We start from the raw sequence: 144,179 nt of genomic DNA on the forward strand, positions 1-144,179 counted from the left end.
GGTTACAAGTCAAGCCAATGAAAATGTGCATCCTCACACATGCGCACATGGACTTAAGAGGGAAGATGATGTCTTCTGTTCCTTGCTGAGAAACATTTGCAGTCAATTCCAACTCCATCCATGATCAATTCCAGCCTTCTTAACCCATCTCTATCTAGAGCAGCAGTTCTCAACCTGTCCATCATGACCCCTTTGGGGTGTAAAATGACTGTTTTTACAAGGGTCACTGAGATCCGTTTGCCTCTGCTCCCCAAGTGTTGGGCTTAGAGGTGTGGGCCACCAATGCCCAGAAATATATGCAATTCTTGATCTTCAAAATCTTTTTAAAATTCCTAGATTTATAATATGTCAGTTGCTTTGTTTTTCAGCTATTTCTTTTGTTTTTCCCTCCTTAATATTCCCTCTACAAATACATATTTTCTCGAATAACACTGATATGTCCAAAGTTTTTATTTTGAATTTTCTATTAATAATTCAATCTCTAATTTTCCTATGTCAGATGGTTAAGAAACCTGCAATTGGCAAATGGATGGCACTAGAAGAAACCATCTTAAGCGAGGTAACCCAGTCACAAAAAGAGAAACATGGCATGTACTCTCTCATATATGGATTTTAGACATAGATCTGGGGAGTGCCAGCCTACAATCCCATGGCTAGAGAGTCTGGGAAACAGAAACTTCATTCAGTGGCTGATGGAAGAAGAGGCAGACTCCCATGGCTAAGCACTGAGCTGAACTCAAGAAATTCAGTGACAGAGAGGGAGGACTGATGACCAAAGGGATTAATACTGGGCTGATTTAACACCCAGAAACAGCTGACCTGACAAGGGTTAACTCTTGAATCCCAGGCTGATGCCTGGGAATCCAGCATGGGACTGATCAAGACCCCATGAATGTGGGTGTCAGTGAGGTGGCTTAGGTAATCTATTGAGCCTTGGGTAGTAGATCAGTATTTATCCCAGGTATACAAATGGACTTTGGACTCCCATCCAACAATGAGAGATGCACTCTCACCCTGAACTCTTGGGGGAGGGTCTAGGCCCTGCCCTGGATGAAATGACAGACTATGGACACCCCCATGGAGGGCCTAACCCTCCCTGGGGAAATGAGGTGATATTGGGGGGGGTTGGTGGGAGGGCACCGGAGGAGGGGGAGGGAAATGGAGAGGGACCTGGAATTGACAAGTGAAGCAACCTTGTTTCTAATTTCAATTTAAATTTAAAAATGAAAAATACATATAAAAATGTTTTAAATATACAAAAAAGACACCTGCAATTACTGGTTTAAGTCATAGTTAAGATTTTTTCCTTTGAAATGTTTTCTTTTCTTTCTTTCTTAACTTTACTTTGCTAATTCTGATTTAGTACCTGTAAAAATCCTTAGAATTTTTTGTCTGGACCAATACCACAAATTCAGTTCTATATAAGAGATTGCCTACTGATATCAAGAGACATGATACTTTAAACTATGGCTTTCATCATATTCCTTGCATAAGACAGGATGACAATAAGTGTCACATCAGGTTCTAGGGAATAGTACTGCTCAAAGCCTTTTACAGAGACAACACGGTGGCTCTTCACTTTTGACTACAGCTAAGCCAATACGGCAGACACAGCAGTCCTGGGATTTGATTCTGCCTACTTCCTGCTGCTGAAAAGACTTAACCCACATTCTTTTCACCAGTCTTCAAGGTTTTGTTCCATCTGTGGTTACAGGGTGGATACTCTCTAACACCTCCAAACTACATTTAAATATCCACAGTGCATTAGTTTTAAGTAAAAATCGAGGTAATTGGAGATACAAGAACCTCATCTTAGTAGTAGAATGTTGTTTTATAAATGTTCTACAATTAATCATTCTTTATCTTGAAATGCAATAGTTATTATACATTACACAGAAGAAACAGCTGCTAGGGCCATACATTTAAACTTCCAGCCTGGAAAGTGAAAATGGTCGGAAAGAAGGAAGCATTCATTCTATCTGGAGCCTAGGCTTGTCTGGTATGGTATTCATTACCTAAACCAGGTTAACACTAAAATTAGATGATCCTCCTGTCTCAGCCTTCCCAGAGCTGAGGTTACATATATGGATGTGACAAAACACTCCCTGATACCATAAAGAATGGTTGTAAAAGAACACGAAATTTGTAAAGGCCTGTAATTAAGAGTGTGTACCATAATCTCCCAGAAGATGTGTCATGGACAAAATTCCCTAAATTTTGAGTGCTGGGGGAAAGCTGTCTTCCTTTTGTCTTGGCTGGGTCTGGCTTGAGCCAGCATGCTCCTACTGTCAGTAATTCCTTCTGCCCCACTCTCCCTTTCACCATGAAGACGGAAGAATAAGGCCGCTTAGGTGTGGTCTCGAAGGGCAGAACCTTCCTTGTATTTTATAGTTCCAAGGCAGCAGCTTTAGCAATGCAGGTTTGGTTCACAATGATTCAAGTATTTAGTTCATGAAGAGGCTTTGGATAGCACTGTATCTTATCCTTCATCTTAAAATGTGAAAATGGAGGTGATGATAAGGGAAAGATATCGGCCAAAGCACATAACAAGTAACTGTAAATGAGGTTTCAATCGCCTGTATGACTGACTTCAAAACAGTGCTCCTCAGTCTAGCTTGGTTATATTTTTTTCATTGCTGGATTTTACTCTGTGTAGCTATCATCTGTACAGTCGTTTAGAATATAGATCCAAACTCCTTAACGATTCAACTCTTACTGAACATCTTTGATGAGGGACTGTGTATTTTATGTCAGGTGACTCTGAAGCAAACAAACCGTAAGACTTCAACCAATGGAAAAGAACAGGATAAATAAATCGTAGATGTATATACACAGTATAAAATACAACTAAACTCTCAGAAATGTAAATCCCAAGAAAACAAGTGACCTGAGGGTTAATGAGAAAACGGGTTCAATTTCAGATATTTTACATTTATCTGCAATACTTATATCGTCTTATTTTACAGTCCAAGGGGATATGAAACACATTGGCTGAGTTGTAGGACCTTTATATTTGCTTCTAAGTTTAGTATAAGTTGTAGCATAACACTTATTTAGCACATATAGTTTAGGATATACAGCTTAATATAAGAACACAAACACATACGTGTTGGGTATATAAATTACATGACACCATCAATTTTAAGATGAATCTAAATTTATGACATAATAAAATAAACTCTTATAAATATAGTGCACATAACAGAGTTGAAAAGTAGTTTTAAACTTTTTTTGCATGCCCAAGCAGTTGACAACATTGTCTGGAAAACTGATGCCAAGAGTTCTTTGATATGCTAAGATTTAAAAAGCTGGTAACCAAATCAAGTGGAAATGCTTGACAGTAACACAGGACCAACAGGGCAAGCAGCATTTGTTTGTAGAAGTTTCCAATAATCAGTTCAAAAATACATAAAAATTGCTGTTGAAAAAAATCTAAGAGAAAAAAAACTTAATGAAGAAAATCTATGCCCATTTTGGGTTTTAATCCCAACTTGCATTTAAATTTGAATGCTGCAGACCGTATACCTTCCATTCACAAAATTATGTTCATTTCTTATTTCTGTAAACATAAAACTAACAAACAAAAACCCCAAAGTTCTTTCTTCTAACTCTATTAGAGGGAGTTACAGATCAGTAACTGATTTACACAGAATGTTTACAGTTTTCCTAATGATTTACCCTCTTTGTTCAGCTTAATGGTAATTGTAATTCTATAGGGTGAATTAATGCTTAATTTAACAGCCGTGATATTTGCAACCTTGAGAACTGAGAAACTTTTCAGCTCAATAGCCTGTTTATATTATGAATAGGACATAAACTTTATTTACTATCCATCCTATGCTTGTGTATGATCACAGCACCCTGACAACGTATAAAAATATTGTTTTAATCTGATTTAAACTTAAAATTGTATACCATGAGAAAATCTAGTTTAAAATCTCATTGTTCCATCTGATTTCTCAATTTGGCCTTTCTGTTCACTTTCTCCCCTTTTGTTCATAGCATAGACAAACCTCTTTTTAGCAATGGAATATCAGTCATATTCTACCTAGGCACAAAAGTACTAATGAACGGGTACTCACCTGCCCTCCTTGACTGAAGGCACCTGAAAAAAGCACAAATTCCAAACACTGTGATTTCTGAATGTGTAAAAGGGAAATCTACAAATTTAGCACAAATATGCACACATCTATCTGGCTGTTGGCCATGTCATGAAGCCTCAAAGTGTCTTATTTTCATGTATGTTCATGCCTTAGGGAGCAGTAGACTATGAAGGGACACATTTGCTGGGAGTTATGTTTAAGAGGTCACTAAAGATTTAAGATCTAGAAATTAATGTCACAGCTTTGGCCTTGCTTTTTGTTCACTATGGGAATGACTTTATTATCTCTGGCTCCACTTCATATTAGTGGGGTTGGAAGGAGTACCCTAACCAGCATCCCAAGGTACAAACCTTGACTCTCCTGTCAAAAGAATGTGTCTTGGGCAGTAGGGAAGTTAGGAATTTACTGAAATTTTTTACTGAAACTCAGCTTTAAAGATATGACCCAAATATGCATTCTTAAAGACTGATCCGCCCTCTTGCCATGTCTCATTTTCTGTGACTTCTCTACTTCTCTAAGTTTCTGAAGATGGGTCCAGGTGGTGTTTTACTTCTTACTCTCTTCTTCCTTCTTAATATTAACATCCACGGTTTTTGGTGTATGATGCTTTGATGCAGCTGTGAATGCACCAACACTTTTCTTGCGTGTAAACCCAAGACTTCTTCAGTGAGGAAGTACCAACTGATCCTGCTGCCAACATGGGCCAGTACTCAGTGATGATGTGCAGATGCACTACCAAATGCAATGCATTATTGGATGTAGGAGAATCCACAGCTTTTAAAGTTTATATGGGCCTTGCCATCTCTTCTAGAAGCTGTACCAGAAGCACTGATTCATAATTGGCAGAGTAAGTGATTATTATGAGCACAGAGCCTTCTGCTGGCTTCTTTGAAAGTTATGTCATAAACCCAGATGCACCTAGGGTTCTGTGTTTCGTTAATCCTGGCAGTAATATTTTATGATCTTGGAAAATTAATTCTACAATTTCAGTCAATATTTCACTTTGAAAAGTCTGTATTGGTAAGAGGAAGGATTTGCCCACTATTCCATATTTAGGAAACAGCAAGGCAAGAGGTAGACTCATATTGACAACACTTAAGAAAAATTACCTTATTTTATTTTAATTACGACATTACTATAAGGCATTTGTTGAACAATTACTGTGTTCCAACTACTATGTCAAGCTCTTTGTATCAGCTTTTCTCATTTAATTCACCATATAGAAGTAGTTATTTTATATTTTCATTTAACATATGAAGAAAGAAAACTCAGAAATGTTAGAGCTGAATGATGGAAATGCTAGGACTTAATTTTCTCAGTTTCAGCATTAGCTTCCTTGAGCACAGTACCCCATAATTGACCTCTGATGTGTCTAGGAAGCATCTATGCTCTGGAGAAAGTACATTTGTAAACTGCATCTTGTTAAAGTACAACTCTACAAAGATAAACTACAAAGGATGACAACTGACTTCAGGGGCTAAGTTGTAACAGGTCTAACTTTCTCCTACCTCACAAAAGATTTTTGAGTAGTTTTAAGTCAAACTTTTTCAGCAATATTACAGGAATCTTCCATCTGTATTTTAGTATGTATTTTAACAAGAATTTGTTTCTGTGAATATGACAAACTAGAGTGAGCTTTCTCTATCAACTTAATATCACTGGAAATTTAAAAAGTCTTAATTAAATTGAAAACATTGAAGACAACTAAATTTATCCTAGAAAATGATACATCACCCATGGAAGCCTACCTCCCACCCATAGCAGAGTTTAGTCTCATCTCTGAGCATTTCCACAGGAAACTGTGTCTCAGAGAAGTCATAGAATACCAGTGGGAAAGATGGCACAGCAATGGGTCAGTTTACCACAGTGGATACTCTGTGTTCTAACAGACATATAAGGAGATAACAAATAGAAAGGCTGTGTTCATCAGGGGGTTCCTTTGATTCAGAAATTCAGTCTTTTGATCTCCACATGAATGGTACTTCACGGTGTGGCTTTGAATCACCTAAGTTGATAAAATGCTTATCTATTGCTCATATAAGTGGCCCAAGATATTGTCTGTCTGCTTGAGTAATAGTTTTCTTTTCTTATTGCATGTGCTTATTCTCTCCAAAGCTCCCTAACTTCTTTTTAAAGTTTTCCACACTTAGTTTCTGTCCCCTCTCCTGTTTCAATTTCAATTATTTGAGTCTTTTTGAAGTAATTAAAAGGACAGAAAAGTTTTTCTGAAAGCCAAGATTAGTTTTAAGGCCAACTATTCATCTTCTCAACTTGTACTTACAAATAAGCATCAACTGTGATGTCTTTAAGACCTCAACAAAAACTATGTCTACTGACTCGTTATAATTTCCTTTTCCGCGTCACAGTTTCTTGTATGAAAAACAGAGTTCTGATATCCTTGCAAGAGAATCAAAGGTAATCTATAGCAGCCCTTAGTACAAGGCAAGGGCAAAGCACATGCTCTGGGAATGACACTTCTTATAGTCCACCAACATCATTGTCATCATCACTGTTACTGTCATCATCATTATCATATTTTCCCTTAACTGCTCTTTCACATAAATGTCATTAGAATTTTGTAATGTGAGGAAGGTCTACTCTTTTCCATTCTGGTTCCATGTAACTATGGGATGTTAGTTTTAAGAAAAACACTCACCTGAGAAAAAGCAGAGAAGAGCCAGAGAGAGGAGCAGGAAGGCACCTGCTATTTTCATGGTGCCAGCTATCTCACTCAGATCAAGGCTGTTTTGCTCAGCTTAGGTTCTCTGTCAAGACACTTCCAAAGAAACCTAGAATAAACAGTCAGACTTATATATAGAGAGAGACAGCAATGAAGGGAGTTGGGATCTCCACCTTCTTTATTAAAATCTCCTTCTAAAACCATATACAGTTCTGTTCACTTTAGGCATTTATGAGGATCGTCACCAGCTTAAAGAAATGCCTCATGTGCCCCATCAATCTTAAGGAAAACAATTATGTGAGTCGCACCTTAGATCTTATTAATGGAGGATGCTATTTTCTTCCAGTAACCTACATTTTCCTAACAACCAATACATCCCCCTGCTTGTTCACTCCAAGGCTCCACTATATTAAAGGGATGACTCACAGGTTGTGTTCTACTTCTCCTTATGTCTCTTACAGACAGGTCCTACATGCCTGTGGTCCAGATGAGTCACCACAAGGAAATGGAATTCCTGGGTGTAGCCTGGATTTTTCCAAGTCTTCAAGATGTACTTGAAGGAGAGAGGCATTCTTCATTGTTACCAGAACTTCATTAGAAGGAACAACATTTCAGGGCAGGCAGGAATAAGCCTGTCATTTTAAAACTCACTGCTGTAGTCAAAGGGCAGCGATTCCCAGTTTTTGAATTAAAAATAAGTCGATGTATTGTTTTCATTTTGTTAAAAGTATTGAAAAGTGACTGAATTGATAATATGAAATATAGAATGTTGAGTTCTTTCTTGATACTTCAAGCTAAAAATGAAAGTTATAATAGATAGTCTTAAGTGTAAAATCCTTGATGATATATCTTTATATAAGATAAATGGAACTAGTAAGCATATGACATACCAAAGGGTAAGATGTCATAACTCTTTACAGAGAACAGAAATATAAACAAAGAAAGTTACAGTCATAGTAGAAAATGCTGTCTTGAGACGTAATGTGCTATTTAAATTCAGTGAAGTAAATTATAACATATTAAGATAAAGGAAAGTTATGTAAAAGGTGCCCAAGTGAAACATGGGATAGTGGTGTAATCTCTTCATAAGTAAGCTATATGTTATATGTCAAATAATTGGTTTTCTCTTCATCATTTAAAATGTATATCGCATGTTCCATTTACTCAAGACATTTGATTTCCTTTTGAAAATTGCTTGAAATTTTAATTTGGTATATTTCAAGAGCCAGGATGAATTTTATGTTTTTCAAAATGATTGACAAACTATATTGGATTTGATCATCAAAATGTCATCAATTTGATCACTGGGAATAATAATTGTGCCAAAAGTAATTATTTTCATAGCTTTCCTGGTAATTATAAGAAAAGAACAATGAGCATGAAATAAACTCAATTTTGGCAAACAAATGTTGCCTTATATAAACTTTGGCCTAAGTTAATGCTTTAGTGTTTCATCTAAAAAAAAATGAAATATAGCTGTTTTTTTTTATTTTTGAGACAAGGTCTCACTATGTAGCACTGGCTGGTCTGGAACTCACTATGTAGATTAGGCTGGCCTCGAACTCACAGGAATCCAGCTCCTTCTCCCTACTCAATGTTAACATTAAAGACATTTTCCATCATGCCTCAATGGATTATTATGAATTTTATTTTCCAAAGTTTGCTTTCATGCTTAATAACTCCATGATATAAAGAACAAGTTTAGGTTTTGCTTCTAGATTGACCTGTGCTATATTATCAATGTCTTGCTCTTAGTAGACTGTGTATGTCTCCTGAAATCAATGGCTTATAGTTTCCCTTTTAATTATATTACAACCCTATTCACCAGCCTTAACCTTAGTGCTGTCTTTCCTTGGCATATTATTCTTATTTTCTTCAAGATAGATTAATGAATTGATTACGTAAAGGAATAGAATGACTTGCCACTGCTAAAATGGTCACATACTATTACAAGAGCTTATATAGTCTGTGGGTCAGAACAGAGTATTAAAGAAATTTTCAGTGGATATAAAAGAATTCAAATTTTCTCATTATATGTATATAATGTATCAGTGAGGCCACACCCAAACAGAAAGCTAACTCTCTTTCTCCCAGCGGTCATCAACAACCAATGGCTCCTCAGATAAAGATGAGACTTGCCCACTTCAGCATCATGCTGAGATTTTCTCATTTGAGTTTGCAAAGATCTTGTGTCTGCTGCTACAAACTCTGCACATTCTTATGTGCAGCTTCCCTGTTGTGGCTGGAAAATACTGCTTGGTGGTGGTCATAAATTGCCTCTGGTTCTGATAGTCTTTCTGCCAACTCTCCCACAATGTTTATGAAGCCTTTTGAGGAGGCAGTGTGATATAGATGTCCCATTCAGGACTGAGAATTCCACAATCCATTATTCTTCCCACCTTGACCTGTTGTGGAACTCTGCGTTAGTCTACATATACTTCAAAGAGAAGTTTCTATGAGGAGGCTTGAGAGATGCACTCATTTAGGAGTACAGTGATAAGTTATTCAAATTAAAAGTGACACAAATGGGACCTCCTGAAACTGAGAAGCTTCTGTAAGGCAAAGGACACAGTCAGCAAGACAAAAAGGCAGCTCACAGAATGGGAAAAAATATTCACTAACCCCACATCTGACAGAGGGTTGATCTCCAAAATTTACAAAGAACTCAAGAAGCAAGTCTCCAAAACACCAAAGAATCCAATTAAAAAGTGGGCTGCAGAACTAAATAGAGAATTTTCAATAGAGGAGTGTAAAGTGGCTGAGAGGCACTTGAGAAAGTGCTCAACATCCTTAGCCATCCAGGAAATGCAAATTAAAACAACTCTGAGATACCATCTCACTCCTGTCAGAACGGCTAAAATAAAAATCACCAACAACAATTTATGCTGGAGAGGATGTGGTGAAAGGGGAACACTCCTCCATTGCTGGTGGGAGTGCCAACTGATTCAGCCACTTTGGAAATCAGTATGGAGGTTCCTCAGAAAAATGGGAATAAACCTACCACAAGACCCAGCAACTCCACTCTTAGGCATATATCCAAAAGATGCCCATTCATACAACAAGGAAGTCTGTTCCACTATGTTCATAGCAGCATTATTTGTAATAGCCAGAACTTGGAAGCAACCTAGATGCCCCTCAACCAAAGAGTGGATAGAGAAAATGTGGTACATTTACACAATGGAGTACTATTCAGCAGAAAAAAACAATGGAATCCTGAATTTTGCAGGCAAATGGATGATACTAGAAGAAACCATTCTGAGTGAGGTAACACAGTCACAAAGAAAGAAACATGGCATGCACTCTCTCATTTATGGATTTTAGACATAGATTTGGGGAGTGCCAGCCTACAATCCCATGGCTAGAGAGTCTGGGAAACAGAAACTTCATTCAGTGGCTGATAGAAGAAGAGGCAGACTCCCACAGCTAAGTACTGAGCTGAACTCAAGAAAGCCAGTAACAGAGAGGGAGGACTAATGACCAAAGGGATTAAGACTGGGCTGGTTTAACCCCAGAAACAGCTGACCTGACAAGGGTTAACTCTTGAATCCCAGGCTGATGCCTGGGAATCCAGCATGGGACTGATCAAGACCCCCTGAACGTGAGTGTCAGTGAGGAGGCCTAGGTAATCTATTGAGCCTTAGGCAGTAGATCAGTACCCATCCCGAGTATACACACGGACTTTGGACTCCCATCCAACAATGTGAGGAGCACTCTCACCCTGAACTCTTGGGGAAGGCTCTAGGCCCTGCCCTGGATAAAATGACAGATTATGGACACCCCCATGGAAGGCCTCACCCTCCCTGGGGAAATGAGGGGGTAATGGGGGAGGTGGGGGGGAGGGTACGGGAGGAGGGGAGGGAAAGGGAGAGGGACCTGGAACTGACTTGTGAACCAACCATGTTTTTAATCTAAATTTAAACTTAAAAATAAAAAAAATTAATAAAAAATATAGAAAAAATAAAATAAAATAAAATAGCCAGGCAGGGCAGTGGTGACACACACCTTTAATCCCAGCATTTGGGAGGCAGAGGCAGGTAGATCTCTGTGAGTTCAAGGCCAGTCTGGTCTACATAATGAGTTCTAGGACAGTTGAAACTGTTTCATAGAGCAACTCTGTCTCTAAAAACCAAAAAAGAAAAAAGAAAGTAAAACAGCTAGAAAATAAAAGGAATGTAGATGCCTGTGAATTGATGAAGAGGTAATAAAAATTTGGTATGTTTATGTAATACACTATTATTCTTCTGTGAAAACAAATACATTATTTATGTGCTATGAAATCTATAGGCAAATGGGTGGACATTGAAGTAGTCATTTTGAGTGGGGTAACACCAGCTCAGATATACAAATGTGTTTTCTCTTGTTTAGGGATGTAAACTTTAAATATTTAAATATATGTGTTTCACTTGGAATAACCACAGAGGTTAGGAAACTAGTAGAATGCCACAGGGTAGCACTCAAGGGAAGAACGCTAGGACACAATGATGTAAAATGGTGAAGGGGGAAAATGGAACAGGGAGGGTTAAGTGGGATGGGGAATGGGGAGCAGAGTACAAGAGAGAAAACACAAAGTTAAATAGCACTAAGAAACTTCTGAAAGAGCCATATAAAAACTTGCGTGTAGATTTCCCAAACTATAAGCCCATGTATGTATAAAATTAGTCAAACTGGAATTACTCTATAATAGGGGATGTTACATCTAGATGCTGCAGTATCATAGATGGAAAAGATTGGTACACCTGTATAATACAATAGTTACATAACGAGGTTGACTTTCTGCAAGGAATTAGACAAGGATTCCCATGATACAATTGTTAATGAATAAAGATAGATGAGGTCACTTCGATAAATGATAGAGACACTGGGTCAGTTACTTCATTCATTACCAGGGTAATGAATGAAACCTGGAGGAAAAAACTTCTGAGGCAAGCAAGTCCTTTGTAACAGACCCAAATGAAGACAGAAAGCAGGATTTAAAATCTTGAGGGCATCTATCTACCTTTTCTCCCTTTTGACTCATTCTCTTGACATACATGAATAAACTTTAATTAAGTTTGTTTTCTTCATTTTGGGCAGTCTCAGTACACAGAGGTCTTTTGGACTCAACATAGATTCTTATTTTTGAGCTTGCCACAAAGTTTATTAAAACAGTTGGGATGGACTTCTGGGAGCACACACAAAAGGTATGAAAAGAGGTTCTCATTCTGGTATTTACACAATTATGATCATGGAAGATTTAGTCACAATAGTCAAAGCATAGAAAAATCCAAATGCCCTCCAATAGAAACAAGATGTAGCAGATATATATATATATATATATATATATATATATATGCACCACACACATACCCATAAGGGACACAAAAAGACATGGTGTGATTCCACTCTTAAGAAATATTTATAATACTCAAAATGCACATGCACAGAAAGTACAAGAGTAATTTTCAGGTCTTGAAGAAAGAGAAATGTGGCTTACTGTTTGATAGATGTTATTGCAATCGCAGGATGTGAAGGTATTCCAGGGACAGGTCATAGCAATGGCTGCCCACAAGACAAATATCTTTAAAGATAATGCAGTGCCGAACTCTACAACTTAAAATGGTTTGGATGGTGTATCACATGTTACAAATATTTTGTATAAGTTTTGAAAAGTCCATGTTGGGAGGTAGAGGAAGGTCAAAAGGATGTGGCTGGTTCTGCTGTCATGACCATTCACCTCCCCCTTTCTAGAACTTTCATCACTGGGATCTACACAGGTTCTGAATTTCTTTGATGCTATTTACTGACTGTACCATGTTTGGCAATTTCATTGATGAGGTAAGGTTATAATGGTTTTGACAGTAAATGATGAATTTGCAGTATTTTCCCTTTAAATTCTACCCTTTAAATTACTAAGATGGCTTATGGCTATCAATGTTGTTGAAGCAGACATGAATTCTTTTAATATTCATTAGTTTGTTAATCTTTTGATGAATTTATCTAAAACACACCTAATTTTATATACTGTTCTTTGAAGACCAACTGTTTTTTAAAGATTGGTCTGGGTTGTATTATTCAGTGTCCTCACACCAATTTGCATCTATCTTGGATGTTTTACTTATAACATTGAGTTATCCTGTAGTCAAGGATCTCACAGATTAGCAAATTGGGTATAGATAATATGTATCAATATACAGTGATACATCTAAGAAAACATGCTTTTCAAGATGCTATGCAAACATAAAGAACAAATTGTTTTTTTCTAAAATGACGTCCAGAGAGAAGACTCAATTAACAAATAAGCAAAAGACATGACTACACAGTTGTCATTCTTGACAAGAGGCTCTGTGGCAAAATGAGTAAGTGGAGATGATGGGTGACACTGAAGAGGAGGGCTAACAAGCAGTGTCTAGAGCCATAAGGAGGCATGCAGACTTGCGAAGAGTCGTGGTTACGTGAGCACCAAATAGTTCATTAGGCTGGAATGTAGAATAATCTGCAACAATGAAATATAAGCCGATATTATCCAGGACCAAATAGATTCAGCATGCCATGCCATTCACAGAGTGGACATTGGCCACAATAAAACGAGAGACCCCTTTTCATAGGACAGCATTGGGAACTCTTGCTGGCATTCTGACCTGCCACCCTGAGTTGTAACAATGAGTCAGCCTTTGGAAAGAGTGATGAGGACAAACGAGTAAATTGCACGTAGGTAACAATGGGAGAAAAAGGAAACAGCCCATTTAAATGGCTGGCTTTTCCCAGTCCCTTTGAAGCTTAATTATAACTGTCAGAGGAAGCCTCTTAAATGCTTGCTTAGACACAGCAATGTGAGGAGGGGAAAGTTTGCCAAGGGTTTCTAAAGTCTCCGGGAATCAGCACTGCCTATGCCAGATGATTTAGTTCAAACAGCTTGTTAGGAGGTTTGCCTTAATCTTCAGAGGCACGGCGGGTGGGGGGCACTGTAAGAATTTTTATATAGAGATTTAAAAAATCCCATTATGTTTTCCATACAAATATTCTCACAAGGCTATCGACGCTGGTCCAGCCAAACTACCCCAGGGAGTGGAGTGCCCCTTTGTGGCTTGACAGAAAGCGCACACAGGGAGGCCAATGAGATTTGCCTTGAGAGCCAAAGCTTCTTAGGACCCAAGCTCAGCTTGCATTTCCTTCCAAACACAGAGCCTCAAATAAGGAGAGTTCTGAGTAAATTGGATTTGCCCCTTCACGAACTTTCTCCCATTTATGTTTCTTTGTCCATCTAAAGTACATCTTACGATGTCTAAACTGCCAGATTCAGACTCAATTTCCCAGTACTACAAAGCAAGTCACATTCTAAAATGAGTTCCACAGTTAATCAAGGTGGGAGGGCCAACAACCTTTTTACTTAAACGTGTTTCGTTTCACTGCAGATGGAGCTCTTAGATGAAGAGCTACAGCCAAGTAACGGCTGGGTTTTACATACGTGTGTGTGTGTGTGTGTGTGTGTGTGTATGTGTGTGTGTAAAACTCAGAAGGTTTTAATGTGGTACTGGATGTACCACTCTTTGTCCATACCCATGGGAGGCCAGCCCATCTCTGAACTGAGTTCCTTTTTGAAAAGTAGATTACCTTACATTTCCTGCATATAACATCAGGCTGTCTTTAAATAGAATTCTTAGGGCCCTTTTTCTTTTCCTTTTTTTTTGTATTAAACTTTTTTAAAATTGAAATTAGAAACAAGCTTGCTTCACAAGTCAATCCCAGCTCCCTCTCCCTCCCCTCCTCCCCTGCCCCTTACTAACCCATCCAACTCCCATCCAATCCCCACTCCACTCTCCAGGGAGGGTGAGGCTCTCCATGGGGGATCTCCATAGTCTGCCATTTCATCCAGAGCAGGGCGTAGGCCCTCCCCCTTGTGTCCAGGCTGAGACAGCATCACTCCATGTGGAATGCTTGCTGCTTCTTTTCTCATAATAAACTTTTCTCTTCTTTTTTTTTCTTTTTTTCCTGCTTTGATTAGATTTTATATCTAGTATTTTATATCATTGTATTGTTTCTGATTGATGAGATTGGAGGTGTGTCAGTTTTGCTAATTGTAAGTAACTCGCTTTTATTAATTTTTTAGATCACTATTTTATTAGTGCTTTCTTGTTTTTTATTTTATTTTTATAATTATTTCTGTTCCTAGATTTTTTTGGCTTCATTTCCTCTTTCTTTTCTAAACTTCTTAAAATGGAATTATGGTCACTGGCTTGACATTTTTCTTTCTTTATTTTACTCTATAATTTATTCAGGTTTATTTTTTCAAGCAGAGTATCGTGCAATCCAGACTGGCCTCTAATTTTCTGAGGTTGGCCTTCAACTTCTGATTCACCTATCTCTGCCTTCAAGTGCTGGGATACGTGTGTTCCATAATGCCTAGTTGCATTTTATTTTATTGTTTTCAGATAATCTCATGATGTATGTACTTCAGGCTGGCTTGTAACTTACTATGTAGCATAGGCTAATCTTAGAGTTAAGGCCGTCATCCTGTCTTTGACTCTGAACTATTTGGGTTGCAGGTATAATCTGCTATTCCCAGCCAATGAATATCCTTCCTACTAATAAAAATAAAAATAAAAAGAATAATTGATCTTGGTTAGAAAGACAGAAATATTCTGCAAAGTAATAATATATAGCTAGATGTAGAGGTATGAGCTTGCTACAGATCTTTTAGGGTTTATCTCCATGTCTCATTTAAATAGGAAATGTGTTTGAGAATGAAGGTTCTAAATGTTTTCTGACTCAAACCATTTCTGATAACAACGCTGAAGATTATTGTATTGCCCTTGTCCTTTGACACATATTATTTTGTATTCTATTTGTTTTTTATTGTGATATGTTTTAATTTTTTTGTTTTTGTTTTTTTTTTCCAGTTTAAATTTAGATAAGAAACAAGGTTGCTTCACAAGTCAGTTCCAGGTCCCTCTCCCTTTCCCTCCCCTCCTCCCGTGCCCTCCCCCCAACCCCCCCCCGTTATCCCCTCATTCCCCCAGGGAGGGTGAGGCCCTCCATGGGGGTGTCCATAGTCTGTCATTTCATATAGGGCAGGGCCTAGACCCTTCCCCAAGAGTTCAGGGTGAGAGTTTAATTTTAATATGGCTTTTGAGTAATTCTATTGTTCTTGAGTAGGAGAGATTGTAATGCTGTTTATTGTAATTTTTTTTGTTTGAAGTATTTGTCCTTCTCTTTGGAGATTTTCACACTTTTTTAAAGTTTTACTAATTTTCTCTTTGGGGTTCTTTTCTAAACAGCAGGTTTAATACTCAGTTATCACAGAATACACCTCTAAGAGGAGTTTGTCTCCATTCTCAGTCATGCTTTGGAGCTCTCATGGAAGGGGAGAAGTAGCACATTGGGTTTCTTGCCCATTTCCTTGAGTGTGTCCTTTGAAAACAGCATTTCTTGCTATATTAACATTTAGTGTTAAATTTTGTGAAGGGCTGATAAAGTAGCATGCCATTTTACACATGAGAAGCTGATGCTCAGCAAGACTGGATGACTCCTCAACCATAGTGCAGCATTGGACAAGGAGCTGGAACAGGATCACAGTTTTTTTGTGATATGCAAATACATATAAAGATATATGTATTTATATAAATATAAATACACATGAAACACCTACAAGGATCAGTCCAAAGATCACCAAGTTGACACAAGATCAACAAGCAAGTAATTTACAGTCCTATGTAGAAGACAAAGAATCAGTTACTTAATCAAATAGTTTCAGGTGAGTTAGAGAGGTGGAGGACAAAATCAGTCCCAGGCAGGGATTTCTTCTCTTAGTCACATGTTCTTTTGTAACAGTGAGGTCTATAGGGATATGAATGACAAAGAGACAAAGGATTTGCTTCAGGTTCAGACGCTATTCTGCAATATGGGCATTTCCTCTCTTAAAACTTAGTCATGATGATAACATGCCCTGATTTCCACTGGAACATTGATGTTGAGTAAGTGTGTATTCATAGAAACTGTTATTGCAATACAAGTGCATGCTTTTGGCATACTCATCTTTCCATGTCCCATTCTCTGTGTTGGAAAATGTTCAGCAAGCTGAGGAAATTGAGCAAGGTACTCCTCAGGGCACTGGAAAGATTCTATTAGAACTCTTTTTCAAACTCCTGTTACGTCATAAAGAGAAGTCCTGTCTTAATCACATGCATACAGACAATCTTTCCATTTGATGGTAGCAGTGGCTACCCTTACATATACTTTATTTTCTGCTGTTATCGTCATTATTATTATTATGATGATGATCATGATGATCATGATGGTGATGATCATGATGATAATGTTGGTAGAGGTCGTGATGACAATGAGATCTAGGATATATGACACAGTCTGTAAAATGTTTGCTGCACAAGCATGAGAACTTGAGTTCAGCTGTCTAGCATCCAAGTCAAAGACAGGGTGTGTCAGAGAGGATCAGGCAGTCTGGCACTGGTAGAAGGAGACAGGGAAGTTCTAGAATTTTGCTGGTTATTCAGTCCAGTCAATCCATTAGATCCAGGTTCAAAAGAGATGTGACATCAACCTCTGTCCTCCACACATGCATGCAGGTCCATGAACCCATCCTCCAGGCACAGGCACACAGTATGCATACAGCACACACACACACACACACACACACACACACACACACACACGCACGCGCGCGCACACACACACACAAGCAGAAAGAGACAAAAATAATGTCATCATTATCAATGCTCTTTATCTCAGAGTTATATTAAATTGATACCTCTATATGTAACAATAACCATTTTAAGGCATATTTTTTCTTAAAAATATCTCTAGATGAGGAACAATGATTTCATGACTGTGTTTGGAAAACTCTGACGTCCATAATGATATGTTTTTCTAAGAGGTTACAAAATAGAGAAATTAAGAATAAAACCTTTTTGAAAGGATACTTGCATGGAGTATAAGATAAGGTTTTGTTTTGCTCTTTGCTCGAGTAAATCCAGGTTTTACAGCTCAGCTGTAATTTCCCATTGGATCCTTTTGATTCTGGGTTCTATATCTGTTCCTTTGACCTCATGATTTCCATGTCTGTAGAATACTGTTTGATATAACTTTGTAATGTAACATAAAATCAAGAAGTTGCTCTATTCTTCTTTTTTGAAACTTCTCTGACTCCTCAGTCTTTTGTGCTTTCAAATTTTAGTTTTATTTTTCTATCTTTCTGTGAAGAATGCTATAGAGATTAAAAAATTGTATTGAGTCTTTACATTGGATTAGGTGCATGGACATTTTAGCATAATTCTGTGATTCATAAATATGGTTTATACCTGTCTGTTTATTGTGCTCTTTGAACTTTTTCTTGTTATTATGTATTATATGATAGTGTTATACATTTATCTGGCAACTCTTATTATTTGCTTTGCCCATTCCTTTCTCATTCCCTTCCCTCTCAAGCTGAAGCACTTCATCTCATTCCAGCTTTCATGATTTCATTTTGTGTGACCCACTGAGCTTCACCAGAGCTTCTTGCCCAAGTGTGGGTGGCATGTTATTCACTGGAGTAAGTGAACTGAGCATTGCTACACCAGTGGAGAAAATGATACAGCTCCCCAAACTCACTTAAATGACAATTGTCCCTGTCAGAGTTTAATTTTTTTTCCACTGATACTAACTATAGTTCTCACTGCAGAGATTACTCACCTGCTAGGTTAAGTTTATTTTTAAATGTTTTATTTTAATGAATCAAATTAAGTTTTCGTATTTGACTTTTGAAGGTCATTATTTTTGCACCTGAGTTTTCTATGCTGATTTTATATTCTGAAACTTTGCTGATTTGATTATTTATTTATTTACTTGCTTGCATTTTGTATATATGAGTATTTGAGAATCTGGTAGCCAAGGAAGTCAGGAGAGGGTGGTAGACTCTCTGCACAGGGGTCACTGATGACTGTGAACACCTGTGTGGGTGCTGGGAACCAAAGCCACTTCATTGCAAATCAGCAAGAGTCTAAACACTGACTCATCTGTCCAGCCCACCTTCATTCAGCATTTTGTGGAATGTCATAGGTTCCCTGCATATGAGATCATGTCATTTTCAGATATAGTGTTTTACTTCTTCTTTACTGAATTTTAATGACAATATCTATTCTTGTCAGAGTTCTATTGCTAGTGCCTCTGGATCTATGATACTATGGAAGTAATAAGTACAGGTACTTTTGCCTTGTTCTGGATTAAGAAGGAAGTCTTCAAGTATTTTTGTTGATTATGATGTTAACTGTCAATTTTCCTCAGATGATCTTTTTATGATAAGTAGCTTTACTACTATTATTAAAGTGATCTGAGACTTTATTTATGGAGAAGGTTATATTTTGAAAATGTTTTTATTGTATCAATGAACAGTCATTTCATTTTTAGTTTCCTTTCTCTTGTAAAAAACATTGGCATAATTATAAAAGCTTATGTGTTATAGAAAAAAACATTTAGCCACAATGTATAATCTGTTGGCATTTTTTGAATTCTCTTCTAATATTTGCTATTTTTTGTCTCAATTTCCATCAGCGTTATTAACCTGTGATTTTCCTATTTCTGATGTCTCTGCCTGGCTTTATTGTTACCTTACTAGTCTTATATAATATGCTTGGAAATTACTCTGCTAGTTATATTTGAGGAGAGAAATTTAAGAAGCCGAAGCATTAACTATTGCTTGAATAGTTGACAGTCTTCAAATTCAAATTGAATTCCTCCTGGGCTTTTCCTTTTGGGGAACCTTCATTTCTAATTTAACCCTTTTGCTGATTGTTTTAGCTTTCATAGTCCTTCATAGTGCAATATTGGCAGGTTGTATTTTTCTATGAATTTCATTGTATTTTTAAATTTTTGTTGAATGGATAGATTTTAGGTATTCTTGGCACACAAAAATAACAAGTCACTCTGAGTTTGCTTGTCTTGCTTTTGATTTGAGTTGTGCCATGTGACTCATGGTCTGCTTCTGGGCATATACTCAAAGACTACAAAATCACTAACTTTTCAAGTTATATATTCGAGTGTTTATTGTAACTTTTAAAAATATTCAGATTATGGAAAGAATATAAGTGTATGTCAAAGGACAAATGGATAAATCAACTATGACAGAAATAAAATGACAACAGATCTTACCATTCACCACAACATGGATAAGCTTGGAATACATGTGTGCCACAAACAGAAGGATAATATTTCATTATCTGACACTGACAAAAGAGAAAATGTCAAGCATTTAGAGGCAGAGAGACAATGTACTAGTTATTATGGGCAGGAGGGGGGAAGGAAGTAAGGAGATGTAGGTCAGAATAGCAGATATGGAAAGGCCCATTGCTTAACACACAACACAGTTGGGCCAGAGGATATGAAGAAATAAAGCTTTTTATCTGGATTCTTATTATTGGCCAGCATTCTTTCTTCCAGAAAGTACTGTCCTTGCTACTGATTTAAGAAAAGTCATCAGAAGTATTACCCTATAAGCCCTTCCAGAACCTAGCCTCTTGCATGCCCAGCTTCACATAAGCTGGGGTCCTCATGGCACCCCTTCCCTGCTCTTCACCCACTCCCTCAATATTCCAGGCCTACTCCTGGCATCGAGAGGATCCACCCAAAGAGGAAAGAGGTCAGTCCTTCCAGACACCACCCTCTAGCATGCCCAGCTTCAGGTGAGCTTGGGTCCTCCTTGGACCTCTTCCCCACCCATCACCCACTCCCTCAATCTTCCGGGACTGCTCCTGGCATGAAGAGGACCTGCCCACACAGGAAAGGCTTCAGTCCTTCCACCCAACCCACTGCTCTTCCCGCACGTGCGTGCCCAGCCACAGGTGACCTTGGATCCTCCTGGGACTCCTCTCCTGTCCACCACCCCTTCCCTCAATCTTCCAGGGGCCAGCTCCTGGCATCAAGAGGACGCGTCCACACAGGAAAGACATAAGCCCTTTCAGACCCCGCCATCCGATATGCCCAGCATCAGCTTCAGGAAAGAAGGAGACCAGTGGAAACAGAAAGACCCCACCTGCACCCACTGGAAGAAGAGATGGGAAGAAGACAGAATAAGAGCTCACTCAGCAATAGAAAGACCAACATGACTCCACCAGAATCTAGAGACCCAACACCAGCAAGACCTGAAATGCACTACATAGATGAAGCAGAAGAGACAGACATTAAAAATTATTTTATGAAGATGATAGAGACCCTCAAAGAGGAAATTCCTTAAAGAAACAGAAGAAAAACAAACAAAAAATACATGAAATAGAGGAAAATATGAACCCAAAAATTCAAGAAATAAACAAATCTCTTAAATAATATAAAGAGTACCAAGAAAAAAACAACCAAACAAATGAAGGAAACAATTGAAACAGTTGAAGGATTGAAAGCTGAAATAGAAACAATAAAGAAAAAACAGAAGGAGGGGATGTTAGAAATAGAAAAGCTGGGTAAACAATCAGGAACTACAGATGCAAGTATCACCAATAGAATACAAGTCATGGAAGAGAGAATCTCAGATGCTGAAGACTCATTAGAGGATATACAGTCATCAATCAAAGAAAATCTCAAGTCCTTAACCCAAAATATACTAGAAATATGGGACACTGAAGAAGCCAAACCAGAGAATAATAGGTATAGAAGAAGGCAAAGAAATACAGCTCAAAGGTATTTGTTGAAAACATATTCAACAAAATCATAGAAAAAAACTTCCCTAACCTAAAGAAGGATATGCCTATGAAAATACAAGAATCTTACAGAACACCACATAGTCTGGACCAGAAAAAGAAGTCCCCTCGCCACATAATACTCAGAACAGCAAACCTACAGAATAAAGAGAAAATATTAAGAGCAGCTATAGAAAAAGGCCAAGTAACATATAAAGGCAGACCTATCTGAATTATACCCAACTTCTCAATGGAAACTATGAAAGCCAGAAGATCCTGGACAGATGTCCTACAAATGCTAAGGGAACAAGGATGTCAGCCCAGATTACTATATCTAGCAAAGCTTTCATTTACCATAGATGGAGAAAACAAAATATTCCATGACAAAGCCATATTTAAACAACACATATCCACAAATCCAGCCCTACAGAAAGTGCTGGAAGGAAAACCTAGACCTAACAAAGATAACTACACTCACAAAGACACAGGCAATAGGTAATCCCAATTTACCAAACACAAAAAGAAAAATGGAGGAGAACCTACACACAATAACACCACTACCAATAATCAAAAACAAACAAGAATCATCAATCAATGGTCATTAATATCACTCAGTGTCAACAGTCTCAACTTGCCTATAAAAAGACACAGACTAGCAGAATGGATAAGAAGACAGAACCCATCCTTCTGCTGCATACAAGAAACACATCAAATGGACCCAAGAAGCAACCTGGTGAAGCAATCCTAATATCTAACAAATTAGACTTCAAATTAAAATCAATCAAAAGAGATGAAGAATGACACTTCATATTCATCAAAGGAAAAGTCCATCAACAGGAAGTCTCACTTCTGAACATCTATGCCCCAAATACAAAGGAACACACATTCGTGAAAGAAACATTACTAAAGCCCCAATCACACATAAAATCTCACACACCAGTAGTGCAAGACTACAATACACCACTCTCACCACTAGACAGGACCTCCAGACAGAAACTTAACAAAGAAACAAAATAACTAATAGAAGTTATGATCCAACTGGATTTAAGAGACATCTATAGAACATTCTATCCAAACCCAAAGGGATATACCTTCTTCTTGGAGCCAAATGGAACCTTCTCTAAAATCAACCACATAATTGGAAACATAGCAAACCTCCACAGATACAAAAAATGGAATAACCAACCCCCTGTATCTTATCAGACCACCATGCATTAAAATTAGATTTCAACAATAACACAAATCTCAGAAACCCTACAAACTTATGAAAATTGAACAATTCATAATTGCACCATACCTGGGTAAAGAAGAGCAAAAAAAAGAAATTAAAGTCTTCCTGGAATTCAATGAGAATGAAGACACAATATACGCAAACTTATGGGACACTCTGAAAGCAGTGGTGAGAGGAAAGTGCCCACATGAAGAAACTGAAGAACAGTCACACCAGAGAATTAATAGCACATCTGAATGCTCTAGAACAAAAAGAAGAAAACTCACCCAGGAGGAATAGATGCCAGGAAATAATCAAATTGAGGGCTGAAATCAATCCACCAGAAACAAGGACAACATTGCAAAGAATCAATGAAACAAAGAGTTGGTTCTTTGAGAAAATCAACAAGATAGACAAACCTTTGTCCAAACTAACCAAAAGGCAGAGAGAGAGAGAGAGAGAGAGAGAGAGAGAGAGAGAGAGAGAGAGAGAGAGAGAGAGAGAGAGAAGAGAGCATGCTAATAAACAAAATCAGAAATGAAAAGGGAGACATAACAACAGACATTGAGGAAATCAAGAGAATCATCAGGGCATACTTTGAAAAGCTATGCTCCACAAAATTCAAAAATTTAAAGGAAATGCACAATTTCCTGGATAGATATTACTTGTCAAAACCAAATCAAGAACAGATAAACAATCTAAAAAGACCTATAACCCTTAATGAAATAGAAACAGTCATCAAAAGTCTCCCAACCAAAAAAAGCCCAGGCCCAGATGGCTTCAGTGCAGAATTCTACCAGAAACTCAAAGAAGAGCCAATTCTAATACTCCTCAAAGCGTTCCACCCAATAGAAGTGGGATGCTCACTGCCAAACTCTTTTTATGAGGTGACAATTACCTTGGTACACAAGCCACACAAAGACATAACTGAGAAAGAGACGTATAGACCACTTTCCCTCATGAAAAACGATGCAAAAATACTCAGTAAAATACTAGTAAATCAGATCCAAAAACACATCAAAAAAATCATCCACCATGATCAAAAAGGCTTAATCCCAGGAATACAGTGATGATTCAACATATGAAAATCTATCAGTGAAGGAAAGACATCAGCCCTTCCAGGCCCCAAACTCCGGTGAGCCCAGCTTCAGGTGAGATTGGGTCTCAGTGGGGACACTCCCCATCTCCTGCCCAACACCCATCCCCTTGATCTTCCAGGGTCTGCTCCTGGCATCCAGAAGACCCGCCCACACAGGAAAGACATCAGCCCTTCCAGGCCCCAACCTCTGGCAACCCCAGCTTCAGCTTAAGCTTCCGTGTCAGCATCCCCAGCTTCAGCTTCAGGAAGGAAGGAGACCAGTGGAGACGGAAAGACCCCACCAGCACCCATTGGAAGATGATATGGGAAGAAGACAGAATAAGAGCTCATTCAGCAATAGAAAGACCAACATGACTCCACCAGAATCTAGAGAACCAACACCAGCAAGACCTGAAAAGCACTACATAGATGAAGCAGAAGAGACAGACCTTAAAAAGTATTTTATGAAGATGATAGAGACCCTCAAAGAAGAAACAAAGAAATCCCTTAAAGAAATAGAAGAACAAACAAACAAAAATCCATGCAATGGGGTAAAAATTCAAGAAATAAACAAATCTCTCAAAGAATCTAAAGAGCACCAAGAAAAAACAACCAAGTAAATAAAGGAAACAACTCAAACAGTTGAAGGATTGAAAGCTGAAATAGAAAAGATAAAGAAAACACAGAACGAGGGGATGCTGGAAATAGAAAAGCTGGGTAAATGATCAGGAACTACAGATGCAAGTAACACCAATAGAATACAAGAGATAAAAGAGAGACTCTCAGGCGTTGAAGACTCATTAGAGGATATAGAGTCGTCAACCAAAGAAAATCTCAAAACCAACAAATCCCTAACACAAAATATCCAGGAAATATGGGACACTGTGAAGAAGCCAAACCTGAGAATAATAGTTATAGAAGAAGGTGAAGAAATACAACTCAAAGGTAAAGAAAACATAGTCAACAAAATCATAGAAGAAAACTTCCCTAACCTAAAGAAGGATACGCCTATGAAAATACAAGAATCTTACAGAACACCAAATAGGATGGATCAGAAAAAGACGTCACCTCGCCATATAATAATCAAAACATCAAACCTACAGAATGAAGAGAAAATATTAAGAGCAGCTAAAGAAAAAGACCAAGTAACATACAAAGGCAGACCTATCTGAATTACACCTGACTTCTCAATGGAAACGATGAAAGACAGAAGAACGCTAAGGGAACAAGGATGTCAGCCCAGACTACTATATCCAGCAAAGCTTTCAATTACCATAGGTGGAGAAAGCAAAATATTCCATGACAAAGCCAGATTTAAACAATATGTATCCATTAATCCAGCTCTACAGAAAGTGCTAGAAGGAAAACCTAGATCCAAGGAAGATAACTACACTCACAAAGACACAGGCAATATATAATCCCACTTTACAAAACACCAAAAGAAAAAGGGAGGAGAAACTACACAAAATAACTTCACTAACAATAAATCAAAAACAAACAAGAATCATCAATCAATGGTCATGAATATCCCTCAATGTCAATGGCCTCAACTTGCCTATAAAAAGACACAAACTAGCAGAATGGATACAAAGACAGAACCCTTCCTTCTGCTTCATACAAGAAACACATCTCAACATCAAAGACAGACATTATCTCAGAGTAAAGGGTTGGGAAAAGATCTTCCAATCAAATGGTCCCAAGAAACAAGCAGGTGTAGTAATCCTAATATCTAACAAACTAGACTTCAAATTAAAATCAATCAAAAGAGATGAAGAAGGACACTTCATATTCATCAAAGGAAAAGTCCATCAAGAGGAAGTCTCAGTTTTAAACATCTATGCCCCAAATACAAAGGCACCTACATTCGTGAAAGAAACATTACTAAAGCTCAAATTGCACATAAAATCTCACACATAAAAATACTCAATAAAATACTTGCAAACCGGATTCAAGAACATATCAGAAAAATCATCCACCATGATCAAGTAGGCTTCATCCCAGGAATGCAGGGATGGTTCAACATTAGAAAATCTATCAATGTAATCCACCATATAAACAAACTGAGAAAGAAAAACCACATGATCATCTCACTAGATGCTGAAAAAGCCTTTGACAAAATCCAGCACCCCTTCATGATAAAGGCCCTAGAGAGATCAGGGATAATAGGAACATACCTGAATATAATAAAAGCAATATACAGTAAACCAACAGCTAACATCAAACTAAATGGAGAGAAACTCAAAGCAATTCCACAGAATGGCAGTCCACAGATTGGGAAAAGATATTCACTAACCCCACATCTGACAGAGGGCTAATCTCCAAAATTTACAAAGAACTCAAGAAGCAAGACACTAAAGACAGTTTATGCTGGAGAGGATGTTGAGAGAGGGGAACACTCCTCCACTGCTGGTGGGAATGCCAACTTGTACAACCACTTTGGAAAGCAGTATAGAGATTCCTCAGGAAAATGGGAATCAATCTATCACAAGACCCAGCAATTCCACTCTTAGGCATATATCCAAATGAGGCAAAAATTCATACAACAAGGGCATCTGCTCCACTATGTTCATAGCAGCATTATTTGTAATAGCCAGAAACTGGAAGCAACCTAGATGCCCCTCAACTGAAGAGTGGATAGAGAAAATGTGGTACATTTACACAATGAAGTATTGCTCAGCAGAAAAAACAATGGAATCTTGAAACTCACAGGTAAATGGATAGCACTGGAAGAAACGATCCTGAGTGAGGTAACCCAGTCACAAAAAGACAAACATGGTATGTACTCACTCATATATGGATTTTAGACATGGATCAGGATAGTGCCAGTCTGCACTCCCACTGATAGAGAGTCTGGGAAACAGGAAAGAACCTAAAAGATATGCATATATGCATAGTACCCAAGAGAAGAGGATTTAGACAAGATCCTCTGAATGGATGGGGAACACAGCGAGGGGTGGGGGGAAGTGGGAGCTGGGAAGAAGAGAGGGGGAGAAGAGGAAGAGAGAGTAGGTCATAGGGGAATAGGAAGGTTGAGTGGGGGCGTACAATAGGGGAAGAGGGAATTATAGGTTAGAAGACAGATCAGGCACCAGCGTGACCTCTAGTGATCTAAAGGGATGACACCAATTGGCAAGCTAAGCAATAGTGGAGAGCCCACCTCAAATGCCCATTCCTGATAATGAACTTGATGTCTATAACCATCCTGGAGCCTTCATCTAGTGCCTGATGGACGCAGAGGCAAACACCCACAGTTAAACACTGAACAGAACCCAAGGAACCCAGTGACAGAGAGAGAGGAGCGATGAGCAAATTGGCAAAGAATGGGCTGGCAAAACCAGCAGAGACAGCTGATCTGAATAGGGGAGAGCTCTTGGGCCCCAGACCGACAGCGGGGAGGCCAGCATGTGACTGATCCGGACCCCGAATGGGAGTGTCAGTGAGGAGGCCTGGGCAATCTATGGGGCCCTGAGCAGTGGATCAGTGTTTATCCCTGGAATACAAACAGACATCCTGTGTCCATAGCACAAAGAGGGATGCTCTCTCAGCATGGACTCTTAGGGGAGTGCCTGATCCTACCCTGAGTGATATCCCCTATGTGGAAGGAATTGGCAATAGGGTGGGAGGCGGGGGGAGGATCGGGGGTACGGGAGGAGGGGAGGGAGAGGGAACTGGATTTGACATGTAAAACAAGCTATTTAAAATTAAAATAAAAAATTAAAAAAGAAAATCTATCAATTTAATCCACCATATAAACAAACTGAGAAAGAAAAACCACATGATCATCTCACTAGGTGCTGAAAGAGCCTGTGACAAAATCCAAAATATTCAAAGAACTCAAGAAGCAAGTCTCCAAAACACCAAAGGCTGCAATTAAAAAGTGGGGTACAGAACTAAATAGAGAATTCTCAATAGTGGAGTCTAAAATGGCTGAGAGACACGTGAGAAAGTGCTTAACATCCTTAACCATCAGGGAAATGCAAATCAAAACAACTCTGAGATACCATCTTACTCCTGTCATAATGGCTAAAATCAAAAACACTGAAGACAATTTATGCTGGAGAGGATGTGGAAAGAGGGGAACACTCCTCCACTGCTGGTGGGAGTGCCAACTCATACACCCAATTTGGAAATCAGTATGGAGATTCCTCATGAAAATGGGAATCAATCCACAAGACCCAGAAATTCCACTCTTAGACATATACCCAAAAGATGCACATTCACACAACAAGGACATCTGTTCCACTATGTTCATAGTAGCATTATTTGAATAGCTAGAACCTGGAAACAACCTAGATGCCCCTCAACTGAAGAGTGGTTAGTGAAAATGTGGTAATTTACACAATGGAGTACTACTCAGCAGAAAAAAAAATGGAATCTTGAAATTTGCAGGCAAATGGATGGCACTAGAAGAAACCATCCTGAGTGAGGTAACCCAGTCACAAAAAGACAAACATGGTATGTACTCACTCATATATGGATTTTAGACAATGATCAGGGGAGTGCCAGTCTGCAATTCCACTGACAGAGAGTCTGGGATACAGGAAAGAACCTAAGAGAGATATGCATGGTACCCCAGAAAAGAGGAATCGGGCAAGATCTCCTGAATAGATTGGGAACATGACGATGAGGGGTGGGTGGGGCGGAGCTGAGATGAAGAGAGGTGGAGAAGAGGAGGAGAGTAGGTCATGGGGGAACAGGAAGGTTGAGTTGGGGGAAGAATAGGGAGAGAACAGGATGAGAAATACCATAATAGAGGCAGTCATAGATTTAAAGTAAGATCTGGCACCAGTCAGACCCCTAGTGGTCTACAAGGATGACACCAGCTGGCAAGCTAATCAATAGTGGAGAGACTACCTTAAATGCCCATTCCTGAATATGAACTTGACAACTACCTTTTATGGCATCCTAGAACCTTCATCCAGTGACTGATGGAAGCAGAGGCAAACACCCACAGCTAAACACTGAACTGAACTCATGGAACCCAGTGACATAGAGAGAAGAGTGATGAGCAAATGGGCAAAGAATGGGCTGGCAAAACCAGCAGAGACAGCTGATCTGATCTGAACAAGGGGGAGCTCTTGGATCCCAGACCGAAGACTGGGAGGCCAGCATGGGACTGATCCAGACCCCCTGAGCATGAGAGTCGGTAAGGAGCCCTGGGCAACCTATGGGGCCCTGGGCAGTAGATCAGTATTTATCCCTGGCATACAAATGGACTTCGTGTGTCCATAACACAAAGAGGGATGCTCTCTCAGCCTGGACTCTTGGGGAAGGTCCTGAACCCTTCCCTGAGGGAAATGACAGACTCTTGATATCCCCTATGTGGAAGGAAATGGGGATAAGGTGGGAGACTGGGGGTAATTGTGGGGAGGTTCGGGAGGAGCGGAGGGAGAGGGAACTGGGATTGACATGTAAAGCTAGCTCTTTTCTAAAAAAAGTAATAAAAATAATGAAAAAAAGAAGTATTACCCAGTGATGAACACTGTAAGCTACAACAATCATTCTGGCAAGATATTCCAATTAGTTCAATAACGACATGGTTTTGGAAGTGTTTGTGGGGAAAGGGTTACAACAATAACTCACATGTGTGTTCACATGTGGAATTCCCAAAGAATGAATTAAAGGAAACAAATGTGACCCACATACACAATATACTTACTCAGTCATAAAAACAAGATATCATAATTTAATATGCCAACGGACACAAAATTCATTACATGAAGTGAAATAATTCAGACATAGAAAGAAATACTGCATGACATTATGCCATGTAGAACTGACAAATGCAAAAAGTTGATTTCATAGAAACTGGGGATAGAATGGTGGTTATCCGAGTGTGGGAAGTCTAGACATACTGCTTGAAGGAAAGGAAACATTCTCCTGCCTTACATAAACATAGGTTAAAGAAGAACCTACGAGACTGGAACCTATAAACACAGATAGTCACAGGGAGAAAGCTCCATGCTATTGATTGGGCCATGATATCTTTGCATGGGTGCCAAAAACACAGGTGACAAAGCCAGACTAGAAGAGGAGACCTCAGGGGCTCCAGATATAACACAATGACAAGAATGGTGTTTACTCTGAATGGATTAATACATATGTTGAGCATGTAATTTCTATGCATTAATAAAAATGCTAAGTGATTAAGGAGATAGAAACAGTCCCATGGTTATAACATTAGTCCCAAGGGACTAGGAAATTGACCTCAGATAAGTAAGCACAGAGCAATGGAAACAATTTTGTTGTTGTTGTTGTTTTGTTTTGTTTTCTGTTTTTTTCTTTAAAGGAAATTCTGTCATTGGAAGCATCATGAAAAAAGCTAGAAAAATGATTGAGATTAGATAGGTAAAGACAAACAAAGCTGCCAGATCTCACAAGTGGGGTCCATGTAGATCAAACTCATAGACGTATACAGGAATATACAGACGGAGCATAAGTTATTCAGGAGATAGTAATTTTAGATTCAGAGGAAAATAATAACTTTCTAAGATCAGTTGCACAATTTAGTTATCTTCCTTTGAAACACATGAGAAGAAATTCCAGATATCTCACCACAATATACAGTGCTCAGAACAACATATGGTGCCTTAGAAGTGTATACATTTATGAGTTGTCAAAATAGTATATAAATAAATTCTAAGTTAAAAAAATAAACATTGTGTGGATTTTTGTTGTTGCCTGTATGTTATTTTAGTAACAATGGATGTTCCTTTCTGTTTAAATAAGCCCAGACCCTGGTCATTCTTAAATTATATTTGGAAAATGTATGAGAAACAGCTTAATCAAGTCTATGCCTTGAAATTAACTTACTGAACTTGTTGCTAATAAAAACCTGAAACTAAAAGAAACTTCACAGAATTCAAGAAGAAACTTTAAAATTACTTACAAACATGCAATTTGCTTGAACATCCATTGTTTAGAATATTCTGCTTTCAACTTTTCTCAAGTATCCGGTCTCCATGGTGAGACTTAGTAAAAGGCAAGCCTGGTGTATATCAGTCGCTGTCACCTTTGTGGGTAGAAGGGCATTATTATTCTGTGTAATTATGAGACCTCTCTAGCTTACCGAGTGTGCACAGGTTGATCTGCTCCATGACACCTTTATTGCACTGTGTCAAGTAGCGGTCCCCCGAGGCGTTGGTCTAAGCTGCAGTACATCACTGCCACCTGATGGCCGGATGGAGGTTGTTACAAGGCCCTCAAGGGTCTTTACAGGTGGAGGCGCTCTTGATGGTTACTGTAGTAGAGCAAGCAATGCTTCTTAAACGTTAGACTGAGATAATAATGCGTGTTGTGATTCACAATGGGTAGTGATTTTGATAGGTTGTGTTTAAGTGTTCATGCCATGATGGTTTAATTAATGTTCAAGTAATGATGGTTTGAAGAATAAAATGGAGGCTGAGATAAATGAGGATATATCAAAACCTACTGAAACATGATAGTTTGGATTAAATAAACACTTGAAGGTATAATATAATTCATACCTATGACGACATAAGAATATGTAGATATTATGAATGGAAGTTCAGCTTTAGTATTAAGAACTTAGAACACTTAGATTAACTTCTATTGTATGAAAGGATGCAGGATCAAATTTAGAAGAAGGGGGATTTATATTGTATAAAATGGTTAAAGACTGTGTATGTCAAAGAAATTAAAACATCTAATAGCTGGTGTTAGGATGATGGTGAGGTCTCATGATGTAGATACTTAAGGTACTTTAGGATGACTATCAGTCTGAGGTCCTGGGATGGGTAAGATGAGTGCAGGAAAAATCTGGAAGTGATAAGGACCTCCAAGTTTAAAAGTTATGTTTTGAGATGAAAACGTTTGGTCTTAGCTATAAGGCTGAAAAGTTATATAGTTAAAGATTTCAAACAATGTGTCAATCTAGCATCATGCAAGAGACAAGAGAGGACAGGAGAGACAAAGCGGCAGGAGGAGGAGGGGAGAAAGGAAAGGTAGGAGTGAATGTGGGAAGGAAAAAAGTTAGAGAGCAGTGTCTAGTGATGACTGGAGTTAGGATTCTGAAGGCAGAGGTTACTTCCTGTGTTGCAGTGGTGAGAGATGTAGAGAAATTATCTCTACGAGTCACAGTTGAAGACAACCTCACATTTAGGTGCATGATGATCTCTTTTCCCTTTTTAGAAACGTCTACAGAAAAATATTATAAATTGTGTGTAGCATATATTTTTGTGGTTTTACGAGACAGGGTTTCTCTGTTTTGGAGGCTGTCGGTCCAGCACACACCTTCAATCCCAGCACTTGGGAGACAGAGGCAGGCAGATCTCTGTGAGCTCGAGACCAGCCTGGTCTACAAGGGCTAGTTGCAGGACAGACTCCAAAGTCACAGAGAAACCTTGTCTCAAAAAACAAAAAATTTTTAAAATTAGAAACAAGCTTCTTTTACATGTCAATCCCAGTTCCCTCTCCCTCTCCTCCTCCCCTACCAACACTGACCCCTTTCTGCTCCCCAGGGAGGTTGAGACCTTCCATGGGGTATCTTCAAAGTCTGACATATCATTTGGAGCAGAGCCTAGACCCTCCCCTGTGTGTCTAGGCTGAGAGAGTATTCCTCTGTGTGGAATGGCCTCCCAAAACCATTTGTGTACTAGTGATAAATACTGATCCACTACCAGAGGCCCTGTAGATTAACCCGACCTCCAAACTGACATTCACATTCAGGGGATCTGGAACACTCCTATGCTGGTTTCCCAGCTATCAATCTGGGGTCCATGAGCTCCCCCTTGTTCACATCAGCTGTTTCTGTGGATTTCTCCAGCCTGGTATTGACCCCTTTGCTCATAACTCCTCCCTCTCTGCAACTGGATTCCAGGAGTTCAGCACTGGAGAAGTTCACCAAGATGAACTCTCAATTCTGAACATTCTTAAGGAAAGGATGGCATTATTTTCTAATGCAAACTTTAGAAAATTCTAGAGGAAAGATAATTGCAGTGCCATAATAAAAACATTTTATTTCCCTTTCTGACAATGTGTTTCCAGAGAAACTATCTGTGATATAGTATGTGATAACTTAACAAGACATTAGACTAAATGACACAAGACATTGAAGGATATTGTTATTGAGTGTTGGCCTAGGTATTCTCATTATGGGAGATTCTAGAATAACCCATGTGGAATTATCCTGAACTGAGTACATTGACCTTAGAGGAAGGATACACAGAAATGCCTAATATGCAAAACCATGCTATGTAAAGGGTTCAGCAGATTGCAGATTTCTGCCTGTGAAGGAGAGGAGTACACCAATAAAAAGATAAGGAAGAGCATATCTTATAAATGGATGTCAATAGTGCCTACTTAAGATAAAAATTTCACTGTATGACCTTAATGTTGGATTTTTACTTTTAAAAAAGAGATTCATTAAGATGATATAAAATCAGTAGCAGTTGGAAACAATCCTCCCTAGAGCTCTTGATGTTCCTGTACCAAGAGCTTGAAATAATCGAGTTGGCATGCTATGAAGGAAGAATGCCTTCTTTTACCCCAAGGCTCTTTGCTTTCAAATTCTAAAGATGAAAGATCTAAGGCAATTTCATTTTCACTGCAGCTCTTCATGCATCACATAGTAATCAAAGTAGCTTACAGAGCACTGATAAGTAAAATAGTCATTTTTTCTCCCAGACCAAGCTACTGAAAGAAGATAGCACATTAGTGCACACCAGTCTGTTAACCATATTAGGAAATGCATACATGCACACAAATGAGGTGTTATGACCAGGAGAAACATATATTCTTATAAGAATATATACTCCAAAGAATAAAATGTGTCTTAATAATTTAAGAAAAATGACCAATGGGACATTCATAGATATGAACAATTTAAGCTTCTTCCGTGGAGAAAAGTGGGTTCCTTGAAGACACAGGGACATGTTAGACATGTATAGATGTTTCTGCATCAAGGCTCAGATGTTGTTACAGCTAGGCACAATGAAAATCTTTGGTTGTTCCAACTGCTTGGAAGGATAATCAGGCGCATTTCAAATCTGAGACTGAGGCAACACAGCAAGACTATTTATCCAAAAGACACAAATAACAAAAGTTCAAATATTTAATAGCTGGACAATAGGGATTGATTAGGAAGGCCAGTGTTCTATGATTTTTAAAATTACAATGAAATATAGAAGAATTTGATCTTGGGAAGCCCCAGTATAGTTTTACATAAATGACACCATTGTTGAAAACGTTAGAGAGCCAATGAAGCATATTGTTTGTATTTTGACAAATGTTCAATCAACTCCACTGTTAAGATATGAGACACAGAGCCAAGACACGAGTCAAGATGTTAAAGAGAGTTGCTTATTTGTTGTGATCAGGATTGACCCCAGGGTTCTCCAATTGTGAAACGATGACTTAGAAGTGAGCTACATCTCCAGGCCAGAATAGTTCATATATTAAGGAAAACATGGTAGGATCCCAAGGCCATCAGCTTCCAACAGGACATTTTCACCAAAAATCTATGTAAGGAAAGGCAAAAGGAGGGGTAAGGCATAAGAAGGAAATGCTTATGCTGGACAGGAGTGGATGACATCTATCTTCTTGCACATCTAAGTTCACTCACCTAGCACTTTCCATCATGGTAAAACCTAATTCTCCCACGAGATTTCCTAAATGGAGGCATAACAAGCATTTCATTAAGACATTTTATGTTAGGAAATTAAGATACAGCCTATACAGGGAACTTCTTAGAGCAAAAGCCACGGTATTTGCCACTGAAGGTACCTATAATCTCTTTGGAAATAATCTATCTGATTGGACCTGAGTTTGTGATGTATGTGGGGTAAATGCCATAAACTATTCACCTAACACGTTCACCATGTAGCTGAATTAGTAATTAGTGAGATGACTCAGGGTTTGTGTAGTTTCTTCTTTACTCCTTGCACAAAATTACTGAAGGATTGCTGGAATAAGGACTCCAATCTGACACCACAAGGGATGGTTTTCTTGTAAAATATACTGTTGCACACAGATCAAAGCTGAAATCAACGTGACATTGCAATCTGGGTGTCTAATGGCTGATTTCCTGTCATGTAAATCCAAAGATCTGGGTATCAATCCCAGGCAATGGACAAAAGTCTGCTGTTACACTAGTATAGTTAAAAGTTTTAGACATAGAAGTAGCAGAAAATATCTAACATTAGATAAAAGTAAGCTTTGTTCTAAAAATCAAAGTGGTGAGAATTGAAGACATTTGCGAATTTCTTCAGGGAATCTACCAATTATGGTAATATCAAGACTCAGAAAAAGCACCCAAGGGGCACTGTTCAATCTAATGAGTCTACCTTCTACGCCATTATTCCTTCTGTTGCTATGACTGATTGCCGTCTCTGCAAATAAGAGAGAAAGACTGGCTTCATGACTGCTGTACTTGATTGAGTGGACAGAAATCACAATCAAGAAACTTAGTCTTAGTTCTCTCCCCCCACCCACAGAATACTCACAAGCTCTCAATGCATAAGATGCAGGGATTATCATAGGTTACAAAATTGGTACCACAGATGGGTTGCTTTAAGCCAGGGCAAGGGTCCACTGTTTTATTGAACCAGCTCAAATTTACTTTCTTATAAGGACACTTGATCTGAAATTGAGTAGAAGAAAAATATAATTACAGCCATGCTCAAACAACTGGTCACTTGTGGACTGTATTAGGGGTATCTAAGCAAGTCAGAACCACATGCCAGTGTCACGGCTCTTCTATAAAGCAATCACACTAGAATCTATTCACTTGGTCTGATAAGTATCAAATATTGTAGTCAGGAACTCCTAGAGGCTTGGGAAGCTACAGTGAGGGAAAAGAAAGCATCTAAATTCATGAAGGAAACAAAGCTTAAACCACAAGCACTTTGAAAGCAAAAGAATGCTATGCAGCAATTCTATGCAGCCACAAGAGAAATAACCTTTAATTTATCCTTTATTTCACTATCAAACGTGTGTTGGCCCCACAATAGACACAAAGCTGGGCAGGATAGGCAAAAAATGAAAGAAGACAGAAGTTGGTAGGGGAAAGTAGAGGTCTAAGAGAAGTTAGAGAGGGGACCGGAGTAGACAAAATGAAGACACAGTATATCTGTATGGAATTCTTAAGAAATGGAGAAATAAAATAAAAAAAAACAAAAATTTTTGTTTCAGAGCCTGGAGATATGGCTCAGTGTTTAAAAGCACTGGATCACTTACTGCTGTTGCAGAGGACCAGGGTTCAGTTCCCAGTACCCTCACAACAGCTTATAACAGCTGGGGACCAGTTCCAGAAGGTTCAGTGCCCATTTCTGGCTCCTGTGGACATCAGGTGCAAAGAAACAGGCAAAACATGCCCCCAATTTCTTAAAAAATCTTTTAAAAATTGGATTAAAATATGAGTCATGGAAAACCTAGTAGGCAGTTACCTTAATAGTTCCATGTGGTGGCCACCAAACTCGAGCACCTGGAACTAGAGAATACATAAATATATTTACAGAATTTAATTCCTGATAAATTATAACCTAATTTACTGACTGTAGAAAAGAGCTCGAATTCTTTACTAGGTAACAGTGAAGAAACTGAAAATGCTGTCTCATTGATTTATCCACCTCTTTTAAAACATGGGCTGACACTCCTGCTCTATAAACAAGCAGCAGAGGAACTGGCACATCACCCCTTAGGGAGGCTGCCATTCCAGGCTATCAAATGCTTTTGCTCATTAACACTAGCCAAGCTGGAGAGGATTCAGAGCTGGTATAGTAGGTAGGTGAGAAAGATGAGGGAAAACTCAGGACTTTATAATTTTTTTGGTTTGGACCCTGCATTTTATGGGGAGGGAAACAACCCCTTGTTAATGCCCAGTAATTCATGATAGATTTGTGAAAAACTTAGAACTCTGTTCTTAGGTTTCCAGTATGATCTCTTTTCTATGGAGATCACAGAAATTTTGAGCCTCTGGAGATCACTCTAAGGCATTTTCAAATATTTTTGGGGTGAACTCTGGATGGAGACACACTGGGAGCCATTTCTACTGACTACCTCCTTGAATATCAAAGCCTCCTTTTCCCTGTGCTCTAGGTCCCACACCTTCATATAATCATAGACAAGAAAACCAAAACTTGAACTCTCTGACCCAGATCCCACTGCCTCTCTAAGCATGTATGTATAGACAAGCATGTTTGTAGGTGTTTGTACCTATAGTTGTATCCATTTGTCAGTAAAACACTTTTAATTCAAAGCATTTTCTTTCACATTACAATGTGAGCACCCACAAAACTCTGTATTCCTGATGGAAAAGCCAAATTACTCACCAGAGAGGAGCACCAAATGTAGCATGCTGATGAACAAAACTGACCAGAGTACCTGGAAATACTTGACCATTTTCTTCCTGGTATAGCCTTGGAATGGTTCTGAGATGCTGGCTCGGGATACCGCCTTTTGAAACAATTACCCCCAGGAGACAGCATCAGAATGCTAAAACAACTGTTGAAAGACCAACCTACTGCACACTCCTCTTTAAAAAGCCTATGTCACCCCACTTCAAGAATAAATATAATGGTAAAGTTAAACCATGACTAGTCATCTCAACAATCAAAACACCACGGTTATTGAGCTCAGAGACAGACATGTGAACACCAAGGAAATAGAAGTGGATCAGAAGCTCCTATGCTGTGTGCACAATTGCACCATTTAGTGTGGAGACATTTCCATCTCTTGAAAAAGCGTCTCCTCACACCACATACCATCCGCATTTATTTTTGAAAAGGTTCAAAACCAAAATGTTGCCACTAGAGATTTCTTGCCATTACTGGCGAAATAGGGGGAAGGAGTCTATATTTTTTCATGAAGTAGAGATGCAGTTTCTGAATCAAGATAAGACAGGCAGGCAGACTTGGCTCTTGAAATCTTCTGACTAAATATTAAACTCTTTGGGGATATTCTGGGATACTGTGAAGCAAAACAAACAAACACCCACTGAAACTAACAAAAACCATAAACAAAACAAAATAAGCAAACAAAACCCCATCACATGGCCCTACCAGGCCTCCCCCAAGTCTAATATACAGGACATACTGACCCTAGAGAATATCACTTTTTGAAACGATTGGACATTTTTTGCCACAATACCCAGGATTCCAGTCTTGGCTGTTGTTGAGACAATCTTGGGTACCATGGTCTTGCTAAGCACATCACTGTCTTATCCTACCATTTTCTCTAATTCTTTAGGAATGGGGACGCAACAGTAAAAGCTGTGATTTCAAATCACATCAACTTCACTCCTATCCTTTCATGCCCCACGCCACAGCTGAACCACCTTAGAAGGAGGACACTAAGTTATTGAACTCCCTTTTGGTTGATACCTCTTTAAAGCTCAGGTGTTGGGGCCACCCGAGAGGACAGTAGGTAGGAAAAAGCCCAAGGCACTGTGTGCTGGGCCAAGGAGGCCTTGGTAGGTCCATCATGATTCTAGTTAGGTCAAGGTCAGATCTCAGCAGGGGATGTTGAAAAGTACTTGAGGGGGGTGAGAACTGATCCCTGGATAGGGCGGCCAGGGTAGCCTGTGTGAGCATGCACGCCACAGTTGGAAAGAGCATACCCAAATACAGTACACATGCCCCAACAGTTTCTCAGGCAGAGTGAAGAAAACACGAGGAAACACCTAAGGTAGAAAGGGCTGGAGCAGAGATTTGCATTAATGCATGAGATCCACAGATGCCATCTGCAGTGGGTACAGCTTTGTCCCTTAGGCACCCTGTACCTTTGCATTGTTAATGGGGACAGGGTTAGCATGGTAGGGTTCTTTTGACTGCCCGAGTTTCTGCTTCTTCCTGGTGTCCTATAAAGAATCTTCTATGAAGGCAATACAAAATCAAAATGACAGGAAGTCTCACAAGTTAGAAAGAAATGTTAAAAATGTCGACTTGCCTATTTCACTTTTAAACTAACCTGATTGACAGATAATGACACATAACACACCATTTCTGACACCATTCTATCATGCTTTTCAGTATACTTTGTGTTTTGCTTTTTTTCCACGAAAACTAAACTGCCACATTTTCTTAGTTTTAAATAGTCATTTGAAACTGTAGGCAATAGTCCATCACATATGTGAATGACATTTGTATTAACATTTTTCAATTGTTGCTAATATGATGATTCTGAATTTTAATTGTTATTAGAGTTTGAACCAGCTGGGCTAACTAAGTTATGTTAAACCAGGCTTCCTCTTGCCACCACGATTCATTTTTCTTCAGGCAGTAAAGCTTGTAGGACTCCCACAAATAGGAGACATGTTATCAATACATTTTTTTTCATTTTTCAGACCAGTATTAGGCACTGGCTAGACATATTCATGTTCAATGACACATTTCTTTTCTGGTAAGACTTTTTAAACCTCAATATATTTCCATTGCTTTGCTTTATTGCATGATTGTTCCTAAATGATGCAAAGCTTCACTCACAGAAGAAATTTGTGCATCTGTATTTGAAAGTTGAGGTCTTAGGCCATGAGTTTGTCAAGGCTAGTTGAAAGATACGAGTCCACTGTTTCATTTTCTCCTCTTGTGTATATATTTAAGACTTTTGATGTGTGTGAAATGTGAAAAATAATCCATGGTTTTGAAAATAATATGTATTACCTATCAAAAGTTGAAGTCTGTGAGGCAAAATCTGAGTTTTGCTTAATCTCAATTACACTTGGACTCAGCCAATGTGTTCAAAGCTCTGTGATCACATGGCCATGAAACCTTGACTCATATGCAAATTATATCCCCTGTCGCCTTTCAGAGAGTTCTGAAGTTTTTTTCTTTTCTTGAATTTATTTTTTAAACACTTTTTATTATATATTTAAATTAAAACAAGCTTGTTTCCCATGTCAGTCCCAGCTCCCTCTCTCTCCCCTCCACACCCACTACCCCCACCAGCCTCCCAGCCCCCGATGCAATCACCACTCCATTCCCCAGGGAGGGTAAGGCCCATCGTGGGGGATCTCTAGAGTCTGTCATTTCATTCCGGGGAGGGCCCAGGCCCTCCCCTAAGTGTCCAGATTGAGAGAACATCCCTCATTGTGGGATGGGCACCCAAAGTCCTTTTGTGTGCCAGGGATAAATATTGATCAACTACCCAAAGCCCCATAGATTGCCTAGGCCTCCTCACTGATACCCACATTCAGTGGGTCTGGATCAGTCCCATTGCTGGCCTCTTAGCTATCAGTCTGGAGCCCAAGATCTCCCCCTTGTTCAGGTCAGCTATTTCTCTGGGTTTCACCAGCCCAGTCTTGACCCCTTTGCTCATCATTCCTCCTTCTCTGTCACTGGGTTCCAAGAGTTCAGTTCAGTGTTCAGCTGTGGGTGTTTGCCTCTATTTCCATCAGTCACTTGATGAAGGATCCAGGATATTATGTAAGATAGTCGTTAAAATCATTATCAGGGAGGAGCATTTAAAGTAGTCTCTCCACCACTGCTTAGCTTGCCAGTTGGTGTCATCCTTGTAGATTTCTGGAGATGTCACTAGTGCCAGATCTCCCCTCAAACCTAGAATGACTCCCTGTATTATGGTATCTCTCATCCTGCTCTCTATTTTTCCCTCAACTCAACCTTCCTGCTTCCCCATGTCCTTCTCTCCCCTCCTCTTCTCCCTCTCTCCTTTTCCTGGCTCTTTTCCCCCTTCTCCCCCCTCCCTGGTATCCCAATCTGTTCAGGAGATCTTGCCTCATTCCACCTTCTCTGAGGTACCATGCATATCTCTTTTAGGGTCCTTCTGTTTCCCTGACTCTCTGGCAGTGGGATTGCAGACTGGAACTATCCTGATCCATGTCTAAAATCTATATAGGAGTGAGTACATACCATGTTTGTCTTTTTGTGACTGGGTTACCTCACTCAGGATGGTTTCTTCTAGTGCCATCCATTTGCCTGCAAATTTCAAGATTCCATAGTTTTTTTCTGCTGAGTAGTACTCCATTGTGTAAATGTACCACATTTTCACTATCCACTCTTCAGCTGAGGAGTATTTAGGTTGCTTCCAGGTTCTGGCTATTACAAATAATGCTCCTATGAACATAGCGGAACAGACATCCTTGTTGTATGAATGTGCATCTTTTGGGTATATGCCTAAGAGTGGAATTGCTGGGTCTTGTGGTAGACTGCTGCCAATTTTCCTGAGGAATCTCCATACTGATTCCCAAAGTGGGTACGAGTTGTCACTCCCACCAGCAGTAGAGTTCCCCTTTCTCCACATCCTCTCCAGCAGAAACTGTCTTTGGTGTTAATCCACATGCAAAGAAGCTAAAATTATACAATGGAAAAAAGGCATCTTCAACAAATGGTGCTGGCATAACTGGATTCTGGCATGTAGAAGACTGCAGATAGATCCCTGTCTATCCACATGCACAAAACTTATGTCCAAATGGATTAAACACCTCAACATAAATCCAGTCACACTGAACTTGTTAGAAGAGAAAGTGGGAGGTACCCTTGAATGAATGGATACAGGAGACCACTTCCTGAACATAACACCAGTAGCACAGACAGTGAGATCAACAATTAATAAATGGGACCTCCTGAAACTGAGAAGCTTCTGTAAGGCAAAGGACACAGTCAGCAAGACAAAAAGGCAGCCCACAGAATGAGAAAAGATATTCATTAGCCCCACATCTGACAGATGGCTGATCTCCAAAAATCTACAAAGAACTCAAGAAGCAAGTCTCCAAAGTACCAAAGGATCCAATTAAAATGTGGTGTACAGAAGTAAATAGAGAATTCTCAATAGAGGAGACTAAAATGGCTGAGAGACACTTAAGAAAATGCTCAATACCCCTAGCAATCAGGGAAATGCAAATCAAAACAACTCTGAGATACCATCTCACACCTGTCAGAATGGCTAAAATCAAAAAATCCAATGAGAGTTTTGAAGTAGAGAAATTCTGCATGGCAATTCCTATAAATGAGACTAGTAAGATATTAAGAGAAGAGTGCTCTATATTTAGGACATTTTCCATTCCTTAAGCAGCCCAACAGGACAATGGTTACTCACTTTGGAAGGGTATTGCTTAAAACCCTACTTCTGCACACTGGGTGGGCTCAGGTCAAGTATTTTATGGGGGAAACCATCGGCTTCCTGGTCATCTTTGACTTCTTCCCTATATTGAGATTTTGGAACCTTACTTTTCCTTTTTGTAATCACTCCTTCCTTCATATTGGATTATTTTCATTTACAAATAGGATGGGCAATGGCATTATCAATAAGACCTCATCAATCTTTAATATCTGGAATCATATTATTACATAACCTTTCATATCCTGAGACCTTATTCCTTTTATTAAATAATTTGTTTCAAATCCAAACATGTATGTATTTAGATAGAACCCACTTTATTCTCTCCCATCCAAATCCTCCCTTACACTGCAAACCTCACCCCCAGTGACACACCTTCTTCAGTAGTCCATACCATCTAATCCTTCCCATGCATTCCCATCAAGTGGGGAACTAAACATTCAGATATGATCCTATAGGGACCATAGTTCCTTCAAAGAACCATAATGTGTAAGTGTTAAATATCATTCTTTCACTCTTGTCTATCTAGTATTCTAGAAACAAATTGTTGAAAAATGCTAAGGACTGCTGATGTCTAACACTGAAGCTCAAACTGTTGTCAAGCTACTGCTTTGACCTTTATTTATACCTTTTTCCAGTTTGTATATACCTATTGGTACAAAAGTTCACAAGTCTTTCTGATATATGATAAGAAGAAGGGAAAAAGGTAAGAAAACTTAGTCACTAGTTTTAAATAATAGCTTTTAATGTCAATGTTGCTGCTTCTTGATGTTATGTTAAAATGGCACAGTTGTCATTTATCCCTGATGGGAGAGGGGGAAATCAGTTTACTCCACAGCAGTGATACTGCTCAAGAACAAGCCTCATGTTCAGGGTTAGTTGACCCATACATAGTGAACCCCACATAGGTTTTGTTTTGTTTTGTTTGTTTGTCTGTTTTTGTTTTGTGTGTGTGCTTTTATTTTATGCTTTCTTTCTGTTTGGATGTTGTTTTAATTTGTTTTGTTGGTTGGGGGGATTGTTGTATTTAGATTTTGTTTGCGTTTTTTAGAAAGAACTAAAAGTTGGGTGTGTCAGAAGGTGGCAAAGATGTGGAAGGATTTAGGATTAGGGGAAGAATATAGTAAAATTTTATTTAAATTTAAAAATTGTTTTAAATAATAAAAATTAAAAGTATATGATTCAATAGGAAAAGCTAATTTAAAACAGGCACAGTTGAAATCCTGTCCTTTTCTAGAACTTAAAATGAAAAAAAAACACTTTAAGGTTATTTTGAGTAAAATATCAGTTTTAAATCTTTTTTTATTCTTTTTTTTTAAATTTAGATAAGAAACAAGGTTGCTTCACAAGTCAGTTCCAGGTCCCTCTCCCTTTCCCTCCCCTCCTCCCGTGCCCTCCCCCATCCCCCCCGTTATCCCCTCGTTCCCCCAGGGAGGGTGAGGCCCTCCATGGGGGTGTCCATAGTCTGTCATTTCATATAGGGCAGGGCCTAGACCCTTCCCCAAGAGTTCAGGGTGAGAGTGCACCTTACATTGTTCTATGGGAGTCCAAAGTCCGTGTGTATACTTGGGATGGGTACTGATAAATCTTATCATTTGCTGAAATAGACATTTTCAGACAATAACTAAAATACCATGTAGCATAGATAATGTAGGCAAAAAGCAAGCACTTGAGATCTCCAGCTCCAAATTTTGGTGCATTTCTTATTACTTGGATTTCATTTTAATTTCTTCCTGTTGGATGACTAGACTAAAGCAATTGATGACAGAGTTAGTCAGTCAGCATTGACTATGTCTTCCCCCTGCCCCGAGATCAGCTCCAGAAGTGGAAAATTCATTCATTATCCATTCTTCTAGGGTACTTACCTCGTGCTTCTATGTGAGGCCTCATTTGAGGGTGTGAAGCTCTACCGAGTGTCCTTCAGTAAGTTTATGTATGATGAACCTCCAACTGCAGACCTTAGAAATATAGATGGAGGACTGGGATATTATTGGGATCTTTAAAAAGGAAATAAACACTCACATTTATGCATGAAAAAAATCCAGAGTAAAGAGGTAGGAAATATCAACTCAGAACTGGGAAGCGTTGAATTTTGCAAGCTGAAAGAGGAAAAGGAAGGAGAGGATGGGGTGAATAATGATCATCACAGTTGAGGAGGCAGTCCAGTGAAACATCATGTAGTCATGGGGCCCTCGTTTCTCTAGCACTGTGAAAACTGCTTTGTAGGAGGAGAAGACATTTAGAAACAAACTGAAGGAAATTATGTACCCAGAAAAAGGAAGGAGTAGAATGCAAGAGTTGAGTGAGGTTTGAAGCAAATTAGGCTTTGTATACCAGGAGGATTTGGAGTTCATCTTGAAATCAACTGGAAGACTTTACCATGATACTTAGTGACTATCTACAACTGACTATCTTGTTCTGATTATAGGCCATACTTGAAGAGTTATTTACAACCACATCTTATTTAGATAAAACTTCCAGCATTTATTTAGATAAAACTGGAAGGCAAAGTAATTCCTTGTTTTGTTTGTTTTTGAAAAGTTTAAGATATTTGAGGGCATATTTGTAATATAACTGGATAAGATATGAGAGTCTTGTGCATGGTGATAGATATGGATCTATCTGAAGTTTTCTACACGCCAACATCCAGTTATGCCAGCAACATTGTTGAAGATGCTTTCTTTTTTCCATTGTATAATTTTTGCTTCTTTGTCAAAAATTAGGTGTAGCTATGTGGGTCCATATTAGATGTCTACCTGTCTATTTTTGTGTAAATACCAAGCTGTTTTTCACTATAGTGTTACAGTAGAGCTTGAAGTCAGGGATGGTGGTGATGTCTCTGGAAGCTCCTTTATTGTACAGGGTTGTTTTGGCTATCCTGGATTTTTTGTTTTTTCATATAAAGTTGAGTATTGTTCTTTCAAGGTTTGTGAAGAAATGTGCTGGGATTTTGATAGGGATTGCATTTAATCTGTAGATTGCTTTTGGCAAGATTGCAATTTTTACTATGTTGATCCTAGCTATCCAAGAACTTGGGAGATCTTTCCATTTTATGGTATCTTCTTTAATTTCTTTCTTTAAAGACTCAAAGTTCTTACTGTACAGGTCTTTCACTTGTTTGGCTAGTGTTATCCCAAGGTATTTTTATATTATTTGTGGCAATGGTAATTTCTTTCTCAGACCATTTATCATCTGTATATAGAAGGGCTACTATTTTTTCAGTTACTTTTGTATATTGCCACTTTGCTGAAGGTGTTTATCAACTGTAGGAGTTCCCTGGTAGAACTTTTCAGGTTACATATGTTAGCTATGGAAGCAGAAGCAGGCACTCACAGCTAAGCACTGAGCTGAACTCCTGGAATCCAGTTGCAGAGAGGGAGGAATGATGAGCAAAGAGGTCAAGACTAGGCTGGAGAAACCCACAGAAACAGCTGACCTGAACAAGGGTGAGCTCATGGACCTCAGAGAGGTAATTGGGTAACCAGCATAGGACCAACCCAGACCCCCTGAACGTGGGTGTCAGTTAGGAGGTCTGAGCAATCTGTGGGGTCTCTGATTGTAGATCAGTATTTATCCCTAGTACATGAATGGACTTTGGGATCCCACTCCACACATACAAATACTCTCTCAGCCTAGACACATGGGGGAGGATCTAATATCTATCTATAATCTATCTATTATCTATGCATTGATGCATCTATCTAGCATTCTGTCATCTATCTATGCATTCTCTATCATCTATCTTTTATTTACGTATTTTTCAAAAGCAAGGGAACAGAGTGTTTTGGATTTCTCTTTGTTTCCTTTCTTTTGGTCTTCTGAATCAGTTTCCTAGAAAATGAGATAAAGGTGGTTAAGATTTAGGTTTTAATTCTAAACTCATTTGTGCCTCACATATTGCTTACAGGCCAAATGAAGTTTCATACAATGTTCTTAATGACTTGGGCATGAAACAAAGTTTCATGATGATTACAAAGGGATGGATACATCAAGAAGTCTTCGTATATATTATATGAAGAAAGAACAAATGGGACATAAAGGGTTTCTTGAGTAGACATCAACACATTATTAAAAACCACATCACAAATACATGCTTCTCAAAAGCACATGAATAGAATTTGCAGCTCTTCTCCATGTGAGCAAGAAGAAATGTCAGATCATCTTTGAGTCTATCCTGTTCATACTGAAATTACCAGGAAAATAGTCCCAATGATGTTTGACAAATGATTAGTGATAACTCTTTCTTCTTTCTCAACAACACAGGAAAATGCTGCATGGAGACTGGCTATTTGTCATTCAGTTACAAAACACAACAATCATGAAATCCCATTATGTTTCGCTTAGTAGAGGTTTATTTATAAAACAAAAGAGCAGAGAGGAAATACAAAATTAACTTCTTAGGTCTAAGCAGGTCTGAACACTTTTGATCGGTAGCTGAGAATGACTAGAGACATACAAGATTCTGTGTGACATTCTGCAGTCTGTCCTACCTCAGCCTAGAATCTTGGAACCAATCTGTTACCTACTGCTACCGCATACACCAGCAACTACATTCTGAGAGTAGCAAAGCTTCAGTAGAGAGGCTGGAGCCACAATCTGTTTTATGCCACCCCTATCTAATGTGTTCTTTGCTCCTCAGATGTCCCATGTCTGTTGTTGCAAGGTATATAGCTGCATTGTCCACTATAGCCACCTCCAGCTACATGTGGCCACTGAGCACTTGAAACATGACTGGCCCAAACTAGAGGTATGAGTAGTGGAAAACACACATCAGTATCAAAGTTTTATTAAATAAAACATGTATTAAATAAAACATGTTCAATCAATAAGTGATATATTGGGCTAGATAAAATACATAATTGAATTAATTTTACCTAGTTACCTTGTTAACTACTAAAAAATTAATTACATATGTGGCTTGAACAACATTTCTCTTAGATATTGCCACTTTAGAGATTTACATATATTATGGATTCATTTCCTTAGTCTTTCCCAGAATGTAGGTAGAAAGCCATGGTATAAACTCAAAAATTAAAGAAATTATCAAGAGGTATATAATATGATAAATTATTGGATTGTGAGGATTATGGGACTTATATAATTGAGGGATGGCTTTTATGGAAATACAGATACTAGGTAAAGGGTCTGATATGGTGACAGAAGCTTCATACATATATGGCTGCCTGAGAGTCCACATTGCCACTCTTCATCCTAGAGACTTATTCTCAATGATAACAGCAACTTGTCTACCAGTATAAGATAGATAAAAGGCACCATATATCCATCTTCTGTTTTTAAAAAATTCCCATGATCTAGCAGTGAGAAACAAATCCCCCAAAGGATGTTCTGCTGAGTTTCTACTTTTATTAAACAGGCAGTTGGGCAGACAGCATTGTGATCAGATTTCCAGAGCACAGACTGGATGCAGATTTCTCCACATCCTCAGATCACTGAAGTAAAGAGACGGAAAGACTGAAGACCAGCAAGTCCAATACCAACAGCTCTGTGTTGTTTTCTATAGTACAAAGATGAATGAAGAATTCTTTATATACACAGATGGTGAAGGTAGGCAGTTCAGAATTGAGGCATAGCTTTTTCCTTATGACTTTCACCAATCGTTGCATCATTTCTCCTGGAAAAGAAGATGGACAGGTTAGATGCTAGAAGTCATTGAAATTACAGGGATGTGGTCTGTTCCAAAAAGCAACGAATTAATTTATGTCAAGACCTAGCAATATTAAACCATGTTCACATTCTATGTGATTCTGATGGTTATTGCCTGAGCATTTACTATGAACCAAATATTGAAGTGGACAGTGGCTTAACTCTGCTATTGATTGCGTGCTTCCTCATGATAATAAATGCAGTCGTTAGTGGCATCTCACAGATAAGAATATTGTGCATCAAAGTTTAATGAGTTTCTATTAGGTCATGCCTCTGGCACAATTCTTCATTGCTTAAGAAAATACATTTATAATCTTCAGGTAAGTTCCACATGAAAGTTTTTGTCAAGTTACCTACACAGGATGAGAATTACAGGGAAGTATGGTCCAAGGCTAGTCTATTAAATTAAACTTTCAAAAATTACTCAGGCCGGGCGGTGGTGGCGCACGCCTTTAATCCCAGCACTCGGGAGGCAGAGGCAGGCAGACCTCTGTGAGTTCGAGGCTGGGCTGGACCGATAGCCTCCAAAACAACACAGAGAAACCCTGTGTCGTAAAAACCAAAAAAAATTTACTCAGATTACTTTTGTCCTAAGATGTGTATTTACATGGGAGTAAGAAGAGAGAGAAGAGGATATTCATACAATAAAATGGAAAGTAAGCCACTAAGGATTTGTATGCAAGAATAGCAAACAATTGTGGACTAGAGTTGGTTAAACCCTTCTTTATGTGTGTGAAGGTCTAGAGTAGGGGAATTAGCTGCACATTTACCCGGGAAGGAGATGGAAGGTCCCAGCTCTGAGCCTATTAAAATGTGTCTTCCCACTGTTCACCTGAAACCAGAAATCTTCCAACCTTGGTTTTCCCTCAGTAGGCAACCTGGCTTGATTAATTGTTTGCAAATTAAGTGGGATGTTTCCCAATTTTGTTGTTGCCCAAGTTTTGCATGGTATAGTGGTGTATAATAACAAAAATTTCTAGCAAATACCAGTATTAAAATAGTATCTATTATATGTGAATAACTTGGTTGGAATATATTTACTTAAACTAATTTATTTATTCAAACTAAATAATAATTGTCACTATTTCGTTTTCTTCTAAATTCACACTTTAGAATTTTTATAATTCCTTCTTTGGGTTGATATAGATAATAATTATGACAATAATAATAAAAACAATAATTATACATGGCATTAATTTTTAGACACTGTGATAAATATTGTAAAGTCAGTGTATGCTGAACGTTTTCAATAATTCATTGAGATACTCAGAGTATGTATATGATTTGCAGCAATATCCTATGTGAAACTAATCACAAAACAGATTTCAAACCAACTTATTACAACACATTATTTTCATTTAAAAGTTTCTATATTATCAAGTTCTATGTCATCTAACCTGGGAAATGATTTCAGATAGAGTCATCAGAGAGAATTTCAAAGTAAATCATGCATGCTCAAATATTCTGTTAGGTATTTAAATAAGAGGGCAATTTTTAGCACTGTGGAAAATTAAATTCTTTGTAATATGCAAAGACATAAGCATTATATAGAAATGGTTTCAATCCATCTGTTACTATCTGCCTGTCTTGGCCTCCATCTCATCTTATAATTGGTATATACTTATTACCACATGCTCCAATAATTACTTAATGATTTTGGTAATAATGTGGCTAATTCCCAAGTCATCTGACCAATAGTGTGACTTCTCTGGTCAGACAAATTCTCATTTCCCAGTGCAGAGAACAGAAACAGAACCCACACCAGTTCCAATCGTAACCAAAAGGCCAGTGTACTCACAGACGCAGGTGAGTCAGCAGGTATTGCTTCAGGGTCGCTGCTCTCTTCACACTTCCCCTGACTACGTATGCGTGTATCAGTCTGACGGATCCTGAGAAAGAAGAAATGCTTCAATGATGGGAAAAATGCTTACGTATAATGAGAAACAAATGTAGGTGATATCTGAGTACAAACCCAACTGAAATGAGTATAAAAGTCTAGAATATTCAGAGAACCATCTTCTAGATAGCGTCATCTAGGTTTGGTCTCTTTCTTCTGTCTGTAATTTATCCTCTAGTTCTCAGCCTATTTCACCACCTTTCAACCAAGACAGAGTGAGTCATTTGGTTCTTAATCCAAATGTCTTTTGTAAATTTTAATTTCATTTAGAGAGAGAGAAAGACAGAGTGTCTGTGTGTGTGTGTGTGTGTGTCCATGGGTGTGTGTCCATGTGTATGTGTATGTGTTTTTGTGTTGTGTGTACTGGCACTTGTGTACTATGGTACAGATGTAGAGGTCAGAGTACAACTTTTGTAAACCAATTCACTGCTCTCACTGGTCAGCGCCCTCACCTGCTGAACCACCTCTCTAGACCTCATGACTTTATTTTGTAGGTGAGAAAATTAGGTCCCAAAGAGAAGTTTGACTATATCAAGTAGCTATAATGTAATTTTGGGGACAGACAATAGAACAGAAAACAATAATACAGAGTTATTTCTAGAACCCAAAATGATATTGAGAGAATTGCAAGACCTTTAACTTAAGAAATTTTGTAAAGGAAGATCCCATTTCTCATCTGTGGTGCTGGGGAAGGATTCATTGTCTACCACAGGAGCAGAACTCGCTTAATCTGAAGTTTCTCCCCTATAGCTCCATCAAACCCTTAAGTAGATACTGGTTCCTCTTCCACGAGAAGGCCCGAGTCTCCTCTATGAGGTCTAGTCCCACCATCCTTAGCGTGGCATGCACCCAAGGTTACTACATTAACCTTAATACCACGTGAGCTTCTGCCCATGAAGCTTTCTTGATTAGAGTTTACCCTGGGCTACCATAGTAAATGTAAAGTTTGATAAAATAGTATTGATAATATAAGTCCTTGGGTTTATAATAAGAAGAAATTGAAGTATTTATGGCAGAAGACATTATGAATACATAATGGAACTACTAGATAGTTTAACTCATTCCTTAAATGAATATTTAACTTCCATTGATATATTCAGGGAGACCATGAATTCATAGATATTGAATCCATACATTGTGTCACAACTTTGTGTTTTCAAAGGAATTTCTAGTCTCACACAAACAAATGGAACCATTGCCTTGGAGATAGCAATACTATAATAAAGAAACTGAAGTTAAGGCACAATTATTTAGACCCAGAAAAAGCAAGGGTAAAGCATATTTTCTAATTTTTGCTAGTTTTGTGACATTTAATAAGTAATGTCAACTCCCTGAGTATCAGGTTCACCCACCTACTAAAACAATAACAGGACTATACATCAGATAAGGAAAACTTGATGATGGAATGGGAAAATTTTTTATCACCACACTATACCTACAGGTACAATGGCATGTAACTACACAGTTTATAGTTTACAGTTCTAGTTATGTAGCATTGTCCCCTTACTTCCAAGGAATATTGTTCATAGGGAGGCAGGAAGAAAGTGAGTGATCTGTCTAGGGACAATGAGAAGAATTGGAAAATCAGTATTTGAGAAGAAAAATAATTATGGGCAAGCCACAGCCTCGAGACAATACATAGTTTAACAGAAATGGGTTAAGAATTAAGAGAGAGCTAGCCAATAAGAAGCTTGAGCCATTGGTCAAACGGTTTATAATTAAAAATAAAAAAGGAAAATCAATAAAGCTAAAATAAGTAATGGAAGAACTTAACAGATCTTTGCACTTAACCTATGCTTTCATATCCAAGTTCTTCTTAGTAATCAGTGAATTCTGTAGCTTAAGATATTTCTTCCAAGAAAGAAATTGAGATTGCATATGATGAGACAATTGCCCAACATGTACAGACAATAATAATGCTAAGAACAGACATCATATACGCTATTCATCCTAGCATACTTTCTATTATATGGTACTAGTTTCTTTAAGAGGAAGGCTTCTAGATGATGGGAAACCCATGCCTGTCTTACAGTCATACACTCTCTTAAATATTGTAGGTGTTACAGGCACCATACATATGGTGGTTCTCAACTGCTTGCTTTTCCTATATGCTAGATGGATGATGGTCACACTCTCATGAATATACGTGAGTCTACACAGTCTTATACAGACATGTTTCAAACACCACTCTTTACCCTTATCCTATTACTCTAAAATACAAAGTAATACAGACAGGCAATTATATTAAAATGATACTATTGTATACTTTTTATTTTAAACATAAACAAATTTTGAATATTGGGAGGGCAACTGATAGATAACTTGAAATAGACCTGTAGTTAACATCAAAGCACTACTGTAGGCAACATTACCCTTGGAAACCTCCACACTTGAAGATGAGATGGTGCAATGTGGGTACTTACAGGTTTTCATGACAGAGCATGCAGGGGTTAGAATATGTTTGGCCATCATCCCCACAGACAGGCTGTAAATTCTTTGGGCAAAGGTAACCCATCCTGGGCAATATTCGGTAGTGTTTGCATATGTCAGCATCCTACACCGGTAAAATAGAGAGCAGAGTTGCTTAAGAGTTTCAAGGGATTATATGGGATTGGAGAAGCATTAGTTTTCCTAATTGCATCTGAGTCAATGATTGAGAACAGGACTGTGATACATTAATTAAATACACCCATTATTCAACATCACATTAGGTGGGCATAAATTCCTGGCTTTGGCTTATTTTAACTAGAGCATATTGGCATGAAAAAAAAGAAACCAAGAATGAAGTAGTTAGAGGAGCTCTTTAATGATCTGAGGCATAGCAAGCTGGGACATGCTTCTAGGAAGGAGTCTAGAACAATAACCAAGCTAGAAACAATATCCACTCTTAACTAATTAATTCCCTTTGCAATGAACATTGTTGTGGGTCTGCCTCTTTAAGATACTGGTCACTCCAAGAATCAAATTTCGGTCTGAAAAATTAGTCCATACTTCCATTTCTAACTCTGGTCTCTGCCTCCACAGGAGCTACCCTGGTTTTTATCTTCTGTGGTGGCAACAGAAATATTACAAAGGTGCTTCTTTATGTTTGTCACACTACCTCCTATGTGTATGGAAAAGACTTGTAAACAAATGTGCTCCTTAGGGTCACTCCAATAAAATGATTATGTTGCTTCCCTTGAGCTTCCTTTGAGCTTCTGCCTGGCTCCCCAATCCCTGGAGGACAAAAGCATCCAACCTGATAAAATTCAAGGAGAAACATCTTACCTCAGAGGAGCTGGAAAATCCTGGACCATCTTCTTCTTTGGTAACCCTAATGTGTGATGGACTTTCTTCAAGCCCCGACTTTTCTACAGCTTCCTTTTCACTAGAAGAAAGAAAAAATATTTACAAAGAGTATTCACAAAGCTTTTGTAACTTCTCATGGAAAGGCAGGCACTCGCAGGAAAACATGAGAGAACTCTAGAATCTTCCATCAGGATATGACCAGAATGAGATGCTTTAGAAAGACACCAAGGTGACCAATTCTGAGCAATACTGATAATCCATCCCTACCTCAAGAACATTCTTTATGAAACAACAACAAAAAGCTAAGGCATATTGCTATTGTCTTCATGGGTGCTTTTAATCATGAGTGTCCACTCAACTTGAAATGTGGTTGTTCACTAGTCAAATCATTTAGCCCTTGAGATCATTATTTAATGTATTCTAAGGTATACAATAGTATTTTTCAATGACTTTACTTTTGGTTCTCATGCAGTTTTGGATCAAGGATTTGGAATGAGAGCCCTGGTAAGGACACACACCTACATTTCCTGTCTTTGAACCCAAGGTCTCTAGCTGCTGCATCTGTTGTCTTAATTTGCAGCCTTTGGCCATATTGTGGATTCTCTTGGACTGATGAGCACACACATGTATTCAGTCAGCAATCTGTAAAAATATGTGTTTCCTGCTGGCCGACTCTGATGAGCTTACTCACATGACAACTCTGCACATGTGGCACTTGTTTTGATAGATGGTTCCATCAGCACCACGTACTGGGTCATCCTTTTGTGGACAGAGAAGCTTGCCATCCTGCAGAAGCTTTCGAAACTCGCTGCACTCATCCTAAGAAATGCAATAAGGGAGGTGAGCCTCCCTTTGTCAGTGGGTGACTTTTCTGAAACTCACCTTTAGGTGAGTTTTCGGCTCAGGGCTGGTACTTACTTCAGTCATCCCAGTAGTGGAGGGCAAAGAGCTCCTGGCCTGCCTAGGTTTTGCATCCTCTGCTGTGTTGTGATCGTCTCTGCAGTTGTTCTGGAATACAGGGAAATATAAGAAAAGACTTGATAGACACTCATCAACTGCCAATTCGACTACCCGTCATCTGTCCTCTCTCCATCAAAAGCCAAGGAGACTCTCAAAACCCCGATGAAAGATTCTAGAGTCCTCTCATCTTTTCCTGGGAGTGCCTGTCTTTCCATGAGAAGTTACAAAAGCTTTGTGAATACTCTTTGTAAATGATTTTTTCTTTCTTCTAGTGAAAAGGGTTTTGATGATCTCTGTGAAATGACTGAGGGAAGATGTTTGCCTCCTTCCAATCTTGAGAAGTAATGAGAAAAAGTTCTGTAATACATGCATACTATTTATTCATGGATGCTTAAAAATCATTTGGAGAAAACAGAAGAGACTTCAAAGACAAGCAAAACAGGAAGCTTAGCATGTTTGTTTGTTACAGGAATCATAAAGTCAGCATCAACAACACACCTAATGTCTCCTTTCACATTTAAAGTGTCAAAGATAAGTGTGCAGTTGAGGTGAAAGAAAGATGTGTCCTCTAGTTTTCCAGTCCATAGCTCTGTTAAAATAGGAAAACAAAATACTGACATACACTGTAGGAGAATTCTCTAAGAATTTATAAAGGATTAACTCCTCCTGTGTGCCTGTATCTGTGTGTATGTCTGTGTGTCTGTGTGTATGTGTGTGTGTGTGTGTTACCGATATATCTTGAATTATGACTGAAAGTGAGATTGTTGTCAAAATCAAAACCTTAAGTAAAATGTTAGTGTCTTTCTTACTTAAAGACTACATGGAAAGATAAAATTCTGAGGGTGAGTAGTAGGGCCCATATTTTATCTGTCAAACACAACCTTTCCCTCATTGGCAGGCTGAGGACTTGAGTTTTCTTCATTCCTCATTTTCCTTTCACTAGCTTCCCGTTCACTGCAGAATTAAAAAAAAAGAAAGAAAATAAATAAAGTAATATTTTGAGGATTATGTTGAATTATCTTTAAATAAGTATTTTTCAAATACTAAACATTAATAATTGATAACATACAGTCTTATAGCTTAAAAACATTTAGACATACATTTTTATCTGTTGTCTCTGATGGCTGGAATGTTGCTATTCTCTTGTGGCTACATGCTCAGCATTTGCTGATGTCATTGTTTTACCATCACTTACAGTCAAAGGGTTCTCAGGGGCTGTTGATCCTTAAGAGAATATGTTTATTTTATTCTCTCACCCAGATAATAGCTTCATTTCTCCCTTTTTAATACTTTCACAGTTGCATTCCACTTAAACTCTGTATCATGTGTTCTTCCTAGAGTTACAGTGATTTAAAGCTTAGCAACACTTTAGGAAACACTGTTCCCTTGAATCTCCACAAATCTCTGTGTGTATTCAATGTAATTCTTTCACATTTAAGATGGACTGACATTCTGTGAAACACAGCTCTCATTGGTAGCTGAGCTTTTTCTTTAAAAGACACTGCCAGAGAGTCTGGGAAAAGGAACCTTCATCCAGCAACTGATGGAAGTAGAGGCAGACACCCACAGCTAAACACTGAACTGAACTCCTGGAATCCAGTAACAGAGAGGGAGAAATGATGAGCAAAGGAGTTAAGACTGGGCTTTTTAATCCACAGAAACAGCTGACCTGAACAAGGGGGAGTTCATGGACCCCAGACTGATGGCTGAGAGGCTAGGGCTGATCTAGACCCCTTGAATGTGGGTGTCAGTGAGGAGGCCTAGACAATCTATGGAGTCTTGGGTAGTATTTATCCCTGGCATACAAATGGACTTTGGGTGCCCATCCCACAATGAGGATGCTCTCTCAATCTGGACTCTTGGGGGAGGGCCTAGGCCCTGCCCTAGATGAAATGACAGACTCTGGATATCCCCATGGAGGGCCTCACCCTCCCTGGGGATGAGAGCGGGGATTGGGAGAGGGCCTGGGGGACTTGGTGGGGAGCGGGGAAGGAGAGGAGGGAGAGGGAGCTGGGATTGACATGTGAAGCAAGCTTGTTTCTAATTTAAATTAAAAAATGAAAATAAAAGACTCTGGCTGCCAGGAGGTGATGTTCATTCCCAGCCCTTGTGAGGCAGAGACAGGGAGATCTCTGTGAGTTTGAGGCCAGCCTAGTCTACAGTGTGAGTTCCAGAACAGCCAGAGCTACACAGAGAAACCCTGTCTTGACATACCAAAAATCAATCAATCAATCAATAAAGGGATACATAAAGAAAATAAACAGATAAATAAAAATGATAAATAAACAGAACACACTGACTTATAAATGTATCGTGATTGTTCTCCACCTTAGAAGACCTAAGTATGATTATATTTCTCATTGTTTGCAAGAACAGCTTCTCAATGAGCACTTTGAAAACTAACACTAATCTTCATAAATGAGGTTGTATTTATCTATAATGCATGAAACCAAGTGTCATAGGTTTTTAAAAGACTGTAATTCATTTCTGGCAAACAAGCACGATTTATCAAATTCATCAGCAAGCCTGTTCACGTACAACATGCTCTGACACATGGCACACTTGTTAACATGTGTCTTGCCGTCCGGGCCTCGGATGGGATCATTTTCTCTCGTGCAGATCAGCTTCCCATCCCTCTGCAAGCTTCTGAATTCATGGCACTGATCCTGACATGAGGACAGAGAGACATATTAGTATCTTGGCCTAGTGCTCAGCATCTGAAAACACCAGTATGGTTAGAGAGGAAGGAAAAAAATTCCTCCCTGCCTTACTCTAAACATTTACCATCTGAAAGCAGCATGGCAGTTAGGCACAGAGTCATGACACTGGGAGGAAAATAGACAAAATGAGATTCCAGAGATGGACTGTGATTTAAAGGTACTTTGTTCGATTTTTCTTCTCCACTGGAATTTCGTCGCTGTCCAAGACAGCTCATCTCATTTTTTCAGTCTTCTGCAAGAGCTGTGTCTCAAACCAGCCTGTCTGCAACTGTACTCAATATTCTACACACAAGAACATTCAGATTCAAAGTACAGAATGAACTGAAAACATTCACCTGGAAAGACATTCAAGCACGTCAGCTTCCAGTTCTGTTCCTCAGCGACAGCTTTACATTTACTGGTTGTGTGCATGTACACGTGTGTGGGCACACATACCATGGAACATATGTAGAGTCAGGGGACATATAGAGAAGCTGACTATCTCATTCTACCCCAGGGTCTGCAGGGATCAAACTCAGAGCATCAGGCTTGGTGGCAAGTGCCCTGTTACCTTCTGAATCAGCTTGCCACACGATAACATCTTTAAAATATTTCTATCGTGTGAACTACATGCCAGTTTATAGGATGTGCATCATTTTTTGTATTTTACATTTTAGAAAAGACTCAGAAATCTTAAAAATATCAGCGTACATACTGGGCTTGTGACCAGATATCTACTGACAAACAAATTCCTCACTTTCGTTTCTTTGCTTTTCCATGATAAAGAACAAAGCCGTTAATTATAATAAAATAAAGCTGGATTGTTTTATGCTAAAAACTCAACACTAAAACAATGCCAAGGGAATTGGTTCCATGAGATTTTGCTTGAACTCCCTTTAACTGCAAAGAGAACTTTGGAGACACTGTTGTTAAAATGCAGACAGTAACTTAGATTGAGTTTGCTTTTCTCACCTACAGACAATCACATGTGTAGTTTTATCCACTGAATTCTTAAAATTATCTCTGGAATTGGGCATCTAATCACTGTATTATTTGTCTTAGAAACGTCATTTTCAGAAGCACCCGGAGTTCCTTTGTTTTCAGGTGCTCACAATACTGCACACATACATATCAGTAATAACACTCGTCGTACTGCTAGCTTCAGGATTTGACCTCCTGGTCTACTTATTGTTTGTTCATGGTTCCTGTCTCTTGAGCATTTCTCAGCTGCAAAATTTTTAAACTGTTTAGACATAAGAGTTTTCAAAGATTATTTTGATTTGGACATATAAAAAATCTATAATTCTCCTTTGACACACTTAAAAGCAACATTTTATTATAGAGAGAATTACAAGTTTGTATTTCTAACTGGATTTCACAGGTGAGATGTGCTGTGTAGCAATGGATATTCTGTGATGTCACTGTGGGAAAGCGCACACTATTTATAAAGCCCCCAATTGAACACTAGGTGGCAGTCAAGTCAAGAGCCATCTGGAGCTGTTACTATGCAAGCTCCAACTTTATTTTTCTTGATTGAAAGTTTTGTTGCTTTCCTTTTCCTCCCCTACTCCCAAGCTCAAGCCCTTCCTGTGGATCAATTGCTTTTAAAGTTTCAAATAAAACTGTTGAGTGGATAGTTACAACACTTTGATAAATGTTGCTGGTCTGGAGAATGTCTAGGTAGTACCCACATTAGAGTTGTTTTTAAGAAAGAGTGACAAGCTGTTTTTCGTAGAGCTAGCCATACCCTTTTCTGCTTATTATCACATCCTCAAGGATGAGTAGAGAATGGGCATTTCAAAACTGTTGGTTATTCAAATTTCATTTACAATAGGCCTTTGGGTGAGCCCATAGCTTTAAGGTATTCATGGCTCTAAGTCTCTACGCATTAGACTCTAAGAAATCAGAGCCCAGCCTGAAAGAATCAGGACATACCTCCCCTGCTAGCTCTGGTCTCTAACTCCCCTGGGGCTGTTTTGCTCCTTGTCTTCTGTAGAGGCAAAATAAATGTGCTTAAAAAGAAGCTGCCTCTTCATGTTTGCACACTGTCCTCTATGCATATGGCAAAGACTTGCACATAAATGCTATTGTCTGTATCACTTTCATCAGAGAGCTACGACATCTCTCCTGGACCTGGCTATGAACCACAGCCAGGCTCTTCAATCCCTGGAGCTCCCTACACTTCTGTGACTTTCAAGTCTCTTTCTTTTCCCTACCCTAAGTCAAGCCTCTCTCCCATGCTGTCCATTGTAGCTTTTTATCCCCAAACTAACCTTCTTAATATTTTTAGAATGTCTATAATTTTCATCCACCTCACAACCCCATTATGCTGCCTTTGACATATACATCACTCCTCACAGCATGCAGCTACTTCACTGTGGCCCAACCATGTTCCCCTGGGTGCAAGGTCATCCCTTTTCATACATCACATTTTCTGAAAGGTCATTTCATGCTGGCCCCGAAGCTGTCACTTTCATCTCCTTAACACGAACCCAGCAACTTCAGGTATTTACATGTCTGACATATTACCTCCTTATCATTCTTGTTTGCCCCTGCGTTTCTTTTGTCTTCATCCTCTTTCTTTTTCTTTTCAGCGGCCTCTCTTTCCCTGGGAGAAAGGAAGGGAAGAAACATTTCTACCAACGTGAATAAATATCTCACTAGCTGTAGGACTCAGTTCTAAAGACTTTGTTATTCTGATCAAGCTGCTGCAGCATGGTTATTATACCATCTGAACTCCCAGACAAACCCTGTTCGGGAAAATGCTTACAGTCTCTCTTTGCACATGGCACACTTGTTGCCATGAGTCTTGCCGTCTGGACCCCGGGTAGGGTCACTTTCCCGAGTACAGAGAAGTTTCCCGTTTTTCATTTGGCTTCTAAACTGGTCACATATATCCTGAAAATAAAGAAGGAAAGATAATCAGAAGTGCTGTTTCCATATAGTGTTTTATTGGGTATGTAAAGCCAACGATTTTTATTCAAATGTCTGGCAGCCACTCAACCTTGCCGAGGTAGACAGGGTTATGACAAAAGGACATCCACATCTTTGTGTTTGGAGTATGTAAATATGTTGCTTTATCAGTTAGTGATACAAATAGATAATTAAGAGCACCAATCAGTTGAATTTGAAGTTATTTGGGACTAGTGGAGAGGACTCATTGTAACCACGAGGGTTTGTGCTCAAGCAGAGGAATCGGGTCCAGAAGGATAGAGAATCAGACTTGAGCAAGCATCCTGGCCAGAAGGCAGCCACAAACCAATGAAGGCAACCATTCCTGGAAGTCAATAGACACTAAAGAAACACCCTACACTGGAGTTTCCACAAACGAGTGCAGCTCCAACAACACCTTGGTTTCAGTAGGGTCATTTGACACTTCTGACCTCCATGAATATAGGGTAATAACTGGCAGTACTGTGAGCCAGTATCTATAGTAACTTTTTATCGCAGCAATATAAAACCCAGTGTTAGATGTGGCATTATAAAAAGAAGGCTTCCCCTAGCCATATCAACAGCAACAGTCTCTTTCAACATTTTGGATGGCTTATACCAAACCTCAGCACTGACTGACTTACCTTTCTTGTAGATGATCCAGTACTATTCGATCTTGAGGCAACATTTTTATTTTTTTCCTCGATTTCTCTCTGCCTGTGAGATAAAGGGTCAACAGTCATCTTGATGACACAAAAGTAAATGCAGAGATGTAAATGTCTGAGGGCATGTGTTCTAAACTCTCTCTTCCACAGTGAGCATCTCCACTCTTTGAGAACCATAGCCTATTCCATTGCCAAGAATCGAAGGCAGGAGGGCCCTTCATAACAAAATACATTATCAAATCATTTGATTACAGTCTTCACAATTCCTATTCAAATTTATAGTCATCGTGGTCCACACTCCTAGAGCAGTCGTCCATGATTTTGAGTTAAAAAATCATTGTAATATTATTTCTTTTTTTTTATGCAGGGCCATTCTTACATGTTTATAACAGGGAAGGCAGCCAGATGTGAACTCCTCTTTTAGCTGCTTTGAAAGCATAATCAAATAGACAAACAGTCTTCTGCTACTAAAGGTCTCTCAGCAGATCAGTGAATGAAGAAAGGAAACAGTTTGAAGCAACAAATTGCAGACACACACTGCTGAATTTCTGACTTGCTAAAATTGGACACATTTAATACAGAGTACTTTGTTCCAAATTTTAAAACATAGAGAGCACGAGTCCTGATCTTATTGTAATATTTTCCCCTTTATTATCCCTTTTTTTAACCAAGGGAAGCTTTGTTGTGTAAGGACTGGTAATTTTTTAAATGAATATCTTGTGTAAATATATCTGAGAAATTAAATCTCACTTCATTATGTTCTTGAAATTATTTGATTGTAATGGACTTTACTGTTTACAAGAAAATCACCATTAACACTCACATATGTTAATTACTTTCCATATTTTCTTGGTATTTTGAGGACTCCAAATATTTCTTAATCATGTCCCAAAACAGTTAAATAAACAGTAAATTCAAATAAATGTAATTTGTAACATTTTAACCAATTTGGTTATTGAAAATAAAGTGTTCCTGTAACGCAACTGCATGGTGAAAATCTAGTTATAATCATAACTTTAGTTAGATGCCTCCATTAATTGCCTGGAAAGATAGCTCAGTTGGTAAATTGCTTGTCTCACAGACATGAGGACCCAAGTTCGAATCCCCAGCATCCATATAAAAATGGGGGGGATGGGAGTGGATGGGGGTTGGTGGGATACTTATAATTCCAGTGATGGAGACACAGAGACAGGAGGATCAGTGAAGGCCAATGTCCAGTCAACTCCAGGTCTCTCACCCACAATAAACAATTCACATTACATATGCAACAATGTACAATATGTTCTAGGTTTCTGTACTGAAGAACTGGATTGTAGCTAGAGCCCTCAAGTCTACTCTTCATGAGACCTTTAAGAAAACCAATTTCTTTTTCTCATTAGATGAATGTCAACATTTGTATAAAAGTTCATCACATAACTCCCAGAGAAGTGAAGAATGAATGAATTATACTTTGTGGGAAGAAAGGTAGATGTTACATATTTACTAACCATGCAACAATTAAGTGCCACAACTAAAAGCATCCATAAATGTTCAAAGTCACCTAGCAATAACTCAGTTTTTAGATTTAGACTAGCAATAATTGTGTTACTGACCCTAACAAGGTGAATCGACATGGCTGAACTATGTCATGAAATGCTCTAATACCACTCGCCAAGGGGAAATAAACAGAAGTAACTACTCTTGTTTCTTTAGTTAAGTATGTTTCATTTACTTGACAAGAAACTAGCTCACTTAAAGACTGGTCTGCTATTCCAAATGACTATCTTTAAACTTTATTAGGTCAAGACAATGAAAAATATTACGATGACACTTAGAGGTCATAGAATTATAGCTGCAAACAGAAGACAATCAGCCACCTGATTATTTGTCCCCTCCCACTTGGGCTTAAGTTCCTTAGGAAATATTAAAAAAAGGAGACCATGGGGATTCAAGGAAGAACTTTCACAGAAGCAGCTGTAGAAAAGGAGAAATGTCATTAATTCAGGAGAAATGCATGACTGTCTTTGAGACACACTTGCTTTGAGAAGTACTTACAGGAGTTCTTTACACATGACACATTTATTGTTGTATGATTTCCCATCAGCACCACGTACAGGGTCACTCTCTCGAGTACAGCTGAGTTCTCCATTTTTCATTCTTTCCCAATATTGAGCACATTCATCCTGCAAGGGGAAAATTAAGCAGGCCATAGAGTTGTCTACTTTATTATTGCCAAGTTCAGGAAGCAATCACTATCAAAAACATTCTTTCCTTTCACCCTTGCAAATATTTTCTCACCTAGGGTTGCTGTCCACAGAGAAAGGGGGGGATCATCCGTGTTCTAATTCATAGCCCTTAATGTGTTTAAACATTTACATGGGGAGCACAGATCTGGGACCAGAAATAAGGCAACATGTTCACCAGACAGATGGCACTATCTGGAGAAGACAGACAACCATCCTGAACATGTCTACTTCATGAGAGTGAGGATTCATTGTGCTAAAGCAGAAGCATTAGAAAATAAACAGAAAAGACAGATTTGAGAGCACAGAGGTGGCCTTGGTCTACCTATGACCATAAAAAAGATGAGTAGGTGGCAGAAATCTCATGCAATGATGCCATACCCATACTGTAAAATGTCTCAAATGTGCTCAAAGTACCTAAATTATTTTCCTCTATCTTTTAAAGAGAACTCTGAGATATAAGAGATGAGTTAATTTACTCAAAATTTCAAAAGTCCATATAGTAAGGGGCCAATTGTACAGACTCAATAGTCTGTTCTGTTTTACCATGCTGCCTTGCTTTGTAGAGTAGAAACGATAATTCAGTAATTCAAAGGCTTAGCCTAATCCTCCGGAGTGGAAGAAAGTAAAGATGCTGATGAGCATCAATCCTGACACAAAGACTAGAGTACCAAAAAAAAAAAAAAAAAAAAGGGGGGGGGTCGGGAGACTGGGACTGTTCACAATCTTCAGTTGTTTCCAGATCTAAAGAAGCCACGAGTCACACAGTAGCAGAATTTGTTAATGCCTTACCCCAGAGGCCGAGGTGAGGTGGAAGACGGCTCTTCCAAGGACCTGTTTCATTGAGGTGCTCTCTGCATTTCTCTTTACCTCCTGGCCCATCACACCCCCCCAGCAATGAGTCCCGCCCACGCAGGCTGTGGAGGTCCGGCAATGAGTCCCGCCCACGCAGTCTGTGGAGGTCAGGGCTTACTCTCACCTTAGCCTTCAGTCTCTCGCCACTGGAACCATGGCCTGAAGTGATTCTCTGATTTTCCCCTTCCTTCTTCATTCTTTCTTCTTTTTCTTTGTCGCTGCAGGTCAGAAAGTGGAAGGAACCACAGCTTACAGAACGAAGAACACATTTCTATGAGCCTATTAAACGCCTCAACTGGATCTAGATGGGATTTATCAGTGTTTATTTTCCGTCTACGTTACAGGCCTTTCTTCTCAGAAAATATAATTGATGGATTATGTGAAATCCTTTGTGTGGCAAGGTTTTCATCGTACTAATAGAAGAACAACATATGCTTAACTGCCAGCTAATAAGTGTTTTCTAAATGTTTGACTGGGACCTTTATCTTTATTTCTTAATTTATTTTTCATGTACAAGAGGGCTTAAAAATAGTCATTTTCTTTAGCAAGCATGAACTTCTGCCTATGTTGTTTGTTATTCAAAATGAAGAGGTTGAAATCATCCCAGTCTCTCCTCTCAGCTTGCATAGCTGTTACCCATTAACATTTTTCCATCATCTGCCTTCACCTTGACCAGGTCATCCCTCCCTGGGTAACAGCAGCCCATCAGCCCCCTGACACCAGCCGCATTAGGAATGTTAGCCCTTTCTTCTATTGATGCCAGCTGTAGGCATTTTTCCTAAATGAGTCACATTTCTCTCATTTCCTCCCCTAACGGACATATTTCTACAGCCCTCACTACGTAGAGAATTGATGTCCAAGTCCTTGGTTTGACAATGAAAGCTGGTGAAGTTCCTAAGCTCTAGATGTTTGTTCCTTACGTACCAGTTTTCTTAATTTGGACCTGATGCAGTTCTGTTATTCTCTCACATAGCCCTGTCACTTACTACCTTCCCCAAATTATAAGATACTGGTTTATTTTCATCTAAAACTTTCTCATCACTGAGGTATGGAAACCAGTTAAGAGCACCACTTTCCTTCAAGTCGCTCTTTGTATGTATTCCCTTATAGCCAGACAATAGCTGGTGGACCACTCACAGCCCACGGGGATCAAGTAAGTGAATGCTAGTATTATAAAAATTAATTTCCAATGAAACATGCAACGTATGTCCATCATTATCTATGTTGTACCACAGAACTTCACCGCAGGCTTTGTTTTGAAAACACAATAGGCACACTTTCCACTTTGGGAGTTGTCAGCCACTCCAGGCCATAGAGAATTGACTAAGATTTCAGCTCAGGTTCAAAGCTGTTACAAGTTATCTATTGCAGCGTTTTTGTTTTTCTGTTCATACAGAAAATTAATGACTGAATTGTGGGAACTAAAGACTTTCAATAATCTTCGATCATCATTCATCAGTATGGATGGAACAAGCTAGTTCATCTTTTGACAGCATTATATAAGTGTTTGATTATAAAACTTCTCTATAATTTACTGACTTGTACTTCATAAAATATTTTAAAAATAAATCTTGTCTTCAGTTTAGGATAGAATTTACAACATTCTTGAAATGAATTCAAGTATACTTCTGCCATTTATGATTAAATTCTCATTCTCAGCATTGTTGATCACATAATCAAAATATTAATCAACTTTGAAAAATTTAAAAACATTTTGTGAACTGCAGTATCAAGTATTCAGCCAAGATTTAATTCTTAATTTACAACTGAACAGTAGGACCCATTCATTTGATTTTCTATAATTAAATATATCATAAATAATTGTTTTATTTAAGGCTCTTCAGGATTATAAGTAAGTGTTTGATTTGTGTATTTATTTTACATGCCCAGGTGTGAAATAAAATTTTCTCAGGGAAAGGGGTTGGGAGTGGCAAAGGTATAAGAAACCCCAAACTGAATGATCTCTAGGAAGAATTCATATATTTCATATTTGTTTAATCATTATACACCCTGTACATATACTGTAGGTGCTCAGTAAATGTCTCTTGAATGACTTGTGTATTTTAGATGTATTTCAAAACTTTCTGTGAGGCATTACTTGTGTTTATTTCCTGAAATATGATATATCCCCAAATATATTACAGAGTGACCAAGAAAACCTGTGTATTTTCTCCCTAATTGAAATTCTAATATAAAGAGAAGAGATCTATTTTAAAATGGATAACTTTTAATCAGCAAAAATGTGATTATCTACTGAGAACTAATAAAAATATAACAATCTAGAAGTATACTGTTTGTTTCTACAATTATCAATATTGGGAATGAAGAAAAGGAATTCACCTGAAGATACTTTTCTGATAATCATTCATTTCTTTCACATGTAAGTAATATCACATACAATATTATATGTGTGTAACTCTGCCTGTATTATTGCCTTTCCCACTTTCCTCACTCACAGTAGGAAATGTCTTGCGTGTCTTTCATATGCAACAGTATATACATGCAAGTGTGCAGACTTGTTCCTTCTCCTACTATCCAGACTCAAATAGGAGCTACATTGTGTGTCTTGTACTCACAAGACAGCCTTGCACATGGCACACTTGTTCCCATGGGTCTTGCCATCTGGGCCACGCACAGGGTCATTTTCTCGTGTGCAGAAAAGTTCTCCATCCTTTAAAAGACTCAGAAATTCACTGCAGTCCTAAGAGAAGAAGAGAAATGCAAAAGTTTAAATATTTTCTTGAATGTCACTTTGTTGGCTTCGTATTTGGTCCTTCTTGGAAGAAAGAGAGACAGACAGAGACAGACAGACAGACAGACAGACAGACACAGTGAGAACCAAAGGATTTTCCCTACCTCTAGTGATTATATCATTTAATTCCTACCAATAACATTGGGCCCATAAAAGGCTTTCTTTATTGTCCACTTTGAAATTGACCCCTGAATCCACACATGTGAAAGAGTCTCTTAATAAACTGTACTTCTCTTTACATTTTTAAGACATTCACTTTCTTAATGCTTATATACGTGTGTGTACATTCACCATGTGGGTCCTGGGGATTAAACTCAAACTGCCAGGCTTGGTGCAAGCACATTTACTCCCTAAGACACCACGCTGTTCTTAAACCACATTTTCTGCGGATTGGGCACAATCCTTGCTCAGGGATTTTTTTGCTTATCTCTATTCCATCACAATGCAATGAAAACAGCACAGATATCACAGAATCAAACCCCTTCCTATTCTGAAGAAAACCTCCAAGTTTGCCTATCATCCGTACTCTCTTGATTCCTTTTACCTGATCCATAACAAAGGTGTTTTCTGATTTATATACAAAGACCCCCCGGCCATTCAATTACCGTTCCAGATGCTTCATCCCCAAATGACCCAATAAATTCTACCAGGGAACTCCTACAGCTGATAAACACCTTCAACAAAGTGGCAGGATACAAGATTAACTAAAAAGAAAAAATTAAAGAGCCCTAGTATATACAGGCGATAATTAGGCTGAGAAAGAAATCAGAGAAACATCACCCTTTGCAATTGCCACAAACAAAATACAATACCTTGGGGTAATGCTAACCAAACTAGTGAAAGATCTGTATAACAAGAACATTGAGTCTTTAAAGAAAGAGATCAAAGAAGATACCAGAAAATGGAAAGATCACCCATGCTCTTGGATAGGTAGATCAATATAGTAGAAATGCCAATCTTACCAAAATCAATCTACAGATTCAATGCAATCCCCATGAAAATCCCAGCACAATTTCACAGGCCTTCAAAGAACAGTACTTAACTTTATATGGAAAAAACAAAAGACCCAGGATAGCCAAAACAACCCTGTACTATAAAGGAACTTCTGGAGGCATCACTGTCTCTGACTTCAAGCTCTATTATAGAGCTATAGCCCTGAAAACAGCTTGGCACAAATAGATAGACCAATGGAATCGAATTGAAAACCCTGATATTAACCCCACACATTCGAACACCTGATTTTTGACATAGGAGCTAAAATTGTACAATGGAAAAAAGAAAGCATGTTCAACAAATGGTGCTGGCATAACTGGATTCTGGCATGTAGAAGACTGCAGAAATATATATATATGTGTATATATATATATATATATATATATATATATATATCGCCTTACACAAAACTTAAGTCCAAATGGATCAAAGATCACAACATAAATCCAGCCACACTGAACCTCTTAGAAGAGAAAGTAGGAGGTACCCTGGAACAAATTGGTACAGCAGAGCACTTCCTGAACATAACACCAGTAGCACAAACACTGAGATCAATAATTAATAAATGGAACCTCCTGAAACTTCTGTGAGGCAAAGGACACAGTCAATAAGATGAAATGACAGCCTACAAAAGGGGGAAAGATATTCATCAACCCCACATCTGACAGAGGGCTAATTTTCAAAATATACAAAGAACTCAAGAAACTAGTCACCAAAACACCAATTAATCCATTTAAAAAGTGAGGTACAGAACTAAATAGAGAATTCTCAATAGCAGAATCTAAAATGGCTGAAAGACTCTTAAAAAAGCACTCAACATCCTTATTCATCAGGGAAATGCAAATCAAAACAACTCTGAGATACCATCTTGCTCATGTCAGAAAGACTAAAATAAAAAGCACCAATGACAGTTTATGCTTGAAAGGATGTGGAGAAAGGGGAACACTCCTCCATTGCTGGTGGGAGTGCAAACTTGTACAGCCACTTTGGAAAACAGTATGGCAGTTCCTCAGGAAAATGGGAATCAATCTACTACAAGATCCAGCAATTCCACTCTTAGGCATATACCAAAAAGATGCACATTCATATTACAAGGACATCTGTTCAACTATGTTCATATGATTCCTACATTTCAGGCTTATTAAATTAATAAAATGTGATGAGTATGTTCCTTGAGACCAGTATGTGAAGAATAAATACTCTATGTCCTTCAGAAAAAAAACTGGAATATTATTCTGCTTCCTAATTAGATTCCTTCCAATATTATGAAAAAAATCTTTCCTTTTTCCTCAACAACTGATTAAGTGCATTTATTATAATTTATTAAAATAGTTGACTTAGGCAACTGCAATAATAGCTTCCACTTCCACTCCCAGCTCAGAACTGATGGAAAGAATCTGTTTAGCCATCAACGATGGGAGCTGCTTGGTGATTCTTATCAGGAAATAACCCCATGTCTTAGACCATCCAAACAAGCTGTTTCCTTGTAGTGATTTTCATTGTCTTTGTGGGCCTGCCAGCTGGGCCTTTCCCTTTTAGATTCTTTTTCTTTGAGCTTCTGATTGAGTCAGCTCATATCTTCTCACAGACTTCACATTGAGGCTGGAGATGGCAATGGGAATTCAGCGATTTCTGATCTCTAGTCTACAAATGTCTTTTTGTTAACCACAAAAGCAATAGCTACAGTGATATTTCTTGACTATGCTCCAAGCTGAGCAAATGGGGTTAAGTCAGGATGGGAGTAGACTGGAACAGCACTCCAAAGCTCCAGTCATTGCATCTTAGAAAGGCCTTCCAATATTCTCTCTCAAGCGCCATATGTAACCAGACTCTGCAGTTTTTTGTTTATGATATAATTTTAACAAGATCTGTTGTATTGGACTCTCTTTCTTTATGGAGGAGTTTAGAATGATGTCCCAAGTGTGTCCTGGCTAGCAGTACTCTGTTCATGGCTATGTCATGCTGTTAGAATTCCAGTTTCCTACCAAGGAAGCTTAAGCAAATGTTCGTACCACTTTTTGGTTGAACTGCCTCACTTATAAAATGGAAATAAGAATAGCCTTCATGATTTAATAATGGGCAATGTGCAGTTGATATTTGTTTATAAATCTTTAATGACTACAGTCTAGAAAGTGCCCAATAGATGCTAGCTCTAAACCATGAAGAAGAGAGAATATACATAAATCACTTAATATCATAGGGTTAATTACTGGTGACAATTGGGATTGATTTTGTGTTTCTCCTAATATGCTTGTCTTGAGTTAAAACTCAGTAACAGTAGAGAATACATCCCCACCCATCTCTCTTCTTTCATCTTCATTGCCAGATCCCTTGTTTGCTCATGATCAGAAACATGATAGGAAATAAATCTTGTCTGCCAAAGCTAGTGCGAACATGAAAACTACATTCATTATTCTGAAGGACTTTCTCTGGAAGGCATTGGAAACTAAAACCCTTGTGTTGTTTTAAACTTCAGATTCACATTTGCCTGCAATTTAAGTGTGTATGTAAGTCATCCTTTAGGTTCAAAATTCAGGAGTTCTTCAGAGATTTGATGCTAGTGCACATGGCCTTTGATGGTTATGAAGATGTTACCACCATTGGTGGTAAGTTACCTTGAGTCAGTCATTCTGAACCACAAAAATATTTCTTAGGAATGCTGAATTTCATAAATTTCTCCCCAACAGGTGACAACCAGAGAAAGTAAAGCAAAGAGTCTTAGGAAGACTTCCGAGTTTTGGGTTCAGGATAGTTACCATTAAATTCTATTGTTTCTTTGTACTTTATCCCTTGCAAGAATTTTGAAATATGGGTGCGAATACAAATAAAACACTAATTTTGTAATCACATTATTCCTTCTCTCTAGACATAAATTTCCATTGCACAATCTAAGAATGAAGTAAATATGAAGCTGTATATTGTGATCTGTCCCTTACTACCCTGATGTTTGTGAATAAAGATCCAAGAGAATCTAGACACACTAATGTGTTTGTAAATCTATGGCTATTTTTCTAGCTACAACTGCATAGTTAGTAGTAGTGACAGATACTGCAGGGCCACAAAACTGAAATAATATACTTTCTGGTTATTAAGAACAGCATTTGGTGGCTAGATGGTTTAGAGGGGACAATGTGGGGGAAGTTTTACAGTGTTTAGTGATCCAGTTCTCAAATCCTCCTTCATTTGACAGGAGCTGTGTAGTAAATACCATCCCTAGGCAAGATTAAAATTTTATGGAAACATACTGCTTGGTAAGTGAATTTAAATATTCAGTTAGAAAAAAGTTATTGTCAAACTCTGGACTATATGAGTCCCAAGTTTCTTGCCATCCTGGGTCTTCAATAATTCTGTGTGATGTTCACAACAAAATGGCAACACTTGACCTTTTTATTGTGGCTTGAGCATCACAGGATAATTACCTTTTTAATGTCTCTTTTTGCCTTTACTCTGAAACCAGCTTTATTTTCCTTTGCTTCTTGCTGGCTGCAAGAAAGGGATGAACAAGAATCATTTTTAGCACCAATGAATAGGATCTTAAAGAGAAAAAAAAACTCAGGTAGAATGTCCTATTTCTTCTAGCTCTGCTTCATTTTGTAACTGAAAGTAAAACAAATGCTCTCCTCTATATCTCTCTTCTTCCCTTTAACATTGCTTTTAAAATAATACATAAATGCTGTCACCCAGTGACAAATACATGTCCAACTGCACTTTTGATGAATAAAGAGTTGTCTTTCTTCCCAGAAAGCAAATAAAGAATGCTCAAACATTAACAAATTTTCAACTTGTGATCACCTAATTCCACCTTTGTATTAGTCATGGCGGTGACCTGGCAACAAGGAGAAATCACGACCCAGCACTTTTGTGTCATCAACTCTGGGAGATCTGATATTAGCATATTACCCTACATGATGGTGATATAAGTACCCTTCAGAACATTGAAACAGTAGAAAGAAAGTGCTGTCTGTGTGCGTGTTGATGATAGTACATCCCCCAAACCCAGAACAAAGAAAGACATTATCAATGTCCTGGAGCAAGCTGGCAATGCCACCCCTATATTTGACACGCAGCAGTAGTGGCTGCAGTTGTACTCACAAGAAGGCCTCACACATGGAGCAGGTGTTTTCATGGATCTTCCCATCCAGGCCCTCAATGGGGTCGCTCTTTCTGGTGCAGGGGAGCCGACCGTTTCTTACCTGGGCGCGGTATTTACTACATAGCTCCTGTCAAATGAAGATGGGTTTGAGAACCAGATCTCTACACGCTGTACCACTTGCTTCACCTTGCACCCCCTTTGAAAACTTGCAAAAAAAACATCACAGATTCACAGACAAACTGATATCAGATATGAATTTTAGCCCATACCCTGTTCACAGAATTAAGTAGCACATTATTTGGAATATAAGATTGCTGCTGTTAAAATGATTAGGAAATATTAAACATCACTTTGATATAGTAACTATGACAGACAAAAGGCATAATAATTTAATGTCTTAGGTTGATAGTGAAGTCTGTTGTATGCAGAATAATAGCTACTTTTAATTCCTAGCTCTCACATAAAATTCTATGCATGGCTGAATATGTCTGTAACTCCAGTATTGGGAAGAGACAAGTGGATTTTCTGTCCAGCTAGCCTAATGAAAGACCACGTTAAAGAGCAGTGAGCACAGGAGTCGTAACTGCTCATATCTAACCTCCACTTCCCACAGAGGAGAACAGCCACACATTCATGTGCATGTGCTACATACACACGCACACACACGCACATACACACGCACACACACACACATGAGAGAGAGAGAGAGAAGGAGAGAGATGGGAGAGAGAGGGGAGAGAGAGAGAGAGACAGAGAGAGAGAGAGAGAGAGAGAGAGAGAGAGAGAGAGAGAGAGAGAGAGAGCTACTACTACTACCAGCACCACATACACAAAGGAGAGCTTCCAAATAAGGGACTGCTAGAGCAAAGGAGTATATGAAAATTTGAAGTCCAGCCTATAGAATGTCAGAGAATAAGGATAAATAAGTGTAATAAGGAAGACAGACCATTTCTTTGACATGAGGATTCAAATATATGGTCCCAATTGGCAAAGTCATTAAGGATGCTGAGACGGACAATTTGGCCAAAGAGAATGAGGACTGTGCATGTGTGTTTCATGATAATATGGAGCAGATACCTGTATTACATCTCTCTTTGACTTTCCAGCCTCAGTCTTCTCCTTCTCTCCTTTTTTCTTCTCTTCCTCTTCTATTAGGCTGCAATAGAAGATACAAGCTAAATTCATTTCCTCAATTACTCTGACACTGACAGTTTTCCAGTAGGAATAGAAAGTACCCGATCACATCTCAGAAGTCCTGGACACTGGGCCAGGGAAATGGCTCAGCAGACAAAACTGCTTGTTGTGCAAACCTGGAACCCATCATGGAAGGAGAGAAAGTTGTCCTTTGAGCTCTGTATGTGCACTATAGTTCATGTGCACACTCACACACACATACACACACACATACAGGGACACACGTGTACAGATGATGATGATGATGATGATGATGATGATAAATATATAAAAGTTTTCAGGGCAAAAGGATCTGTTTAAGAATTGTAATTATTTTGGGCAATATGCAAAGAAATTTTCTCTGTTCCACTTCTTAGAATGCAGTAACAATGACAAAGGTATAACGATAATCGAGGCTATATAGGGAAAAAACAATATATTTATTTATCAGGGAGAGAGAGAGTCGCACATACCAGGAGTTAGAAGCGTGGCTGGCTTCCAGGAGAAAAAGAGGGAGGCCCCTTTTCCTTTCACTACCTTTTATCTCTACCTTGACCCCGCCCTGTTGGGCGGGTAGCTTTGTGGGGTTCACTCCTACAATTCCCCTTTTAGTCTAAATAGAAGATTTAAATTTGATACAAACTCAAACATATACAACATATATACATAAATTAATTAAGATTCGATCAGAACAGAAAACGTCTCAGGAGGAGGAAGGATGACAGCTCATCTACAAGGTCTGCTAAGCATAAGGAGACCTCATAAAAGGAAAGAGAAGTATTCTGTTTGTGTCTTTACAGGACAATTAGTTATGAACAGTGAAAAAATCCTAGGTATATGCATACCTAAAGAAGAAAGGATAGCTACTCAGAGGACCAACAAACATGAAATAATGTGATGTGTTATCAATGTCTACATCTCTGTATTGTGTTATTATAATTTCTATTTCTTCTACTTCTTAATATGCCTGAGTCCCAATTCATTTAATTATTGCTGGCTTTGGAGTTGGATTGGCTCTCCTACTTTAAACCCAAGCATATTGTTAAAATGTAATTCAGACTTTCTGTATTATATCAATGTATAAGAACCTCTGCTGCTATTATTTTCTGCAGGTCTCTGACTTCAATATATAATAAGCCATAATTATCTCGATTATTTTCTAAATTGTGAAACTTTTCCCTCCCAAGTAACTGTGATATCACTGACAATAGCAAGGAATGATGCCAAGTCAGATGATGACCTATCATGACACAAACTATCCTTCACTATAAAATAACAATTTAAATATTTTAACAGAGCCAATTACATTATAATTCTAATTTTAGTTGCAGTCATGACTGAAGCCCAGTAAGATTCAACAGTAAGCTTTATGACGTCCACAACAAGCCTAATATTCTAGGTTTGGCTTTTGATTTTGCTGTAATTTTGAGACAATATCTTGCTAGGTAGCCTAGACTGACCTCAAACTCATGATCTTCCTGCTCTAGCCTCCAAAGGCTGAAACTAAAATGTGGACCAGCAAGTCTATTCCCATTCTTGTCAATTTTTACTGACATATAACATGTCAGAATTCATAAATTATTAGCACTCACCTTATCTGATCATCACCATCAATGAGAGCAAATGAGACAAACCTGTTATTTCGTGAATTTTGGGCCATTCCTTATCCTATTGACCTACTTACACTGTCTCTTTTCCTAAAGAATTATAGGCATACACTTAGTAATGGAGCAATCTGTGACACTGAGGTAATCAATAAGATGTGTTTTACATAAATATAATCTGAAGGTAGGTAAGGGGACAGAGTGATGCAGTGCAAGAATTCCAGGCCCGCAACTTGAAGATAATCTTCCAACACTTATTTTGAGGTGACTCTCAAGAGGAGCATAGTCTTATGATCAACCTCAAAAGGTAGTTCCTGAGTCTTACTGGGCTGGAATCATGATTTCAGTATAAACTGGAACAGGGCACCTTCAATGTTGTCTCACATAAGAGAACTCTGGAATAGGTTTACCCATGTCATTCAGCAAATGAAGTCCTAGAAGGCCTCAACCAGCTTGACAAACACTAGTTTTTGAGCATTTTAGCTCATGAGTTTGTCTTTTTGAGGCTTTACTTTCCACAAAGGCACTTACCAAGGCATGTCTTTCACTGGCAGAAGGCAATGATATCCCTAAGAGGATAACTACAATGTTTTCTATTCCACTTCTTGGTCAGGTATGTTAACAGTCCTTGTACACTAGTCCCACAGTTCACCCAACTTTCTTTTCTTTCCCTGTATCTGAATATATTCATAGAATCACAGACTATCAGAAGAGAGAGGCCAAAAAAATACACCCCCCAAAACAAAAAAAACAAACAAACCCCAAAACAAAACCATCTGATCCAATGTGAGACTTGTGCTTTCTTTTTGTTGACAGTCAAGTATTATAAACATTTAGGGATGAGTCTAGTCAGTTGACATAATTAGAATACAGAAGGTACAGAAGTAAATAGAAAATGATGCCACCTTATTATTCAATATTACTGAATATCATGACCATCTGCTTTTGAGATTTTTCTAGCACACAGCCCATGGAAACTCAAATCCATGGAAGAATAATGGTGAGGGGTTAGATAGAGACATGAGAGCGCATACTCACAACACACTTGCACACATGGCACACTTGTTTGCATGTGTTTTTCCATCTGGGCCAAAAACAGGGTCATTTTCTCTGGTGCACATGAGCAGTCCATCCTTGGCTTGGTCCCGGAACTCACTGCAAATCTCCTGGAAAATGAAAAAGACGTATCTCAAGGCAGTTGCTTAATTTTTTGACTGTGAGTAATAAACAATGTTCAGTTATTTAGAAAAGCAAAAAAGGGAAATAGTAATGTGCAATAAATCATTAAGAACAGCTTGTCAAGAGCTCATATGCACAAGGGTTACTACTCATCTGTAAAGAACCCAGAAAACTTGAAGGTAAATGATGGGCCAGGCAGAACATGTTGGTAGATACCAATAAGAGACATTTATACGTGTGTTGTACTGCATGGTGCAGCCTGTGAAACCTATGAAAGATTACAGGGGCAGAGATTCAGTGAGCCTCAGGAGCAAGCTTTCCTGGAGGAACTGAGGTTGTCTCTTAGCTCTCATTTGTGTTCAGAATTCTGAGAAAAGGGAAAAACATGTTCAGCTAAGAAACAATTAGTGTTTGCATAAGAAGGAGAGAACAAGCCTGACATCTAGAGATTCTGACATATCCTCAGGAGGGGATATTCATCTGGGGATGGAGCATGCGGATGTGAACTAAATTAACACCATCGGAAGGGAGAGAAGGAGTGCAATTAAGAGCATCGGGGAGTATTAAACAGGACTCTATCTAATCAAATACAATGTGTAAGTCAAAACCTCAGATCTAAATTATTAATAAAAAGATATTTCCAGCTAACAAGACAGTTATTGTTTTAAATGAATCAGTTTAAAGTTAAACTTTTAAACTATGTCAACTTTCCTCAAATATTAAGTTTGTACATTCAAGGATGTTAAAAATACACTCTGGCTAAATCTTGTAAATGGCTATTGAGTGGAAGTAATCTGTCATCTACACAGACTTATTTGTCTTGGTGATCTATAAAACAGTTAAGGTTGGAAAAACAAGAAAGTAGACTAAGAGTGATTAGAAAGTCAAAATAAATAATAATGGGAACTGGGGTTAAGAACGCTAGTACTTTCCCCATGACATAGACGCATGACATTATGAGTTGGAATGATTGGAATCTTGTACCACCCACTTGATGCATGTTAAAGGTATGGATGATGCAAATTAATCTTAGTAGACAGCAGATGTTAAGTATTAACAATCTAATAAAGACCAAATGCACCAAAATAAATCCCTTCCAAAGAGCAGACCCTCAGGTTTTCCACTATAAATGAGCCTCAAAATTTGAGCAATAATGAAATAAAGTTGGTAATTTGGAGGCATCTAATCATGATCATTTTTGCATTATGAACTCCCCACCCCCTCTCACTCTCATACATTACCCACTGATCTTATTTGTTTCAAACTAATAAAAAGATATTCCAGGCTTGACTTTAGCTTCTTGACTTTAAATCAGGCCCCCAAGTAGCTGAACTAGGATGTGTGTGAAGGTTAAAAGTTTTGTTTGTTTCTATCAAGCATGAAGTTTAGACAGAAAACACTTTGTAGTGGGATAACTAGAACATCGTGCCATTGAGGAACCCAAACTGTAGCACGTGGCAACAGTAGATCTGAGAAAACTACCTTTGCAGCTTCTCTTTTAACCTTGGCTCTTGCTTTGTCTTCTTGAATACTGTGAATAAAGGGAGAGAAGGAAAATATGAAGAAACAAATTTTACCCCATAGCAAAGATCTACTATACTCATGGGCTCATTGTTCAATGTGTTGATTCTTTTCAGGCAACCCCAAAGCACTGCACATCAACCTTGTCATATCTGTCTGCCTGCCTGTCTGTCTGTCTATCCATCCATCCATCTATCCATCCATCATCTGTCTATCTATCTATCGTCTATTTTAGTTAATGAATTAGAATGGCTGTGTTCTCTCAAGAGCATGGTATAAAAGATGAGCCTTTCCTGCCCAACTGCAACTGTTCAGGATCTCCTCATCCAGAGTATATACCATCAATCACTGCAGCCACTGGCAATGGTCGTTCTGCTTATCTCCTGGATTATTGAAGTTCTGCATACAAGTGATCTCATGTATTACTTCTTTCTCTGTGTTTCCTGACTGGTCTACAACTGTTTCTATCGTAACAGTCACACTCTGAAAGCTCTCCACATGTTTTGTTGCTGCTTGTTGGTGTTTAAACATGACCCTCAAAACTGACAGACACCTAGATGAAGAGAATGCAGTTTTTAATCTCCATAAGTAGCCTCCCCACAAGTCTTTCCATGGTGGTTCCCATGCTCCAGACCCTCACAAGTCTGGGGGCCCCTGCTGCACTCACAAGAAAGCTTGGCACATGGAGCATGTGTTGCCATGGACTTTCCCATCTGGGCCCTTGATTGGGTCATTCTCTCTGGTGCAATATAGTTGTCCATTCCTTCTGACCTTTCGATATCCTTCACACAGCTTCTGTAAGAGCAAGGAGGAAGTTGGAGGTAATGTACACATGTTTTTTCAAAACTCAAAAATCACTGAAATGTGGATATTTATTTCTTAATAGAAGAGATGGTCTCTTTAACTTTAGGTTAAATAGTGGCTTACTCTAGAGTAGTTCTAAACTTTGAAAGAAGCAGAAACATTTTTAAGTAATAAAACTGGAAGGGATCAAGTTCATTATCAGGAATGGGCAAAACCAGCAGAGACAGCTAATCTGAACAGGGGAGAGCTCTTGGATCCCAGACTCACAGTGAGGAGGCCAGTATGGGACTGATCTGGACCCCCCAAATGTGAGTGTCAATGAGAAGGCCTGGGCAACCTATGGGGCCCTGAGCTGTGGATCAGTGTCTATCCCTGATATACAAATAGTCTTCATGTGCCTATAGCACAAAGAGGGATGCTCTCTCAGCCTGGACTCTTAGGGGAGTGCCTGGACCCTACCCAGAGTAAAATGACAGACTCTGATATCCCCTATGTGGAAGGATTTGGCAATAGGGTGGGAGGGTGGGGGGAAAGGGGAGTGGGGGAGGAGGGGAGGGAGAGGGAACTGGGATTGACATGTAAAACAAGCTATTTAAAATAAAAAAATTGAAAAAAAACTGGAAGGGAGGTGAGAATGTTTAAATAGGGAGGTGAGGATATTTAAATATATATATATATATTGTGTGTGTGTGTGTGTGTGTGTGTGTGTGTGTGTGTGTGTGTAAAGGTCTCAAGGCACTCATCACGAGGGTCACAGGAAACTTTCAGGAGTTGGTTATTGCTTTCAGTCCACCCTATCCAGGCAAGGTCTCATAGATTCTGCTGTTGTACCTCTGAACACTCCAGGCTATCTTGCTAAAGGTCTTCCAGGCAATTCCACTGTCTCCCCACCCCTTCTGCTACCCATCTTGCTATAGGAATGCTGAGATTACAATGGACCACATCCAGCATTATTCTATTTTGTTTCTTAATATAGGTTACACTCAAGGTGTCAAATTTGGCACCCAGCCTCTGTTCCTGTGAGTCATCTCCCTAGACCTAAGTATGGGTTTTAAGGAAGACAGCATTCAGCAGATAGTTTCTGTATTATCTCAATAGTAATGTAAGAGAAAGAACAGTCTAGAGGAAAAAGTGGGAGACTTTTATCATCAAAACAATAGGTGATGATGAGACTTGCAAGTCTCTGGAAAAGAGTATTGCAACATTTCAGACTCTGACCTGAGAGACTCCAAGCAGGTAAAGGCAGTTATCACCAAGCCTGATGACCTGAGTTCAATCCTCAGAACCCACATGGTAGGAGGAGAGAACCAACTCCTCCACGTTGTCCTCTGATGTCTACCCTCCACATGTGCTCCTGGGTAACTTTGCACCCACACATACACAGGAACATGCATGCACGTTCTCTCTCTCTCTCTCTCTCTCTCTCTCTCTCTCTCTCTCTCACACACACACACACACACACAAAGTAAATGTTAAACTCTCTTTTAAATCTTAACTCAGATGTGATGTTTCAAGAACCCACCACAAGAAGTGTACACGGAGCGATCCCCCAGAAAGAGGTACACAAAGACTTTTGTGTTGAAACTAGGAGTAATGCTCAAGTTTTCCCACTCCAGTGAGATCTTTTCACTTTACACTGTTTTCTCTTAACAGGAAGATGTATCAGTTTCACATAGCTTTAATTTCAACATCATTCCAGACTGAAGGATTATGACTTCCTGCCAGGCCCTTGCAGATGTGTCTCGTACAGTGATACACAGTTAAACGTGGATCCTACTTACGGCATATGTTGCTGAGTTTTCAGACTCTCTTCGGCTTCGGGCCTCTGCTTCAGCCTTCTTCTTTTCCTCAGTTTCTGCTTCGCTGAATGAAAAGAAAATAAATAAAATGAATCCACAGATTTCTGTACATTGCTCATTGCTTCCTCCTTCTCAGCCTGGGGGTGAAGGATTTTCTTCTTTATCACCATGTAGTAACAAGAAGTAACAGAACTGCTTGCGATAGGCTATGATCACATAACATCTTTAGGGCTTCCCCTATCAAAAGAAGGGTGGCAATAGTATGTCTGTAAAGTTGCTTTCTATGAATTATCTCTCTGTTTGTGGTGAGAAAAAGATAATCAGTATCCATGAAGGAAGAATCAAAACTGGAATCATGGTAACCTTATACCTGGAGGCTGAAGAAGCCTTTAAGAAAACATGCTGATACATCTTCACAATTGTCAGGGAAGAGAAGAGGCTGAATGGGCTCAGGTATGCTCTCAGATTAGAGTGCACCAATGCTGCCTCCCACATTTGTAGTATATCTCCTATATCATGTACCTCTTGTTTTCATTTACACTTAAATGCATTGCTTATACATGGCTGTTTTAACTAAAGTACAAAAGTGAAACAGATGGATATAATTCAATATATATAAAAAAACCCAAATTGCTTTGTAAAACAAAATTATATTGTATCTACAGTTAATTGATAGCATTTAAAACATATATGGTTAACAATGAAAACAAAAAAGATATGTTTGTTCTATAAATATAGTCAAATACTTAATTTGACTTCAGTGAAAAAATATGAGTAGCATTCTAAATTGTGAAACAGAGGTAGTAATTCTAACTTGCTAAGAAATTTCACAGCATGTGAAGTACCATTTATTGTAATTTTATAGGTATTTGTGGTTGTGTGTGTGGATGATATGCTTACTCGTGGACAACTTGACTCAATTCAATCCTAGTGTTAGAGCTTCATCATCTTAGATATGCCTAGATGGTTTGCACAGGAAACGCCAATTATTTGTACAGGTTCATTTTGTAACAAGGTTCCCGATTCAAAAACAGACAACAAAATACCTTGTAACAAGTAACTGCAAGATTTATCCCTACCTCTATATTACTAAAATTGTCCATGTGGCTTACTCAACTGCCTTGTTTATTATGAGTCAGTTTCCTATGAATGACACAAGCAGTCCTATTAGGTCATGTGTAAGGGTCTTCTTTCCTTGACACCTCAAAACTCTGTACTCACAAGAAAGCTTGGCACATGGAACACAAGTTGCCATGTGTTTTTCCATCCAGACCTTGAATGGGGTCATTTTCTCTGGTGCAGAAGAGTGTTCCGTTCTTTGCACGGTCCTGGAATTCACTACAGCGTTTCTGAACGAAGGACATGGTATATTTTAGGTGCAGCACTATGTTCTATGTCTGTATTTGTTAGCATTGCTTATAAATAAAACTGGGCATGAGGAATGAAAGGGGAATATCAATACTTTAAAGATTTAGGACACTGAAAAGGTTATAATTCTATCCTTGTGATGTTCATATGCAGCCACATATTCAACTAGTGTATTAATAGTTACAAATATGAATATGCTTTAGTTTCCTTTCCTAGACAAGTGGGGAGAATAAGTAATTACCATAAAAAACTTAAGGGATATGGCTGGGTCTGAATTATGTATATTATAATATAAAGGAAAGAATGACTCAAAAAAAGTTCCAAGAGCTTTCCATTGAGCTCTATTTTGAGGATATATTCAGGAAAAATCATATGGTAAATATTTTTTCCAAAAGGAATTATCAATGTCTTGGTTGTAGAGGCAATGACTAACATATTTTCTTGAGACAATTTGACATTTCAATTATTATGGCAATTCAAGAATTAGTTGGGTAATGATAAGAAGGTTTTGAAAGAGATTAAAAAGGTGACCCTAAAAGCCAGCTACAATATGCAAACATTGTGTGAATTTAGACTTTATTTTTATGAAATGAGACCATGATAGTTAAAGCATAACAGAATCAAGTCTTTGTTTTAAAAGTGTTGACAACCAGGTCTGTGGAGGATTTGAGTGAATAGAGATAAAACTTAAAGGAATTAATTAAATTATTTAAAGGGAACGAGGAAAAAGAGAAGGGAGATAAGAAGAGATCACAAATGAAAAATTAAAGAATAGTTCAACGCATTTAAATGGTAATATTAGAAGGATTTGGTAATCTAGATTTAAGAGCAAACTGGAAGGTGAAAATGAGGGCTAAGCATTTAGTTACACAGAGATGTAAGGCACCTTAATGCAGTGGGTTGCATTGTAGAACTATAATCTATGCATCAAGAAAACCAAAGAATTATGAGAATTGGATCAAATAGGATTTCTAGAGTCTTATTGAGGTTTTCTATTACTGTAATAACAGCATGATCAAAAACAATTGGGAAAGAAAGGATTTATTTCCATTTACAACTCGCAGGTCGCATGCCACTATTGAGGTAAGTCAGGGCAGGAATTCAAGGCAGGAACCTGAAGCAGGAATTGAAGCAAAGCCTTGGAGGAATACTGCTTACTAGGTAGCATCTCATGACTTCCTCATAACTTCCCAGGACCACCAGCCTAAGAGTAGCACCATTTACAGAGAGCTATCCTCCCACATCAATCAAGAAAAGGCTCTGTAGACTTGTCCACAGCCATTTTAGTGATGACATTTTCTCATCTGAGGTTCCTTTTCCCAAATGCCTTTAAGTTGTGTCAAGTTGATACAAAATTATCTAGCACACATACATTTAAGAATGTGGAATACTAATATGAGTATTTTCCTTCAAATAGGTGTAGAATTTTTAGCATTGTAATTCTGTTCTAAGTGTAGAACAATAACTAATAAAAATTTCAGGATTGGGGATAATATTAACTAATATTGACAATGCATTCTTCAGTGCCATGCCTGCACACATCCTGACACATGGAAATCACAGCCAGCTTGGATCACTAATCCTCACCTCAATTTCCATTTTAGCTTTAGCCTTTTCTTCAGCATCTCTCTGTTTTTTCTCTGCTTTACTTTTTTCCTCTGAAAATTGTCTCATGCTGGAGAAAAAAATAAATGAAGAGATAGCGTTTCAAATCATTTTGTTGCACAATATTCACTTGTACACATTGAGCATCTGAGTTTTCCTGATGATAGGGTATCCCATATCTTCAAAAATCCCTTTCGTTTTGCATGCTATACACACATACATGCACACAAGTACACACTTATGCGCACAATAATTTTCTGTCTTTCTTTTAACTCTCCCCATTTTTTTGGTTGAAATATTTTTTATTTTAATTTTAAATAGCTTGTTTTACATGTCAATCCCAGTTCCCTCTCCCTCCCCCCTACCTCATCCACCCCCCATCTTCCCCAGCCTCCCACCCTATCCCAACTTCCTTCCACATAGGGGATATCCAGAGTCTGTCATTTCACTCAGGGCAGGGTCCAGGCATTGCCCTAAGAGTCCAGGCTGAGAGAGCATCCCTCTTTGTGTTATGGACACACAATGTCTGTTTTTAAGTTATGTGTTTTAAAGGAGATATTCCAGGTTCTAAATAGAGATAAGCTTTATATCCTTTAAAATCTATTTTATTTTACTGAATGGGTTTCATTCTGTTTTGAAATCTGTGTGTATACAGATCCATGTGTTGCTTCACTTGTAGCTTTAAGTTTATGGAAAGCAGAGTCTTCATTTCATGTACACTCACCATTCAGTACCTACTTTGGGGGACAACAATGCACTGGAAAAACACTAGAAAACAACACAAACCTATCCATTGTTCTCTTAGAACTTATAGCCTTGGAAAGAACAGTAATAGTCAACTAATGATAATAGAGATAATTATATAATTGCTGGTTGTAATGTTGGTTATGAAAGACCATAACTAAGGATTATTATAAAAACTGATTTTCAACTAGGAAGTGGGAGGCTTTATCCAAGGAATACAGTCTTAACACAGAATTTACAAGATGAGGGGACTTTAACTGTCCCAGATACAGAGAGGCTTCATTAAGATGACATGGAAGAAAGAGTTCATGGAACTCAGGTCCATGTGATTGCTCACACTAGTAATACAGCATTTGGAGGCTAAGGTCAGAGGCTTGTCACCAGTTTGAGAGTCATCTGAGATAGATATGAGTTCCAGTCTAATCTGAGCTACAGACTTCTCTCAAAAACATCAAGCAAACAACAAACCATGAGTTCAAACTCATAGATCTGAAGGTGTAACAAGGCCTGTATGATCTGTGTTGTGGATTTGACCTTTGTCTGTGACTTATAGTTTCATATGATGTACCATAAATGTAGAGAATTTTTGAAAGTGTCCTATCCACCCTGACACATTGAGTTATTTACTGAATGTAAAGTCTTTCTGCATTCTAAGACTAGGTCACTAAAACCGTCACAAAGGCACAGGACTCATGAGTGTTACAGTGGGTGTTGTAAACCTGCCTTCCAACTGGAAAATGGAATTAGTTTGTACTCAGTAAGATATAAATCTGTTCAAATACATCACCATGGCAAAAACCCAAACTCACAATTGCTTTCACTCATCCATCAGTCAGCTTCTCCACCTTCTCAGTGAACTGAGGAGGGGCTGGGGTACTCACAATATATCAGCACACAGAGCACACTTGTTCCCATGCATCTTGCCATCAGGGCCACGGATTGGGTCACTTTCTCGGGTACAAAAGAGTCTTCCACTTCTCACTTGATTTTCAAATTCCTTACAAAGTTCCTTTGGGGTGGGGGAAGAAAACAATCAATTTTATTTGTCACGTTTATTATTTAATCTTGGCATTTTAAGTAACAGATTTATAGTCAAGAATGACAAATCTGGGAATGCTGATAAACACAAGAACTATCTAATGAGAATTATCTAAAAGTGAACTATTTTTGTCGAGTTAACTGGCACCCATAACATCTGTGTGGTATATTAAAGTAAAAGAGCTGTGGAAACAGCAAGGCTGAGCAACTGTTTCCTAAAACTAAAAGCAGTTCTTATTTCTTCAAATATTCAAGGAAGTAAAAAGTCTTTCATGATATTCTCACACAAGCCCAACAGAATGAAAATATTGAAATATGAAAATAGTTGTTTTAATGTGACTTGAAAATCAAGAGCAATTTAACGTCATTTGCAAAGAGACATGAGCAAGTTGGTATCTTGCCATAATGTGTATGTTGCTTCCTTTGACTGTGATCATTTCTGACTCTGTAGATGATAAATTCACTCAGAAAGAGTGAATGTAACTCCCTTTGCCATGACCTATGTGAACTCTACTCACCTAGAAATTCCAAAAAATAAATGATTCAAAAGTGTAAGACAGATTCATTGCTAGGCTTCTTGATTCTGGACCTCCAGAATTCTATTTGGTAAAGAATGATCACACACACACACACACACACACACACACACACACACACACACACACACGAATGCACACACTACTAAGCATGAGGACATCTATATGAACTAGAATACCTTGTTTTGCTGTAGCCTAATCTATAAAAACAATAACTAATGTGTCACCTTAATTTTTCTACCTCATCCAAGACAGTGTAAGCAGCAGGCAGAGTGCAAGAGTAAAGAGACATTGGAGACTGACTGTACTGTGCATCTAACTCAGGGGGTGACTCTCACAAAGTCATTGTATCTTTGGAACTTCCATGATGCCACCCATACAGTGAGATTTTTCTAGCTAAGTATTTTGATTGATATTTGAAGTTCAAATTTTTTTCTGAAGATGCTGTTTAAAAAGAATCCTTTCTGCACTCAATAAGATACTTATTTTGAAAGGAGAGATGTGCATTGCTACACTTTCTGGGTAACAGACTTGGAAAAAGCAGCCACCTGATAATCATAACATGATCATAAAATCAATGCCCCATGATTTCCATAACAGCAACAATGATAATTTCAGTTTATAACTTATGATTCATCCAAGAAGATTCTAAAGAAGCACTTTGTGAGCAACCCACTGACAGGTTAATTACAGGGCACACATTGAGCCATCACTGAAAAATAGTCCTGCTCAGCCCAGTGGTGCCTAATGACTCTGGCCACCAAGAGGAAGAGGCTAGGATGCTTGGGGCTTGCTGGAAAACAGCCCTGTTTACATACAATAGATGGGAAACATGACAACCTAGCCCAGAGCTCCAGGCTGAAATGCACAAAGTCCACAAAAGGCATTGTATTCCATCTTTGGCTAGTGGTCCATGGAAGATTCCAGGTATTGGAGGTAAAAACACAACACAACCAGAAAGTAAGATTGAGGTTTTTTTTATCCAATGTCCTTATTTTTTGACAAGAAGATTGAGGCTCACAGAGGAGGGACTTGTCTCTGAATACCCACAGCATGGCAGAATGGCTACCAAAATCCAGGTGTCTCCTCTTTCTAGCAAAAGGCCAGCCAATTAGCTAACTCACTGCTATCCTTCCCATTTGAAATAGGTGTTTAATAACCCTGGTGATTTAAGAAGCCAAGGCTGAATGTATAACATCAATAAAATTTAATTTTAAGAGTATTTTTAAGCTACCAACTCAATATTTGAGGGCTTTATTTAAGCAGAATAAAATTATCAAGAAGGGTCTTATTGAAAAAAATGGTCTCATTTAAAAGTGAATAACTCCATTTCTTTCAACAGAATTTCAGAGTAAAGCACTGTTAAATACACTGCTTAAGAGAATACACTACCTAAGAGGTTTAACTATATAAATTTTCCTATCCAATTTATACTATGCCACACATTTTAAAAATGTATTCAAAACAAAATGTTTGCACTATGAGAGAGAGGGGAGAGCTGTTAGAAACAGACAGAATAACCAAACACAAAGTGTACTGGTATATGTGTATGAAGAGGCAACCAATATTTTTGTATGCTAACCAGAATAAAAATTAATAAAAGGAAAGGGAATCAACAGAATTTTGTGTGTAAAATTTCTTTTTCTCTTTCTTTTGTGAGGGGAAGAAAATAAAGGGTAGGAATGATATGAGAGAAGCTGGCTTCAGAAGAGCCTGCTGACAACTAGACTAAGAATGGTATATTTGAGGGATCTTAATTAATATGGGGTGCATGCAGTAGCATGAGACAAAGACGTTATTGTGTTCCTTCAAAGGTGCAAGCGCGATTTTGACCATGAGTGTGGCCCACACGCTACACTGTAGCACTGAACCATTCACCTTCTCCGCGTCTCTCCGAACTCTGCTTTCTCTGTCACGGGTAGCATTTTCCTGAGCTTCTTTTAAGCTGTCAAGGGAACAGAATCCGCTTATGGTTCGGTCATCTCTTCAGTGTCCACCCTGTTCCAAGCACCGAACACTTCCACATCCTTTACCATAACCTGTTGAAACTGATCCACTCACAGGAGGCAAACACTTCCCTGTCTTGGATGCTGGCAAGCAAGAAATTGCCAAAGATAAGGACGGGTGTGAAGCTGACTCACTGCCAGTCAATTAGGAGCTTTGTTCTGTAGAGCCAGATGGGTGTGCCACCTTGAGTGACAAAGAGAAGATTGCCAGGAAAATTCCCTCTAACATGCAGAACCAAGCGCCTTGAAACAATGCTATGACCAGAGTGAAACCAAACTGAGCCTTTCCGGTATTGCCACACCACACCCTTCTGGGCCATATTTTAAAGCCGATATTGGTTTGCCTTCATGTCAAAGCAGGGTTATTTCTAAAAGCTACATTTGAAGTGAGCTTTTGAAGCTCATCTATGACCCGCTTATAGTCTCACTCTACTCTCCCAGGCTCATCTTGCAGGAAATTAGTCTAGAAAAGTCAGGCTCTCCTTTTCTATTAGGACATACATGGATGAACAAATGAACCCCAAAAGCTACAGGATTTGTGGCAGTTTAAGCACTGAGGACTCATGCCTCCTAGGTAAGAAAGTGTCATGATGGACACCTGGATAAAGGTGAAGCCAATAGCTCTACTTTTAGATAACCCTCACCTTCTACACCAAGAATGAGTCCAGATGCCATATCATCTTCACTAAATCTCACCATTATTGTTATTACTTTATAATACTATTGAAAATTAGGTGTCACCCTGAGGCATGAGCCCAAAGAAATCCTGCATGTGAAATGACCAATTTTGATTATCCAATGCTTAAGTGCTCCCGAGTCAGTGTAACTATTTTATTTTTTTATTTTTCATTTTATTAACTTTTCCCCTCTTCCTCCCATCCTCACATGCCCCCCACCGATCCCCTCCCTCCTCCATGATCTCCCCATGGAAGGCCTCACTCTCCCCGGGGAGTCCTACCATTGTTAAATCAGTGTATAAGACATTGGATATCATTACAGCACCTAAACAAAGTATGCATTAACCAATTCTCCCTCTTTATTTGCTCCAGCATTGCCCCCCAAGTCTTAATGTATTATATTATAAAACACTGTGTGTTTTTTAAGGCATCATACGTTTTAAAATGAAGTTTCAAATTTTTCTTTTAGAAATATTGTAGCAAAATGAATGAAGCAAGAAGTCCATCTTGTAGCTAGAACTATCTTGCATAATAAAGGCAAAGGGTCGTGTGCATCATGAGGATGACCCTATCACTCTAGGGCTCTCAGGGCAGGAAATAAGGGCCTCCTCATGAGTCCATCTGGAGATGCTACTTACAAGAGCTCAGCACACATGGCACACCTATTGCCATGGGTCCTTCCATCGGGTCCACGGACAGGATCACTTTCCCTTGTACATCCGAGTCTTCCGTCTTGCACGTAGGCCCGGAAATCACTGCACAGATCCTAAAGGAGATGTAAAGGAGATGGCACATAGAGGTGTGACTGGGTGCTTTATTACCACACTCAGAAAACACTAGTCACATGAAGACAGCTTTGGAATCTGTGTAACTCAGGTTTAAGCACAGAACCATTCACTTTCTCATTCACTTATTTGAAAGACAGTCACAATTATGCTAGAACTGAAGTAGACCACTGTGTTTGGTCTCAAACTGGTCCCAATGTCCTAGATGATGTAGACAAAGACCCTTAAAGTAGCGTAAACCAAAAGCCTTGATGGAAGACTGGGAACTTCAGTATGAACGTATAAAACAATAAAAATAAGGGTAGGTGTTCAACTAGAAACTTAAGTGTGGCATGTTTGGCACTTTCCAACCTCCCCCTAACATCAAAAGCTCATGGACTCTTAGCTAGAAAATAGCTACTTAGTCTAAATCTCATTTCCTTAAATGATTAATTCAAGATTTCTGATAGTGAGGTTTCAGCTGTGATACAGTGATTGCCACCTAGTGCCCATGCACTTCTCAGATGATGTCTCTAGTTTCCTTCCTTCTTTCCTTCTTTCCTTCCTTCCTTCCTTCCTTCCTTCCTTCCTTCCTTCCTTCCTTCCTTCCTTCCTTCCTTCCTACCTTCCTCATTCTTTCACCCTTCCTTTCTTTTTTCATCTTTTTTTTAAATAGCAGAAATAGAGCTAATCTGTCCTACTACCAAAGTAAACTAATGTGGTTTTAAGAAGTCAACTGTTTTTTTTTCTCCATGTCAACAGGAAGTATGCAGAATTTCAGTCAAGCAAGAATCACTCCTCCAAAGCATCCCAACCTAAAAAGAAGCAAAGTGGCTTTTGTCTTTACTCAGTGGTTCTCAACCCAGAGGTTGTGACACCCACAGGGATCTCACATATCAGATATCCTGCCTATCAGACATTTTACTTTACAAGGCATATTAGTAGCAAATTTACAGTTATGAAATAGCAATAAAATAACTGTACAGTTGGGGTCACCACAACATGGGGAACTGTATTAAAGGGTCGCAGTGGTAAGAAGGCTGAGGAGCATGGCTTCACACTGAAGCCGGTGCTTCCCCAGACTAGCACATGTCCTTACCTTCTCGAAACTGCTGCCGTCACACTCCCCTTCACTTCTAATGTCCACTTGCTTCTTGCTTTTCCTGGAATGAAAATGTTTGTTGACACAGAAATTAATATGATAGAATTGCCCATCCTGTCCACCTTATCATTATAGTCTAATGGCTTTTGTATCTGGAAACACTGTTACATTTTATTCTTTACTTAGCTTGCATTGTGAAAACTCCCATTTATAACTTTAAAAATAACAAAGAAATGGAGTCATGTTGGAGGGCTTAATTTCAGGTGTACAGTAGATGGTTGGTACTTCGCTAAGAACTTTTTTGTTTGTGGTTGCTGTTGTTAATTTTTACAAGAAGTTCAATCTTAATTTGTCTGTTTTTTATTATAGGACTCTTATGCTACCTTATTATATTTTATTTTTTATGAAAAGTACATAAAGTCTTATTATTAACTTTGCTCAAACTGGTAGCACCTTAAAGAATATAAAAAAAACAGAAGCTAAATGTAAAATAATGCCTACTTCTATGGAAGAAGCTTGTAATTCAGATTCTGTGTATAGCAATAAAAACACAAATCTCAGAAAAAAACTTAAATGAAAGGGTAAAAGGACAACAGATTTTAAAGATATGTAGTCTGATAGAAAATATTAAAAGTAACTGGGAATATTGTGTGAAGGCTTTTGGAGACAAGAACAAGAAACATTAGTGAGTCATTGTTTGCTTGGAGAAAGTATCACATGAATCAGAGATTTAAAAATTTACTCTAGGAACTCTCACTTATGATATAGAAAGAGTTAAATGTTCAGTGTGTTTGAAGTACTCTTATAAAATGTATGCCTTAGAAAATACAGAATGCCCTTTATTTGCCTGTTTAGCTTTTCTATTTTAAAACTGTGTTGCATTCTTCATTTGTTGCTTTATTTATTTACTATTTAGTGTGACAACTGAGGTGTGGATGTTCCTGGTACAGAATGTAAGCAGAGTCAAGAGTACAGCCTACTAGAGTTTGCTCTAGGGATGGAATTCAGGTTGTCATCCTTGGTGGCCACTTCACTGACCCTGGGTTTTATATTTCTTTATATTCTCTCTTGGTGACTGCTGAGAGCAGTCTGCAAATGCAATCATGGATTAGAAAGGCTAACTGCAGTTTTTTGGTGAGAGCCTTATTATAAAAGAAGGAACAAAGCATTAAGAAACTCAAAGAGAGCTATTACCCTACTAGCCTTCTTGAACGTTACTGTGTTTTCAGAAACAAAAGAGCAGTTCATTCCAGTTTGGGGTCACAAACAAAGGCTGAAAGGCAGGTGCACATCTTGTTGGTAAAAGAAAATTAATAACAATAAGGAGCATTGACGATGGAGGGAGAACACAGAGTATGATGTAGGCCAGTGAGATATGATATCTGTTTGGCAAAGAAGTTCAATATTCAAACATCCAATTACATGCTATATGACATTTCAATTTCTTGGTCACTTGAATGTTATTTGGTGATGACACTCTATACATAAAAAATATAATCAGAGATTAACAGGTTGATAGATGAGAGTATATATATATATATGTTTGTGTGTGTGTGTATCATCTATTTATACGTATACATATGCATTTGTATTTGCATGTCCTGTGTACATCACAGAGACTGTGGTAATTGTCAAAACAATTGCACTCAGCAATGCTTTGTAAGACACAAATGAAGAAGTATACCCAGTTTGTTGGAGATTAATCTATAGCAAATGAAGTATAACTACTACAGGGAAAACATGACACATAACTGCACAGACATCATGTTTACTTCAGAGAATACTCACTCATTTTCAGCACACAGCTCACATCTGCTGCGGTATGTTTTCCCATCTGTGCCACAGACTGCAGAAGCATCAGAGCTACAGACAAAACCCCCATCTTTTCTTCCTTGCTTGAAATCCTCGCAATTCAACTGCAAGAGACATAGTCAAAGTATGTCAAAAAGTCAGGATACTCCTTAGATACATAAATAGGTTATAGTATCTTAAACCCAGACTATAACTCACTGCAGAAAAATATAAATGTAGAGATGGGCAAGCTAATAAAAACATGGACAATGAAATGTGGTCTGAAGGCAGAGATAGGATTAGATCTGAAAAGAAAAGATTTGGGTATGGTTTTAGCCACCTGCTATCTGGGTGCAATAGGCCAAGCCCTCATTAATGAAACTGAGCACACTGTGTCTCAGCCAAATTCTGTCTATAGCCTCCACAGAGTGTTAATGAGCCCCAGAAGATAATGGACGTGGAAGCCCTCTGTAAATTACAAGCTAAAGAAAATGCCCTATTATGATACATTAGAATGGCGCTTAAGCCAACCTTCCAGCTTCCCAATTTCACTGCTTCGTCACTGCGTGATTTGAGCAGGTAATTTAGCCAATCTATATTGAAGAATCCTCATTTACAACATGGGTATAATTTCCTCAACTGTTGATGCTACAAAGATATTCAAGTTTTTAATGTAGGCAAGTAATTAGAACAATCCGAACACAAAAGAATGGTTTGTGATCTTGTTGTTATTTAAAATGCTTTGTCTACTCACAACCAGGGAACGTGAACTAAATATCCGTCAAGGGTGATGACAGAAATCTCCAGGTCACTGCTGTAATAGCTTGACATATGCTTGAGGACAAACCTGTATAGTGAGAAAACAACTGTGCCTGGCAGTAACTGAAGACAAGTGTTCCAGCTTCTGACCTGCTACCCACTCACTTTAACTCTTTGAACCTCACTTTCTTCATGTGAAAAATGGGAATTCACACCCAGCCCACATTCTGTATCCATGGTATGGATCAAAGAAAAAATTATGAAACATGATTTGGAAATAATTATTGTGACATAACCTAATCCAAAAAAAAACCATGTAGTTTAATTTGAGTTTAACTTCCATCTAAAGCCTAATCCATTTAACTGTTAATATCACATTGAAAATCAAATTTTAGTGCCTGAAAATATTTTGATAGAATATATGGAACATGAGATGTGTGCCAGTGATGATTTAATATACAGCAAACATAAACAATAGAATGTATGCAATTATAGTGAACTTATCAGTTAGAGGATCAGTTGGAGAATTCTAGAGGGAAAAAGATTAGAGTTGTAAGGGAAACTACAGCGTGGTCCTACTATCTGGACCATGTGTTTCAGAAGATGTTACAGAATGGAAATAAAATTATATACATATATTATTTAATTCATTTATTTTCTCACTTATTCTAGAAAATTCATTGCATATTTCTAAGACTTTGCATAATAAACAGAACTAGAATACTCTTCTAAGGGGCTTAATATGCTAACAGGAAGATCACAACAATGTAAACAACAGTTTTAGATCATGATAAGTGCCACAAAAAAAAAACAAACCAAAGACTGTAACACAGATATAATACACTTCACTAAAATGTCAATGTGCCAGAAACATCTTTCTAAACAGGTTATTTTTGCACTGAAATGACATTAGTGAGAAGGAGCCAACCCTCAACGAGTTGAGGGAAGTGGAGGAAAGGGCAAGGCTTTGTGGTAGTGGGGTCGTGCTGTGTGAGCAGCAGAAGAAAGTGTGGTTGTAACAGAGAGAAAAGGCAGGTGAGCCGCCGATGTTCCCTGAAATGCCACTTTTGGTGTAGAAGCATCCATAGGAAATTGTGGATCACAGTGGCTGGAACAGTTGTGGCCATTGCCCTTCACCAGAAACACCAAGGGCAGCGTACTAGGACACAGGTGTTGGCTGGGGGATGACAGGGTGAATCAAAAGGCCAGCTGGGAGATGACAGAACAGGTGCAGACATTCATTACTCCACCTCCTCGCCCTCCTGACTCCAAGGTTGGTGAGTCACAACCTACAGAAAACACCTCCTCCTAATGCTGATAATTACTGACCTCTCACAGATGGATCCTGACCAGGAAGAGAGGCAGCAAACCGGGCCAGGTTCCAGAACTTTCAGCTCTTGCTTACTCTTTGTCCTAGCAATCCACTCACCAAAAGCTTGACTTTGGAGGTTGTTAGCTTGTTTTAGGAGGAAGAAAGCTAGAGCTGCTATGACATTTAATGCTTAAAATATGTGCATGTCTCAGAAATAAAGCAACATCAAAAAAAGACTATCCACTGAAAACTGTGAATCTGTTGAAATGGAAATTTTGTCAGGATGAACAGAAATAATTCGCCAAAAGTGTAAGATTTCTACAGAAAAGTAGAAGATGCTTTATGTATGATACAGGACGATAGAATTCATATGTAAACAGCAATATATAATAGAGTGTTCATGCTTAGAAACTATTTAAATGGTAACAAATAAAACAATGTAAAGAAGACATGTGGTATAGGTGCAAACAGACAACGAATTTTGAACTAGAAGTTCAGGTCAAGGGAATCTTCTAAAAAGCAATAGCACTGGAGACTTTAAAACACAGAAGCCAAAGGAAAACAAAGAATAATAGTTTCACAAAATGGGAGGAATAGAAGTGCAAATGCATTAATAAGTAAAGAAAATTCATAGATACTGTGAATACTTGAAAGATACAAGCAGCTGTATCAGCAGAGTGCTAAAAGCGAGTTCATCAAAAACTGTGGAGGCATAGCATGTTTTCAGAATATAAGGTGAGAAATAAGTTCACATTATGAAAGAAGACAGACATCAGCAATCAGAGACAGATATAAGCTAAATTATAAATATTTGAACATATGGATTTTAGATTTGGGACAATCATAATTACAGTATAAGTGAGTATGTTACATTTAATGACCATCAGTGGGAAGTAGAAAATAATAAACTAACTTGAAAATAGTTTAAGAAAGCATAAATAACAATTATGAAAAATGACAGAAACAAGTTGTACTATAACAGAAGTAAGAAAGAAGGTGAATTAATTAAACCCACAAAGTAAAAATATATAGTGTTTGAGTCATCCAAAAGTAGTATCAAATCACATATTTTGATGATCATGGGGAAAATTTAAAATTCAAAGGTTTACTGTGGTTAAGCTCACTGGGTTACAAAAATACAAATATTAGGATTGTGAGGGAGGGGAGGTAAACCTGAATGAGAGAGTAATGGGTGGGAGGAGATGACAGCAACCAGAATGTATTATATAAACACAAAGCATAAGTCAATAAAAAATAAAATTATACAAAGGTTGTTTTCTGGTAGGCTACTTCATTAGATAAATTATAAAAATCAAACATATAAATAAATGTTGTGTTCCTTTTGAAAAATTAGATAAATAAAAGAGAGATATAAATATATAAACATGAATGAGTATACAAATATTTAAAATTAAAGTAAGAAAAATATTCAAGAGAAAAGGAATAGGCAGAGAGTAGATGCAACAACCCTAACACTTATAGAGTACACTACAGTCTGAGTGCATTATTAATGATAAATAAGACCATTGTATAAAACAGAATAAGGAGACAAGGATGTGTAACCATAATAAACATACACTCATAGTAACCATAGGCCCTCTTTTCCCATAACTCAAACTACATAACTCAAAATATGTAGTAGCAATAGCTCAACCAGTAGCTAGAATGGTAGGCTTTAGCAAAGACTAAGGAACTATTCATTAAGAAAGAAAAAATGATTAATCTTGTAGATTTTTTGAAGAAAACCATATAACAGAAACAAAACCAAGCATTACTATCTTATAAATCTTGAAGCAATTGTCAAAGTAAATTATACCTTAAATCACAAAAAGCCAAAATTCCTAAATGACCATTGTCATATGGTGTATTTCCTAACCAAATGTCATTAAATTTTAAACCTAATATAATAATAACTCTATGAAAATAAAACGAAGTACTCTATTTCTTTGAATTAGAGAGTATTATTGTTTAACTGATATTATCAAATTGAAATGCCTAAGGTAAGAATCCTGAAACTGTCAATCATATATTTTATAAATGCTTATTTGTCAACAAATGCTAATGAAGTTAGAGGAATATTTTTACATTGCTGGTGGAATGTAAGTTGAAACAATCATTATGGAAATCACCATGTAGGTTTCTCAAAAAAAACTAATAAGAAAATACTATATAGAATCAGCTATCACTACTCCTGTGAACATACCCAACAGTCTCCAGCTAAACTTGCACAGCCATGTTTTTTGTTTCTTTGTTTTGTTTTGGTTTGGTTTGATTTTTTGAGACATGGTTTTTCTATATTGCTTTGGAGGCTGTCCTGGAACTCACTCTGCAGACCATGCTGGCCTCAAACTCACAGAGATCTGCCTGCCTCTGCCTCCAGAGTGCTGGGATTGAAGGCATGTACCACCAATGCCTGGCTCTGCCATGTTTTTTATTGTACTAGTCACAATAGCTAAGAAATGGAATCACCCTAAAAGTTCATCAATAGTTGAATGGGTAAAGAAAATGTGGTACATAGGCACAACAGAATTCTATTAAGCTTGTAAGGATGAAATAATCACATTTTCAGAAATCAAGAACACAACTGGGCAACTTTATGTTAAGTGCTGTGTGTATGAGTGTGTGTATGTATGTGTGTGGTGTCTGTATGTACATGTATTTGTGTGTTTCTGCTGTTTGTGTCTGTTCATTTGTATGTCTGTATCTCTGTATGTCTGTGTGTCTATCTGTATATGTGCATGTGTATTGTGTTTGTGTGTGTGCACATATGTCTCTGTGTCCTTTTGAGTATATGTGTGACTGTGTGTGTCTTCATGCATCTTTGTTTCTGTGTGTGCATATGTGTCTGTATGTGTCTCTGTGTATACATGTACCTCTGGGTAGTGTATCTGAGTGTGGATGACTGTGTGTGTGTCTCTGTGTGTATGTGTGTGGGTTTGTATGTTTGTCTTAGTCTGTACATCTGTGTGTAATGAAAGTAGAAAGCAGTTGTGGGAGACAATTAAGAGAACTGAAAGGATGGAAGAGGAAAGTATTAAAAAGTTGACAATGATACACATGGGAGATAAAGGCATAATTTATAATGCAAACATGTTACATAAAGGCATGATAATAATACATTGACACAAAGGCAGAAAATTTCCTAGGAGATGCAGGAGAAGCACTCTTAGGAAAAGGGTGGAAAAGAACAAAGTAAAATGACAATATGTTTGAAAATAAATCATTTCGTATGCTAATTTACAGGTTTTTAAAAATAACACTTGATATAATATCCAGAAACAAAATGTTAAAGTAAACAAGAACAAGCAGAGGTAAGGTGTGAGTGCCATGGAAAACATAGACAATAGAGAGCATTTCTAGCATGAATGCTAAAAAGGATGATAAGAGACATAGAGCTATAATTGAAAATAATTATACAAAATTCGTGCTAATAATATGAAAACTAAAATGGATGTATGACTACATAAATATCAATACTAATAATAACACAATAAATACGTGAGTACATAAAGAAACATTAGTTTACCTGACATATTAATCTGGAATAGTTCCTCCCTACAATGACTAAGTCTAACAGTCTTACAATTGAATTTTATCAAGTTTTAGAAAACTTTGTGAGACATAATAATTTACAAGTTACTCCAAAAATAATATAATGTATGATTATATATATATATCTTTATTTAGGTATTATTTATGTACCATAAAATTCCCTGAAGTATATAATGCAGTGATTTCCAAATTAATCTAAAGGATTGTAAAACTGTCATCAGAAGCCAGTTTGGGAATATTTCTATCAACCTCAGTAATTCCCCAGGGCCATTATAATGTTACTGCTTGAATCCTGCAAAACATCTTTCTGATAAAATTTTCTATTTTTTAATGTTTTGTACAGATGAAATCATAAATATGATTTTTTAATTTTAACTTCTTTAACTTTGCAAATTATTTTTGAGATTCATTCATGGCGTAACACTGTCAGCCACACATTCCTTCCTAATATTTAATATTACTTCATTCCATACATATGTTTTAATTGTCATCTCACTTCTGGACATTTATGCCTTGGAAAGACTGACATTTTGAACTATTAAAAGCAATGCTTCCATGTGTGTCATATGTCTGACTGTGGGTAGACATTTATTTTTTCACTCACTAGGTTCCTAGGGCTACATTTATGGGATGCTATGGTAAATCTAGGATTAAAGTGACTATTGGGTCAAAAAAGAGAGACAAATCTGTACTATTTCTTAATTATGTATATTCCATAATTCCAGCCATGAGTTGACATGTTGAACATATTATTTTATCATAAAGGTATGGATTCAAAGTTCCATTCTATTGATGTTGACTAGCCTTGCATTGTTTGACAATATATTTTAAAATTTAATTTGAATTTATTAACGGCTCCAACCAAGCCTTTCGTATGACTTCTAGGATAAACTGTACAATTTCCATGCTAAAATAGCCATACTATATATTGACATGATATGCATTGAATTTGTAGACTTTTTTAAAAAATTGGTATCTTGAAAATATTGACTTTTCCATATAGTGAGAATGGGCAATCTAACCTTCAAACTTCATAGAAATGGGACCATGCATTGAGAATTACATTGTTTAGGTGGTTTTATCATTGTAAAAACACCAGAATGTTATCCCACGAACTTACATAGTATGGTCTACTACTCACCTATGTTAAGCTGCATCACGCGCGCGCACACACACACACACACACACACACGCACGTACACATGCACACACACACGCACACACGCACGCACGCACACACACACACACACACACACACACACACACACACACCACATACACATGTGCCCTACTGATCCCAGGAACATTATGAGCAGAACAACAGAAGATTATATCAAATCAATAAAATGACATAATCAAGAGATACAAGTAAGACTCTGGCTTGTGCCACTCTTTTAAACTAAATTGTTTTTGCAAGTAGAAGTACCCCTAAAATAATTATAAAAAGTAAAGCATATTAAGTATGTAAAGTAGCAGCAATTATCTAACACATATTGTGAAGTGCACACAACTGTATACAGTACAGTTTCATATGACGAATTGTGCTGTAGTTTGTTTATACCAGGATCACTACAAACATGTAAGTATAACATTGAGTTGTGATGATAGGATGACTATGAAGTTCCTAAACAATGGGGTTTTCAGTTCTGTTATAATCTTGTAGAGCCTCATAGTACCTGAACATATGATACATGACTGCGTTTAAATCCTTGATTTCTCTTTGCAATGTTTTATAATATGAGCCATACACTTAATTATGCATTTTATGTTCTAAAGATTTAAATTCATAATCTGATTTTTGAATTATTCATTTTTAGTGCATAGATCTACAGTTGGCTTTTACAATTGTGCCTGGACACTGAAACAATTCTATACAAATTTACTAGCTGTAATGTTTTTTCTTTGGTGTGCACTTACTAACTTACATGCATATGTATCATATTATAATTCTACAATTATGTTGTTCCCTCTACAAGAACTGTGTATTTATTTAAATAAATTTGTCTAACAATGACTAGAAGTCTAAAAGCATTAAGAATAAACTACTCTTTTCTCTCATAAATTTTAAAGACAAACTAATCTCTGATCTCTAAACTTGATGCCAGCTGTTTTCCATACTTGTTGTCCATCAGGGAAACTTTATAAACCCACAGTTATTATATCAGCTACTGAATTTTACTAACCCCCTTTCAACACCTTTTACATGGTTTTGCCCTCTAGTCTATCCACATGCTATGCTGGACTAATAGAATTATTTGTTGTTGTAAAGTGAACTTTGAGTTTCTATCTAGTTTCTATCTGCAGACTGTTTTATCTTTCCAAGGTTGTGGATTACACTTCATACAATTTTTTTGGCTTCCAGATCCTTGCTTACACTTGTCAATAGCTTCCAGTTCTTATAATTTCTAGCTCTGGAGATTGTTTCAAAGTGATGCTGACATGGTAGAACAAGGTGGTAACTGATCTTCTCTTCTCTGAGTGTCTATAGAGGATTAGGACCATTTTTTTTTTTGTTAATGCTTGTAAGAGTTTTCTGTGCCTGGATTTGCCGTTGATTAGCTTTCACTGATAAGGTATTTTATTGCCTGTGTATGGGTGTTTTGCCTGCATGTAATTCTGTGCGTGTGGATGCCTGAAACTCACAGAAGCCAAAAGAAGATACTGAATACCGTGGAAATGTAGTTATAGATATGGAAACCATTATGTGGGTACTGAGAATAGAAAGAACCACTGAACCATCTCTCCAGTACCTCCTTGAAACCTCTGACTCAACTTCTTTAGCTGCCTTAGATCTTGTTTGAATGCTTGTTTAGTTATTACTAATTGTATGTGTCTGGGAATGTGATATGATATGATGTGATCTGGTGGGCACACATGCACATGTGTTTGAGCGTGTGTTTGCATGTGTGTGTGTGTGTGTGTGTTTGTGCATGTGTGCATGAGCACATGCACTAGTATGTGTGTGTACCACATGTCAATGTCAGAGTACTTTAGCTGCCTTAGATATGTTGACTATCTATTTATTCTTTGTTTGTTGTTCCCCTTGTCCCTGACATGTGTGTGTGTGTGTGTGTGTGTGTGTGTGTGTGTGTGTGTGTGTGTGTGTGTGTGTAGGAGTTACAGATAGGCCAGAGGACTTTTCATGATACATTTTAGGTCACAGTCTTTCCAAGAATATTTCTCTCTTTTGTTGTTTTGTTTTGGTCTGCCATTCCTGTTACACATTTCTTTTCCCAGAAAACTTGCAAGTCTTTTCATTTTCTAAGTAGTTTTCTTCCTTCACATGATTTGTTGTGAATGATATGTCTTCTAAGAAAATAAAGGTAACTTGTTATTTGCAAGCCTGGCTTCTATTTTTTTATCTCCTATGATTTGGGGATAAAAAAGTACTTTTGGATACTTTTGGAGTATAATTGTCAGCCACTGAGTTGACATAGTTTATGGTGAAGTACCTCTATCTAAAAAGACTGTTACCTTCTTCAAATAGGGCTTTTGGGCAGGGGGTCAGCATTACATTTCATCTTCACTTGAGTGCTTTGTCTTCTGAGATCTTGTGCATAGCTTTAGGGGTCACTGGAGGGAAATGTCTGGGCTTTCTCTAGACCTTTGGAGCCTGTGGCACTATCCCAAAGCAGGACTGTAATCCTGAGTACATGATCCTTGCTCCTGGTGGATATCATCACATCTGCCAAAGCATGGCTGGGTGTTGTATTTCCATGTTATCCCCAGTTAGCTAAACCCCTCTTAACAGTGCTTTGCATCTGCCTATGGCTAGGGCTAACCTGGCATAGAGCCTCACTAGTAACCGGTGAAGAAGAGAGATGCCCTATTGCTAAGCCAAAAAATAACCCTTCCCATTCTTATCCAAAATTCAGCAGTTGCCAGCACAATGGCATAGACTGTAGATAATTTTAGAGCACTGAAGAGAAGTTTGATTAATTATTTTCTAGCTTAGATACCATTTGGCAGAAGAGATTTGTTGATTTCCACATAGCCTGAATTCTCACCATGTATGAAATTTTAAAATGTTGATTCCAAACTTGGTAAGAATAATTAAAAACAAAAATGAATATCTCTTTTGCCTTATATACCAAATTACAAAATATACGAGGCATTACTATTCAGAAGTACAATAAATTTTATTCTGATTGACTATGATACAGCTTAAAACAATAGTCTCATACCAAGAAATCGCTAATATTATTATATTAAAGGCTAAAATTATGTTAACAGTTACAGAAAAGTGACTTGATAATGACCAACACACATCTAGCAGACTGGGAATCAATATAGCTTCCTGAAAGTTGATAAAACTCATACTAACTCCCCAGAAAATAAATACAGTTAGTAGATAAAACTGTAGAGGTGTTTCCATTAATATGAGGAAAGACACAGTGTTTTGATGTTTAGGTTTTAGATGTTTAACCGTAAATCCTTGCATTGATGTAAGGAATGAAAGAGAACTAAAGAATTAATTAATAATAAAAGAAAATAATTACATTATAATTGGCATAGTGATATCAATTGCTAAGAAAAAGTCATAGGAACCATCAAGTTAAGAGAATTAGCATAGAAAACAGAAGCCCATCATTTTATATTTTAAGACTCCCACTTGAATTTTAGTTAATTTCATTCTACAGATGTAAACACGCAAGTAGTTGTAGTATTTAAATAGATTTGTAAAGATTGGTGTGTGTGTGAGAGTGTCCATTGTTTGTTTGTTTTTTCTCATTTACTTGTGTCTTATGTTTTTTAATACCATTGGTTGACAAAAGTTCTAATCAAGGAGACAAATGGAACAGAAGAAAGGAAATTGCAGAATGGTCTTCTGTCAGAAGAGAAACAGATTTCATAGTAGCAACCAGTCCTCCTAGCCTTAATGACTTAAAAGATAGTCCCTTTAATTACAGACAAAGGATTTGCAGGTATTGGCTGACTGAGTGGCTGGCCTGGTATTATTTTAAGAGTGAAACTGACTGAGCCCTGAAGAAGAATTTAGTCAACTATGTTTATCACAGAGGCAGAAGTTCTCAGACATTCCTGGGCTGTGCTGCCAAGGAAGACAGTAGCTGGGTTAGACCATGGGTGATACAAGTGATTCGGGTGTGTCTACCTTGACTGATCATTTTAATTATATGTCAGGCCAAAGGAGGAGGAAGAGAAGGAAGAAATTAAAGAAAAAGAAACACAGGGGATCTGGAGGTGATGTGCTTGTCAAGCTATCTGGTAACAGCTTATGTTTGGTCAACTAAAATTGTGAGATTTTTGTAAGACAGACATACCCATCAACCATCAATATGGAAATATTTATCTTATTTATTTTCATATTTTCTATAATAAAATATATTGATCCATTGAAATGGTTGTGTGATTCTCCTTATCTTTTTATTTTTATTTTTTATTTTACAACTTGTTTTTCTTTTAACCATTGGGCATTAAACTTGTGCAAAACATTACCTTGAGCCTCAACATGCAAAGTAGACACAAATTAATCCAACTGAATTAGGAGACCACTCCAGGTGTTATTCAAGACATACAAGAAGGAATTAGAAAAAGGAAAACAAAGGGAAAAGATATTGTATCACATGTCTGCTGATATATGTTAAACTCTGTGGCTGGCTTTTAAATTTTAGTTGATAAAATAATGGCACCCAGAGATACACAGATTGCCCAGATTACAAAGAAAACACACATTCTGAGATGTGTTATTATCTCTGTTGTCCAAGAAAGGTTCTTACAGGAACTAGACACATAGGAGGTAAGAGGAATAGTCCCAGAAAATTCACAACATATGACCTGCTCCACATCTTAGCATCTGTCAGTGTCTTCTGAGTTGGGTCATGGGTTGGGCCTATGGACAAGCTGTACCAGATACTTAGCCCACCCTTAGACTAAGCCATATTCCCTCCCTTCTAAATGACTGGCTTCACAACAGGTAATTAGGAAACAGACAGATAACTCTAAATAGAGTCCAGCATCTTACCAAAAGCAAACATGATTGACTGATTCCAGGCAGACTTACCTTTGCTGGGGCAGTTTCCCTGGTGGCTCTTGATAAATCTCTCACGCTTTTCTTGGATTTTGCTTCTTTTTTGCTGAGAAAGAGAAAGAGGAATAGCACAATCTGATGTTAAAATTGCTTTCCAAACGTTAGGAATAAAAACTTAGTTGGGCAAGTTGCTTTTGACTGTTAACCTGCCAGAGTGAAAATAGGTCTCTCTCTCTCTCTCTCTCTCTCTCTCTCTCTCTCTCTCTCTCTCTCTCTCTCTCTCTCTCTCTCTCTCTCTCTCCCCCTCCCTCCCTCCCTCCCTCCCTCCCTCTCTCTCTCCTCTCTCTCTCTCTCTGTCTCTCTCTCTCTCTCTCTCTCTGTCTCTCTCTCTGGTTTTTTGAGACAGGGTTTCTCTGTGGCTTTGGAGGCTGTCCTGGAACTAGCTCTTGTAGACCAAGCTAGTCTCAAACTCACAGAGATCTGCCTGCCTCTGCCTCCCAAGTGCTGGGATTAAAGGCATATTCCACTGCCTGGTGAAAATAGGTCTCTTAATGCATGATCACGACTGTACAGATATGTCCTCCATGTTCAAAAAATGTTCTTAAATATGGAGTAGGAGAGGCAAGAAACTTGGTGTTTAACTACAACTGACCTGGAATACTTCCTGCAGCAAGTATTATTTGCAACATTTGAAAGATTATTTACATTGAATTAGACAGCCATTCTCAATGGCAAAGCAACTCTAGCGATCCATAGTCCCCTTCTTCCCAGGTGAGCCAACTATTTTATTACATGATTTAACAAATGACTCTAGTAATACACTTTTTTATTCTTGTTTGAAATTATCAGTAATATTACACTATTCAAAGGTTTGATTTCACATGTATGACAAAAAGGAATCCTTGTTGTGAACAAAATGCTTGCTGGTTCACATGCAGCTTTCCCAAGAGTGAGAGAGTGTTGTACATGCATGGTCTCACCTGTCCTGCCCTGTTTCTTCATCCCTCAGCCTTTCTGACAGAAGTAACCCATACTTTTAGTGCTTTGTTATGTCAATGTTATTGAATATGTCACATCAAATCCTTGATATATACCATTATGACTTTAAAAAAAACCATTATAGGATAAGTGTCTTAAATAGATAAGCTTAACATTGCCTTGATGCCAGTGTTGAAGTCTTGACAGTATTCAAAAATAGAAAATGTGATCCTTGTTAAAAAACACACCAGAGACCTGCAGGTATGTGCAATGGTACAGTCTTTGCCTTAGGTTCAATCCTTGACATTAGGAAAAATATCCAAAAGAAATAAAAAAGAATTGTGCTACTCTGGCTTGAGGATTTAGAATTGCAATATCAAACCTTCTAGTGCCTTCTGTTTGTCACTGAAGAGAAAGAAACCAAGCTAAGGAACACTGGACAGATGCTGAGACATTGAGTAACAGCCTGGTAAATTTCCAGTGTTCTTCCTGAGCATAGCAGTGAAAGCTACATTCAGATTTTTAGTCCACCGCACCCTCTTGCAATCCCAGCAGATTCTCCTCTGGCACCTGAATGGGTCTAGATGCATTCTGCATAAATCTCTCTGCTAGCTGGAAGCCACCAGACAAGTCTGCTTTCTTCTTAGAGAACCAGCCTCTCAGCTACAGCAGAATCAAGTCTGAACAGGCCCAGGAATCTGACTGTCTTAATTGCTTTTTTATCTGAGAAGCAGGAAGCTCAAAGTGGGACTACATCCTGAGAAGACTACAGAGTGCTGGTTAAGATGTTCACGTGAGGCTACCTGAAAGGCCTTTGAAATCCCACTGAGTGATCATTAAAGTCTTTCTATGTGGGTGACAATTATCCAGTTATATCTGATGGGAGGTGCCAGAATGGTCTGCTCAGCAAGCGTATTTATTCTTCTAGGTTTAAAAGAAAATTTTGTTGAAAGAAAATTACAAATGCACCACCATTATGCCCCTATTATTTCAGAGACTAGCTGGTGATTTGAACATGTGGAAGGCAAAAGAGTTTACTCACAGTATCTGCTTGCACATGACACAAATATCTTGGTTCATGTCATTAGGGTTTTGAATAGGTTCATTGCCTTGGGAACACAACAGCGTATTAGTTTCCATCAGTGCTTGAAGATTTCTACATACATCCTGGAAAAAATATATATCATTTAATAACTTTGCAAAATAGCATTGTTTAATAGCACGATGCCCATGTAAAGAAGCCATTCAGTCAGTTCAGACAACACAAAAATAATGATCCTGGCTTGTCTGTTAGAAAGAGTAAACTTACCTAGTAAGCATTTATCTGATACAATTGATTAAACAGAAAAAAGTTTGGAAACAAAGGATCCTCCTTGATCTTCCATGGTAACACCAGTGACCTCTCAGAATCCTTAACATCTTATACTCAATTAGTAAAATGTCTTCTTTTATTACTACTGTTATGGTGACACTGGTTATTAGAATAATAATATGCTAAGCAGATAACATTAAATACTGTTGCATCGTGCTGCAATAGCAATCGAATGTGAGAGGGTTGCTAGAGTAATGAAATGAAGTGTATGAGCCCTGGACACTACCAAAGGGTTCTACCATACAATCGGAAATGTATATTGCATTTCTCATAGCAATATTATCAGTTATTAAATGTTTCCAAAATGTTCCTTCATATTTGGAAGACACGTTTCTATGATGATTCATTCTATGGACAAATTCCAGATATTTTGATACACCAATGGCCTTATGTTTGAGACTGACTTACTTCAGAGAGGCCGAAGATTCAGGACTCTTCTCCCAATGGTTTAGGACAGGCAAAGGCACTTGGAATTCCATTTTAACCTTTGGAACACTGTCTAGTGCTACTATTATCTGTGCAACATCCTCAAGGACATGTTGTGATATTCTCTATTTGGACTTCCTTTTGGTCAATACTAGTGGTCCCTCTTTACCAAGTTTAGAAGCATGTGGGGGCTACTTTGAATATTAAAATCAAAAGGATGGTGGAGCATCTCTGAAGTGAAGAGACACTGTATTCTTTCTGTGCTCAGTGTGTTTGATTGACAACCTACTCTCTGTACTACTTTACCGTTCCTAGTACTGAAGTACATCTGAAAATCAACAGTGTATTTGTGCTGGGAAAGCGAGCAGTGACTCAAAATGCTATCTTCACCACCAATGGGGGAAGCTTACTAGGCCCTTATTAAACTTGCCAAATCAAAGGTTAATGCTTTCTTTTATATTTTCCCCTAACAAATCTTGCTTCTATATGGCTTTCATCAGAAGACAAGTTATAAAGCTCTTGTTCCAACTATTAAACATACTTCTTTCAAGGAATTGTTAGCAGGAGTCTATGGACTCTACAAAAGCTTTATAGTAATTCAGTCCATTAAAATTCATTCATTATGAGAATACTGTTAAATTCAGTACAATAGTACATTAGTGAAGCAGCGGGAAGATGCCAGTCTGAGTAGCTCATCGAGACTAATGAGTACCATAGTATCTCATTCAGCTTCTTAAATATGATTGGAAGTTGCAACTACATACAGAATGATTAGTGAGGAGTAAAGCAGTATCAGTGACCAACCCATCACTGGGAAATCTAAGGGTGACCTGCTAAAACATATTTGACTGTTATCACTGCTCGGTGATCTCTTGCAGAGATGAAGTAGCAATTTATGGTAACAGAATAGGAGCTGGCCATCTCCAGATCTGGTTTCTGGTTCTTTGATGTTTTATGCCAATTTAGAAACTTGCTTCCTAGATTGCCAAATGTCAATGACTCTTTAGCGTTTCAGAAATTTGTAACAGAAAGGCTATATAGCCTAGCATCTTTGCAATAAAAACATAGCTATTGTTAGGTAGATATTGGGCAACATGTTTAGAAAAAAAGTCATGAGAATAGTAGAATGAAACTCAAAATACTTTTAATAGTGAAATAATTACAGAACAGCATTATTCCAGAGCATTTTTGACTGGACTCTACAATGTCACAATTAGATGTAATCCTTTAAGAGATCCAGCTTTTAGAACAGCAGCAACAACAACATCAACGAAACAAAACAAATGGGAGCCAGGTGTTTAGGGTGTGAGTTAAGAAACTTGCACACAGTGTTTAGTGTGCTCAGAGATCACTGAATTTTAAATTCCCCAGGATAGTTACCTGGGAGTCAGTGAAAGACCATACAAATAAATGGAAAGCACTAAATGTGTTTCTCTTTGGGGAAAACTGAGTGTTCCTAAAATTAAAAAAACAAAAACAAAAACAAAAACACATGACGTTGATCCTGGGGCAGATCATCAGACTGAGATACCATCCCTCAGAGCCATGGGACATGAATTTGTCATGTAACACCAAGTGCTCAGCTTGCTTTTGTTTCACTAAAGTTGCTCTCCTTTTCCACATCATCTCAGGAAAAAAAAAAACTGGATCTACCCCAGGTCACGTGCTTCTGTTGTTGTCTTCTGTTCATTCACATACCTTGCAACCAAATCTTCCAGGAGCTGGTGCTGCTCCCAATTTTGTATTGCAATGCTAACAATATTGTTTTGGCTTAATAATGACCCTAGTCTCTGATGACAGATTTGAGCCTATTTGTAAGATCCTTGCTGGTGACGAGAGTGCTAGTCCATGGTTTTCTGGCTCACGTTTAAAAGTTCAACAAGACTCTGTAATGCTAGGAGGACCCAAGATAATGAATTTTCAGGAGAACAAAAAACATCTCAGCATCAAGAACAGTTTTTATGGGGGGAAAATATCCAAAGAGTATTCCTGAAAACTTTCCCAGAGTGATGACTGTTGTCTTGTGTGCATCTTGGCTTTTATGTTAATATAACAAGGTAGCTAAATCCGTGGTTTTAAAGAACATTTTAAGTACAATAGAATTGAATGACATGAAAGAAATTCAGTGCAAACCACTGCCTGTGATCTGAGATTTCAACGTGTGTTCTCTAAAACCCAGACTCTACCATATTCTCTTGAACTCTCATTTATTAGTTAAACTTGGGAGAAATGATAGAGATTATATATTGTGGAAGTATTCTAGAATATTTATATAACAATGTTTCTTATCTTAAAAACAGTTGCAGGCAGATACAAATATTTTAACCATATTTTGAAAGAAATTTTCGGGAAAGAAAAGTTGCTTCATTTCTTTATTTAATGTTCATGGCTTTTGAGAGTTATAGCAAATTTTGCTACACATGCAATATTGTAACACCAATGGTTTGCATAGCAGCTTGTGGACAAAAATAAAACATGTACATGACAAAGACCTGGCATTTTCAAATGTCTTTCAAATAGATATAAAATATATTTCTATACAAGATGATTCTTTTACACCTCAATAGCAGGTCTGTCATAGTCGGTTCCATACCTTCCTGCATCCAGGGTTCTTGCCCCCCTGTTGCTTCTTCTGGAGCTGCTGTTAGCTGGCAAGATCTCTCTTGGTTTTTGATCTTTGTTCCTATGTTTTCTCACCATGAAAAACTCTATATGTTTATCCCATTTAGAAATGGAGACTTCCTTTAGATCTGGGAACATTCCACATCTTAATCGTTTTCTTCCTAGTACTGTTATTGAAGGTGTCATATATTTTTGTAATTTACCTGTGAATCCCATTGTTTACTGTCACAAAAACTAAAGATTCAGAAGTCATGAGCTATATGTCTTTTGTTTACTTTAGAATATACTGCCATTTCAAATAAGATCAGAAATATAATAGGCATGAAATAAATATGTATTTAATTATATATACACATATGTTTTGTATGTGTGTGATAACCCTGTAATGTCAACAGACACATCTTCTTTTGCATAATGGTTACCAGAAAATACATGTGTCATATACTGGCTTTTTCACCTGCTGAGTGCAAAAATATAATTTCTTGGTTGAAGATTTTATGTTTGTCTATGGAGTTTTAAAGTACTATTTTAGCATGGTAGCTTTCCTCTCACAAACACCTTATATCAATAATCTATTGAGACAGATAGAGTGACAGAGACTGAGAAAGATACAGAGAGATTCATATCCACATTTTTAAAGTTATTGGTGCTTGTTACTATGCTGTCTGTGTTATTAAAATGAAGGTGTTGGCCACAAATTATTTTTCTTTCGGGAACTTGTAAGAAATTAAATGAGAAGAAGCAAGACTGACCTGAATTGCATCCCCACTGGCGGCATCTGGGACAAAAATGTAGAAACCAAAGTTAAAAGAAGGTAAACTATTTTATAAATTGGACATATGATTTACTCAATTCAGGACTCTTATTGCTTTACTGACAATGTATTCTACAACCACAAATTATCTAGAATCCATTAAGATCTATGGTAGCAAATCAAATGATGGCACTGTCACAGAGGTAGTCACTTAGGAAGGTCCATCTACTTTGAAAAATAATGCTCAAATGGTTTCTAAACCTACCAAATTATCAGATTCTTCAAAAACTCATAGCAGAGTGAAGCACAGCATTCTCCGTTGACAGATGATAGCATAGCGCATGTGCCAAATACACCATACTAATTTGAATATAACTTGAAACACCCAGGGACTATGAAGTTTAAATTATATATAATTTAATATATAATATAGTATTACATACAATGTAAAAATGAAATGATACATAATATAAATGTACATGATATTCCATTTTCTGAACTTTGGCTATTCTACTTCTTTATTACGGATGCAAAATCAGAGATCTGTCAGGAATTAACATGATTTAAAGTCACAGACTATTACACCCTCATTAACTTACCCTTATACCTACATTTTTATTTTAGGAAACAATGTCATTTGCATATAATGATCTCAATAGCTTTATATCTGAGGTTCAGTATTTTAAAAATAACCGGTGAGAGAAAGGTAAATCTATGGAGCTCATGCCACCCTAACAGTCAAACACAAAATTAGAGAATTTATTTTCTAGCTCTCACAAAAGCCCTCCATTCTTTGAGAACAATGTTTTCAATTCATTTAGAATTTTAAGATAAAATAAATATATAAGGCAACATTGTTTCAAAACAGGAGCAGTCCATATAATTTATTTTAATATTCATTTTTTGCACATAGTATTAAAACACTTGTAGTAATTACATGGCAGTTTAAGTGTCTAATAACTGTACTTACCACAAACTGTATACTTGGTAAAGAGAAGATACAGAATAACCTATTGACTTTTCAGAACTAGTAAAATTATCAGAAGGGCCTCTCACAGATAAAGTTCAATTGTCCTCAAGCCACTTTCATTTTTAAGTATATTTCAACATTATATACATTATACACATATATACTTGAAATGTGTGCGAATTGCTCACCTTGTGTGAGATAAAGAGCCAGGGTCAGAAGCATTAGCTTTATTGCTGTCTTCATGCTGAAGATGATGTAGTTGTTACTGGTCTGCCCTGTGCATTGCTCAGCTGGTTCTCTAAGACTGAACATGTGAGCTGTAGCTCACCTTTATACATACTGGTGACACACACACACACACACACACAGAACCAGTTGTTCAGGCTCATACAAGACTCCTTAGATGACACCAGTTTAGTTTCCATCTTGTGAGATCCTGTCAAGGTATCAGATTTAAGCAGATCATGCCTGTTTCTAAAACAGTAATATGTTTTCATGATACTCATCCCAGAAGGCTAGGGGGAGGACCCATTGAAAGCCTGTAGTTTCTAATCCTATGTGAGCTCCTCCTGGGATGCCAGGCATGCTACCTCCTCATCTAACATGTTTCTCTCTAACTGACCTTCCTTCTTAAGTGAGGGGGAAAGGGAAAAATGGATTGATTGTCCTACCCGTTAAGAAAAATAGAAAGATGTCCACATCTGGGGAAAGATGTGTATCACGAGAGAACCTATGGTTCCCACTGACTCCATCCATAGATATTCTGAAGTGTGACTTAATATAGTGACTACAAAGTAGACATTCTTTTCACTCCACATCCAGGTAAAAGCAGAAACTTTTGTGGAAATGTGTCTTATACATAGGGCTTTTTAATACTTCTCCTGGGCTCCAGATGTAGTTCAACGGTGAAGTGCTTGGCTAACACATGAGAGCTACTGATTTCCTCCCTACTTAGAACCACAAAAATAATTCTCAATTGAAAGAAATTTTATCCTAACCAAATACCACACTCTTCATAAACAGTAGAGATTCAGGATTGGACTTTCCATAGCCCATCCATACCTAAATGATTCTGTTTCTACTAAATTAAATTTATTTGTGTGCTAGTTGGCCTTATTGCCGAGAAAAAATAAGTTTATACAGAGCATAAATAAATAAATGTGATCTTTTTATAGCATGACATTTGCTTGTTTTTCTCATTCTACAAGGAGTATACTCTGTAATACAGTTCATCCTTAAGTGCTAGCTTAGATCCCCCCACCTAAAGGACACTAGGAGTTTTTGTTGACTTCTAATAATGGAAGTGGGGTGTCTCTCACTCTTTTACCTGCTCGTGGGGCCCTTTCCCTGCTATAAGCTGTGCTGTCTATTCTTGAAATGAGGGTTTGCAGGTAGTCTTATTGAATCTTGCTTTGCTGGGTTTGCTTGATATAACTGGGGGGTCTGCTATTTTCTGAAGAGAAATGGAGGAGGAATGCATCTGGCAAAGAGGGTACTGGGAGAAAGAGAGGAAGGGAGACTGTGGTTGGTTAAGACATATAGTATAAGAGAAGAATAAATTAAAAAAATAACTGCAGCCACAACCAAACAATTTGATTTCAGTAATTCTCAGGATCCCCACATACGTAGAAAGGAAAAAAGTCCTGAAATCAAAGAACTTTTTATAATCATGGCACTTTCAAAGTCAGATTTTTCTCTCATAAAATAATTTGATACTCATAAAACAACCATTGACTACCAATTTTCTAATAGTTTTATCAAATTTCATTGTTCAATAAAAGTAGTGGCTGTGAAGAGCACGTCTATATGTCTGTCATATATGAAAAAAACAGTCTGTCATAACTTAGGGTAAGAAAAACGGACAGGCTGTCAGGAAGTCTGTTGCTATTCCTGTCTGTGTGACTACAGCATAATGGAAGTGAACCAGCTTTGGAACAAGGTCTCTCTGGGTCCAAAACTTGACTCACCTGTTACTAGGCTGCCTTGGGCAAGTCACTTCCTTCCTCTTAGCCTCAGTTTCCTAACAAGTAAAACCGAGTAAGTAATGCATGCACTGTACAATTGTAAGGCTCAAATGTGACCTAGGTGTTGAGATTGTGTGTGTATATAATTTTACTACTCTAACAATACCAAGACTATGTGGTTTGCTTTACAGCTGATGATAGCTGGTTTCCAAGTAGTGTGTCTGGGCTAGAGAATAAAGGTTATCAAGAAAAGTCAACCTGCTTGAGTCTGGAACTCAGTAACAGCTGCAAGTTTACTGATCACCTACATTCTGAAGTTAAAATGAAGTTTTTTTTAGTTTTGTAATTGTGTTCATAGGAACATCCTCATTCCTATAAAAGAATTTTAAATGTTCATGTGCAAATGCTAATATATTTTATTTTGCATTTGCATAGTCAGGCCACATGAAACCCTCTGAGTTTGGTAGTAGGCAAGTTAATACTTCACAATAGAATCAATGACTGTGTAAAATGACCTGATGATGCTGACTGCAGGCCAGATGAATACTAGTCTCATGGGTGGATAGAGAGCCAAGGAAGAACAAAAGAACCAACAGGTGAGTCTCTCTTTGAGGAATCTCTGCTATGAGGAAACCTGACGGAGGTGGATTCCTCCCTCCTGGCAAAGTGCTCCTCACTGTCAGCCAGAGCTGCCTTTCCCAGGATGGGAAGAATACCCAGTTCCCCCAATAACGAAAGATCCCATGAGCTGCCTCTGCCATCAGGGCTTTCTCTCCCGTTCACTTCAGGAACATTGCAAATCTGGAGATGATTAATCACAAGCTCTGTCAACAACTCTTTGTTTCCTAAAAACACAGTTGTTAGAATCAAATGAATGAGATTGATATTGGGCTTAGATCACTGCTGGACTATCAGAGAATCTCTCTCAGATCCACATCCTGGTCTTCTGAACATTAAGTTTACTCATCAAAAATACAGAACTCTATTTCCTCTGTCTAGAAAGGAACAGGGTTAGATGGTATAGTGATACAGTGCTAGCAATTGTATTAATGCTATGACCATACAGCAGAAGAATAGTAGTAGGCTTCTTTCTAGAGCCCATGACCTATCTCATCTTATGTTCTTGGCTTTGTTGACAGGATTTGTTTGAGTTCCATTTTTGAAATACAGTATTTCTAACTTTTTATGGATTTCTTAGGACCCCAAAATTTATTAGTTGAGGAGTAGCTACATTTTCTGGTATATTTTAGAAGATAAGACAAAATACTGTTTTCTTACTTTTGATTCCTTCTTCCTAGAATTCTGTTGTCACCTCTATCTGTTTCATGTCTTGATACATATTTGGGAAAGATACCAACTGAAAGACAGCCTTTCCTGAACTTCTTATCTTAGAATGCTTAGTTAACAATCCACTTCACCCCCTCTTCGAGAATTCCTTTCTGTTTACCTGGAAAGAATAAGAATGGAAGAGATAAGAATCTATTTGCATCTAAGAATAGAATGAGAAGGGTATTGTTTGTTCATTGAGTGCATAGACTGCTATTTATAGATATAATTATTGCTTTTATTAGATTACGGTTAAGAAAACAGGAAAGACTCAATGTCTAATTTTTAATGCATTAAGCATCACATGTGAAGTTGCAAAGCTTTGCTCTTTTTTTCATCATCTTTTTATTTCACATACCAACCACAGTTTCCTCCCACCTCCTGTTCCTTCCTCCATATCGCTCATTGTCCCCTATTCACTTCTCCTCCATCTTCACTTAGATGGGGTAAGGGAGTCAACAAAACTTGGCACATCAAGTTGAGGCAGGACCAAGATCCTCCTCCCTGCATCAAGGCTGAACAAGGCATCCTACCATAGGGAATAGGTTCCAAAGAGGCAGCATATGCATCAGGAGCAGGTCCTGGTCCCACTGGCAGGGGTCCCAAAAACGACCAAGCTACACAATTGTCACCAAGTTGCAGAAGGCCTAGGTCAGTTCCATGATGGCTCCCTACCTGTCTGTCCAGAATCCATGAGCTCCCACAAGCTCAGGTCAGCTATCTCTGTGGGTTTCCCCATCATGACCTTGACACCCCCCCCACTTGCTCATACAATCCCCCCCAGCCTCTATTCAGCTAGACTCCCAGAGCTCAACACATTGCTTGGCTGTGGATCTCTTCATCTGCTTCCATCAGGTATTGGATGAAGGCTTTATGATGACAACTAGCAGTCACCAATCTGATTACAAGTGAAGGCCTCTCCATTATTGGAGGAGTCTTATTTGAACTAATCCTTGTGGGTTCCTGGGAGCCTCCCTGGCCCCAGGTTTCTCCCTAACCCCACAGTAGCCCTCTCTATCAAGATATCTCCCCCATTACTCTCCTGATGTATCCTGCCCATGGCTCGACCATCTTGATCCCTCATGTTCCAATCAACCCAGGCCCTCCTATTTACCCCCAACCCAAAGTTTACCTAGGACATGCCATCTACTTCCTCTGTACAAGGAGATCCCTTCATCCCTCTTAGGGTCCTCCTTGTTACCTAGCTTCTGTGGCACTGGTTAAGAGCTGCAAAGGAAAAAGACTAAGTAATATAAAGGCAGAACTATCAGAATTATACCTAACTTCTCCATGGAGACTGCAAAAGCCAGAAGGTCCTGGGTAGATGTTTACAGACACTAAGGGACCATGGATGCCAGCCCAGATTATTATACCCAGAAAAACTTTCAATCAACACAGATGCAGATAACAAGATATTTCATGAAAAAACCAGATATACATAATATCTATCCACAAATCCTGCACTACAGAAATCACTGGAAGGAAAACTAAAACCCAAGGAACTCAATTAGAGCCACAAACATACACAAAACATAATCTCATATCAGCAAAAAACAAAGAAGGGAAACACACACTGCCATCACCACCACCAAAACCAAAAACCAACAGGGATTAATAATCACTAATCAATAACACCTCTTAATATCAATGGACTCAATTCACTAATAAAAAGGCATAGGCTAACAGAAGAGATATGAAAACAGGTCCTTCCTTCTACTGCATACAAGATAGCTAACCCAGCTTGCTTCATAGGACCATTTGATTGGAAAAACCTTTTCCCAACCCTTAACTCTCAGGTAACATCTGTCTTTCAAGGTGACATGTGTTTCTTGTATGCAGCAGAAAGACAGATTTTGTCTTTGTATCCATTATGTTAGCTTGTGTATTTTTTTATTTCTTTTTTATATCATTTTTATTTTAATTTTAAATAGCTTGTTTTACATGTCAATCCCAGTTCCCTCTCCCTCCTCTCTTCCCGCACTCCCCTTCCCCCCCTCCCACCCTATTGCCAAATCCTTCCACATAGGGGATGTCTAGAGTCTGTCATTTTACTCTTGGTAGGGTCAAGGCACTCCCCTAAGAGTCCAGGCTGAGAGAGCATCTCTCTTTGTGCTATAGGCACATGAAGACAGTTTGTATACCAGGGATAGACACTGATCCACAGCTCAGGGCCCCATAGGTTGCCCAGGCCTTCTCACTGACACTCACATTTGGGGGGTCCAGATCAGTCCCATGCTTGCCTCCCCACTGTCGGTCTGGGGTCCAAGAGCACTCCCCTGTTTAGATCAGCTGTCTCTGCTGGTTTTGCCAGCCCATTCTTTGCCAATTTGCTCATCACTCCTCTCTCTGTCACTGGGTTCCTTGGGTTCAGTTCAGTGATTAGTTGTGTGTTTGCCTCTGCTTCCATCAGTCACAGGATGAAGGCTCCCGGATGGTTATAGACATCAAGTTCATTATCAGGAATGGGCATTCGAGGTGGTCCCTCCACTATTGCTTAGCTTGCCAATTGATGTTATACCTTTAGATCACTCGAGGTCACTCTGGTGCCTGATCTGTCTTCGATCCTATGATTCCCTCTTCCCCCTATTCTACCCCCACCCCCTCAACTTCCTGTTCCCCCATGACCAACTCCCTTCCTCTTTACCCCCTCTATTCTTCCCAGGTCCCACTCCCCCCACCCCTCGCCGTGTTCCCCATCCATTCAGAGGATCTTGTCTCCATCCTCTTCTCTTGGGTACTATGCATATATGCATATCTTTTAGGTTCTTTCCTGTTTCCCAGACTCTCTATCTGTGGAAGTGCAGACTGGCACTATCCTGATCCATATCTAAAATCCATATATGACTGAGTACATACCATGTTTGTCTTTTTGCGACTGGGTTACCTCACTCAGGATGGTTTCTTCCAGTGCTATCCATTTCCCTGCGAATTTCAAGATTCCATTGTTTTTTTCTGCTGAGTAATACTCCATTGTGTAAATGTACCACATTTTCTCTATCCACTCTTCAGTTGAGGAGCATCTAGGTTGCTTCCAGGTTCTGGCTATTACAAACAATGCTGCTATGAACATAGTGGAGCAGATGCCGTTGTTGTATGAACCTGCCTCATTTGGATAAATGCCTAAGAGTGGAATTGCTGGGTCTAGTGGTAGATTAATTCCCATTTTCCTGAGGAATCTCCAAACTGATTTCCAAAGAGGCTGTATGAGTTGGCATTCCCACCAGCAGTGGAGGAGTGTTCCTCTCTCTCCACATCCTCTCCAGCATAAATTGTCTTCGGTGTTTTTGATTCTAGCCATTCTGACAGGAGTAAGATGGTATCTCAGAGTTGTTTTGATTTGCATTTCCCTGATGGCTAAGGATGTTGAGCACTTTCTTAAGTGACTCTTGGCCATTTTAGCCTCCTCTACAGAGAATTCTCTATTTAGCTCTGTACCCCACCTTTCAAGTGGATCCTTTGGTGTTTTGGAGACTTGTTTCTTGAGTTCTTTGTAAATTTTAGAGATTAGCCCTCTGTCAGATGTAGGGTTAGTGAATATCTTTTCCCATTCTGTGCCCTGCCTTTTTGTCTTTTTGACTGTGTCCTTTGCCTTACAGAAGCTTTTTAGTTTCAGAAGGTCCCATTTGTTAATTGTCGATCTCAGTGCCTGTGCCACTGGTGTTATGTTTAGGAAGTGGTCTCCTGTACCAACTCGTTGAAGAGTATCTCCCACTTTCTCTTCTAAAAGTTTCAGTGTGGCTGGATTTATGTTGAGATCTTTGATCCATTTGGACTTAAGTTTTGTACAAGGCGATAAACATGAATCTATCTGCAGTCTTCTGCATACCAGTACCCAGTTATGCCAGCACCATTTGTTGAAGATGCTTTCTTTTTTCCACTGTACAGTTTTAGTTTCTTTGTGAAAAATCAGGTGTTCATAGGTGTGTGGGTTAAAATTAGGGCTTTCGATTCGGTTCCATTGGTCTACCCGCCTATTTTTGTGCCAATACCAAGCTGTTTTCAGGACTATAGCTCTATAATAGAGCTTGAAGTCAGGTATGGTGATGCCTCCTGAAGTTCCTTTATTGTATAGGGTTGTTTTGGCTATCCTGGTCCTTTTGTTTTTCCATATAAAGTTGATTAATGTTCTTTCCAGGTCCTTGAAGAATTGTGATGGAATTTTGATAGGGATTGCATTGAATCTATAGACTGCTTTTGGCAAGATTGCCATTTTTATTATGTTGATCCTACCAATCCAAGAGCATGGGAGATCTTTCCATTTTCTGGTATCTTCTTTGATTTCTTTCTTCAAAGACACAAAGTTCTTGATATACAGGTCTTTCACTTCCTTGGTTAACATTATCCCCAGATATTTGATGCTGTTTTTGGCTATTGTAAAAGGTGATGTTTCTCTGATTTCTTTCTCAGTCACTTCATCTGTATATAATAGGGCCACTGATTTTTTTGAGTTTACCTTGTATCCTGCCACATTGCTGAAGGTGTTTATCAGCTCTAGGAGTAACCTTGCGGAGTTTTTTGGGTCACTTATGTAAACTATCATATCATCTGCAAATAGTGAAAGTTTGACTTCTTCTTTTCCTATTTGTATCCCCTTTATCTCCTTTTATTGTCTTATTGCTGTAGCTAGAACTTCAAGTACAATATTGAAGAGATATGGAGAGAGTGAACAGCCTGTCTTGTTCCTGATTTTAGAGGAATTGCTTTGAGTTTCTCTCCATTTAGTTTGATGTTAGCTGTTGGTTTACTGTATATTGCTTTTATTATATTCAGGTACGTTCCTGTTATCCCTGATCTCTCTAGGACCTTTATCATGAAGGGGTGCTGGATTTTGTCAAAGGCTTTTTCAGCATCTAGTGAGATGATCATGTGGTTTTTCTTTCGCAGATTGTTAATATGGTGGATTACATTGATAGATTTTCTAATGTTGAACCATCCCTGCATTCCTGCAATGAAGCCTACTTGATCATGGTGGATGATTTTTCTGATGTGTTCTTGAATCCGGTTTGCAAGTATTTTATTGAGTATTTTTGCATCAATGTTCATGAGGGAAATTGGTCTATAGTTCTCTTTCTTAGTTGTGTCTTTGTGTGGCTTGGGTATCAAGGTAATTGTAGCCTCGTAGAGTTTGGGAGTGAGCCTCCTGCTTCTATTGTGTGGAATACTTTGACGAGTATTGGAATGAGCTCTTCTTTGAATTTCTGGTAGAATTCTGCACTGAAGCCATCTGGGCCTGGGCTTTTTTTGTTTGGGAGACTTTTGATGACTGCTTCTATTTCATTAGGGGTTATAGGTCTGTTTAGATTGTTTATCTGTTCTTGATTTAGTTTTGGCAAGTGATATCTATCCAGGAAATTGTCCATTTCCTTTAAATTTTCAAATTTTGTGGAGTACAGATTTTCAAAGTATGCCCTGATGATTCTCTTGATTTCCTCAGAGTCCGTTGTTATGTCCCCTTTTTCATCCCTGATTTTGTTAATTAGCATGTTCTCTCTCTGTCTTTTGGTTAGTTTGGACAGAGGTTTGTCTATTTTGTTGATTTTCTCAAAGAACCAACTCTTTGTTTCATTGATTCTTCTCAGTGTTTTCCTGGTTTCTACTTGATTGATTTCAGCCCTCAATTTGATTATTTCCTGGCGTCTGCTCCTCCTGGGTGAGTTTGCTTCTTTTTGTTCTAGAACATTCAACTGTGCTATTAATTCTCTAGTATGACTGTTCTCCAGTTTTTTCATGTGGGCACTTAGTGCTATAAACTTTCCTCTCAGCACTGCTTTCAAAGTGTCCCACAAGTTTGTGTATGTTGTGTCTTCATTCTCATTGAAATCGAGGAAGTCTTTAATTTCTTTTTTATTTGTTCCTTTACCCAGGGATGGTGCAATTGTGCATTGTTCAATCTCCATGAGTTTGTAGGGTTTCTGCGATTTGTGTTATTGTTGAATTCTAATGTTAATGCATGGTGGTCTGATAAGATGCAGGGGGTTATTCCAATTTTTTTGTATCTGTGGAGATTTGCTATGTTTCCTATTATGTGGTCAATTTTAGAGAAGGTTCCATGTGGTGCCGAGAAGAAGGTATATCCCTTTGTATTTGGGTGGAGTGTTCTATAGATGTCTGTTAAACCCAGTTGGGTCATAACTTTTATTAGTTCTTTTGTTTCTTTGTTAAGTTTCTGTCTGGAGGTCCTGTCTAGCGGTGAGAGTGGAGTGTTGAGGTCTCCTACTATTAATGTGTGAGATTTTATGTGCATTTTGAGCTTTAGTAATGTTTCTTTCACGAATGTAGGTGCCTTTGTATTTGGGGCGTAGATGTTTAAAATCGAGACTTCGTCTTGATGTATTTTTTCCTTTGATGAATATGAAGTGCCCTTCTTCATCTCTTTTGATTGATTTTAATTTGAAGCCTAATTTGTTAGATATTAGGATTACTACACCTGCTTGTTTCTTGGGGCCGTTTGATTGGAAGATCTTTTCCCAGCCCTTTACTCTGAGATAACGTCTGTCTTTGGTGTTGAGATGTGTTTCTTGTATGCATCAGAAGGAAGGGTTCTGTCTTTGTATCCATTCTGCTAGTCTGTGTCTTCTTATAGGCAAGTTGAGGCCGTTGACATTGAGGGATATTAATGACCATTGATTGGTGATCCTTGTTTATGCTTGATTTATTGTTAGTGAAGTTATTTTGTGTAGTTTCTCCTCCCCTTTTCTTTTGGTGTTTTGTATAGTGTGATTATATATTGCCTGTGTCTTTGTGAATGTAGTTATCTTCCTTGGTTCTAGGTTTTCCTTCTAGCATTTTCTGTAGAGCTGGATTCATGGATACGTATTGTTTAAATCTGGCTTTGTCATGGAATATTTTGTTTTCTCCATCTATGGTAATTGAGAGCTTTGCTGGATATAGTAGTCTGGGCTGGCATCCTTGTTCCCTTAGCGTTTGTAGGACATCTAACCAGGATCTTCTGGCTTTCATCGTTTCCATTGAGAAGTCAGGTGTAATTCGGATAGGTCTGCCTTTGTATGTTACTTGGCCTTTTTCTTTAGCTGCTCTTAATATTTTCTCTTTACTCTGTAGGTTTGATGTTTTGATTATTATATGGCGAGGTGACTTCTTTTTCTGGTCAAGCCTATTTGGTGTTCTGTAAGATTCTTGTACGTTCATAGGCATATCTTTCTTTAGGTTAGGGAAGTTTTCTTCTATGATTTTGTTGAATATGTTTTCTGTACCTTTAAGTTGAAGTTCTTCACCTTCTTCTATACCTATTATTCTCAGGTTTGGCTTCTTCACGGTGTCCCATATTTCCTGGATATTTTGTGTTAACGATTTGTTGGTTTTGAGATTTTCTTTGGTTGACGACTCTATATCCTCTAATGAGTCTTCAACACCTGAGATTCTCTCTTCTATCTCTTGTATTCTATTGGTGATACTTGCATCTGTAGTTCCAGACCGTTTACCGAGCGTTTCTATTTCCAGCATCCCTTCATTCTGTGTTTTCTTTATCGTTTCTATTTCAGCTTTCAATCCTTCAACTGTTTGAGCTGTTTCCTTAATTTTCTTGGTTGTTTTTTCTTGGTGCTCTTTAGATTCTTTGAGAGATTTGTTTATTTCTTGAATTTTTCCCCCATTTCATGGATTTTTTTTGTTTGTTTTTTCTTCTATTTCTTTAAGGGATTTCCTTGTTTCTTCTTTGAGGGTCTCCATCATCTTCATGAAATAATTTTTAAGGTCTGTCTCCTCTTCTTCATCTATGTAGTGATTTTTGGGTCTTGCTGGTGTTGTATCCCTGGATTCTGGTGGGGTCATGTTGGTTTTTCTATTGCTGAGTGATCTCTTATTCTGTCTTCTTCCCATCTCTTCTTCCAGTGGGTGCTGGTGGGGTCTTTCTGTCTCCACTGGTCTCCTTCCTTACTGCAGCTGAAGCTGGGGATGCTTAAGCTGGACTCACTGGGGTTGGGGTCTTGGAGGGGCTGATCTCTTTCCTGAACTGGACTCCCTGGGGTTGGGGTCTTGGAGGGGCTGATGTCTTTCCTGTGTGGGCGGCTCTTCTGGAAGCCAGGAGCAGCCCCGAAGATGGAGGGGGGATGGGTGATGGGCGGGCGGTCCCAGCTGGATACCCAATCACACCTGAAGCTGGACTTGCTGGGGTTGGGGTCTTGGAGGGGCTGATCTCTTTCCTGTGTGGACAGCTCTTCTGGAAGCCGGGAGCGGCCCCGAAGATGGAGGGGGATGTGTGATGGGCAGGCGGTCCCTGCTAGAGACCCAATCTCACCTGAAGCTGGGCTCCCTGGGGTTGGGGTCTTGGAGGGGCTGATCTCTTTCCTGTGTGGGCAGGTCTTCTGGAAGCTGGGAGCGGCCCCGAAGATGGAGGGGGATGGGTGATGGGCAGGCGGTCCCTGATGGAGACCCAATCTCACCTGAAGCTGGGCTCCCTGGGTTGGGGTCTTGGAGGGGCTGATCTCTTTCCTGTGTGTCTAGCTTGTGTATTTTTATAGGCGAGTTAAGAACATTGATATTGAGGGATATTACTGAAAATTGATTGTTAATTCTTGTTTGTTTTGGATTTGTTTTTAGTAGTGGTATTGCGTGTAAGTTTTTCCCATTTTTCTAGCTTTTGGTAAAGTGGGATTATATATGACTATGCTTTTGGGAGTATACATTACTTTCTTGAATTGGAGTTTTTCTTCCAGTACTTCCTGTAGGGCTGAATTTGTGGATATGTGTTGTGTATATCTGATTTTTTTTTCATGGAATATCTTGTTTTCTCCATATGTATTATTTGAGAGTTTTGCTGGGTATAGTAGTCTGGGCTGGCATCCGTGGTCTCTTTGTGTTTGTAGAACACCTATCCAGGACCTTATGACTTTCAGAGTATCCATTGAGAAGTCAGGTGTAATTCTGATAGGTTTGCCTTTATTTGTTACTTGACCTTTTTCCTTTGCTGCTCTTAATAATCGTTTTTTATTTTGTATGTTTAGTGTTTTGATTATTTTTTATTTTTATTTTAGAAACAATCTTATTTTACATATTAATCCCCCCATTCTCTAACTCTCCCATCCTCCCATGCCCTCACTGATGCCCAGATCCCACCCCTACCCACTCACCAAGTATAGTGAGGCCTTTCATAGGGCATCATCAAAGTCTGTCACATCATTTTGTGGAGGGCCTTGGCACTCTTCCGTGTATCTGGACTATAATAGTATCCCTTGTAGGGAGTGGGCTCCCAATGTTTATTTGTGCACCAGGGATAAACACTGGCTCCACTGTTGAGATCCCATAGACTGCCCAGGCCTCCTATCTGACACCCACATTCAGAGGGCTTGGTTCAGTTCAGTGCTGGTTGCCCAGATTTATGACTGTGGTCCCTGTGCTTTCATTGAGTCAAATCACCTGCTTCTGTGGGTTTGTCTAGCATAGTCTTGGCTCTTTTGCTCATTCCTCCTCCCTGTCTACAACTGGATTCCTTCAGCACCTGAGGTTCTCTCTTCCATCTCTTGTATTATGTTGGTTATGCTTACATCTGTAGTTCCTGGTCATTTACTAAGGTTTTCTATTTCCAGCGTTCCCTCAGTTTGTATTATCTTTATTGTCTCTATTTCAGTTCTTGAACCGTTTGAATTGTTTCCTTCATCTGATTGATTGTTTTTTTCTTGGCTTTCCTTGCTTTGTTTATTTCTTCTTACATTTTTATTTGTCTTTTCCTCTATTTCTTCCAAAATTTTGTTTGCTTTTCTTTCATTTCTTTAAGGGAGTTTCTCATTTCCTCTTTGAGGCCCTCTATCATTCTCATAAATTTTTATGTTATTCTCTTCTGCTTCATCTGTGTTGGAATATTCTGGTCTTACTGGTGTAGTATCCCTAGACTCTGGTGGTGTCATTTAAGTCTTTCTGTTGTTGAATGTGTTCTTATACTGTAATCTTCCCATCTTTTCTTCCAGTTGGAACAGGTGGGGTCTCTCCCTCTCCCTCTCCTGGTGTGTTCTCTCCTCATTCCCGGAGCATGCAGGGGAAAGACAGGAATGGCGGTCAATGCTGGATGATTTGTTCTGCCTCCAGGTCCCTCAGGGGGATTTGGTGGCAGGAAGGGTCTGGTGGCTGTATGTCAGGGGACTTAAAGAGGGAAAGGTGGGCTGCTACTTACCTCCCTCCCAGAGGGTGGAGGGGCAAGACAGAAATGACAGTGATACTAGATGCTTTGTTCTGCCTCCAGGACCCTCTGGGAGATTCCATGAGGAAGGCGGTGTTGCTGTCTTAATATCTAAGAAAATAGACTTCATACTAAAATTAATCAAAAGAGATGAAAAAGGGCATTTCATATTCATCATTGGAAAAGTCCATCAAGACAGAATTCTCAATTCTGAACACCTATACCTCAAATACAAGGGCAATCACATTTGTAAAAGGAACATTGCTAAAGCTTAAATCACACATCAAACCCCACACATTAATAGTGGGAGACTTCAGCATTTTCACCAATGGACCAGTCTGCCAGACAGAAACTTAGCAGAGAGAGAAGCAAGGGAACTAACATGTTATGACTCAAATGGACTTAATAGACATCTACAGAACATTTCACCCAACACAAGAGAATATACCTTCTTTTCAGCACCTCATGAAACTTTGTCTAAAACTGACCACATATGTGATCATAAAGAAATTCTCAACAGATACAAAAAATGTGGAATAACCCCTTCCTTGTATGTTGAGGGGCCACCATGGGCTAAAGTTAGAGTTCAACAACAGCACAAACTACAGAAAGCCTACAAACTCATGGAAACTGAACAACTCTCAACTGAACTACCTCTGTGTTAAGGATAAAATAAAGAAAGAAATTAAAGACTTCCTATAATTCAATGAAAATGAATCCACAACATATCCTAACTTATGGGACACAATGAAAGCAGTGCTAAGAGAAAGGTTGATGGCTCTAAGGGCCTTCATAATGAATTTGGAGAAATCTTACATGAGAAACTTAACTGTACACCTGAAAGCTCTAGAACAAAAAAAGAAACAAACTCATCCAGGAGGAGTAGATGGAAGAAAATTAAAAAAATTGAGGACTGAAATCAATAAATTTGAAACAAAGAGAACAATCCAAAAAAGGCAATGAAACAAAGAGTGGGTTTTCAAGAAAATCAATAAGATAGACAGCTCCTAATCTAAACTAACCAGAAGGCAGAGATAAAAGATCCAAATTAACAAACTCAGAAACAGAAAGGGAGACATAAAAACAGACTCCAAGAAAATCCAGAGACTAAAGAACAATCCTTTGCTGTTAAATACAGCAGTCAGTTTCTCCCTATAGTTACTCTTGCTTGAATCCCTCCAGCATCTTCTAGGTTAACCTTTTGTAAATTTCACTTTCTAATATGATTTATTTTAATAATATGAAAACAAAGGTTTGTGAGGCTGAACTCCTTAAGACAAACAACACCCATAAAATTAATACATTAATTCTGAAATACTACATATGTAGTGAATAGTAGTGAAAGAACACTGTAAATTTATGTGTGTGGTTTTTGTGTGTACTGCCATAAATAACAGAAAAATGTTCTTCTGACATTTGCAGGCTCCAGGGACACATACAATAAAGTAAAAACAATATATAAGCAAATAATATTAGCTATATGAATTTCAAGGAAACAAAATTTGTTAACATGTATTATACACTTAACAATTAAGACAATCAATTTAATGGGTCGATATAAATTTGTTCTTTTTACAGGGAAGTGTGGTTTGGTGAAGTCCTATGCTTTCCTGAGGCTATTTAACTTATAAGTAGTTATCTTTATACATGTCATCATGTAAGCAAGGTAAAAACTCCAGAATCCATTCTCCAAAGCAGTGTAGACATACTTATTCTTGATACATTACACTGAGAATCCACTGTAAAGGCTTCTGCACAAACATGTTATAACATGTTTAGAAATAACTGACTGTAAGTATCTGAAAGTCCATATGTCATTGTTAATTTATTCAAGTAAAACAAAACTGTAAACATTTCCCAACTTGTTATGGGCTAAGTGATTTGATGCTACATCTACTTAACAAATAAAAACATAATTATTGCATAGTAAAGTAAAAATGTAAACATTAATGTAGTCATTCAGTGTTTTGAACTCAAGTGTATTCTAACCTCTGTTTTAAAGAACATGTTGAAACTCTATGCAGCAAAGTCTTAAAATGAGGTTAAAGTGAGGCCATTGGAATGGGTCTTAAGCAAAATTTACTGGTGTCCTACATCAAGAGGAAAGTTGAACCTGTGACAGACACCAAGCATGAACAGAGGAAAGAGAACATGAAGACACACTGCGGAGAAATGCATCAGAAAGTCAAACCTGTATACACATTGATCTTGGTACACTAGCCTATAGGAGTATGGGAATTGAGGTTTCTGTTAAGTTTCCAAGTTTTTAATACTGTGGTGGTGGTGGTCGTGTGTATGTGTGTGTGTGTGTGTGTGTGTGTGTGTGTGTGTGTGTGAATTCTTTGACACAAATCCAATTCTCATGCAGGAGACTCCTTACTATTTTATTTATTCTTGCTGTGCAGAGGATTAAACCTGAGCTTCATAATTTCAAGACACACTGTCTATCACTTAAGACCTACAGGGTATGCTAAAGAAGCATTGAGAAGGAGGTTAGTAATGGTTAGTAAGATGAACTTATTTACTAACTGGCACTAAGACAGGGTAAGCTTCTACCTTCCCACAGACACTGGAGACAATAAACTTAACCTTAATTTTCTTAGCACTAATTATGCTATTTCATGGAGACATTTTTATGTGTGTTTAGTAGTTTTATTGTAAACAGTAATCTTATGAAGTACAATTAATTTACAATTTTGATTTAATTTAATCTTTTAAAATTATTCATTTTATTGTTGAGATTATGGTTCATTTATATTATCCCCACCTTCCCATTCTTGTCCTTACTTTCTTTCAAATTCATGGTCTCTGTTAGATATTAGAATTGCTACCCCTGCTTGTTTCTTGGTTTCATATGATTGGAAAATCTTTCCCAACCCTTTACTCTGAGGTAACATCTGTCTTTGAAGTTGAGGTGTGTTTCTTTTATTAAACAGAAGAGTGGATTCTGTCTTGGTATCCATTCTTTAAGCCTGTGTCTTTTTATAGGTCAGTTAAGACCATTGATATTGAGGGATATTAATGGTAATTGATTGTTGATTCTTGTTTGTTTTGGATTTATTGTTGATGGTGGAACTGTGTGTGGATTTCTGCCCCTTTTTTCTTTTGGTTGTGATAAAGTGAGATTATCTATTTCCTGTGTTTTTCTGGTTGTAGTTAACTTCCTTGAGCTGGAGTTTTCCTTCCAGAACTTTCTGTAGGGCCGGATTTGTGGATTTGTATAGTTTAAATCTGGTTTTGTCATGGAATATCTTGCTGTCTCCATCTATAGTGATTGAAAGCTTTGCTCGCTATAGTAGTCTGGGCTGCCATCCATGGTCTCTTAGTGTTGATAGAATATCTACCTAGGATATTCTAACTTTCGGAGTTTCCATGGAGAAGTCAGGTTTAATTCTGATAGGATTTCATTTATATGTTACTTGGCCTTTTTCCTTAGCTGCTCCTAATATTCTTTCTTTATTCTTTACGTTTGTTGTTCTTAATATTACACGGCAAGGGGACTACTTCCTTTATTGTACAGGGTTGTTTTGGCTATCCTGGGTCTTTCGTTTTTCCATATAAAGTTGAGGATTTTCCTTTAGAGGTCGGTGAAAAATTGTGCTGGTATTTTGATAGGGATTCAATTGAATCTATAGATTACTTTTGGTAAGATTGCCATTTTTACTATGTTGATCCTACCTATCCAAGAGTATGGGAGATCTTTCTATTTTCTTCAATGATTTCTTTCTTTAAAGACTCAAAGTTCTTGTTATTCAGGTCTTTCATCTGTTTATGGCTTCTGTGGTTATTGTAAAGAGTGATGTTTCTGAGACTACTTTCTGAACATAACACCAGTAGCACAGACTGAGATCAACAATTAATAAATGGGACCTCTTGAAACTGAGAAGCTTCTGCAAGGCAAAGGACACAGTCAATAAGACAAAACGACAGCCCACAGAAATGGGAAAAGATATTCATAAACCCCACATCTGACAGAGGGATGATCTCCAAAATTTACAAAGAACTCACGTATCAAGTCTCCAGAACACCAAAGGATCCAATTGAAAAATGGCATACAGCACTAAATAGAGAATTCTCAATAGAGGAGTCTAAAGTGGCCAAGAGACATTTGAGAAAGTGCTCATCATCCTTAGCCATCAGAGAAATGCAAATCAAAACAACTCTGAGACACCATCTCACTCCCATCAGAATGGCTAAAATCAAAAATACTAATGACAGTTCATGCTTGAGAGGATGTGGAGAAAGGGGAACACTTCTCCACTGCTGGTAGGATTGCCAGCTTGTGCAGCCACTTTGGAGATCAGTGTGTAGATTCCTCAGGAAAATGGAAATCAGTCTATCACAAGATAAGACCCCCTGAATGGGGGTGTCAGTGAGGAAGCCTAGGTAATCTATTGCGTCTTGGGCAGTAGATCAGTATACATCCTGAGTATACACATGGACTTTGGACTCCCATCCAACAATGTGAGATGAACTCTCACCCTGAACTCTTGTGGGAAGGGTCTAGGCTCTGCCATGGATGAAATGACAGAGTATGGACACCCCCATGGAGGGCCTCACCCACCCTGGTGAAATGAGGGGATAATGGGGGAGTTGGGGAGAGGGCACAGGAGGAGGGGAGGGAAAGGAAGAGGGACCTGGAACTGACTTGTGAACCAACCATGTTTCTAATCTAAATTTAAACATAAAAAAATTAATAAAAAAAGATCCAGTAATTCCACTCTTACCCATATACCCAAAAGATGTACACTCATACAATAAGGACATCTGCTCAACTATGTTCATAACAGCATTATTTGTAATAGCCAGAACCTGGACACAACCTATATGCCGCTATACTGAAGACTGGATAGAGAAAACATGGTACATTTACACAATGGAGTACTACACAGCAGGGAAAAAAACAATGAAATCTTGAAATTTTCAGGCAAATGGATGGCACTAGAAGAAACCATACTGAATGAGGTAACCCAGTCACAAAAAGACAAACATGGTATGTACTTATTCATATATGGATTTTAGACATGGATCAGGGCATTGACAGCCTACAATCCCACTGTCAGAGTCTGGGATGCAGGGAGGACCCTAAGAGTGATATGCATGGTAACCCAGAGAAGGGTTATGGGACAAATTCTCCTAAATGGATTGGGGGGGGAAGAGGGAGAAGGCAGAAGGAGATGAGAGAAAGAGAGCGGGAAAAGAGGAGGGGAGAGGAGGACATGGGAGAGCAGGAAGGTTTTTGTTTTTGTTTTTGTTTTTTTTTTTTGGTTTTTCTTTTTGGTTTTTCGAGACAGTGTTTCTCTGTGGCTTTGGAGGCTGTCCTGGAACTCGCTTGGTAGTCCAGGCTGGTCTCGAACTCACAGAGATCCGCCTGCCTCTGCCTCCCGAGTGCTGGGATTAAAGGCGTGCGCCACCAACGCCCGGCGAGAGCAGGAAGGTTAAGCCAGGGTAAGAATAGAGGAGAGAAGGATGGGAGATACCATAAAAGAGGGAGCCATTATAAGTTGGAAGAGAGATCTGGCACTAGTGAAATCTTCACAGATCTACAAGAATGATACCAACTGGCATTAAGACTACCTTAAATGCTCTTCCATGATAATGAGAATGATGACTACCTTACATGGCATCTCATTCAGTGGCTGAAGTAGGCAGAGGCAGACACCCACAGCTGCGAACCACATTGAACTCCTGGAATCCAGTTGCAAAGAGGAGTCATGAGCAAAGATTCAAGATCAGGCTGGTGAAACCCACAGAGGCAGCTGACATAAACAAGGGGGAACACATGGACCCCAGACTGATGACTGAGGTGCCAGCTTGGGACTGATCCAGACACCACTCCCGCACCAAACTAGGTGTCAGAGAGGAGGCCTCGGCAATCTGTGGGACCTTGGAGAGTAGAGTAGTATTTATTCCTGGCATACAGATGGACTCTGGGAATCTATTCCATGTGGAGGGATGCTCTCTCAGCATGGACACATGGGGGAGGACCTAGGCCCTGCCCGGGATGATGTGACAGACTCTGAAAATCCCTTATGGAAGCCCTTGCTCTCCCTGGAGACCTGAGGGGGAATGGAGTAGGGGTGGGAGGTTGGGAGAATTAAGGAGTGGGGGAGGAGGTGGGGAGGGAACTGAGTGACATGTGTAAAAAGTTAAATAAAAAATATGAATAAAAAAAGAATTCAATGAGTATGAAGACATAACATACCCAAATTTATGGGACACTTTGTATGCAGTGCTAAGAATAAAGTTCATAGCATTAAGTGGCCACAAGAAGAAACTGGAGAACAGTCACACTAGAGAATTAACAAAACAACTGAAAGCTCTAGAACAAACAGAAGCAAACTCATACCTGAGGAGTAGGTGCCAGGAAATAATCAAATTGATGGCTTAAATCAATAAAGTAGAAATGAAGAAAAAATACAAAGAATAAATGAAATAAAGAGTTGGTTCTTTGAGGAAATCAACAGTATAGACACACCTTTATCCAAACTTACCAAATGGCAGAGAGTGAGCATGCAAATTAACAAATAAAAAGGGGAACATAACAACAGACACCAAGGAAATCCAAAGAATCATCAGGTCATACTTTGTAAACCTATACTCCTCAAAATTTCAAAATCTAAAGGAAATGGACAATTTCCTAGATAGATATCATTACCAAAAATAAATCAAGAACAGATAAGCAAATTCAATAGACCTATTACAGCCAATGAAATAGAAGCAGTCATCAAAAGTCTCCCAAACAAAAAAAGCCCAGGGGCCAGATGGTTTCAGTGCAGAATTCTACCAGCAATTCAAAGAACAGCTAATACCAATTCTCCTCAAACTCTTCCATACAATAGAAACAGAGATTGATTGTCAAACTCTTTTTATGAGGCTTCAATAACTTTGGTACCCAAGCCTCACAAAGACACAACTAATAAAGAGAACTACAGACCAATATCCCTCATGAACTTTGATGCAAAAATACTCAACAAAATACTGGCAAATCAAATCCAAGAACACATCAGAAAAATCATTCAGCATGATCAAATAGGCTTCATTTCAGGGATCCAGTGATGGATGGACATACTGAAATTCACTAATGGAATCCACCATACAAACAAACTGATAAAGAAAACCCACATGATCATCTCGCTAGATGCCAAGAAAGCCTTTGACAAAAATCCAACACCCCTTTATGATAAAGGTCCTAGAGATATCAGGGATAACAGGAACATACCTTAACATAATAAAAGCTATATACAGCAAACTGACAGCCAACATCAAAATAAATGGAAAAAAATTCAAGGTGATTCCTCCAAAATCAGGAACAAGACAAGGTTGTCCACTCTCTCCATATCTCTGCAATATTACTCTTGAAGTTCTTGCTAGAGCAATAAGGCAACAAAAAGAGATCAAGGGGATACAAATTGGAAAAGAAGAAGTCAAGCTTTCATAATTTGAAGATGATATGATGTTTGCACAAGTGACCCAAATAAATCTACCAGGGAACTCCTACAGCTGATAACCACCTTAAACAAAGTGGCATGATAAAAAAATTAACTCAAAAGAATCAGTGGTCCTACTGTATAGAAGATAAATGGGCTGAGAAAAAATCAGAGAAACATCACCCTTTACAATTTCCACAACCAACAAAAAACACCTTGGGGTAACGATGACCTATCAAGTGAAAGATCTGTATGACCAGAACTTTGAGTCTTTAAAGAAAGAAATTAAAGATACCAGAAAATGGAAAGATCGCTCTTGGTTTTGGATAGGTAGAATCAACATAGTAAAAATGGCAATGTTGCCAAAAAACAATCTACAGGTTCAATGTAATCCCCATCAAAATCCCACACAATTCTTCAAAGACCTTGAAAGAACAATTCTCAAAATACAAAAGACCCAAGATAGCCAAAACAACCCTGTAGAATAAAGGAACATCAAGAGGCATTATCATCCCTGACTTCAAGCTCTATTACAGAGCCATGGCCCTGAAAGCAGCTTGGTATTGCCACAAAAATAGACAGGTAGACCTATGGAATCAAATTGAAAATTCTGATCTAGACCTACATACCTATGAATATCTGGTTTTTGACAAAGCAGCTAAAAATATACAATGGAAAAAAGAAAGCATCTTCAACAAATGATGTTGGTATAACTGGATATTGGCATGTAAAGACTGCAGATAGATCCATATCTATAGCCATGCACAAAACTTAAGTCCAAATGGATCAAAGACCTCAACATAAATCTGGCCACACTGAACCTGTTAGAAGAGAAAGTGGGTGGTACCCTTGAATGAATTGGTACAGGAGATTGCTTCCTGAATATTATACCAATAGCACAGACACTGCGATTAACAATTAATAAATGGGACCTCCTGAAGTTCTGTGAGGCAAAGGACATAGTCAACAAGACAAAATGGCAGCCCACAGAATGGGAAAAGATATTCATCAACCCCATCCAAAATATACCAAGAACTAAAGAAGCTAGTCACCAAAACACCAAATAATTCAATTAAAAAGTGGAGTTCAGAACTAAATAGGGAATTCTCAAAAGAGGAATCTAAAATGGCTGAAAGACACATAAGAAAATGGTCAACATCCTTAACCATCAGGGAAATGCTAATCACACTACTCTGAGATACCATCTTACTCCAGTCAGAATGGCTAAAGTCAAAAACAGCAATAACAGTTTATTCTGGAGAGGATGTGGAGAAAGGGGAACACTCCTCCATTGCTGGTGGGAGTGCAAACTCGTACAGCCTCTTTGGCAATCAGTATGGAGATTCCTCAGGAAAATGGGAAACAGTCTACCACAAGACCAAGCAATTCCACTCTTAGGCATATACCCAAAGATGCATATTCATATAAGAAGGACATCTGTTCAACTCTGTTCATAGCAGAATTATTTGTAATAGCCAGAACCTGGAAGCAAACTAGATGCCCCTCAACTGAAGAATAGATGGAGAAAATGTGGTACAATGGAATCTTGAAATTCACAGGCAAATAGATAGAACTAGAAGAAACCATCCTGAGTGAGGTAATCCAGTCCCCAAAATACAAACCTGCTAAGTACTCACTCACATATGGATTTTAGACAGAGCAAAGCATTATCAGCCTACAATCCACACCACCAGATTCACTAGGCAACATGGAGGACCCTTAAAAAGACATACATGGTTCCCACAGAAGGAGAAAGGGACAAGATCTCCTGAGTTTATTGGGAGCATGGGGGAGAGCATGAGCTAGGAGAAAGAGAAGGGGAGAAGAGGAGAGGAGAGGAGGACATGAGAGAGCAGGAAGATCAAGTCAAGGGAAGAATAGAGGAGAGCAAAAAAAGAGATACCATAATAGAGGGTTTAAATAGAAATCTGGCACTAGGAAAGTATCCAGAGATCTACAGGGTTGACCCCCAACTATTAATCTAAGAAATAGTGGAGAGGCTATCTTAAATGCCTTTCTCTGATAATGAGATTGATGACTACCTTATATGCCATCTTAGAGCTTTTGTCCAGTAGCTGATGGAAGCAGAAGCAGACACCGATAGCTAAACACTGAGCTGAACTCCTGGAATCCAACTGCAGAAAGGAGTGAAGACCAGGCTGGTGAAACCCACAGAAACAGCTGACGTGAAAAATGGGGAGCCTATGGACCCCAGACTGATAGCTGGGAAACCAGCATAAGACTGTTCCTGACCCCCTGAATGAGGATATCATTTTGGAGGTCTGGTTAATCCATGGGGCCTCTGGTTGTGGATCGGTGTTTATCCCTAGTACATGAATGGACTTTGGGAGCCCATTCCACATAGAGAGATACTATTTCAGGCTAGACACATGAGGGTGTAGGGTCTAGGCCCTGCTCCAAATGATATGAAAGATTTTGAAGATCCCCCATGGAAGGACTCATCCTCACTGGGGAGCATAAAGAGGATAGGACTGGGAGTTGGTGGGAGGCAGGAGAGGAGGGGAGAGAGGGAACTGTGATTGATTTCTTGTTTAGCTGGGGGCTGTGACTTGCTACTCAGCCTCTCTGAGAAGTTTTCTATTACATAAAAATTCCAAATCCAAAATTTTATTTCTACAGAATATGTTCCATTTCCCATGGTTGAAAACCCATTAGAGGAGCCATAGAAAATGAAGGATTGCATGTTTATTTCACCCTCATCATAGGTTAAGCAAAGAGTACTTCATCTCCATGCCATGGTCAGGAAGATTATAGATCAGTGTGACTGAATGATTGCCATCTAGCTTGTCAGCAATAATTTGAAGAGATGTCTTGAAACTTAAGACTTTGGAGTCTTATTCTAGTATATATTTATATTCTCTCGTATTAAACAAAAGGGTTGAATCCACTGAGAGATACTAGGTATTACAAAACTTTTCCTATGGAGACAATGAAGACTTTTTTAAAAACTTAAAGTGGTAACAACAGACCAAAGAATTTATTCCTTTTAAGTCTAGCTTGCTTGGTGAATGGATGAGTTTGTTGTGTTTATTTACAGGAGCATGGGAGAGAACAAGAGCATAAGTGACCAAAGTAATATACATAAATATGTCGCACATGCAAATATGTACATTAACATATAGTTATTTTCAGGTTAGATTTAAAAAGCAAGACCTGCCCATTTGCTGCTTGCTGGTAGTATACATTAAACACAAAAATACAAGTGGGTTAAATGTGAAAGACAGGTCAAAAATGATGCTAACCTTAATTAAAAGGAAAAGGAAACTTTTATAGCTATACTTACATTAGACAAAATGATTTCATAACAAAGGTTATCAGAACTGAAGAGAATTTTGTCGTGAAGCCAAATATCAACCCATTCAGAAGACACTTGAAATCTAAAGGCCTGTACCTAATAACAAAGAGATAGACAGGAGTTTATTTTCAGTTAATCATTTGGTTAGACTGAAATGATCACACGCCTTTAATCCCAGCACTGGGGAGGCAGAGGCAGGCGGATCTCTGTGAGTTCGAGGCCAGCCTGGTCTACAAGAGCTAGTTCCAGGACAGCCTCCAAAGCCACAGAGAAATCCTGTCTGGAAAAACCAAAAATAAAAAAAAAGAAATGATTGTCAAACAGTATAAACAAATGCAATGGTACATGTTTCTAAATTACTTCAATATACAATTTACCCACTTAAATAACAACAATTGAGATCCTTTATTATCAAGCAGAGTAAAACAGTAGCTTTACTCCATATAACCCAAAGAAGCATAGCTGGGATCTGGATCCATTAAAATAAACAGATGTCTAGGGACAGTCCTATTAGAAGTAAGAAGCAGCTATTTACCTTGGCCAGGCTGTTTCATTCTCAGGATACATCAGAAAATAGTACACAGTTGTAGACCTTGTAAATAAGCAGCTACTGACCCGGCCATCAGAAGAATCAATGGATTTAAATATAAAATTTGATGCTACATAGAAATTAGCAAAAAGTAAAGATAATAGTGTTATAGTTGAGAATACAATCAATACAGATATTTGGAATCCAACAAGTTACTCTTCTCTAATCTATAAGATTTATCCTAATAAAAATTTTGAATCAAGCCGGGCAGTGGTGGCACATGCCTTTAATCCTAGCACTCAGGAAGCAGAGGCAGGTGGATACCTATGAGTGTGAGGACAGCCTGGTCTACAGAGTGAGTGCCAGGATAGGCTCCAAAACTACACAGAGAAACCCTGTCTCAAAAAAAAAAACAAAAAAATTTAAATCAATATCCATGTACAGGAAGCATGTTGAATTTCTCTAACTGAAGCCTGAACGCCTTGCACACGTGTGCATTTTCCTCCAGTAGGTATGAACAAACATCTGTTTATATCAGATGACGAACTGATGACAGAACAAAGGAACAGCACCAACCAAGCCTAGCTTGCTAGGTCAGCGGGTGCATCAAGTTACAGGAGCCTGAGTGAGGGGTTTCTTACAGGAATATGTCTGACTCAGAGATAGCTGCACCACTAAACTGCCAACCTCAGCATGGGTGATGGATGACTCACAAATCTGTACCACTCCAGCTCCTGCCCACCTTGTAGGCAGCTCTACTGAAGAGAGTCAGTTGTAGCTCAGCAAGAATTTACTGCTTTGGTAACATTGAAGATGGGACTTGGGAAGCTTCTAACTTTTTGAGGCTCTAAGATTCATTATCTCTTGCATCTTACCAGTCTTCACACTCCCTCTGGGTGGGAGCACTTCAGTTCAGAGGAAATAGCTGCATGATGCCAGGAAAGGGAAGAAGAGAATAAACAACAAAAAAAGCTGCTCTTGTCAAGAGACTATAGCAACCTACAAAATATTATTAAGATGATAATACTTATATCAGAAATATAACTGATGCAATAGAACATAGTAAATGGCATAAAGTAAGCACAGGTAAGTATATGGAAAATACGTGTATTATTTATATCAAAGGAATGAGCAGTGACTTTTTGAAAGATGTGGCCTTTGAAATTGACCTTGAGGTTTAAGCATATTGGATGAGATAAGAGTGGTGTTTAAGTAGAACCACACATACAAAGCCCCAAGGGCAATGTATGGAGAGCCCCTATGAAAGAGTGTGTGGTCTGTTTCTACAGCTATAGTTATGTAAGAATGAACAAGTTGGGGCACTTTTATAAGGATAAATTCTTAGAAAAGCTTACAGCAAAACAAAGTGTTGTTAGCAAAACAAAATGTTAGAAATAGTCAACAACACTAAAAATTAATGAATTTTATGCATCTGCAGTGACTCAGATGGATCACAATGGTCTTATTACAAGTAAAAGTGATCTTTCTCTAAATGCTCATGTATTACAGTGTAACTTATATAACATCCTCAGAATTTTAAAGTTGTAGACATGGAAACACTAATGGTTTTCAGGAGTTAGTGTGATGAACAGAGGATTAATGTGACTATAAAAGCAGGATATGGCATTAAGGATGAGAAAAATTTGGCAACTTGTGCATTGCTAATAAATCTATACTTGGAATTGGTAAAGAATACAGAGGACTTCTATGTATCATCTCTTAAATTCTCATGAATCTGTAGTCATTTCTGAAAGAGTTATTGAATGGTAAACATTATAAAACCCAACATATTCTTACCATACAACCTAACAGTCTAATTCCTAGATATTTGCCTAAGAAATATTTAAACATTTGCATATAGAACCTATAAAAATACTTTCCATAACACTATTCATTATCACTAAAACCTGAAAAAGTCCATGTTTATATGATCTCATAAATAGGGAGACAAAGAATAGTACTTCTGTACAATGGGTTGCTACTGAAGTAAAATAAATAAATAAATTGACTGCTAAACCTGCTACAACATAGATGAGTCTCTGTGACATTACTCTGTGAGAGGCAAGACATAGAGTGTTTTATGATTTCATTCATGTGACAGTACAAAATGAAAATAATGTAGAGACAATAATTAGGTCAGTGATAGTCATCCTGGGGTTCAGAGGAGGAGGACACTTGGGAACATCTGGAGCGATGGAACTACTGTGCATTTGGATTGCAATGGTGGTTACATAAATGATTAACTGTGTCACAACTCAGATCAAATAGAAAAATCTTTCATAAAAATCTTCTTAACAATTCTGGCTATAGAAAAAGTACATTCACTATTATATGCTATGATAATTAAAAATAAATCCCCCCTTCCTAAATATTCTAAGATTTCTCTCCTCTGGTAAGTGATTTTTACTTCTATCTTTTGTGTTTCTCTTCCTGCTTTTGTCTGGCAAGATTTTCATATAAAATGAGTGTTATATTTGAGACTAGAAACTCTATTTTAACAGAGTAATTAGATACATAGGGAGTTTCCTAAGACATTTAAATGAGTTGGGATTCTCCAGATAAAGAGAACTACAGACAGGTAGACAGATACCTAGAGCGCTAGACACCTAGAGAGATGACAGACATTACAGATGGACAGAAAGTATTAGAAATAGATACTATAGATACTATATATAATCAATAGACAACTGAGAGACAATTATAGATACATACATAGCTATTATAGACATAAACTATATAGAGATGTTATATTTTATAAATAAATAATTGATATGTAGATATATAGATGATAGACAAAATTATAGCTATGATGAATAAGAAGATAGAGATATATAGCTTTAGACATATCCTGCTCCTGATTTACCACTAAAGCATTTTCAAACTTCTTGAATCATCCTCTACTAGTATGTTCTTCAATGCCTGAAAGGAGGTGGGTTCTCCAAACTCCACATAGAAGATGAATGACTTTTTACCAATGTTGCCTTGTAACCATCTTTAACTCAGTGAACAATGATTATAATACTTTTCACTTGGCAAAACTGCTAGACATATTGTAAAGATGATGTGAGAAAGCTGTAGCAGTTGGCATTATTAGCATGGGTAGCTGCTAATGTGATATAATAAAGTCAGCTTCAGAGCCATTTGAAAGTGTAACTCATAAATGAAGCATTGAGCTTTAGAGCAATGCTAACTGCATTTAAATGCTAACTTCTTGTTTTGTGACCACTGGATAATTTAGCTAAACTCTCCATGTCAGTTTGTTTTGTCATAATGAAACTAAGAATTGTTAATAATGATTGCACTGAGGATTAAGTGAGTTAATTCATGTGAAGTCTTTGAGTGATATTTGGAGGCATGGGATATGGTCAACCTTAGCTGTCTGCTAATAGATGACTGCCTACTTGTGCTACAATGAGATCACAATGGAAAAATATACTTCTAGGTCTCTTTGAAGACTATAATATGAGAAGTACCAAAAATAGTACCTGATTTTTAAGGAGTGAAACTAACAGCTCCCACAGCATTGGAGTCATTTACTCATCTAAGCTCCTGCCCTAGGACAGCTTGTTTGCCAGATGGCAAAATCTTTGCAGGGAACTGGGTCATTATCAATGGACAATAGTCACACATGTCTGGGCAGAGAGGTCATTTGGTCATTCTAAAATGTTCCAACATTTTCCCTTGTTTACAAAATAAAATGTTGAATTCTCAAGCTTGAGAATAAATGTTTTTTTGTGCTGTTCTCAGGTAAGTCATTAGTAAGGTCATGGATGCATAAGATCATATTGGTGTGATATTAGGAAGTCTGGCTTTGAATTTCTGCCCTCAGTGTTGGCTGATGGGAGTCTGTCAGCACAGAATCAATTCCTGGATTACTCACTAGGTGAGGCATCTTTAAATGGAAAAAGGAGACAAAGAGAGATTAGATAAATTAACCTGTTCTTGGGACTACCAGACAGTGTAATGAGCACATTGCTTTCAGAAGCATACCACTATTATGTAATAGCACTAATTATATATTGAATTCACTGATAACTTCTTTGGTGAGAATATTCCATTATACATAAGAAAAAGCTAAATTTACAAAAAAAAGGAAGGAAGGAAGAAAGGAAGGAATATGAAAGAAGATGAGATTTGGAATGTAAACACAGGTCCCCACAACTGGTATATGATCTTTAGGTATGTTTATTTATATATCTGAAGTCATATTCCTTTTTTGTAAAAAAAATCCTACCTACATAGCAGGTTTGTTTGGACTATCTAATCATACACTATAAATAAAAGTGCTGTTTGAGATGACTTAGTTAAATTTTGCTGCCATTACTGACACCCCAATGCCTATTTTAGTCCAAACTGAAATTGTGTATCAAGCTGCATCAGTTGTTTTATGATCTGGAACACTCTACAAGGCCAGTTCTAAGTCTAACAAACAAGAAAAAGGAAAGAATAAAAGGTAAAGAGAGGGCTTAAATAGAGGTAAGGGAGACACTTTTCTTTTTTCATCTAGATTAACTAATATACACAGTTTTAAATTAAAATAAGTCCTTAAAAATGCAATGTGATGCTGTATCTGGGCGTGGCTGCAGAAAATGGCTACTCTGAGGGTTTGCAGCGGCACCCGGCCAAATCCACTGTGGGTGTGGAGACAACCAGTATCACTCCACCCTGCTGTCATATTGCCTAATTAGCCGGTGTGTGGAAAACAGTCTTGGGAGGCAGAGTAATCTCTCATTTTAAAGTCGTGATGCAATGGCACAATGACAGCCTACTGGTGGCGGAAATGCTGGGTGGCCACTGACATCCGTTTTCTGGGAAGAGGCAAGTGTAGAGGTCTGAGGACTGCAGTCCCCACAGAATCTCCTGCTAGAAACCTTGCTCACTTAAGTTGCATTTATGGTTTCAGTAGAAAGTGCTTACAAAGTCAGTGCAGTCTGAATCCAAATCTCATTTCTAAATTATTATCATTTTAGGGCAAATAAGCACCTTTGCCAGGTCGCACCTTCTCTGTCATTTTTTAAAAAGATTTATTGATTCATTGTGTATACAGAGTATACCTGCAGGTCATAAGAGGGCACCAGATCTCATTACGCATGGTTGCAAGCCACCATGTGGTTGCTGGGAATTGAACTCAGGAACTCTGGAAGAGCAGCCAGTGCTCTTAACCTCTGAGTCATCTTTCCAGCCCAGGTCACACCTTCTCTATGTCTCTCATTAATTGGGAAACATTGTTCAAAAAGACCCTCATAAATCAGAAAAAAAACAAAGAAGAGAAGTCATTAAGGGTAGACTTGGGTGAGAAAGCACATTTGGTCCTCTTGACATATGTTCTCTAGAAGTTTACGGTAGGTTCATAAACAGCAGCTTAAAGCTGGTAAGAACCTTAGTATATTTGAATATGTTGAATTCATTCTTCCTTATTGCAGTCTCTGTCAAGTGGAGAATACTAATTAAAGGGCATATTAATGGAAACCAGCAGAAGTTCCAGCTTCCCCAGTTCCCAGTCATGTGTGTTTCTTATCTTTTATTTCTTTAAAGGTCTTTATTTTTATGTGCTCCTTATGGACATTTTTGCCTGAATTTATGTCTATGCACTATTTGAACACCTGGTGCCATCAAAGGCCAGAAGAGGGCATCCGATACCTTGAAACTGGCTAGAACCATAGATGGTGTAAGTTTCCATGTGGGTGCTAGGAATTGAACCTGGATCTCCAGAAGGAGCCTTCAGTGCCTTCAACTGTTTGCTGAGACACCTCCAGGCCCTGTAGCTGTTTTTCTAATACACATTTATGTGTGGTTTAGGGATTGATTGTCATTTAATCATTTTATATTCCAGAGACTATACTCAGTCTTGTGTACATCATTGAATGCAGAGTTTGGCTCTAGATTACTAAAGTGATTAACAGATTTAAAATGTGAGTTTTGATCAGTTTACTCTTTGCAGAAGTTCCCACTGGGAGCTTGTTCTGCCCCTAGAGGACTTTTGGCAACGTGTGCAGATATTTTGTAGCTAGGAAGGTGCTATAGCATCTCGAGGAGAATGACCTGGGATGCTGCTACATGTCCTACAGTGCATAAGACACATGCTCAGCAAGGAATAATCTAATTCAAAGGGCGAAAGGAGAGGCACAGAAGCTGTGCTGTGTACTTTTCAACCGGAATTGGCTATAAAGACTCACTAATCATATTGGTGACTAGATCTACTATGATATTCAAAGTACATAATAGGTATTTGTAAGTTTTAAGTACTTAAAATTTGAAATTAAAATATAATTTTATCATTTCCCAATTTCCTCTCCAACCCTTTCCATTCATATGCCCCTCCCCACTCAGTCTCAAATCACTCAGTCTCAAATTCATGGCCTCTATTTATTTGTTGTTACATATATTTATGTGTGTATATTCCTAAATGCATAAGTACAGCCTGCTCTGTATAATGTTACCTTTATGTATATGAATGATTTCAGGGCTGACCCCTTCAGATTGAATATCTGCAGGATGATCCTTTTTGTCCAGTTTCTTACTAATGACTTGAAATATTAGTCTCAATCTACTGAGTGCAGGGCACATGAACAAACCTACCAGCATCCAGTAACTTTTTTCCACCCCTCTACTTTGTTTGACTGTCTTGCAATATCATCTGTGTCTAACTGTTGGGTCCCTCTTTCTCAAACAGCTTCTTTTTGTGTTAAGCATACAAAGTTAAGAGATTCATTTTGTAGTTCTCATAGATGCGTATTATGTATTTTGATCACACCCACCCCTCCACTCTCATTTCTTACCCCTCCCATCTCAGGCTTTCTCCCTCCCATATTCCTAAACAGTGCTCTCTTTACAGTCTTTTCCTTTTCATTTCATTCTGACTGGAAATATGAGAGAAAATACTTGATACTTGTCTCTCTGAGGCTCTGCCTCCAAATTGCAGGGTTAAGGATATATGCCACCAAATCCAGTCTATTTTTTTCCTTATGGATGAACAAAACTCGGTTGCATCTATATTCAAAGTGTTTATTCATTCACTCACAGATGGACATGCAGGCTGGTTTCATAATTTAGATAATAAACAAGGATAAGAAGATAACTATAATAAGCTGACTGGGCATATACTTAATGAAAAATCTTTATCAACCAACTCAGAGATGCTCAGTTTGCAGCATTTCAGAATTTGTCTTGAATTTCTTCCTCCTTTCTCTTCTAACCATAGTCTATCTTGACTTTACAGTCTGTAGGCTTGACAGTCCAAAGTCTATATGACTAACTTCCTCTCTACTTGATTCTCTAGAAACTGTTTAGGTGTCTCGTTCAGACTCTTAAAATTTATCTTCTCTGTGTCTGAATAATTACTTAAATAATAAAAGCTTTCACATGAAATATTGATTGTAATCACAATATCTACATGATATATGTGTGCTTTGTTTTCAAAGGGAGAGACATGTTTCTTGTCTAGCCTCCTAGCACCAGAATTTCCTGTGTAGCCTGCATCAACCATGATGGTATCAGGAAAAAGTGTAACCCTGTTTTTTGATGAATTAATTTATTGATAGGAAGAAAGACAGGAAACATCATAAACAGTTTGGAATTTTTTTTCAGTATCAAGACATTAATTTTTATTTTTCCCATTATGTATTTTTATTTAAATTAGAAAGATACTTGCTTCACATGTCAATCCCCGATCCCTCTCCCACCCCTCCTCCTTTGTCCCTCCACCAGCTCTCCAGCCCCCCACCCAATCCCCACATCATTCCCAAGGGAGAGTGAGGCCCTCCATGGGGGTTCTCCAGAATCTGTCTTTTCATCTAGGGCAGGGCCTAGGCCCTCTCCTATGTGTCCAGACTGAGAGAGCATCCCTCCATGTAGAATGGGCTTCATTCCTATGCCATGGTAAAAACTGATCTACTACCCAAGGCCCCAGAGATGGACAAGGCCTCCTCACTGACACTACATTCAGGGGGGGTCTGGATCAGTCCCCTGCTGGTCTCTCAGCCATCAGTCTGGGATTCAAGAGCTCCCCATTGTCACATCAGTTGCCTTTGTGGGTTTCACCAGCACAGTCTTGACCCCTTTGCTCATTGCTACTCCCTCTATGACACCGGGTTCTAGGAGTTCAGTTTAGTGTTTAGCTGTGATGATGCCAAATGTGGATACTTTCTGCTGTGGTTCTTATATCCCATGTGCTCTGAGACATGCTATAATTTGCCCAGGTTCTCACTTGATAGACAAGTGTATCTTTTCCTGTGAACTGTGTTATTCATATGTGCTTCTCATTCCTTCACTTCAAAGGCAGCTTTTCTCATCATCTTGTATTTCCATCAAAACTTCCTATTCATTTAGAGGGATTGAACATCAGTTTCACTCTGTGGTAGTTATTGGAAATGAATCAGGAGTCTTGTCTTCATGGGAAGCCATAATGCAGTAAGATAGATGAACCAAATTCTTGGAATGGGTTATCTTCAAATACAAGTTTTTAACTACAGAAAAATAAAATTTAGTGTGAAACTCCATAGACTAAATGCACAATAAACTGCGAGATGAGGAATGGAATTTTGGGAAAAGTGAAAATTGACAAATGCCTTAAGAAACAAAATACCTCTGGATTTCTCTCTGGATATGTAAGTGAAGTTAAGGATGGCAATATTTTATGGAAAAGAGTTATTACAGAGTTTAGTTTAATCCTAGCAAGATGTATTAAAATGAATATGGAATTCAAAAACACAACTTATTTTTCATGACTGTAGTATCTAGAATTCACCAATATCTAATCTCTTCTGTAAACATAAAATGTACCTAGGATCAATACTATATTTAAATAAATAACTTTATTAACTTTCCTACTATGACTATTTGTTGAACATAACAATATTTTTGCATGTCAAATTGAAGTGTAACTTCACAAGTTGAAAAAGAAACACTAATTATGAAGTTATTTATTTTATAAAATCAATAGTGACATGTAATGAAATATTTGTCAGAATTCATAAAATAGCATATTGAAATGAAACTACAAAAGAATTTTATTGGCATTGAGCCAAGATATATGAATGAAACTGGGAGAAAAGAAAATTTTTAGCAGCTGACTGTGGAGCTCCAATGTAGGCAGAGCCCTTGTTTATTGTATGGGCAGTCTTAGAGTCAATCCCCAGTACACACTCACACACACACACACACACACACACACATATACACAAACACACACTGTTTTACTTGTAGGTATATATCTGTGTCTATATCATCTATGCCCATCTCTCTCCTTCTACCCAAACATTCAAGGATAAGAATTATTTCCTCATATGCAACAAAAAATTGATACCTCTCAAATAAAATGTTCAACACAGACTAGTGTTCCTTAACAAAGCTGATTTCCAGACTGTTAATACCCAACAGAGGAGCAACATTTCAAGGTATCCAGATTGAATACGCTGACTAGATGCAGTTGCTTGGATACCAGTTTCAAGCTATCTGCTTTAGGACAAAGTCCATTACTTCCCTGTCAGAGATTTATTATTCCATAAAGAAAGAAACAATTGCCCTTCAATCTCAAGACATTAGAGTAATAAAAGCAGTGTTTTCCACAATGCCTGCCATGTCTGCAGGAAATAGTGTCAGTCAGCTGACTTGTTAAGGAAGGAGAAGTTATGTCCTTTTGTTTATCATGAGGTGGCTTAGCCAATAAATGACCTAGGGTAGATGTACAGTTTCTAGGCTGTCTATATTAGCTGAGGATGTTACGTGAAAATATATCTGCTAAATAAGGATTACAGATATTATTTTAATTAGATGATGGTGTTGCTAAAATTTGAGAGTGTAACATAGAGGGAACCAAAAAGAGTCAAGATCAAGAGGAATAATGCTCAAGTCTATCACTGCAAGCAAAAGCATTGGTCGCAAGAGGACCCATTGTTCCCAGAGGTGAAGGAAACACTTTGCAATCAATATTCCAATTATATGACACATCATTTTATGAGATACAGATCTCAAAATTGTAAAATTTCTAAGCAGGAAAACAAGAGAACAGCTTAACATATGAATTCTCCTGTTACGATTATGCACATATGCAATAAAATATCAAAACTATAGCTGGGTGGTGACAGCACAGACCTTTAACTTCAATACTTAGGAGACAGACGCAGGCAGATCTCTGCGAGTTCAAGGTTAGCCTGTGAAAGTTCCAGGATAGCCAAGGCTACACAGGGAAACTCTGTCTTTGAAAAAAAAGGTCAAAATCTTTAAAAAAAATTCTGGCAAATTATGTCTTTGTAGGACTTTGGACATATTTCTGTTAAGTTA

The 144,179-nt window shown here is 38.3% G+C and overlaps 3 protein-coding genes across 4 annotated transcripts in view; all 3 read right to left on the minus strand.

Annotated features, from left to right (window-relative positions):
• The window catches only part of Spink6 (serine peptidase inhibitor Kazal type 6), a 12,577-nt gene extending 5,701 nt beyond the window's left edge, over positions 1-6,876 (minus strand). Inside the window, exons 1-2 of the mRNA XM_005069160.3 lie at positions 6,760-6,876; positions 4,083-4,105 (exon numbers count right to left, since the gene is read on the minus strand). Coding sequence (XP_005069217.1) covers positions 4,083-4,105; positions 6,760-6,817 — 81 coding nt within the window. The 5' untranslated portion in view covers positions 6,818-6,876. The remainder of the gene's footprint in view (positions 1-4,082; positions 4,106-6,759) is intronic.
• A 27,413-nt stretch (positions 6,877-34,289) lies between these two features.
• On the minus strand, positions 34,290-37,066 carry Spink14 (serine peptidase inhibitor Kazal type 14 (putative)). The gene is made up of 4 exons (XM_005069162.1): positions 36,997-37,066; positions 36,112-36,155; positions 35,170-35,306; positions 34,290-34,335 (listed from the first exon to the last, which is right to left on the minus strand). The coding sequence occupies exons 1-4, from the start codon at positions 37,064-37,066 to the stop codon at positions 34,290-34,292; spliced, it is 297 nt and encodes a 98-aa protein (XP_005069219.1).
• A 9,000-nt stretch (positions 37,067-46,066) lies between these two features.
• On the minus strand, positions 46,067-109,493 carry Spink5 (serine peptidase inhibitor Kazal type 5). 2 transcript variants are annotated; one of them, XM_040741856.1, is made up of 32 exons: positions 109,390-109,493; positions 108,230-108,255; positions 104,100-104,224; positions 102,113-102,185; positions 90,465-90,592; positions 88,674-88,737; positions 87,449-87,576; positions 86,006-86,072; positions 83,435-83,562; positions 81,792-81,879; positions 80,058-80,185; positions 78,819-78,900; positions 76,901-77,028; positions 76,195-76,243; positions 74,572-74,699; positions 71,834-71,912; positions 70,756-70,883; positions 70,083-70,146; positions 65,495-65,619; positions 63,043-63,136; positions 61,876-62,003; positions 59,821-59,893; positions 59,016-59,143; positions 58,775-58,853; positions 56,085-56,212; positions 54,428-54,500; positions 53,505-53,594; positions 53,278-53,405; positions 52,566-52,665; positions 51,722-51,852; positions 49,200-49,290; positions 46,067-47,369 (listed from the first exon to the last, which is right to left on the minus strand). In XM_040741856.1, the coding sequence occupies exons 1-32, from the start codon at positions 109,442-109,444 to the stop codon at positions 47,361-47,363; spliced, it is 3,045 nt and encodes a 1,014-aa protein (XP_040597790.1). In that variant the 5' UTR covers positions 109,445-109,493; the 3' UTR covers positions 46,067-47,360. The 2 variants fall into 2 exon arrangements, with proteins under 2 accessions (XP_040597790.1, XP_040597792.1); XM_040741858.1 differs by lacking the exons at positions 76,901-77,028; positions 78,819-78,900.
• Positions 109,494-144,179: the final 34,686 nt, after the last annotated feature.

The sequence above is a fragment of the Mesocricetus auratus genome, unplaced genomic scaffold (genome assembly GCF_017639785.1).
Source record: "Mesocricetus auratus isolate SY011 unplaced genomic scaffold, BCM_Maur_2.0 Super-Scaffold_6730, whole genome shotgun sequence".
NCBI lineage: Eukaryota > Metazoa > Chordata > Mammalia > Rodentia > Cricetidae > Mesocricetus > Mesocricetus auratus.

What these genes read in the sequence shown, in the direction of transcription:
- Spink14 (XM_005069162.1), bottom strand. Translation starts at nt 37,066, where the DNA reads ATGGTCAAGTATTTCCAGGTACTCTGGTCAGTTTTGTTCATCAGCATG. An exon ending in ACATTTGGTGCTCCTCTCTG is followed by an intron (nt 36,156 to 36,996) that starts GTGAGTAATTTG and finishes TGTATTCTCTAG; the next exon opens with TTCCAGGTGCTCGAGTTTGG. An exon ending in CACCACATGGAACTATTAAG is followed by an intron (nt 35,307 to 36,111) that starts GTAACTGCCTAC and finishes ACTCAATTTCAG; the next exon opens with ATCAAGTGTCCTTATAAGAA.
- Spink5 (XM_040741856.1), bottom strand. Translation starts at nt 109,444, where the DNA reads ATGAAGACAGCAATAAAGCTAATGCTTCTGACCCTGGCTCTTTATCTC. An exon ending in GGCTCTTTATCTCACACAAG is followed by an intron (nt 108,256 to 109,389) that starts GTGAGCAATTCG and finishes TTTTTGTCCCAG; the next exon opens with ATGCCGCCAGTGGGGATGCA. An exon ending in TCCATGTGCCAAGCTTTCTT is followed by an intron (nt 76,244 to 76,900) that starts GTGAGTGCAGCA and finishes CTTTATTCACAG; the next exon opens with TATTCAAGAAGACAAAGCAA.